This window comes from Rhea pennata, chromosome 1, assembly GCF_028389875.1.
Source record: "Rhea pennata isolate bPtePen1 chromosome 1, bPtePen1.pri, whole genome shotgun sequence".
NCBI classification, from domain to species: Eukaryota; Metazoa; Chordata; class Aves; order Rheiformes; family Rheidae; genus Rhea; species Rhea pennata.
In genome coordinates, this window is record NC_084663.1 from 23,101,278 (window position 1) to 23,245,456 (window position 144,179).

Here is a 144,179-nt window from a genome sequence, read left to right on the forward strand (position 1 = left end):
GTAAAATATTTCCTATCTGCTCTCATTGTCTTCCACAACTTACTGTGTTATTTTTGCTTTTTAAAAATTCTTAATTAAGATCTTCTAACAGTTTTTTTCCTCTGTTTTGTGATCTAAAGTCCCTATTACAGTGTGATCTCAAATACTCCTTCTAAAATAATATGTTGACCCAGCAGATTTAAATCTGTTAAAAACTTGAAAATTCTTTTCTATTTTTGTCCATCATTGATATTTTTCAACAATTTCTTTATTTTATGAGTGCATTCTGGTTGAATTTTTAGGAAAGTCTCCTAATTGGATTACTAGTCTTCACTTAATCCTAGTCCAATAAACATATCTAGTTTCTCTGAATGAGCAATATTAAAATGCAGATAAAGTAGCAATCATACTACAAATCCAACAATCTTTTGCTCATCTTGCTTTACTGTAGCTCCATTTGCTTTTAGGGAGAGATGGTCCTCTTGCTGCATTCTTTGAGATTAAGGGCTGTACTGAGATCTTCACAACACTAGTGTTCTAACTCACTTTTTCACCACTCCTTTTCTTTTTTCCACCTCTCTTTCTGTTTCATTTCTCTCAATATGCTGTGCTTAAAAATAATGTTTTGATTTGAAAGATCTTCAATATAGTAAGGTGTTAACTAAAGTATAACCAAGAAAGAAGACTGTGAAGGAAAGAGAGAGAGATATGTGAGTTCCTTCTCTGTCAGATTCCTAAAAACAAGTGACTCTAAAAACTATCTTTTTATGAACCAGATCATTATCAAATCTTAAGGGACCTGTTCCCCTCTAGAACCTATGAATGATTAATACTACAGATTTTAAGACATGCCATACTGGATTACACTCTCACTGCTTGTTATGGTGAGCAAGCTAACCTGTGACAGAAGAAAAGAAAGAAAGAGCTGATCAGAAAAAAAACAATTATGTTTTCCTTACGTAAGGTACAGGGTTCTTTTACTCACCCACCCAAGAAAAAAGATTTGGGAATAAAACTGAATGCTGCTGGTTTATTTCCACTTTAGATATGGTAAGAGGGGAGAGTGGAGGCTACTAAAAGCTTGTACAATTATCACAGGTGCCATAGTGATGAGGGTTTTTTTGTTTGTTTGTTTAATCTCCAAGAAGGAAAGAATATTGGGGAAAAGAAAGGGCTTGGAGGACAGAACAAATTATAAGGTGCTGAAAATCCACTTCAGATGATTCGGTGTCAAAATTTTCTGTAGGCAAAAACAAAGCAGTCACAGTTTCCATGAAAGGAGGGGAAGACTCAAACTTACCATGGAAAAAAGTAGCGAATGTAAAATCCTACCAGTACAGCGGGCTCATTTTCTTATCCTCTTATATGAGGAAATTTTGAACAGACCTCAGTTATCAATCTCCAAGGAAACCTGTGCTTTAAGAGCCTAAGTCATCAGTGACAGTGGCCTTCCTGGGTAAAGAGAGTTATTTGTGAATTATGAACAAGATATTTCTTCTGCTATATTAATTAGCTAATGTAAAAATTTCATTCAATATCCATTATTCTCCAGCCCCGATATATCAAGAATACTTATTCTGCACTCATGATTACACTTTGTGCAATCTCCTATGACTCTCAGTTTATGCTTTTGCTGAATAAAAAGCCAGAGTTCTATTCAAAATAATTCCATCTTCGTGACTATATAATTAAAAATTTGAACAAGGATGAGTACCAGGTCTTACCAGAACAATATTCTTCTTCTTCTTAATAAGCAAAGGTTTAATACAAAGAGAAAACATCATAAGGATGATTTGGAACACAATGAATCACTTTTAAATAAATAAATAAATAAAAAACCGTAACAAATTAACTAGTGTTCTTTTCCTGCACTACTTCTTTGGAACAGAGGTAATATTTCAAAGACGTAATATTTGCAATTACTCACTTTAGCACAGACATACACTAACTTAGACTTTTTTCTTTGCTATCTGTTTCAGAGATGATTTCTAAGTCTTCATTACCACTAAAACGTATAAAATAGTCACTTGTATTAGTCAGAGTTTGAATAAAAAGGTGATGGCTTCTTCAAATACTTATTAAAAATTATAATTAAAATATTTGTTAAAATTTGTAATTTAAATTTGTGTGAGCAAATAAGGCACTTTAGAATATTCAGATATAGAAATATTAACCCCTGAAGACAATATATTGCTCATATTGCTTGACTAATGATATCAGTAGTGTTCGTTAGTTACCATCTGTACTGGAATCAGTACGATATTCTAATCAGACTGGAAAATTCAATTGTAGCTATGGTTACTCATCTAGATGGAGTTAAGTACAAGAGTAAGACAACTATATTTGGTTGTCTACCCATAAATGTCTGCACATAAGATAGCTGTCTAACCTCCCATTAGAGCTAGTGGAGACCAACTCTTTAACATCCATGGAGCCTGCAATAGGATTGCATCATTCTGGGGCAGACAACTGGAATTTGATTCAGTTGCTCACACAGAGAAGTTCACTGTCGTTTGAGATGGCCTGGAGTGTTCTCTGTGCCACTCATCTACCATTCCAGAAGGTAACTAGCCTCTCACTGCTACTTTATCAAACCTGCTGGACCCATGAAGATGCCTTGGATATCCTGTGGTGTCTCAAATTATATTAAATGCTTATATTTAAGCAAATGAATTATGGCACCATTGACTACCTTGATTCTCTTTCCACTGAATATAATACAAGCTCAGATAGCTAACTCAAAGACTTACATATCACGATTCCTTAAAGTAGTACCTTAATGTCAAATATGATCAGATCTGTGGCTTATTTAAGTGAGCAGCTATATGCCTTTACCAATATTGGCTCTCTCTTCTCTGCCTCAGTTAGCTGAGTATAAGGATAATGATAGCTTCTTGTTTGCATTGGATTATGACTACAATAGTTGATAGTTCATAAATTTCAATTCCCCAAATTTATCAGAAGAAAAGGGGTTATGCGTATGCAAATTAAGGTTTTGTCTCTTGATAAGTTTTTCATCACTGCATACTATGATTTATGTTTTATTGAGAAGATGGATTTAGTCTAGTCAGCTTTTTTCTTGCAGACAAATTTTTAGTTTGTCAGTAACAAAGGGTTTTTACTGCAGTTTCTATTCATTCAGTAGAGGCAAAGCAAAACATGAAGTGGAAACATCGCTCCAGTGAAATGATGCAATTTATACTGAAAGGATAATTTTCCCTTTTTGGAAATTGCTTTTAAAAACCATTAACAATTAAATGGAAGGCAATCTTAGTCAAATATTTTAGACTCCTATTAAAATGAAATAATGCATTAATGTGGCATCCAGAAAAAGGCAGGACAGGAAACAAAATAAAAAAAAAAAACATTAAAATAACAAGGCAATCAAGACTCATTTAGATTATTTTTATCTATCATCACCTTCATTCAAAAAGCTACTTTAACACATCTAGCTTAAACTAGACGTATGACAAAATAAAGTAATTAGCATGGACCTTCTTCCCATTAACACGAACCTGTTACCACAAGGTTTAACCATATTTTTATTACTGCTATCCTCATTTTCTAAAGCAATAAAATTAGAAGAAGTCAGACAGTGCAGGTCAGATCAGCTTTACAGGTTTTAGCAAAGATAAATTAATCTCGGAATTTTAACTGAAACTTGGGATGCCTTTCAGAATGCAGTAACCTGAGTTTGTCTATTCTGACTGCAGGGGAGCAGCTATTTTCCTCATTATTTCAGAACTCTATGAATGCTTTCTCCACAATACGTGAATAGATGGCTATAAAAGTATCCCGCAAATTACTTTATGTACACCTCTCAGTGCAATGACACCATAATATCATAAAAAACACAGACCTAGTAGTAGGCTTTTCTTGACCACACTGGAAATTGTCAAGTATACCTGGAGCTTTGCATAACATATTCAGTATGGTAGGTTTTCAGATTTCTTGTTCAGTTAGGACTGGAAATCAATGAATATAATCCAAATTATATCAGTCAGTGTTCATTTAGCTTTTGGGATCGCTACAATGGATTTCTTTCTTTCAGCATTTGTCTGCTGGATGACATGTCTGGTTATCATGGATATGATAAATTATGTAAGCCAAAAGCAATCTGCTGCTTTTACTAATCATAGCAAAATTTTCTAAAAAAACATGTTTTCTTGAGATTAGTCAGCCATTTTTCTGTGCATTACTGGCTAGGGAACAGATGTTCCCTAGAATTTGAATGAGGAAGTCAGAATTTCCAAGTCATCACAATAGGGATTTTATTATTTGTTCAGAAACTATTATCATTATAATATTCAGTAAACAATTTCATAGGTAACAAAAAGCTTAAAAGGAAAACTTGGCTAATATTTTGATGAAAAAACAGAAAAAATATAAATGATGGCTGGTGCAACATTAGAATTAAAGAAACTCAAGAGACTGTTGAGCATAAATTCGACATCTAAGTCAGATATAGTGTTGCTTAAGTTTTTAGCATCTGTGAGGGGCTCTTGGGGATGGATCTTGCTTGCCTTCAAGATATCTGCAATATGGATGTCTGTGTCTGAGGTAGTCATTTAACCTCCCTATATAGCAGTTGGGGAGCTGTAGACCCTTGAGGTAGTTATATGTAGAACGGTATTTATCTGACTTATTTTATATATCAATTGCAAGATTTCATCAGAGTCCTAGGAATCTCTACTCCTTTCTATTGAAAGACCATGAAGAGTATGAAGAATATCTTTAAGTTTAGCTCAGATAAAGCCCTCTGCAGTCTAGTCATCTGAATGTGACATCCAAAGATGGACAACCAGTCCCAAGAGAAGTGGCTGCATTCTAATAAAATAAATGAACAGATACTGAGGCTTCTGATGATCTCCAAGGAGAGCTCATATCTTTCTTTTCTGTTGGTTGCCTAGGGCACTGACAGTGTGAAGGGTCCTAGAGGCACTGTTTTAATAAACCTACTCAACAGATTACCCTCTAACAATACTCTGTGGCACTCTTGAGGTGTTGTAAACAAGTAATCTATTCTCTTTGAAAAAATATACCTTATAAATTTGAGATTGGCCCCTACTAACTTCTTTTTCCTCTGAGGTGTCATCACAAACACACTTACATACATAAACTGTAATACATTATAATTGGTCATCCTTATTAATAGTCTTAAAACAGAATTATGTAAATTTTATTTAATCTTTCATAATTGCTGCGGGAAATGGGGAAAGCATTGTCTGATCTATTGCTTTAAGACCCACTTTCCCAGTCCTTACTGCTTTTATTTGGGAAATGTGGGTTTGTAACAGTAGAAAATGCTAGATACCTTCTGAGAATAGACACTAAAGAGGCAGTGAGAGCTCTTTGAAAAAAAAGTAGTGGCGACACCAGCCATTATCTCCTATTTTGAATTTGGCCTTGCAGACACATCAGACCAAAGACGTTACATTCCATAACTTCTACATCTATACAGATAACTTCATCCACCAGTCCTCATGGGCATTCTATAGAGCAATCAGATGTCAAATTTGGACTGCTTTGCAGCTAGAAATGAATGAGTCCTGGAGCCAAGAGGCGAGCAGGCAAGAAGAAATGCGATATTCACCAGAAGACAGCAGGACTGTATAATCAACCCCAGTCTATGCAATCTGTAGATGTTTTAGAATACACTGTCTCTGTATTCAAGAACTAAAACAAAACACATTGTTACATTAGGAGTGGAAATCACGCCTAGTTCCCTAAGGCTGAGCTACATTCTCCCTTGCTTCTCCCAGCATCTCATTGTTATATCCGTGTGACATCTCCACCACCACAGTGGTGAATGTTTTCCTGCAGCACCTTTAGCTCCTTACTGTGTTCTATAGTATTGTCCGATGAGCCCATGTCTTCCTCAATAGGTAGATCTCATGGAACAATGCTCAGTTCTTATTTGATATAACTATCAAATGAACTACAAAATGCCTTGTGTCAAAGAGAGACAATTGCCAGGACTCTTGCAGTAAAACAAAAGGCATGTTCAGCAAAATAAATGAATAGATACTGTGAGTTGTATAATTGATATAAAGCTTATCTAATTTCTTGGTAATTTTGAGGTAAAAGTGAACCAGAGGAATTAGCAGGATCATATTATATCATAGGATCAACTGATAAAGATCGTATGATCAAATGCAAAGATTATATCGTATATGATCCTAAAGATCATATTCAATGCAAAAAGACAAAAAACATTTTGTTCTCTAAAGCACAAAGGAAACATTCCTTGTATAGAGATTTAAGGGGTTTCAGATTATGTTAGAATGAGTTTCTGAGATCACTTTCATGTTCATTCCATAGATTCTTACCATTTACCAAGATGATGACAATAAGCTGTTTTAGCAGTCAGCCAGTAAAAAGATATTCCAACTGAACCATTGAATCATCACTGAAAGTGTGAAAAAAGTGACTCAGCCAGTGATGTAGACAGTGATGTATGGATTAATGAGATTTACAAGGAAAGATTCCATCAACTGTTGAGTAAAGTGAAAGATTTATGATCTCAAAAGCCATGGATGATTGTAGGATAATGATTTGCAATTTATACTATGGGAACACATGTAGTAGACTGCAAGTGAGATTAGGTTTCTATATGCACATTTAAGTAAGAAACAAATGTCTGCATGAGAAATTTATATTGCAAAAAGGGAAGACAGAAGTAGCAGGGGAAATAAAAGCATACAATTTTGCTTTGACTTGGAAGCTAATAGCAGAACCAAAATTTATACCCAGATTTTCTGACTTCAGGTGCTCTGCCTGCTTGGTTATGCTTTCTCAAATTAATGCTACATAGCATAGTGTTGCTCATAGTTATATTTTAATGACAAGTGTGAGATCTTAACTCTATATTTATTCAAAGATTAATGAAGTCTCTCTTCTTTGCCTCAAATCATCAACAAAATCAAAAATGTAGTTTCAAAAATTACCAACTTTGGGCCACTTGTGCATATGTAATATGTCTATAGCTTGCCTGTAGCTTGAATTAAATTGACTATTTTGAAAGATTTTTCAAATGGTAATGAATTACTATAACGTGTACTCCTGTGAGGATGATCAATATTATTGTTCCTGTTTTTGTAGGAGAAAACTACAGAACAGAAAAGATCTGTGTTTTACCATAAACTATGGCAAATCTGGTGAGAAGTAAGATCTCTAGCTCATCTGCCTTACTTCAACTTCAAGGCCAGAAGAGATCATTAGGTGATCTTCTTTGAATTCTGGTATACAATCAGAAATGTAATTTAGCAGTCTGTCTGGTATTGAGCCTAGCAGGTTCTGGATCTGAGCCATTCTTGGAAGATTTCGAGAGATGCAGAATCCATCAGAATCTTGATAGTTTGTTTTATACACATCACGATGATTCTTTTATTCAGTTTAGAGATAAAACCATTGTATATATGTACATTACATGACTGAATAATAGTTGCTGTAGGAACCTTAAATATTATTTTATGATTAAAACTTAAGGAAAAGCATTATTAATATAAATTTGTGGAGGTTCTTTGAGGCCAATTGGCCTCTGACAGCACAACTGACTAACTCTCTTTGGAATTTTTTACTTTGTTCATAAAGGAAAAATGAAATGGAAAGTAGAAGGAAGCTCTTGTTTATTGATCCGAGTGGATTTCCAAGGTACTTAAATACATGGTCCTGACAGTCTATAAGAAGGACTCAGGCAATTTCTGAGATACTATTTTCCTGTTAGGAAGATAGATGACAAGAGCAACTAATCCTATTTTGAAAAAAATTTACCCCTCCTGCCAATTTAATAAGCCTATAAGGAATGAGAAATAAAAATCTGGCTATATCTTTAATGACATGAAAGTAAATAGAATATCTTCACAAAAAAAAAATCCTGTTTTTTTATATGTTTTAAAGAGTTTTCCACATCCCTGGCCACTAGCTGTCACATGGTGTCTAGTCAGGTAAAGAGCTTCATTAAATGTTAGACCAAAGAAAGATGACTATACTGTGTAGATCCCATGTAGATTCTTAATTACTATTCAGTCAAGGAATGGTGGCACCTCGGCCACACTATGTGGCATGCCAATTTTTTAATAGTATGAATAATCATCCACTAGGGTTCAGCCCTGGGCTTTTGCCCTGGTTACTTTACTAGAATAAGCATGGTGATGTGACTCAGCTGTCCAGCAACATCACCACATATTCACAGGCAGACTTGGACATGGCCAGCACCACATGAATACACATAAGCTGCTGACAGAAAACACTCAGGGCAAGAGCACGAGAAGGCTCATAAAGTCCACCTCTCTCCTGGACCCACAGGCCTATTGGCCTAATGAGAGTTGAGTTCCAAAACTTTCTTCTGAATTTAAGGCAGTCAGTCCAACACATATGTCATCAGGAAGCAGTGACTGTTTCCTTTAAAACATAGAAAGGAAAGCTTTCGCTTGCAGAAGAAGATTCTCTTTGGAAATGGGAATTTCTTCCTCTTTTTTTTTTCTTCTGCGTCTGAGAGAATGGTAAGAAATGGTTTGTGCCTAACATTATATTGTAAAAGCTTCTCTATATATGTAATCATAAGATGAAACTACGATCTCTTCTACACTGTGATCCATTCACACTTGTCTAACCAAAAGGAGAAAAAAAAATGACTCATTTTAATAAAAGGAGAGGATCACCGATGTAAGCATAAAACATACTGAAATTCAAGGACAAGAGGTACAGACAAGTATTCACAGGTCAGTATTTCACATTGCTTGTTGAAAGAAACAATTTATCCCATTCAGGAAAGCACAATGACACATGGTCATTGATGCTGAATAAAGATATTTAGATAGGAATATTTTCCATATAAGACTTATGTCAATTGATCATTGTAGGCACCAAGGTGACTTCTGCTTCAAGGATAGAAGAAATAGAACTTAGAAGTCATCATCAATAAGTTAAAAATATTGCTGGAAGATATTGCAGGGCCACAGAACTGACTCAGAGAGGCAAATTCGTGAGATAGCAAAATAAGGATAACAAAAGTTGCAGTTTTATCAGCTTACTGGAAGGTAAATATGGTATCTCTTTTCAGTAATTACAACAGAGTTCTTGGTCTCAGGCACTGGAAGTTCTCCTGGAAGCTGGCCCCAAAATGCATTCCAAGTCATATTACAGAAATACTCTTTACCATAATCCTATAGACTTGTGCTACATTCTATAGAATTTTTCAAAAAGTTAGTATGATCAGAAACTATTCGTTTCTGAAAGAAGACAATATTTTATGATGGAGAAATAAACAAGATTGTGTAGTCTTTAGGAATGTTATTATCAGAGACACTGAGGAATGTTTGAGGTTCTGGGAAAAAAAGAAAGGGACTTATATCAGGTCAGAGGAAGGAGAGAGGACGATACCATTAGTGATAGTTTCTGATCATTTTCTGTCTCTGAACAAATTAAAGAATGAAAGATTTAACCAGATTTACTTACTTTTAATGAAGTCTTAGAATAAAACCCTATTAGCACAGCATTCTTTCTTCTATTACTATTAACTTTCATAATAATATTTAGTTTATTTCCTTATTCATCTGTACCATTTAGAAATATGTAGTGGATTCACTGTTAATGAAAATTAACATATTTGTGTAGTCTTTGTTTTTTTATTTATTTTTTTATCTGTGAATCTTACATAGAATCACAGAAATCACAGAATGGTTGAGGTTGGAAGGGGCCTCTGGAGATCATCTAATCCAACCTCCCTGCTCAAGCAGGGTCTCCTAGAGTATGTTAGACAGGGTTGCGTCCAGGCGAGTTTTGAATATCTCCGGAGAAGGAGACTCCACAATCTCTCTGGGCAACCTGTTCCATCGCTCTGTCACTCTGTCACAGTGAAGAAACTCCTCCTCATATTCAGGCAGAACTTCTTGTGTTTCAGTTTGTGCCCATTGCCTCTTGTCCTGTCTTACATAAAGATTTAAAAATTGCAAACTTTTGATTTTCAATGTTACGAATGACACATATATATGTTATATCTATCTATATCTATATCTATCTATTGATATTTATATCTACATAAAACTAAATGTAAAGCTGTGGACAGCCAAAGTTTTTTGAAGGTTCATGGAAGAAATATGCACCAGTTTAGATCTACCTAACTTTAAACAGCTCTGATGTAGATATTCAGTATGCAGCTAATCACTAAGTTATTTTTATAAACATGTGAGATGAATTAGTGCTTTTTAGGATGTGCTTAATTTAACTGACTTTAGATATCTACATTATAAAGAGGTGAATCACATATTACTATAAAGGAAACAAGATGACCTGCTCAGCTCTAGAAGTCACCTCTTCAAATTTTGAGTAAGATAAATCTCAATCTCAATTTCTATCAGCTTCTTTCAGGAATTAAGAATTCTTTCAAGTGAATAATGCTGAAAAAATGTCATTCTGTAGGTTTTTCACACTCTTGCTACACTCTTTCATTTTACAGAAGATAGATAACCTGTTCTACAACTTTTCAGGTTGTATTTATAGCATCTAATCTTATAGAAGCCAAATCAGAGTCATCCTAGCTCAAAATGAACATCACTTACTCCTGACCTTTGAGCAGCACTCATGCCTGTGTAGTAAAAACACATACAAACTACTCAAGCCCACTTATTCCAGAATTATTCTCATTTTCTCATTTTCAGAATATTTTGGGCTACTATGTAAAATGATAAGAAGGAGTAGGGGAAGATAAAGTTCCTTCATCTTTCTTTTATTTTGCACGTTCATCAAACATAAGTCCCCCCAATTTTCCTTTAGCTACTGTTATAGCCCCTGCGAGCTACATCATTATATTTCTATTTTAAATTCATGCTGAATATCATATAAAACTTATTCTGAGTATACAGGTATCCGCTTTCATGCAATAGGAGTCATTTTTCTTTGCGACAAAGCAGGTGGTTGCCTCATGGGAGACTAGAAGATAAAACTGAGTAATCATAACGTCTGAGTTGTATTCATGTTGCTGACTCAACAGCTGGCATCACCCTGCAGTGAGTGCTGTGGGAGTTAAAAAATAAATGGAGGATCAAATACCAGGATAGCAGAATAAAATGCAAATTGGACAGTTTATTTCATGGGAAGTAATTTCATAGAACAGAAAATGGCTGCATGCTCTAAATCTGTAAGAACAACCTTAAAACCATGTGCTGTGTTGAATCTATACCTCTGATTTTGCATTAGGGTGGAAATTTTAGACTCTAAAAGTCTGAAGATTCTCCTTTTTACAAAGGTAACATATTTTCTTAAATCATAATATGAAGACTCACAAAGGGCTGAATTAGTGAGACCCATCTGGAGTGCTGGGACATGTATTATTTTTTGATCCATGCCTATAGTTCCTGTACAGTCAGCAAGACTTAAAAAACCTTTTTTTCATTGCCTATGGCCAGAAACTCAGAAAATAACAGCACAGTAAGGATCTCTGCAGTTACCTTAGAGTTCCTTCACAAGTATAAAGTCATGAACAATAAACCAAGGTCACTGAAAATCGTTCCTGACCAACAAAATAATGAAAAGGGTGTTAAAAAAAGAGGGAGAAAGATACTCAATGTGAAATAACCTGGCCCCTCTAAGAAGTCAGGTGTGAGAAGGAAGTGAAAGGAGATAAGAAAATGTGTCAAATAGTCATGAGGAGCTACAAAGTAATCACAGCAGGATGCCTTGATTTTACTTTGCAATGTTTTCCTTGTGATGTTGCGTCAATGTAAGGGTACATTGGGTCATGTCAGGGTGACATGTTGCAATTATTTTGTAGTTCTTTGTGACTTTATTCATTGATTTCATCATCTCTTCAGCTCTTTGCTTTTGAATACCACTCAGTTTGGTATTCAAAGCACTGGATGCCTCCTAATATGCTCCAAAATTTGGCACTTCTCTGTACTCAGTTATTTTTTAGATCTCTCTTACAAAACTTGTTCTGGAATGAATTGCCATAAGGCTTAAAAAAGTCAGTTCATGTTGTATTTTACGAATACACAGACAAATGAAAAGATGTGCAAGAATTTGCAGAGCAGGGAAAAATGCTTCAATGGAGTTCTTAAAATGTCTGTCAAAGGTCAGCTCTAGATTAATTACTGACATTCATAAGAAAAATAAAGTTCATGACATTTAATATAATACACTCTATTTAATTCCCTTAGAGTAGGTTTAAATGGAATTTGTGATCTTAATAGAAAGAATGTTCTTGTAAAGTACATAAAACAGAACCCTGGTAATCAGACTGGTCCATGAGAACATTTTGTATCTAATGAGTATTTAGAAGTCAAGAAGCAAAACAGGTCTACCTGGTGACAGATAATGGAACCCTATGCTAAACACAGTAAGAAAAATTCAGTTATAATATTTCCTGCCAATGACTGACCCATTCCCTCATTTGCAGCGATGATCCTTGGATCCTGACCCTGGATGCTGCTTCACAGAAACTGAGTAATATCTGAACTAACAGATATCTCTCTAAAAGTGGCCCTTTCTATACATAAACAGCAGATCTATAGTTTATAGCCCAGTAACCCATCTGCAAGGCATGGAGAAACATAACATCTAGTACCATTTCATTACATGAACACAACAGCTAGATATGTCCTGTCACTAATTGATAACTCTTTTATAAATTACATACCACTGCTACTCTAGATATAAAGAGAAGAGAAAGATTTAGTTTCTCTTTCTCTGCCAGCTGCCTGATTAAAAGAACTGTTTACATTTTTCCCTTCCTCGAGGGCTGTGAAAAGCATAACATTGCCAAAGCTGCTAAAATAGATCCAGTTGTTGCAAATCATGAGACATCAAGACCAAGGTTATTATTTTTATTTTCCTTTAAAGTATGCTTCTGCACAGCTTTCTACACTCTTATTTAAGTTCCTTGGCAAAACTCTGACTTTCCAAAATGCTAAGTAGTAATCTTAAAGTCATTTTACAAAAGTTATTAAGTATTACAGACAACATGGCGTATATAACAGATAGAAGTATTAATGAAAAGTCATTGTTAGAGAGGTTTATAACAGTTATGTTTATATTTTATTGTTGCAATAGAAATATAGGTTCCTCTGCTGAGAAGATAGCATTCTTTTTAATGACTAAATGAATTACAGGCTGAGTAAAAATGTAAGTATTTAAGATAGGTTAAGGGTACATACACAAGGCACAGAAATAACCTCACATGAATTAGATCATTTGTCATACTGCTCAAGTACTGAATTTTGCATAAGGAGTGAATGAAAAAAACCAGAGGAATTAACATTCTGTGAACAGCTCACATATATTCTTTCACTTCAAGTTTATGTATAACTTATTTTACAAACCATTTGAATAAATGTAATTTTCCCTCAGACAATTCTTGTGCAGGAAAAAAAAATCTGAATTTTCAATATAAATTACAATGAAAAGTCCAACCAGCTAGGCTCAGTCCTCAATGTACATACCTAAATCCCTTCAGCAGTAATGAAAATGATGTATACATGTTAAAAGTAGTATTCAGGCCTTATAACTAGTTGAGGACTTGTTTTTTCTGATTTTCAACATTTCTATTAATTTTTATGGAGATGTATAATTATAAATTAATTTTTCCTTCAGTAGTAAATTCTCCAGGGAAACAATCCTCTTACACTACGTTACTTTATTCTTAGAACAGCAACATAGCAAATGCAGGCCAGTAATCTGCCAAAGTTGGCCTTAAACACTCCGAAACTGCCAAGATACATTTCATCAAGTAACTTGCAATGGTTGTTTTATTTTTTTCATTTATTGTTAAAATTTGATTTATTTATCTGAGAAATGAGATTTTCTTTGGTTTATATATCCCAAGCTGGGATAAAGCATTATCAAATTTCTTTTACACTGATTCTAAATTCATTCAACTATGATACATCATCAGATGTGTAGTTTTAAAATAATCTTCTATATTTTATGTCACAACAATGATGCTTTTGTTTCATGTGGTAATTAATAGGAGTTCCTGTTAGACACAGAGCATATTCTGAATGCACAAATAGAAAGACTGTAAATTAGATTGTCAAGGCTCATAAACCGTTTGCTGTCCAAAGAGTGCAGCTTGTGCATACAGTTTTCTCTTTGTGCATCGAAATTTATTGCATATTTCCTCAAAAAGATAGAGTAAGACATAGCCTCTATTGATACTGGAGATGAAAATTACTTAAGGAAGTCATGGACAATGAGATTGGGCATAAAAAAGGACAAGAGAAAATGAGTATATGTATGTGACTGAAGTGGCCAACTGTGATGGGTTTAATATCTACATAACACTTCAGGAACTCAACAGAATTTTCGCTAATTGTCCTTACGAACTTTGCTGTCATTCAACCTCTTCTTGTGTCGCACAGACCTAATTACTTCCCTGTGTGGCTACATTAATTCTGCTTCAGAACCACCACTCTGTCAGGCAGAAATCATCAGAATGGGAGAACACACAAAGGGCATGCTCATTTATTTTGGAAGAATCCCTGTTTCACAAACTTTGAAAGACACAGCATAACTCACAGTACCAATTATCAGCCCCTGCTGATTCTTTTCATAACAGTGGAACATTCAAGGTAAAGTTGTCCTTAAACGGGCTTTGGTGAGGACAAGGGTACAGTTAAGATTGAATGGCAATCATGAAAAGTGTTGTGACTGACTGTTAGAGTTCAATTTACATTTTGATCATTCCACATTCTTTTAATTTCAATGTAAAGCTTCACCAAATAAAAATATTAACATTTAATATTTCCTCTATTCAGGATATCCTTCAGGAGAGAACGGACAGTGAAGAACAAAGCCGTAAGGGAATATTCTGCTACAGGATATCTGTTGGTATCTGCTTTTTTACTTCAGGCCAATGTAAATGTGAATTAACACCACTGATGTAACAGGAAGCATGATAACATGAAACAGCTCCCAGTAAAGAAAAAAGAAGCACTGGAGCAGCACCCCAGCTTCATTTCCCAAAGAAATTCATTTTTTTAGGAAATGAAGCTTATGCCGTGTGTTAGGATGTAAGGATGTTGGGTTCATCCCCTCCAAGTGCTCTCCTGCCAGTGTCAGGCAAAGCACCCCAGGTGCCCCTGTCATGGAAGGAAATCTGGTACAAAGATAATCAAAGCAATGACAGTTATATCGTCCTGCTGCAAGCTCCACTGATCAGGCGCATGGCAGCTCGGTGGGAACCCCTTAAAGTCTCAGTCACACGATTTACCTCACATCTTACATTCCCTTTCCTCCTCCGCCCCAAGTTCTTCCCCTTTACCATCCTCATACTCATCCAAACAGAGAGCCAGGCCCTGCTTATCCTTTCCCTTCTGCCACAGTTTTGCTGACCTTGTATCTGTATTTGATATTTATGATACAGTTACCTGGATACTTCTCTTTTAAGCTAATACCCCCTTTTTGCTTTCTATAGTGTTCTGCCGTTTTCACGTCATTATTTTGATAGTGAGCAAGATTCGCTATCTGCCTGCACACCTTGACACACTGGCTGGTGTGCATGCTTCCACTAATTTGTGAGCTTCTTCATCAGTCACAGGCAAATGAGACAGATGACAAAATATTTAGAAAAAAAATAAGTTTAGAAATAATTAAGTTTCCATAAGTTTCATGAAAAGTGAGATCCTATACTTATGCCCGTTCTAGTAAATTAAACAGTGCCAGAGCAGAGACTTTGGCATTGGAATTCTATTGCCTGCATCTTTTATTTTATTTTATTAATTTTTTAGGTTTTTTTAATATTGTCCAAAAAAATAAGCTCTCCTCTATTATCACATGTCCCTTCTCCTCTAGCGACTAGTTTTAACACAGCTTTTTTTTTTTTCTGCTAGTGCCTTCTTTGTAGACATCTCTTCTTCTTCCTTGTTTTTTTTTTTTTTTTTTTTTTTTAAATCTTCGTTCAGCTTTCATTTCTGAATGACTTTCCCACAGTTAGAAGGTGGTTATTTCTGTTATATTTGTCCTCATTTTTAAGTTTACAGAAGTTTGAGCTAGTAATATTGATGTGCCTTTTTAAGGAGGAGCTGATCCTAAAAAGAGAGACGTTAAGTGAGAACTTAATGCAGCTCCTTTAACAATGTTTCCCCCCTTCTCTTAAATCTCAATTTTGGCAACATTCTCAAATTTAGGACACAATAGAAATATTAAATCCCTTTTAATCAAAAATTAAGTGAATTCATGAAGATCTCATCGAAATGGCAGGTGAATTTTCTAGAAGAAAATTTCTAGACCAAGGAAGAGACATTGCTTTTACAAGTACAGTTTAGCTCAAAAATTTATTCTTATATCTGGCAGACATACTCAAAGTTCACTGTCCCAGGAATCCTATTTCATGATGGGTTTCATATCTCTTACAAGTTAGCACCATTTGTGCCTCACAAATGTGTTGTGTGTTGCATACATGACCCACATATTGTCACGATAAAGCTTTTTTCCAGACCTAAAAATTCATCAGTAAAGGTTTGATGATGCAGAAAACTTTTCTAAGATATAAGATGATTTCAAAATACTTTAATAGATTTTTACACTTTGGGAAGATTTGTACTGATAATGGAAAAGGCACTGGTTTTCTGAATGGATTTTCTGCCTGCTCAAATATGGAATGTGCTTAAGAAGAAAACCATAGAGTACCTAGTCTTAGGCACTCCACTGCTACTACAGTTGCTTCTTAAAGAGAGGAGTGTGGCTGGGCCCTAAACATATGGCAGATGGTGTGGTTTCTGGGAGGGGGGAAAGCAGCCGGCTGAAAAGGCAGTCGTGGGGTATCGAGGACAATGTGTCAAGCTGACTGGACCAGAGGCAGGTCCTTGGCTGACAGGATGGAGGTTGCAGCATGCACTTGCTAACCAAGATTTTTACTGCCGTGAGCCAGAGCACTATTCACGCACATTGAGCGAAACTGTCTTTAGAAAAGACCCGCACTTTCCCCTCTGCGTTGTCTAATAGAGGCTTGAGAAATATGTGAACCGCAAATATAACGGCAGCAATGTTCTCTCTTGGTCTCAGCAGGAATAAAATCTTTGGAGTAACTGCATCTCACTAGTTCTATATCATTCATTTCAGCCCTTCAGTGTCTACATAGGCAGTATAATATTGACAGGACTCTTCTACTCTCTGCAGGAAGAATTTGGCTCTTCCAGAGAGGGACTCATCCCATTCTAAAATAGTTTTCTGAAGTCTGTAGGATGAATAATCCTATGGAAGCACATTTCACTCTTCATTGACTAGCTTTAGACTTGATGCCTAGTATTTACATAGCTAAAGTTTGGTAAGAAGCAACTTACAAAAAGAGTTGTTTTCTATATCAGTGCAACAGTGTTTATACCAATGTAGACTTCATATTCTGACAAATCCTAGGACACATGTAAGCATGAAAATAAGCCCTGAATTTCAAAGATATAGGCTGTCAGAAGGAATGATTAAGGGAAGGCAATTACATAAGAATGGATAGAAGAAAAAGCAGAGCACAAAACTCTAAATAGTAGAAAATAACCTCTTACACGAACAAGATTGTGCTTAATAAATACAAAAACATTGTTACCCCTTGAAGACTTACTATAATTTATGCTTGATAAGAAAACAACATTTTTCAAGGTAATAGAAATAAGATTCAAGGTAATAGAAATAAGATGTTAAATAGTTTCCTTCTTTGCAAACTAGAAAATAAGTTTACCTCGGTGCTTTCTACAAAGGAAGATTATTAACTGTTTTAGTTAGGCTGCTCTCCTCATATTTCACAGTCTCTTATTTCATGACTGATTATACTATTGCCTTCAATTCAGATTGTTTAATTCTGTCACTATGTTATTCATATTAAAATAGAATTTAATACTTACTGAGATCAATGATTTAGACATTAAGAGACTTAAACTCTACAGAATTGACTTAAGGATCCAGTAAGGATCACTTACTCTAATCTGAGCTGGATGAAACAGTTCCATCAAAAATAATTGAGATTTTGTGGGAAAAAAAATGGGAACATCTGTTTTTCACTAAAATTTTCAATTAAAAATTTCCATCTCATTGTTAAAAGCTGGAAGTATTTAGTTTTGTTTTCTAAATTTCATACTCAAATTAACGTTGAACATTTGTTTATTATTGTTGGATATCTTCTCTCTTTGAGAGAAAAAATCTGCCTTTTTTATTTTCTCCTTTATTTAAAATGAAAGTGAATTTACACTATTTGACATTTCCTATAAAATATCAGATTTTCACATTTTAGGAAGATCTAATTAAGATATAAATACTGCCTTCCTGATATTCATTTTACCACTAGTCTTTATTTGTATGGGATTGTCTGAGAAGTATAGAATGAAGTAAAAGTAAATATCTCTTGTAGTTGATGATTGTAGTCCCTTAATTCTTTGTCTTGAAACACATAATAATGATGTGATTATCAAAGTAAACTGCAACTAATTTTTAATGACATTGATAATGCACTCAGTAATTTTTTTTCTTGTCATATATGCTCTTTGGATGGTATTATGAATCACAGATCATCATCAGCACTTATTTCGGAATACTAAGGATCTAAGTAGATCTGATCTGCAACCAGGATAACTGAGCATTTTGAGGCTTTCATTAATCTGGGTGTAAATGTGATATGGCAATGGCACTAGATCTTTTTTCCTTGATATGTCTTACTGGGAAAGTCATATCTGATGTGTCTGAAAATTAGATATACAAGGCTCAATCATTAATATATGCAGGGACATTTCTTCTGACAAAAAGATGCAGTGGGAGAGCCTCTATTAAATAAGATATTCTCAGCTGATTTTAGTCCTTTGCAGACAGTTTCGTGTACTATTTGAAGAAATAGAAGAGAAAGAGTTGGCAGCGGAATGGCTGTGGTGTGAGGATATGTTGTATTAGTTTCTTTGACCTTAGAGTATTGTATTACATTAGTCTGTTTGGAAGGTATATAGCACTGTGTCTAATTCATATTATAAGTATGTTGCTATTATTACCTGCAACACTCCAGAGCTGGAATTTACTCTCATAGCTTAGTAAGCAGCAACACAGCAATAAGATTTCAGAGAAAGGAGTGTCACAGGTGTGGGTTTTGTTACTCCTATACCTGAAACATCTAGTCATAAATAATGACATACAAACACAGACTATAGATAGGCTGGATTAATCCCATCTGGACTTAGGTGTTTAGCTGACGGTCTAAATTAGTAGACTAACATTGATATGCTACCTTCCAACTAATAGAGATTAACAGATAATCAGCACAGCTCAGTGCATATAAGATCTACTCTCATTATGAGAATCAACTGAACTGTCTATGAATGGTGTACAGAAGCAATTAGAGGATTATTAATCTCATATCCAAGCATCAATACTCCATGAATATACCACTTTATGTAAGACTTGTCCCTATGAGAGAAATATGCTGATGATTTGGCTAGGCTGATACTACTTTCTCTGTAGAGACACTTTTATTCTGATTTTTTTATTGACATTGGTAATGAGTTGTCTCAAACAAAATCAATGTTAGGCCTTTGTTAACAAAACTGACAGTTCCTATACCCACGCTTCTACAATCAGTACAATTTTAGAATGCAAATTAGGCCATTTTTAAAAACATGTATATCCTGTAGCTTTATGGATTCAGAAAATTTGGCACTCAGAGTAACACTTTTCTCTGTACAAATTAGCAGATTTCTGTTCTGTCATATGCCTACTAGGGGTGCAAGGCATACCTAGAATACTCAGTTAAAACCCAAGACATAACTATAATGTTTCCCTTATAAAAGGAGGTGCAGAGGATGTGGATGGATGATCACTGAAAAATAATCAGTCAATAACAATTAATTACAGAAAAACCAAAGAAAGTCCAGTGTTCCCCCATTGCCTATCCATATCCCTTTCTTTTTCAGATTTACATTTAGGTCTTTCTTTTCTTCAGTAACCTTTTTCAGCAGCTTCTTTGTCAAAAGAGGGAAAAGTTGTCCAATCTTAAAGAAAATGAACATTTCATTCTTTTGTATGACCTCCAGTTTGATTGCAAACAAGATAGGAAGACATTCCTGATCAGTTAATATTTTTGTATATTAGATTCTGAGATATTTTCTTACATGAGAGACTATATTCAGGTCTGAGATGATCAATAGGATGTTTATTTCCACTTTAATTTTTATTTTCCTTTCAGTAAAAAAAAAAAATTAAAGAGCAGTAGAAGGAAAGTGATACCTCTAATAGCAAATTCTTTCTGTATAAAATCCTATAATTTCTTTTGCATGTGCTTAAGTGTTATTTTTACTATTTATCTAAGATAGGGGACTTTTTTGATAAAAGAATCTAACAACTACAAAACGCCTTCCTTCATTTTAAAATTCGTAGCATTTTTTCTTTTTTGTTATTCTGTAGGTATTCTGTCTTGTAGCTTATTGTCCCTGTTTATCTTAAAATCTTTTTAATTCCTGAAGCCTCATTTTATCCCTCGGATTCTCAATATACTTTTAATAAGTCCTTATGCCTTTCTGCCTAAAATCCATTGTGATAATCAAAAGCTTGACCTTTCTATTTTAGCTTTCTACATTTTGTCTAGTACTAGACTTTCAGAAGAGAGAATTAAATCCATTAACTTTCTCACTTTCCCCCCCTCATTTTGTACTGATAAAAGCATTAGTAAATTGTTGTTTACTCATTCCTGTTAGGAAAGCTTTGTTTATTCTTCTGGGTAGGTTCTGTCAAGGTATTATCTTAAGTCAAACACCGAATGTAAAACAAAAATCTAAGCCTTTCTTTTTTAAAAAAGCCCACGTAGTTACTCGTCATATGAAATAATGAACTCTCAGTATATTTTTCATTCTTCATCGAAATATCCTTCATGATGGCAATCAAAAGAATGAAATTGCTAATGCTGGGGCTATAACTGCTAAGTCTGTACTTACATCTCCATTTAGAAAGAATAGATTGTCCTACTTCAAAATGTTTTGGAGTAGCGATATCACATGTAGGATTTTAAAGATTTTTGTGGAGCCTAATAGGAATATTTTCCAATTAATATTTACTGTATATGCATTTGTTTTTCTGTTTCCTGTTCATATGAATTAATAATGTCTCATAGTTGTAACTTTTGGCTGGCTAACTACCCAAGGTTTCATTCCTTTTGACCTTAGAACTAGACCAAATCCTCCCTCCCCCCCCCCTTTTTTTTTTCCATTCCAAGCTTTTTGTTGTGCTCAGGCTACGTCTACCAAGCCTCTAAAAGTCAGATAGTTTAATATGTAGAGACTGGACTCAAATGTTGGAGGAATTTTCCTCTGGATAATTTTAAGGAATTAGTAGGATTCCTGCTATGTCTGGATATTTCTACACTGCCCTCAATAAATAGTGAGTTTACTCATACTACCTTCTGAGCTAGACGTGCTAACAGCTGCTGTGAAAGACTATAATTACTAGGATGAGGCTATGGAAAAGTTTGAGTGGATCTCAGAAGAGGGATGCATACACGGACCTGCTGTCTATTCCAGACTAACTAGCACTCTTAGCAGCTGTTTATTTGCAGGGTTTTTTTTTTTTTTTTTTTTTTTTTTTTTTTTTTTTTAATTCAGAACAGCTTTTCAATTTGAGGATGCCTTTTCCCTTTATTTTTGATAACGTAAACTGGATTCTTCTGGCAGTTTTGGGGAATAGTTGTTCTCATAATCTCACAAATAGAAGCGTATGCTGTCAGGGAAAAATCCAGTCTCTTAAATAGAGATTCATTATTGATCATGCTTGTTTTTACAATAGTTGATCATTTAACCAGAGAATAAAAGCAAGGTTACGTGATGAAACTAATTGCTCACCATGCATGCCAAGTACCATAGGAGGAGTAGTGAACAAATCATGGGTGTCAATTCTAACAAGCATTTGCATGTAATGAATATGCAGTTTTTAGCTACCTTCCTAGCTGCTGTAAAGCTGAGGAATTTAGTTCTACTGAGTCACTGGGTTCAAAAAGTCTAAGGTAAAATGGATCACCTAGAGGAAACTAGCTACTGGCCTTTGAAATGCCTTGAAAATGTGCATTAACAAGTATGTTTGGAGAAGTCTCAAGCCCTGCTATTATACATCACATCCTTATTTTTATCAGTGTTAATTAATCATAGATAACTACCTTTAAATATTGCTAGACCAAGAAAAACAATTGTTCTTCTTAATTTTATTACTTTTTCATCCCACAAGTATAGGAAATGTAGAAGTTGCCAATATTTCAGCTTCTATTTGATATCAGTTGTATCCTTACAGGTCAAATATTGTAACAAATGTGAAATCAAATTTTTTTGGAGTTTCCATGTGCTGAAGGAAAATTCCAAGTGCTTAAGGGCCCTTTTAGACTACAAGGCATCTACATGTGACAGAGTATTATTATAGCTTTCTTCTCTTTTCATTGTTTTTTCAAGTTATTTCCTTAGAAATTGAGATCTGTACAAGATTTATTTTTCCGTTCTTGGAGATATCCATCCCATGAAAAAAACAGTTTCTTTCATAGTCTTTATGGATATGCTTCTGAAGTTTTTTAGATCAATAAAATGTCAGATTTTCTGGCTTCCAACAGTCTGTGGAAACCCGGTAGGAACTTCATTTCATCATTTCCAGTGTTCAGGCAATGTTCTTATCTCTTCCAGGCCCTGTAGAAATAGCACTGGTAGCACATGACACAGCTTATTTGGAGTGCTCTTTCTAGTGTGCACTCTGCATTGGCACTGAACAGCCAGTAATGACATATATTATAATATCCCTTCCCATTTACCATATTTTTCATTCATATCTTGCTTCACCACTTTTTCTGAAAAGATATTCTACTCAGTTTGCGTGAAGTTTGTGTATCACAGAACTAATAACTTTTCATTTATGTACTTAAATCCACTATTCTTAGCCTCATCAAGAAATCATCAAGTTTTAAAAGATATTTTTTAAAATGTCTTCTGCTATTTCCTCAGACCATCTCTTATTACATCTGGGCCCTGTCCTTCTAATATCACTTTGAAAGCATTTGAGGATTATAAAATAAAAGTATATGATTTTTCATGTCAAAGTCCAGCCAAATTTTTCTCAAAGTGGAGGCAAAAGACAAGTACTAAAGAATAAAATGAAGAAAGTTCCCTTGAAAGATCCCCCAGATGATATCAGCAATAGGTAAATGCCAATATTTGGTGGTCATAAATAAGCTTTAAAATTTACCATGCAATTTGCAGTTTCATACAGACTCAGCATTTTCAGCATTTCTGAACACAAGCCTGAATAAAAGGGCTTTTTGTAATGCATCCACACTACCCTGAGGTTTCTTTTTGAAGATTTGACAGTTTTCATAACTAACTTGTCAATCAGATCCTGAACCTTGGTACCTCTTGTTTTCTGTTTGCATCCCATAGGAAATATCTTTGCCTAAATAGATTGTTGTAGATATGCTCTGATATGAACAGTGTTAACAGATTCCTCATGGTGGTTAAACATGGGATTAGCTTGTAGTTTGAAATTTTGTAATTAGCATTGTCCTGACATGCACCGTTCATTCACTGAGTTCTTCTGACAAAATTGCCAGGAGGAGCTGTGCTAGTCTTGCTAAGGATACCATCTGGTCCCAGCACTTGCTACTTCTACGTTTCTTTTCATGTCATGATGTTGAAATCTTTCAATATCTGGCTCTCTTCTTTAGTATGATTGGATCACTCTGTTTTGTTTCACTGGCTAACCATCTGTTCCAGCTTTTTTCTGGAGTCTGATAATAGCTTATAGAAGCTGCAGTTTTACCTTTACTCACCTTTCAAAGACTGCTTTAGTTAATATTACATTTGCCTCTATATGTTAATTTAGCTATATTCTTCTATTTCCTCCTAAACCAGAAATATTATTTTTTAGCTTTTCTATGGTTGCTTTAAGGTGTTTAGCTCCCATATATTTGCTGGATGTTTCTTCCAGGTTTAATTTTCTTCAAAAATAGCTTTAAAATAGCTTAGCTTCCTTACTTGCTCTTTCCCTTAGTTGCTTATTTGAAGCCTTCTTTTCTATTCAAATTACTATTTTTTAATGATGTTATGTTATGTTATGTTATGTTATGTTTTATGTTATATTATGTTATTCCTTAGGATTTGATGGATGATAATGCATTATGACTTAACTTTGGTCAGATCTAATAATTGTATCCAAGTGGCATAGATATCTGTATAAAGTTATAACGCTTTATATCTGAATAATGTCTGATTGGTTCTTTGTGTCTTAACGTGGCATATTTTTTAATTTTTAATGAGAAAAGTCTTCATCAGATTTCTACTGTTCACATTTTCTCCAAACCCTTCAAAAATCTCTTGAATTACTAGCAGCTCTACAAAGATGCTAGGGAAAACACTGCTTTATTATTTGAAAGTACTCATCTTGGCACATTTTGGGGCCATTTCAAAAGAAAGCTGGAGATTCACACTTTTTGTTAAAAGGTGTCTTGTGGAGCAGAATTTTAAGTATAGGTTGAATGCTTGGGTTTTAATTTCATATTTTTTTCTTTTTCCTAAGTACATTACTTTAAAATGATATTCCTTGTTTTGCTTGCATTTGCATTCCGACATATGTATAAATTCTGCTATAAAGAATAGAATTGGTTTTGTGTTTATCCTTCAGTTGAAATGATATATATAGAAAATAAGTTTGTTTTCCCTTATTAGCCATCAACATCTTCATGATGGTGCTAACTCTCTGTTTGAATGCATACTCCAGTATTTCTCAAACACCATTATTTTATCATAAGATGATCTATAAAAGGTAAGAATATTAGAGAAAAAGAACAAGAAACCCTTTTAAACAAAGTGAAAACTAAATGACTTCTGCAGGGTGTTTAACACATGGGATCCAATCTTCAGACAAAAGAACATCAACAATAAATAGATAAAGCATAAATCTCTACCTAACCTGGGTGTCAGGACTACCTTCCTCATTGCTGCTATAGGGAGTAGGTGTCTGGAAACTCTGAGTAGAAAGTAGTTTTGACATTAAACGACATAGTAGTTGTGAGATAGACCAGCATACATTATCCAGTATTTCTCAAACAATATTATTCTCTCATAAGATGAGCTATAAAAGGTAGGAATATTAGCGAAAAAGAATAAGAAACACTTTTAAACAAAATGAAGAAAAATATCATGAACTGGAGAAAAGAATATAATAGATAATTACTCCAAGCTTTCATTTATATTAAATGTATGTGTGTACACAAACACACACACACATGCACACACATGTATAATTTATTTTATAGATACATAAATTTTATTTTGTTATAACTCAAAACTACCAACACACACAAAATTATTTTTCAATTTTTTTTACTTTATAAATCAAATGACCTTAGATTTAAAAATTTGAAAATCAGGATATTACGTATGTGGAATGTCATCCACTAGATGTTCTTACATTGAAAACGAGCCTGATGGTTCTCAAGAATTATTGCAAAAACTGTAAAAATAAAAGTAATCTCAGCGATTGCAATGGGATTTCCATACACTCAGAGCAAGAAGTTGAAAAAGCAATATCCAAAAAGAGAATGAAGAAAAACTGGGTATACGAAGAGCAAAGATGGACAGAAAGTAATTAAGTGTTGTAATGATGCTGATGGACATGAGAGACTGAGCAGCAAGGTGTACGGTTGCAGAAGATTCTGAATGTAAGAGAGGGTTTGAATTTGTTTTCATGAAGAAAAAGAATCAGAGAATGCTTGAAAATGGCAAAGCGTTCAGAAGAGTGGGCTAGAATGATGATTTAAAAACAAATTTGGTTAGATTTAAAACCAGAACAGATTGCAATGAGAATGCATTGGTAGCTGCTGGGAGGCCAGAGGAGAAAAATACGCGGTTGCTACAGGAAGATGAAGTGAAGATAAATATTTCGGTTTTGTAAGAAGGAAAAATTGGGTTCAGGAATCGTCAGATATTGAAAGAGAGAGCAGAGACACTTTGAGGAAACAGCAAGCTTGATGTGGATCCCATTAGGTTTAAACTGGGAAGATAACAGTATTACATTTTCTGGTGAGAACAATTTAAAAGTACTAAAGGCTATAGGTTGGTTATGTTGTAACACCATAGACAAGCAAATGCCATTACTTGTTTTGAGAATGTAATGGAGTGTCTTTATCTCTTCATCAATGAGATAAAGAATGATGCTGGTTAAAAGGATCTATCATGCATTTAGTGAAGGCTTGATTTTGATGCACCTGTTGCGGGAATTTCAGAAGGAAAGAAAGAGTAAGGGAGGTCATTACAAAAACCAAGAGACAGAGATCACTTTGGGGTTATGCTAATATATTGTATCTAATATCCTGGCCTATTACCGGAGACCTAAACACTATCAGAGAATCAATTAAAATATTTGTTTAAAATAATATAAATTTAAATAAAGAAACCCTACCCTTATTTAAAATATATTGGAGATATTAAAAAAATGTTTCTCATAGCCTGGGGGAAAGTCATTAGAGAAAGTCTCTGAAGTTATGCCTACTGGTTTGGTGGAGTATTCATATACAATGCATATATTCCTTTTCTCCATCTATAGCTTTTCTCTAAAAGTGCATTAGCGTGGATCATGGTGCCATTTCCACTTTTTTCTTACAATCTTCATTAAGAAAACAAACTATTGTAATAGAATGCCAATAAATAACTGCCTATATACTTATCCTAGAAATAAATACTAATGTTCTATTAAACCTTTCTTTTAGTTGACTATATTTTCTTGAAACCTTACCAGGCACACCAGGACTGGTACCATTGCTAAAAGCTGTAATTAGAAATATAGAAAACTTTTCAGATGGCAGTTTCCCTGATGATCTTACATGCTTTTTGTTCTTTGCATTCATTCTGCCTAAAGAGAACTTACATGCTTTTCTTTCCATTTCTCCACAACATTTCTTAAAAAAAAATCATAAAATAGATATTTTCTATCACAACATATGCATCTGTCAAACTCAAAGATAATCATAGTCATAGATTTTTTACCTAACATGACCTATCTATATTACCTGACAAAATCCATTGTATATTACTGTTAAATAATTAGAAAACACTGTGTGATACTACCTTTATGTAAAGACCTTAAAGTTCCTTAGTTGTAAGGCTAAATTCACAGTACAGTGGACTTGAATACTGAAACACTTTAATTACAGGTATATGGGATTTTACAAATTACACAACTTGCCTTTCCCATGGGAGAGATGATGTGGTGCAGGACAAAAGCCCAGCAGATCAGCATAGCACGGGTCTCTGTGGCACGACAGCATGGTCAGCAGTTAACTGAAAGGTTGGTGGTTCAAAGCCACCCAGGGATGGTGCCCCTGTGGTGAGAGGGGGGATCTTATCAATGTGTACAAGTACCTGAAGGGAGGGTGTCAGGGAGACAGAGACAAACTCTTTTCAGCAGTGCCATGCAACAGGACAAGAGGCAATGGGCAGAAATTGAAGCACAGGAAGTTCTGCCTGACCGTGAGGGGGAATTTCTTCACTGTGAGAGTGATGGAGCACTGGCACAGGTTGCCCCGAGAGGTTGTGGAGTCTCCTTCTCTGGAGATCTTCAAGGCCTGCCTGGATACAGCCCTGTCTAACATGCTCTAGGTAACCCTGCTTGAGCAGGGGGTTGGACTAGATGATCTCCAGAGGTCCCTTCCAACCTTACCCGTTCTGTGATTCTACAGCACTTCCAGTTGTGCAGTGCACAGTCCAGGGCAGGTCCACGGGGTCCTATGGGGGCCTCTCACTCTGCAGTTCTCTCTAGTGTTTCTCTCCCTGGCATCTGTATATCCCTGAAATCTCTTCACAGGTGACTCCGGACTCTGGTGGTTATAGAACTGGGTAAAGAATACCTGAATGACTTATTCAAATCCCCAACACCTGGCTGTCGCCGTTGCTGGAGCTCACAGTCTGCTCCTGTGGAAGGGTCATGATGCCTTTGAGATCAGTGACAAACATGTTGTTTACACTTATGATACTCTTCTGCTCTTACAGCTAAGGTCCTTGCTTGTTCCACAGGGCTAACTAAAGTTGATATGCTAGCATTATGGTTAACCAAGCCCAACCCAGCTGCCACAAAAATGTCCCATCTCATAAGCCACATATTCTTACGAGTGGTACTGACTTCAGCCATACATGTGCATGTGCTGAAGGATTTTATCCTACAAATACATTCATTTTTGAATGGTAACACAACCCTTAGAAAACAGGAGGTGTCTTCATGAATTATTATTGTGATGTAGAATCTCAAATGTTTTGGAGACTGATTTGTGCAGAAAGATTTTCAGTTAATTACTCAATATTTATTGCATCACTTTTTACTTTGAGGCTCCTTCAAGTTGGTCATCACAATCCTCTGACCCTAGACACAAACTTCAGGATGAAAATTCAGCAGATTTGCCTGTGGTGCTGATTGGTGATTTTCTGTCTTTGAAGAGAAAAACTTAGTAACTTTCTCCTGCTACAAATGGTAATCACCAGTGAGCCTGCACAAGTATAAGTCCAGTGCATTGTTTTCTCAATTGCACATGAAAAAAACAGAATAGTCATGGTTTTTACAGTGCTAATAGAAAAATCAAAAAGAGCAATAATTCACCACATAAGTCAGCAGATACTATTTTAAATACCCCAAGAACTGCAGTTACTATAGAGAACTGCAGTAAAGTTTTGATATTTGAAAGATAACATAGGCTGCTGTGTAACTGAGATTCTGAACAAATATAATACTGATTTAAGTTAAGGAAGGGATGATGTTTTAAGTAGCTTTCATCAGGCATCGATAAAAGATATCCTTTTTTTTTTTTTTTTAATAAGACTCTCAGGAAAGTAGTTTTAGTTGGGAATCTTTCAATTTAGAAAAGTAGGTATGGTAGTGAAAGAAGTGTTGTATTGAATCTGTACGTCTTTGAGCAGTGGAGAGTAATACGTTTTACTCAAGCTTATCTGTAGTCTTGTGTCAATGCAGTTGTGAAAACCTTGGTTTGTTACACATACAGGACCTCATTTTTAAATCATTGCTTAAATTAATACTATTGAACTTGTTTTGTTTTAGAAGATATTTTTCACTGTCTATTCAAAATTATGTCATGTTGTTTGGATGCATTATGGCTCCATGTTTTGGCATGTAAGTGGAATTTAGAATGCTCTGAATAAATAGACTATTTTGTTGCAAAATCAATAATATCTTCTGAAACCTCTCATTATTGGATTGCTCTGTTGGGACTTTAGTTTCTGAGAGGAAGATCTTTGCTTTACTCTCCATCTTTGACAGTTACTCATCAAAGAATCACCATAATGTGGGCAACAGAGATAATGCACATCCAATATATTGGGAAAAACCTATCTGTAGAATTTATTCTCCTAAAACAATACCTTTTCTTCAAGGAAAAATGTATTCTGTATTGTGGAAAATAGTGTTTTAAATTACTTTAAGTAGAAATGAAAGAACCTTTGAATAATATAGAATAACATTGAAGGATATATACAGAAGAAAATTCAAGGACTGTCTTCATAGTCATTCATTTGCAGAGAATATCTTGGGAGGGATTTTTTCCTATTTTACTCGCTTTTCAATGTTTGTTTTCAATTACTGCTGCCTACAGGAGGCCAGCCTATTCATGCCAATAGATTTGCTGAAATAAATAAATTGGATAATCAGTCCCTCCTCCCCAAGGAAAAAAAAAAAAAAAAAAAAAAAAAAAAAAAAAAAGTTTTGACCTAACATTTTTGCTCTTCAGAAATTTTGGAGGATTAAACTAGGATTTAAAAAAAAGCAAGAAGAAAGTCAGCTCTAATCAATATTTGGAAACTATCTAGAATAGATATGCCTCCTTATTTCAGTTCACTGCTATGTCTGTGACTGTCAAACAGTAATTGATTTGTCCTTAAAGGTTGGAGAAATGAAACATGCAAACTGGTGATGTGCTCAGATTATAGAGAAAATCTGTTAGACATTTGAGTTGAATTTAGGTCTCTTGAATCCAAACCATGTGCCTTACACAAAGGCCTACTTATGCAGACAAACTGGATGACCACTGTACCTAGTTTCTTGTTGAGGTCCTCTTGTTTTCTTCTTGTCTTCCAGCATTGGCAATCTATGAATATATATAGCTATATTTTTCATATAAGCGCATATGTACCTGGTCATAATTTAGTAGGAAGAGCACTCATATTTTTCTACCAACATATTTCTGGTCTCTACTAACAAAATGCAGATAAGCAAAAATATATTCTTATACTATTTAGTTTTCATCAGAGATAACATGGTTCTGTGTATATTTTATTTTCTTTAATAATGGTATCTGTGGTACTTAGGATTTATTGCGTTTGGATGAATTCCTTTTTTCCTCTAGTTACTTGAGGTTTCATCTTCTTTAAGGCAAGGTGCCAATCACAGAATCATGGTTTTGTATTACCTTTACGTAATCAGGTTTGAGAATATGTGGGTTATTGAAGTCATTGCCTATATAGTGTCATAAAGTGATCATGAAACCAAGCTACATATATAATATTTTTGGCAACAAGAAGTGAGTTTCTTTGCCAGTATTACTCAAATTCTGGTCACAACCTTTTATAAAACAGCATCCTTGTATATAGTCCAAATAGTTTGTCTTTTTAATTGGAAATATTTTTCTCCATGAATTAATGTTACTTAACAGTCAAAGTGATGTGGAATCATTGGCAGTAGCCCATCGAATTACAACTGTGTTAGTTGCTATAGCTTATCAAAGATTAATATCAGAGGTATTTTCTCTTCTGAGACTACAGTTAAGTGGTTTAATCATGACAACAAATATGTGTTTTTAAGTAAAGTTAACATACCATTTCACATATATTTTCCATTATACGTATGTTCTTGAACAAAAGGGGAATTAATTATTCATGTGACCCTGATGTGAAACTACTTCTATTCTCTATCATAGAGATGAACTAGTTCATTCTTTTTAATGCCAGCTGTATTTCATGTGAGCTTTCACCACTTTACTCTTTATTTTTCAGTCACCACCACAGGCTAAGTTTTCAATCAGCTTTCTGATTGATGAATCTCTATGTCAAAAACCTTGACAGTCCAAATTCCTCCTGATAACATCTAGTTCATAGTAAATATGTGTGTAAATATATATATATGTATACATATTCAATACGAAAAGTTTGTGAGCTGTTAGATATTGATTCAGAGTGTGGATTGTTTTTGAAATGCAGTAATGTGCAGGCAGCTGATTCACATTTGTTCAATAATAATAATTCAGCTAAAACTCTGAAGCTCTCTAATTAAGTGTGTGCCAACTATTTGATCCAGCCTAGTGTTCACACAATGGATCTTGGCTCAACTTTAGGGTTCTAATGAAGAAGAATAGAAAATATTTATTTATTTCTCTGAATCACATTGCTTCAGCAATTTGTACTTTTTGTGTGGAGAAGAGTAATGTTTCCTTGCATTGCAGATCCCTTACTGACAGTTTTTTTTGCCAGGGAACATTACATACAGGTGTCACAGGTGTATCTGCCAAGATTTAAGTACTTCAGAACATGGACATGTGCCTGTTATGGAGATTCCTACTTGTGACCATGATAATCAATTTCATTCCTACCTTTGAGTCCCTTTTCTCGTTTCAGGCTTCCCACTTGCCTTCTTGGAACATGCAGCCTGAAGTTTCATTAGATTGCCCATTCCTCTACTTCAAAATCTTCCCCAGCCTTGTCCCTAGGTGCAAGTGTGTCATTTAGTAGGGCATTTGTAGAGCTGTGGAGAGGACAGGGGGAGAGACTTAGTTTATGTTAATCTTACTAAATATTTCCAAGGACTACATTAATTGTATAGATTACTGAAAATATTTGATGATTTTTCATGGAGCTGCATCAGATCATCCATTCAGAGCTCAAATACAATGAAGAATAAGGCCAAATATGGTCTGCAGTGTTTCTTCTGAATGCCCAACAACTAAAATGGTATGAGGAATGGAGAGAGGAGATAAAGAAAAGTCTAGCTTTATGTAAAGTGTTGCTAAAAAGGATGGGAAAAAAGAATCAGTTATAAAGACAGTAGTGGTTTAGAGCATGTCTATCTAAAAAGGAGGTCACTTCCATGATGATCGTAGGGAAAAATGGCTATACCTTCTCCGTATCGTTAGGCAGAACAGGAAAGGAGAAAATTTATTTTGCACTCTTCAAAGACTGAGAAAGGACTAAATCCAGGACATTACTCTCCAAAGATGATAGAAATCTTTAGGCTAAATAAACCTTAGTTGCTTCTATGCTTTCTTTTGTATCACCTCCCAGTGCATCCAGGACACCATATCACTTCCCTCTATTGATCTGTCCTTAGAGAAGAGGGAGATGTTCATTTTGCTGCCACGGTGTTTTTACTCAGACAGTAACACTCTGAACAATTCAGCCAGGCTGTGATACTATAAACAAAACAATATCATGGTTAATATATACACAGCTATCCAAGCAGCAATAGTAAAAGAAAGTCTTCAAAATACATCTTGGCATAAAATTATAGAAAATCTTACATTGCTATGCACTGGGTTGTTGGAACAGCTTCTAGATCCATGATTTAATATCATTTCTGACTCCTAACCACCTAAATAATTTTGAGAACCTTTTTTATATAATTTACCTTGAACTTTTAATATTGGATTGCAATGAGTCTCTATTAGATATCTTCTTTACAACAGAAACCTCTTTACTCTAGTACAGTTGTGGCCTCTACTAAGAAAGGGGAGGAAACAAAAATGCGAAGTTTGACTGAGATGTAGAGAAAAGCTCATAGAAAGTCAGCTCCTCATGGGACAAAACTAACTTCTCCTGGGAATTTACAAGCTGGCCCTCCAATCTAAGGACTTGCACTGTTTTATTCTTACATTAGTATAACCCCAGTAACTGAGCTATAGACAGTGGAGGTAACACTGAGAATGGAGGTAAAAAATGTGTACTCTTCAGGATGTATTTCTCCTGTTGTGGAATGTGTTTCAGTTTCTAAATTGAAAATAGAATATGTAGTCATGTGGGAAACATATCTGGGTAGGTATTCACATTACCTAATCTCAGATATTTCCTCTCCTCCCACATTTTTCTGTTCTCATCAGCGGAGACAGCAGCTCCTCACAGCATTCAACCAGCTCCTCCAGTCTGGGGACACTCTTTTAATACATTAACAAGAGATATATTCTCAAAGCACAAATGTCACTGTTAGAAGCCTACATATAGGGGATGTGAACTTCCCCTTCCTTGTAGGTATATTCATCATAGAATTAAGCAGACAGTATGTTGAAGGGAATTATCATACATCTTTTTTGTAATCTCTTTGTTCTCTGCTTCTTCAGAATGAAATGTATGGACAAACAAGTGCAGCCTTTCCACATTTTATTTCTCTCTAAGAATTTGATGCGCTCTGGAAAAATCCAGTTTCTGTTTTCACTTTAGTCATCCCAACTACAGCTGAAGAGCCTGAACAGTATTTTCAAAGGAGAAAATATGATATATCATTCTATAATCCATGTTTTCAATTATAGTCTTAATTTTAAAAAAGGAAACAAAAAAACCCACTTGTGTTAAAGAATCACAGGTTGGGTATTATACGTATGACCAATTTTTGGAGCACATAAGAGACTTTTCATGGGCAATGAACATCTGCAATACTAAACATCACTGTGCAAAGGGCACAATCTTATGCCTGAGTAAAACTCTGTGATTTCAGCAACAAATCAATAAACAGGGAGGAATGCTTTTCAGATCAGTTACTTATATTTCTGTGGTTAAAGCAATCACATGAAATAGAAAAAGTATAATGAACAATGTTTGTTTTAGAGTATTGAGCTTCCTGCCCGCTGGAGCTTGAAACTATATATGCACAATTTCCTGATACGTTCCAGGGAGTAAAACTGCTAAGGAACAAATGTATTGGCATTTCCAGTAAATAAATACATAAATAAATACACAATTATACATATATGGAGTAACACTGGATATGTCACTGCCTGTTCTGTGGTTACAGATTGCATTGGCCTGTGTGTTAGGAATTCGATATGTGAGTGAAAAGAGTGCTTGTGTTTGCTCTTATTATCTCAGGCTGTGGCAAGACTCAGAGCTGTCTGTCAGTAGAAATAAATCTACTAATGAAAAGAGGTCAGAGAAGACTGTTTAATGCATAACAACAAAATTGGCTATAGCAAAAAACTGCTGTTCTCTCCTGGCCATAATCTTCAAGCTTCACTCAAGATGAGAAATGCTTGCTCACCTAAGCGAGCCCATTAAAGTCTATGCAGGCAGTTGTGCAGGGCCTTGAAAGCAACAGCCTTAGAAAATTAAACTAAGTAAAGTAGCAAAGGTTTGCCAGCAAGGGGATTTGAAGAGAGGAGTGAGGAGCTAAAGTCAGCAGGCAAGGAAGATAATGCTAACTGTTGCTTTATAGATAGGATACCAAGCTGGTCTGAGTAGCTGGCTGATATTCAGGTCTGGAGGGATTACTTCTGCTAGGAGAATGAATTGGTTATATAGGAGAGATATATCCCTGCATAAGGTTGTTTATTTGCAACAAAAATATGAGCCCAATTCTTCTTTTCCTGTGTACAACTGAAATTAAAGAGGACATAATTTATTTGCTCCAAAATCCACAAGACCTGTTACCAAAAAGCCTGTGTTTCTGAACACTGCCGTCTACAGCTGTTTTTTCAGGCTTTCCCCAGCTTCCCCCTCATAAACCCGCCTGTTTGCCATCTAAAAACCTAACACCTGCAATTGTAAACGTGCAAGTATCACATCAAGTCAGGCTTGTAGATACAGGAGGAGAGAGGCAAAGTTTAGAGCATAAAAATGGCACAAATCAAAGCACACCAACTGTGTAGAACTAAGCAGGCTGTGCATTTAGAAGTGTGAGATGTGTGTGGGCTACTTATGGAGAAGTAAGCTTTTGAAAACAGCATGCTTAGCCCTTGTTCAATCATAAGTCACTGCTTTGAGGCTATGTTACATGTTCACAACTGTGTAACCAATCAGGGCAGCTAGAACTGACATGTTAATCCATTTATATGTCCAAAGACTGTGTTCAAACTAGCTCTGATCTGGTATTTTCCTTGGATGTTTATATTGCTTCCAGCTATCTTTGATACATAAAAAAAGACTTAATTTTCCCCTTCATTCGGCCTGAAACTGTTTGACAAACACATTAACTTCCGCAAGCTCTGTGACTGTCTTTGGTGCACCAACTAATTTGCTGACAGCAATTAGGACTCCCAATAGGTATTTGGCTAAGCCAAACCCCAAGAGCTATATGCTGTGAAAAAAGAAAAATCCAGGCCCTGAGATTTATTTTTGCTGCAATTAAACTCAGAATTTTTTTTAAAAAAAACAAATCAATCTAAACCATATAGAGGCCCGTTGTTAAGCACCCGATTTGCTAAGAAAAATCAAGGCTGTATCTCCTTACTCTGTCATCTCCCACAGTTAAAATTTTCCCCTTATGGTTGAATTTGAATTAGTTTTTATCAAGTCATCCCTAGTAGAAAAAAGATACATACTTACTATGTTGGAGAAAGAGACATAAAAGCTGACTGTAAAGTCCCTTGCTTAGGCTATATATATATGCATTCATGTCTGCTCAGAATGAATAACTGGTTCATGGCTTTATTCTTTTGTGTCTCTATCTACCTGATCAAGTATACCAGCTTAGATCCTGATATCTTGCCTTACAAAATTTTTCCTTCAAATATATTAAACTGCAAAGTTGTTCTATTTTTTTTCTTTTTCTTTTTAAAAATGAAGTTTTACATACAATGCAGAATTATGATGTGAGAATTAGAGAGAAATAGACAAATCAAGTGAGAGGGAATAATTGTCTCTTTGAATTAAGATTTATAAAACTCAGATAGACCCTCTTTTAATGAATGGAAAGAAGCAGAAACTGCTACTTCATGATTCTTATCACTGTGTACAGGTGTGTAATAGATCAGATAAATCTAACCCTATTTTTTTTTCCACTGAAAAAATATTTCTTTCCACTGGCCAAAAGGGAAGTGTAGGGTAGCTGGCATAAATGTATATGTCTATGAGAGGTATCTAGCATGTATGTAGATACCTAGGTAAAGTTATTAGCACTTGAGATGTCTGCAGTTGGGCGACCTTGATCTCTCAAAGTATGAGTGGCACTAATGATTGCTTTAGCTATCTGTGGATGGAAGTGGAAGATATGTTTTGATATTGAGAAAAAACTTGCTCATGTGAGGGAAAAGACAGGCTAGACTCTAAGACAGTAGACTGAAATTAGCTATTATCAAGGGAACAACAGTAAAGGAGTTGGAGGGAAATAAAAAAGATTGCTCTGTTTATAGTGCTTGTATAGTGTTTATAGCTTGAATTTTTGCAACTACCCTGAGTTTGACATTAATGAAAAAGTTATAGGTGTGAAAAAATATGTCTGACTCGGAGAAAATCATTTCTTTTTATATTTGTAGTTAAGCTTTATATGGGGATGCCTACATGCCGATTGCTTTAGTGCTAGTTCCTCTGTAGCCATGAAGGCTTGGGAGTAAGGTGTCTTTCTCTCACTCTCCTCCTGCGTGAATCAGGATCTTAACTCATGTTACAGTCTTTGTGGAAAATACTGAAATATTTTCAGAGTTATGAGTAAATGTCAAAATACATACTTAGCTGCAGTACATCCAACACAAAACTAAGTGGTCTTTATGTCTTTTATAAGTGAAACTGTCTAACAGCACTATAAATAGTGTTTTTGCAGGTTTTCAGAACTGTTTTCACAATTCCGCATTTTTCTCTTTTTTCAGTGACTAGGGCCTGGCATTTCTAATATTTAAAGAATCAATCCTATTATTTTAAAAAAAAAAAAAAACAAAACAAGCACAGTTTTCCAAATTCGCTGAAATAAGAACCATCAAAATACTTTGAAGGCACTCTCTAAGGCAACCTAAATATATTGTCAAAGAGCTGTAAATAAAAGTGACAAGCACCCATTGTCTTTGAAAAAAAACATTAACATTTGTGTAGAGCATACAACACAGTAATGTAGTTTAGCAGTTGAAATAATTGCTTGGAATTAACGGTAATCGCTACATACAACAACTACCAATTATCTACATTCTACAACATCTACAATATTAACAGGTTAAAAATAAACAAAGTATATTGCTGAAAAGCTTTAAAAATCAATAGCTTTTGGAGGTTTTATTTTAAAATGAATAAACATGCAGAGATGAAAGGAAACTATGAAAATATTAAAATAATTTACCGTTCCTGAGGTAGGACATACCACAATTAGCAAGCTTCGCTTTCAAACATTAAATAAAGGAATACCACTGATTTGCATACAGAATCCTACAGCTTCCTTCATGCCAAAATCTTCTTTAAAATCATGTTTGTATTGTATCAAAGACAATAAGCCTGGCAATGCAGGCCATCACTATATAAGCAAGCCCATTTGATAGCTGAGAGGTGATAAGCATGGTCACATTATCATATAATACGAGTTCCTCTCTTCATTTCACCATTAAAGAAGGCAGAAAGAAAAGCAGTAGAATCGATAGAAATACTTTTTTACAAATACTGTAAAATGCATAACCACTGCTTGGCTATAAAGAATACTCCAGACAGTGCTGGAAAAACCGCTTACCTTGCTTATGACCTGAATTTGGTGATTGAAATGATAAGGATGTTTTTATTCTATTCTGGCATAAGGTTATGTTTTGTATCTATCAGGACAGCAAGTATACTTCATTAGTGCGGTTATTCAAAGCAGCGGGTATAACAGCTTCTGAAAGGAAAAGTATCTGCACTCTGTTTAAAGACTTGGTGAAATAAAACTATAATTATCTTCTGTTCATCCTGTATATGGTAGCTTCAAAGTGAAAATAGTCATAATAAAAAGAAATACATTCTATGACTATGGACTCTGTTTTGTAACTACGGCTTTCTGGCTAAATTTACCTTCACAAATTATTCATTCTAAGCCAATGATTGAATGATTATTAATCCTGCAGTTCCTGTAAGGTTTGCAGGAAGTCAACTTTAAATATCATGTACATGAGAAATTACATATTAAAAGCACACACAGAAGCAATCAAGAGTCGCAGTATATGACATGAACACCAGACACAAATAATACGGTGTGACCCATCAGAGCTAACAACTAATGTTCAGAATAGCAGCCAGGGTTCTGAATTCTTAATGTTTTTCAGTTGCACTCTAAATAGATAAAACCACAAGAATTCAAAACATTAAATTGTCTGTGGAAGCCTACATGATCTTGTGCATGTTGGGTAATAAAGTCTAGTAGACTTGCTAAGCAGCACTTTAGTAGTAGTCCTTTGTGATTTTTCTCAGTACATTTACATCTGAGTGTAGATAAACCGTGACAGATTAAACAGGTGGAGGAAGTCACATTCTCAGCATTGGACAGGTTTCAGAAAATACATTTGTCTAAATCCCAAGTTTAGTGGAGACTGAAGTGATTTTTTTCCCCCCATGTTCCTTTATTGTATCCACCACATTGTGAAATGGTTGCAAATGGTTTGTGCAATGAAAGAATTAAATCATTCTTTGTTTTGGGGTACAGAATTGTTCATATTAGCTAGTGGCTGATCTGTGAGGACACAACTCAGCATCTTTGCAGATCATCTTCAGAGTAGTCTCTAAGACTGGGCACATTTTTGGAAGAGGCATTTTTACTTTTTGTAAGAGAAAGATTTCAGGTGTGAGTATAGACACACACGTGCATAGGCACAAGTAGAATGGGCTTTATTAAAATTTTTGCTTCTAAGTAGTGGCTTCTAATTAGTAAAATGCTACCCTAGATTACTCTCGAAGAAAATGGAGAGAAATAGTTCTTTCTAATATTTAACTGATAAATGCTGTTCCCTTCCATTCCCCTTTCCTTTACAGTCGTAAAGCAAGGCTTAAGGATGAGCTTAAGGAGAGATAGAAATCTGTATCTAATCAGTTCAAATCAACTATCAATAGCCAAAATTGATGAACTAGATTGTCTCTTCAATGCTGTCTAAATCAAAAACATATATTAAACACATCAGAGGACTAAAAACCCACATGGAGATAGATATGGAAAAAGACATCTGTTACTGAATGGATGAATTGAATTACTGAATTTAAATTTATCATAACTTAATGATAATGATTTAGACTCTAGTTTCTAGACTCTTACACCCTTCTCACAGTGAGTGGTATTCTTGTGTAAACACTCCTGAGAGTGTTTATGGAGAAAGACGATGTTCTGTGTGATTAGATTTACAAAACTTGGCTCTTAAAAATAATTACTATCACAATAATCATCCTGATAACTACCTCTGCAGCTGGCACTGATCAGTACTTTTCTATAAATATCAAAACAATAATTTTAACTGAAGATATGGTTTCTGTATACTAATATCTTTATTGGAAAAACATAATTTGATCCAAATAGAAACGTTCAGATTTCTTGTATTAAACTTCTGAGTTTGATATTAATACCTGCAAAACATCATACCTTGTAGATGCTGAAGACTAAGAGCAGTCTACACATCTGATTATGCAAATCTGTCTTTTCCTTGGCTGAGATATTTTTATTCAGCACAGAGAGTGTGCCTGAAAACTCTCAATTAAAAAATGATAGGATGTAGTATCGGATCATAGGTCACAGAAGACACTGTGGTGCCACCAAGAAACATCTTCTGTTGATTCAAAATTAAGTTTCTTAGTCCATGTTATGTGTAGTTCTTCCTTCAGCTCTTCTATTCCAGGAACCTTTTTCATATTCCACTATTTTCTTGTCAAGGCAGGGGTCAAAATATTCGTATTCCCCACAAGACTAAATTCATTTTAATATTTCCACCATTAGATTATACTAAGTAGCATTTGTGCAGCATATATCACAATTATGAAAAAGGTACTGATTGTTGAAAGAAATGATTAAATAAAGGAGTTAGTTATCAGATCAAAAAATAAATATGCCGCATAAAATAAATCTTGGAAAGTTTATAAGAACTACTTGCTCTGATTTATAGCTTTCTTCTACAATAAATGTCACTATTTTGGATTTTCCAACGCATTTTTAAAACAAGGAAATTAGACCAAATCTCATGATGCCAGAGTATTTCAAACAAAACAGTAGCTTAAGCTGTTGTGGTTGAATTCCTTTGAGTTGCCTCAGAAATACTGCAATTAAAACATTGTGTTAGCTGGCAAGTGACTTGAAATACTGACAGGCAGCAATTTAAATTTTCTTTGATATAATATCAAATAGAAATGGAAAATCAATTATGACAAAACTTATTATTGTTGTTAATACCTTGTTTTTAGGCTAGACTCACACTGGGGCCATTGGCAACGAAATACCTCATCAGATGTTAAATACAACAGCTAGGAGCACAGGGAGTAACATAGACAGCACAGACTTTTATGCCTTTATTTTCACCTTTAAATCCCTTGGATACACAAGTCATGCAGCTGCAGACATGTTTCTACACTGTTAAAGCTATGTCCTTCAAAGCATGATCTCTTGCTCCTCAGCCAAGAGGTACAAGAAATAAGGTTGTTATTATTTCCCAAGTATAAGCTCCAAAAGACAGAGTCACAATCTCAGCCAAGAGTCACTAAGTTTTTCATCCTCATCTAATGGAGGCTAAACAGATTAGTAATTATTTTACAACATATTCTGCTCTAATTTTAGGTGTGCTGGTATTTGATTTGTTCAGAGATTGATTCTGAGTTTGTTTCTCATGCCAAGTCCAACGTGTTTAAATCTGGATGCCTGGAGCTAGTCACCTGTTCCTGTATGAATGACCTGGTTTCAGAGAGTTTTGAAACAAATCTTTGAAATAAAAGAAATGCTACAATATGCTAGAAAGAAAGGGTATGATTTCCTCATTATTCATATTTCTGGTCTTATAATTTAGGTCAAGATGGTTCTACCTGAAAGGACATACCAGAAAACATTTTTCTCACTTGACATCGGAGTTAGTGTCTAGACGTCTTTGTAATCAGTGGAGACCACAGTTAATTTGACCTGTGTTAGATTCTTTTATCTCTTTCATGAGATAAATTACACTGTAAAGATGCCTGTTTCTTTGAATTTACTAGAAAGGTAAGCAGCTTTGATTGGATTGCAACCATTGTGGATGATATCGTGAATGAAACTGAGATCAAGACTGAAATTTTCACCTATAGAGATACACAAGGTTTCTTAATTCCCTACAGTATCTGAGACTTTCTGCTATGCCTAGAAGCTACAACACAAAATCTCTGTGCTCTTCTGGAGTGGCAGCAGAATACTTCAGGGCATTTCAAATTGTTGTCATTCCAGAGGTCTACAATCAGGCAGATGAATCGAGCCACTGATCTCCCTTGCTTATACAGTGAGCTCAGTCACCTAGTCCATCTGCAGTAACATCAATGTTCAAGCATCTTCAGTTCTCCCTCCGTACATAGTAGACATCAAAAGCTGGGTGTCATGAATCCGAGCACTAACATATACTGCCTGATTTTGACTTTTAAGGCCATATGAGCCTGCCATTAGAAAATAGCGTCCTAATAACAGTGCTAGCATCTCACACCAAGGGTTCACTGGATATTTTAACTAAAAGGAAGCAGTTTTAAAAGAACTGTTACTAAAAGAAGCAGTCTGCCTCACCTTTCAATGATAGTCATTCATTCCCATCTCTGTTTTTCCTGTACTTTTATGCTGAAACAGGCATTTCGGTGGCTATCCAGTGGATTATTCAGGAAACAGATCCCACTGAAAACTGGAATTTCTCTTTTGAGAATGGTATATACCTTTCTTAATTATGTCTACATTCTTCTGAAAAACATCTCCTGGATATTTGAATTTATTTAATTTCTGGAATAGGAAGAAGAGTAAATTAAATTGAATTAAAACAATGTGAATTTAAACAGATGGCTAATCACGACTACTTCATAAAAAGCTGAAATAGATTCAAAATAATCTGTTTTTTGATGTTGCCATATACGCTGGCACACTAAAATGAATGTTCTACAGTGACCTCACTGCTCAATTTAAAGTCAAATAGCAAAAGCAGGGAAGGTAAATTACAAATTTTGATTCTGTAACATTTGAATTATAATTTAGTAATAGCAAAAGTAGTGTTCTTGCAGTGCATGTTCTAAAGAAAATGACAGGAATGGTAGCATGTAGCTCAAGGGTGCAATCAAAATTAACCAGCGTATCTTGAATTTTAAACATAAAAGCTTATGAAGAACTGCTGATGCACTTATCTGTGCTTCAATAATTATTAGTGGAAGATATATGCTTTATAATCTGCTTGGGGATAATCTCTAACCAAAAGAAGAGGCAAAATATACTATATAAATGAACTGTTATGAATTATTTTTCAGCTCTAATTTTAATTTACTAATTTAACTTTACTCAAAATATGTAAATATTCTGAATTTATTAAACTGAATAGAACTCACAAGTAACAATTTAACTAAATAAATCAACTTAAGGAATATGATGTAGAAAGAAATCAATTTTTTAACAATGGCTATTAGAATATTAACAGGATATCTGTGTTTTAAATCACCCTCTAATCCATTATGTATATTAATACTCAGTGGATGAATAATCTATATGATGGGAGGCCCTTGCCAAAAAAATTAAGCATAATTTTAATTGTTAAATAGCAGCTATTTACCTGTTTTAAAGTTAAATGTTTAAATCTAAGTACACACTAATGAGGAATATACATTTCCTGAAGATAATTAGTCACCTCTTAAAAGAGGAGCCTAGGCCAGATCAGAGGAATCACAATCCAGAGACCATCCATTTTCATTCAGAAAGGAAGTGTTGGACGAACTCAGGCTTTGCTATTTAGTTTCTAGATGTCTGAAGTTGGGTGAAGTGGAACCCAGGCTTAGTTTTCACTGATACAAGTGCAATATCCTCATGTGCCACCTTAAATATCTGAAAAAAAGAGAGAACCCATCATTCTCCAGTGTAGCATAGAATCATACAATGGGTAAGCTTGGAAGGGACCTCTGGAGATCATCTAGACCAACCTCCCTGCTCAGCAGGGTCACCTAGAGCATGGTAGACAAGGTTGCATCCAGGTGGGCCTTGAAGATCTCCAGAGAAGGAGACTCCACAACCTCTCTGGGCAACCTGTGCCAGTGCTCCGTCACTCTCACAGTCAAGAAATTCCCCCTCAGGCAGAGGGGACTCAGGGGGAGTCAGGCAGAACTTCCTGTGCTTCAATTTCTGCCCATTGCCTCTTGTCCTGTTGCATGGCACTGCTGAAAAGAGTTTGTCCCCGTCCCCTTGACACCCTCCCTTCAGGTACTTGTACACATTGATCAGATCCCCCCTCAGTCTTCTCTTCCCCAGGTTGAAGAGGCCCAGTTCTCTCAGCCTTTCCTCAGAGGGCAGGTGCTCCAGCCCTCTGACCATCTTTGTAGCCCTACGCTGGACTCTCTCCTGTAGCTCCATGTCTCTCTTGTCCTGGGGAGCCCAGAACTGGACACAGTACTCGAGATGAGGCCTCCCCAGGGCTGAGTAGAGCGGCAGGATCACCTCCCTCGACCAGCTGGCAACACTCTTCCCAATGCACCCCAGGAGACCATTGGCTTTCTGGGCCACAAGGGCACCTTCCTGGCTCATGGTCAACTCGTCATCCACCAGCACTCCCAGGTCCTTCTCTTCTCCAGAAGGTCAGCCCCCAGCTTGTCCTGGTGCCTAGGGATATTTCTCCCTAGGTGCAGGATCCTGCACTTGCCCTTGTTGAACCTCAGGAGGTTCCTCTCTGCCCAACTCTCCAGCCTGTCCAGGTCTCTCTGAATGGCAGCACAGCCCTCAGGTGTATCAGCCACTTCTCCCAGCTTGGTAGCATCAACAATCTTGCTGAGGAGGCACTCTGCCCCCTCATCCAGATCATTGATGAAAAAGTTGAACAGGATGAGACCCAGTACTGAACCCTGGGGGTCGCCACTAGCCACAGGCCTCCAACTAGACTCCATGCCACTGATGACAACCCTATGAGCTCTGCCTTTCAGCCAGTTCTCAATTCACCTGTCTGTCCACTCGTCTAACCCACACTTCCCGAGCTCCTCTAGGAGGATGTTTCAGAAGACAGTGTCAAAAGCCTTGCTGAAGTCAAGGCACACAACGTCCACTGCTCTCCCCTCATCTACCCAACCAGTCATTCCATCACAGAAGGCTATCAGGTTGGTTAAGCAGGATTTCCCCTTAGTGAATCCATGCTGACTACTCCCGATCACTTTCTTTTCCTCCATTATGTCTGGAGATGACATCCAGAATGAGCTGTTCCATCACCTTTCCTGGGATGGAGGTGAGGCTGACAGGGCTAGAGTTGCCTGGGTCCTCCTTCTTGCCCTTCTTGAAGACTGGAGTGATGCTGGCATTGATCCTCAGGTACCTCTCCAGTTCTCCAGGACCCTTCAAAGATGATGGAGAGCGGCCTGGCAACAACATCCACCAGCTCCCTCAGGACCCGTGTTTGCATCCCATCCGGGCTCATGGATTTGTGGATGTCTAGCCTGCCCAGAAGGTCTCTAATCCTATTGTCCTCAACCAATGGAAAGTCTTCCCTTCTCCAGACTTTCTCCCTCACGTCCAGGCTGCAGGATTCTTGAGGGCTGCCCTTAGCAGTGAAGACTGAAGCAAAGAAGGCATTCAGTAATTCTGCCTTCTCTGTATCCATTGTCTCCAGGGCCCCCACCCCATTCAGTAGCGGGGCTACATTTTCCCGAGTCCTCCTCTTGCTGCTGATGTATTTGAAGAAGCCCTTCCTGTTGTCCTTGACATCTCTTGCAAGACTCAATTCCAGCCGGTCCTTAGCCTTTCTCACCTCATCTCTAGACACTCTGACTGCATTCCTATAATTCTCCCAAGTAGCCTGTCCCCTCTTCCACAGTCTGTGCACTTTCTTCTTCTGTCTGAATTTGGCCAAGAGCTCCTTGCTCACCCACACAGGTCTCCTGCCCCTTTTCCACACTTCTTCCTCATAGGGATGCACCACTCTTGAGCTTGGAGGAAGTGATGTTTGAATAGTAGCCAGCTCTCCTGCATTCCCCTTCCCTCTAGGGCCTTAACCCATGAGATTCCTCCAATTAGGTCTCTGAACAGCCCAGTGTCTGCTCTCCTGAAGTCCAGGGTTGAAATCCTGCTGGTTGCCTTAGTTCCTTCCTGCCGGATCCTGAACTCCACCATCTCGTGGTCACTGCAGCCAAGGCTGCCCTCAGCCTTCACATCTCTAACCAGTCCCTCTCTGTTGGTAAGGACAAGGTCCAGCAGGACACCCTTCCTCGTAGGCTCCTCCACCATTTGTGACAAGAAGTTATCATTGATGCATTGCAGGAGCCTCCTGGACTGTTCGTGCCTTGCTGTGTTGTCCCTCCAGCAGATGTCAGGGTGGTTGAAGTCCCCCATGAGAACCAGGGCCTGTGATTGTGAGGCTGCCTCCAGCTGTCTGTAGAAGGCCTCATCAACTTTCTCTTCCTGGTCAGGTGGCCTGTAGTAGACACCCACAACAATGTCCCCCATGCTGGCCTGCCCTTTGATCTTTACCCATAAGCTCTCGACTGCAGAAAAGTATCCATTAACATGAGTTGTTGTATTTATAAGAACATAGTTTATTTATATCAAATTGTCTCTAGGTAGAATGAGATCATTTGCTAACTTTTTTTCTGATTGGTACTCCTTTTACTTCTGTATGTGTGTGTTTGTATGCATGTATATGTGTATATATAGTAGTTATGCCTAGGTTTTTATTATTGTTATAATTGTTTATTAATTATGGCTAGAAAAATTTAAAAATTCCTGTGGAGGAAAAAAAAAAAGAAAGAAACAACAAAATTATTGTGCCAGAGACCTGCCTGTCAGATACAAAAAATCACTGTTTTAATAGGAAAAAAATGTCAAATGGACCAGCTCTTGCTGGTGTATAATTTACATGAAGTTCTGGAAAGGTTAATAGGCTATAATAAACTATTCATTATGAGGCTTCAAAAGCTAGATATTAGGTTGTCATGTGCAGGATGGTCAGACTGCCATTATTTTGAAGATCCTATTTCCTAATGTCCACTTGGCTATGGAAAAACCAGAATGTTGACAGTCCTATAAATATTCTCAAAGAGGAGTCTACTCCTCTGGAAAAACATAGCAAGATATAGTTGTTAACACTGACTCCCCGTATAATATTTTTATTTATTGATACCAAAAAATGAAATTTAATCACAAATTCACTGGAAGGGATCCTGAACAAACAAATGCCATCTACAAGAAGAATATTTAGATTTAGCTTATATTAATTTTTAACTACAGACACTATGAGTTAGGAAGAAAAGTGGCTTCAGATGTTATTTGCTAAACTAGAGAGACACTAAGCAGTTGCATAATCTTTTTTGGACATTTTCACAAATATTCAACACATTTTTTCCATTGGCCATACAGACTAGACTGCTGAAAGTCACTTTCTATACAGAAGTCAGTTCTGCCTAATGCTTTGCTGATTAAGTCCTGTTTAATTTGAAATTATAATGAGCAACCAAAGTAAATCAAACCTAATATTCATGCCCTCTTCCCTGCAGACATAATTACATGCTCCTAAAGAGCTAACTCTATCCTTTACCAGAAGGGGAAATATTTAGGTGAGTGGGAAAGTGGAAGACTTCTTAACCAATCACAGCATTTGTAAGAAAAAGTATAGCAGTTTAGCAGAAAAAAGTGAAAATTTACTGAAGGTGGTTACATAACTCCACCCGCATTTAATCTAAATGATTCATGTGCCTGCTACACCTTACAAGACAATCTCTTCAAACAGCCAGATCATTTATTCTGACTCTCCTTTTTTCTTTCTTTTTGAAAGAGGGTACCATCTTCCAACTAGCACAGTAGCAGATTTCTTCTGAAAGTAATAAAATAGTTTCTGGCACAGAGATTCCTTTTCTTGGGAATTAGAAGGAGAAAAAGTAATTCTGCTCTATAAGTAATTCTGAAATATGAAGAATTGGAATAAGAGGTTTAAAAGTGTATGACAATGTGGCTGTGATGATTCTGAATGTGCAATATCTTCAGTATGGAAAATTAGTATAACTGGTAAACTTTCATACTGAATTTGTTCTATTTTCTTTCCTAATTGATTTCCTTCTGTTTGGTGTACAACTCAAATCTGTGCATACTATGTCCTTAAATAGCTGTCATTCAGTAAAGAGAGCAGATCATTATACTTGGAGTAATAATGGAAAAGCTATACAAATCTCTTTGCTATAAACAGGGATTTGCTAAGTGTGCCTTCTGAAATGAACAAAAAGTAATGTGAATAGAAAGCTCAGTTCTCAAATTGATATTCACCAGTCATTCAATATCATGACTAGTAGGCTAGGTACAACAGCTGGTAACTCTCCTTCAAAAATTATTTAAATGGCGAGGAGATGACTTGCAATGAGATATAGGACTCAGAAATCTTATGGTAACTTTATGTTACTGAAAGTCAGGTGAGACACAGTGAATGGCTAGGTACTCTCAGCCCACTAGAGATTCAAAGAAAGCATGTTAATTTAAGCCACAAAGCAAGAGATTATCAAGAACAAGAGATTAATCACATAATTATTTACCAAATTGCAGTGGCATAATTACATATTTGAGCCCATAGTTTTTTCAAGTATTTCTAAAAATTTGATTTATATTCCTAACTCACTTCAGTCTCCTGAAAACGTTACCTTTTTAGGACTTGAAAATTTTATCTTTTATTGTCTTTCTTCTGCAACACAGTGATGGACTCTCACATGAGCTATCGGCACTTTCTCAGAATTCAAAGATCCTGCCTAATGAAATCCTAAAATCTCTTTAAATGAGCACATTCTTACGCTAACCATAGAATTACTAACTATTTAATTGTTCGATATGATCTTGCAGTCTAGTTTCTTCAAATGTTTTTTGAAGCTGTAAGTGTATCCTTCAATCTTTAAGGTTCGTCCAGCATGTCACAGGCTCCCTATAAGTTATGCTGATTCACTTCACTTTAGAATATCTTTCTGAGAAAGCCTGCTGGAAAAGATACTTGACATTTCATGTAGTTCTGCTTATCAGTCCTATTCCTAGTCATTTCAAAGTCCTGAGTTGCAAAACTAATACAGATATTCATACAGAGAAGGAAATGATGGGCACTTCCCTACTTCTCAGCATATAACAGCTTATCTGGAAACTTCTGCAGTTTGCATGCATTGACTGTTGCAGTCATCTTTTATCTCTGATACACAAACGGGTACAAATTTGTAGGGAAAAATCATCTATTTTTAAAACACAAGAAGAATCAGGTGATGCTTGAAACGGGTGATAACCCATCTTGAATGCAGTCCTTACTTTGAGGTGTTATAATGGAAGTAGAATATGCAGACACAACTTTTTTTTTTTTTTTTTTTTTTTTTTATCACATTTGCTTAGTTTTCTATTATTTTATTTCTGTAGTCTTGGAAAAAGAAAGATGCTGTTCTTTGGAAAATGTGGGAAAATGCTGTGAGTAAATGACAGTATTTTAATGATTGCTACTGGGACAAAAAAAATGAATTTCTTTATGAAAAATGTTCATCTCAGTCAGCAATACAAGCAATTGCTTGTATCTATGCTTACAAATACAATACTTTTAGCTGAACGACAGGCAACATTCATACATCTGCATCTCTATGCTATCCATGACAAATGCTCAGTGAAAAATATAACAAAAGAATCCAAGGAGTGTACCATTAAATTTTCTTTTAATTAAAAAAATCCTAAATACCTAAGAAATAGATTTTTCTTCTTGAAATCCAATTTTATGATGAATTTAAGTGTAGGAACAACTATATTATTTTAAACTGTATTCAAATCAGATATAAATACTCAATACATAAATTGCCCAGAAAGGCAATTCAAGAAATAGCAATGTCAGAGGTCCACTTATCTACCAGCTGTACCCTTTTAATACCTGATCACCCAGGAAACAGATTAAACCTTACTTTGTTATTTCTAAAAAAAAAAAAAAAAAAAAAAAAAAAAAAGCTAAAGCCTAGGATGGAAAAGAAGACATCTTTGGGTGCAAAGCAACATAATTTCTGATTTATTCCATATGGTCCCCGAAAGAGGAGAAAGGATCATCTCTAGCCTATTTCCCTAACTTAGGTATTATACATTACCAACCATTGCAATACTGTTTTCCAACTTATGTTGTATTTTTGTGACTGCACTACATCCCTGTTCAGACCAGCTGTGTTTCACCTATACATTCTGGCACTTACAATAGTTGTTCAGGTTATACCTATGAAAAAAGATATGGTTCAGTCAAGACAATATCATTCTTCAAAATCTCTTGAAAAGTAGAGCAAATTACAAAAATATCACTTTATATTTTTGTTTCCTACAGTTAATTCAAAAGATGTGTATCATCAGGAAATTAGACATCTAAGCTAAAAGCTCAGCAATTAGTCTAAGGTAAAATTCAGGCTCTGATTTTATGTTAAAATCTCCTTTGCAGTTAAAGAAGGGACATATCAGAGGCAGATGGAATAGATCATCCTCTGGAGATATTTAACACTCTCCGTTAATTATGGAGGAGTGAAAGTGATTAAATTAAAGTGTCTAACTGTTAGGAAACTAAAGTTAGATGAGATGAATCCAAATCTAAGTGCTGTAAGGACTAACACTAAGTATTGTTAGGAGGAAACCTGGATGTAAACTTTTTATTACTTCTTTTGTAGATACTTGCAGTTTACCCTCCATGTGTTGTCCTACCTCCCAACCCTACAATATGCTCTTTTTTTAATATTATTTTTGAAACCTCCATATCATTCAAACCTTTCTGTCATTATGTATATACAGATGGAAATATCTGGAGAATCACCAGGCAAAAATAAGAAAAAAATTCAACTGCAAGATTTTCAGTGTTTATTGTATTTGTACACTATTTTTCCTGGTGGGCTAGCTGATTGGTTGATTTGCTTCTATTTGCTCTTGGTCTTGGTTTAATTAGATAAAATATATATATTCATATATTCAGTAAAAAGACTGAAGCAACTTAACTTTTTAAACTCTATGTTTAGAAAGACTGAAATCATATTATGCTATGCTTAAACAAATTTCCCTATTCTTAAGGAATCAGATCAGAATTTTATGCACTAGAATGAGCTGGATTTCTGAGATATCTACACTCTATGTGTTTATTTCCATTGTTTGAGATAATCTCAACGGACAACCACAACAAAAATTGCTGTATCACAGGATGGCATACCAGGATGACATATAAAATTGTTTTTTTAAAATCATCTTAAGATGCTTGTATCCTTCCACCATAAATACTAGTGTTTATGTGAGACTACCTTCCTGATTACATATAGAATTTGATTTCTAAGAAATGAAGATAATTCTGCTTCCATGCAGCCAGTCTGTATCTTTCAGCTCATTCCAGCTTTCACTTCTAAAGAGTTAAAATCCTCATCATTCTTACCCTTTAAATTAACTATTTAAAATATTCCATTTCTTCTTTATTAAGCTGTTTACCAAATAGCTATTTTTGTAGATATTAGATATGTGAATAATTGCTGCTAGAGATATTCCTTAAGTAATTAGAAGACTAGAAGTTTGGCAAAGTGAGTACGGAAAAATGGTACTGTGTGGGATTACTTAAAAGGAGGCAGCAGTGGGTAGTTACAACTATGCAACAAATATATTCCCTTCTACAGCATTGCTACATGTCTCTTGTGATGTGGCTTCACATTGGGGAAATTAATTTTTTCTTAGATTTAACATTTTTGGGGGAGAGTTTAATCTTGTTGATACAAAATAATGCCTGAAAAAGAAATGTGAAGAAAAAATATTGGACAAAATCCTCAGCTATAGCAATTTGGTTGAGTTATTGTTACAATATTTTCACTAAATATGAGCTTTACTGATAAGTTCACAGAATTTGGCTTTGAGAATATTCAAAGTTCATGGTGTTCCATACTTACAATATTGACAAAAAGAAGGAATGCAATATTTGTAAGATTCATATTTAAAGCACATTTCATCAAACTCAAAGGTCAAAATAAGCCACAGGACATCTGGGAACACACAGATTTCACCTGAAAGATTTATGTGGGTTTTAAAATATAGAACATTTCCACAGTAAGTAAATGCTGTAAGACTGCCTAATACAATAAGCAAATGATAGTCTCCAGACCATATAATCTGTGAGACTTGCTTTCTTCAATGTTTTCATCATTGCTGCTTCTTTCTGATGTAAGAACGAGGTACGGGATGTTTCAGGGAAGGAAATGTCAACATAGCACAGTTAGGGACCAATTCCAAACACCTGAGCATTGTCTGAATTGAAAATGCCTTCCTCTTCTTGAAGAAGAAAAAAAAACTAAAAAGCCAATCCTGGGCTAATATTTTAAATATGTAATCATATATATATATATATATATATATATATATGTAATCATATATATACACACATGTGTGTGTATGTGCGTGTGTGTGCGTGTGTGTGTATAAAGCAGCATATCTAATAGATCAGGTACTTTTAGGGACTTCATATTATGCCAGTAGATATATGTCATAGAGAAATAGTAATAGACATTAGGCTACTCAGCTCTATGTAGCTGATAGTATTTCTGGAGATACAGAAGCAACACACACAATTTATCTAAACTCATGGACTGAAATGAGTCATTACTATTTTTCCTCTTTTCTACAAAATGTGGAAATCTATATTTTAACAGAATATAGATAGGCTTTAAAAAAATAGTCCTAGTGGAAGCTTTATTAAGAAAATTTACACTTCAGTAATTTTTAGTAAGGGAAATATTTCCTTTTCATGAAGTTAATATTTTATCATAAAGTGCATTTTAATATTTAAAGTTATTTAAATTGGAAACATCCATGGATTAATGTTTCTTAATATATTTTATTAGTCTTCAGGGATAGTTAGTGTTTCACAGTTTCACCTGGACTTCTTGTTTAATTGCTTTTTTACTCCGCTCAAAAGGCAAAAAGAAAAAATTCTGGGAATGAATTTTTCTTGTAGGATGAGAAACTTTCTAAAGAACTTCTTGTTCTTGTTTGGAGAAAGTTCTTTCTTCAAAAAAAAATTTGAAGAACAAATTTTTGCTACCTTTTGCTACTCTACCTTTGCCAGTTCTTTTTCATTTCCTAAATGGTATCAAAGTATTACAGATCCACTACACTACTGTTCAAATTTGAGAGTGATACCTAAAAATGATCAAATCTGGTAAAAATTAAAAAAAAAAAAAAAAAAAAAAAAAAGCAGAAAGGGATAAAATGGAAGCCTGATACTTGTTTTTAAAGCAAACTCATAGAACAAATGCATGTTATCTATGGAAAAACAAAATGTTCCGCAAGGGCCTAGAAAAAAGCACAGAATCTGGCATCCCTAATCAATATAATTAAGATAATTACTAAATGGGAAGGCATCTTTTTCCAAAAATATCATAGAGTAACAAGAATTTATGTATTAAGAAGATTGATAAAAGAATGGAAAAACTAGCCAGACTAGATGGCATTCTTGAAAATGTTCTACAGAAGTTAAACAATCAAAATTATAAATGATTTGCTGAAGTATGCAGTAGATAACTAAAAGTGATCCTGGTATTAAGATATCAGAAAGCAGCATATGCAACACCGTTTATTATTATTATTATTATTATTATTATTATTATTATTATTATTTGTTCCATGGCAGATGAGACAAATTATTGATCAAAAAGTCTTATTCTCATACTAGCAAACTGGTGGATATCATAATATAAATAAAATTGGTAGATACACGAATGTTTATAAAATAAAGGAGCAATATAAGCATGGCCATGGTGGATTCAAGCACAAGTTTGCAGACTACTAAAATTCTCTTAAGGTGTCAATAAGTACGTGGATAAGTTTTTAATGTTGTACACATAAATATTCATAAAGCTTGTGACCATGTCATTTACCCGAAGTGTTCTTCCATAGAACTTAAAATTTCATGGGTCATGAACCAAATTCACATGGGTCCATCAAAACAACAAGTCTCAGTGATTAACAACAAGATTAAGGCTAGAAAAGAAAGTGTAGAAATAGTCCATTTTCACAGTGAAGAGTGAGTAATAATAAAGTTCTATACATATATATGTAGATACACACATTGGTCATAAATGATCACACACACACATATGGACTTCCTTAAAACTTACATTAGCACTGACAAACATGTGATGAAAATACATTTTCTTAAAATAATCCCGGAGTCTAGAACAAAATTCTAACAGAGATAAAGGATCTGGAAAACAGACGCCTTTTCATACATTTTCCTGTTGCTTTTAATTTAGGGTTTCCTTCTTACAGACTTTGTATTTGTATTACAGGCAATGTATTTGAATATTTTGTTTCTTATTGTGCACTCATCTGGAGAAAAAAAAGTTCCCATTAAGTAGAAATTTTCACAAAGTGTGTTTGTTTAAAACATGCTCAACACCTCCATTATGCCATATAATAGCATACTGCTATATAACTATCTACCATGCGATGATGATTCTGCAAATGGGTTATATCATCCTGAAAGATTTCCTTAGCGTAATTATCGGTCAATTATGGTTTTCAAGAGAAGAAATAAATTTCTTTAATAAGCCATGTAAGAATGTGATCTTCCTTAGTGTTTCTGTTCATTTCACGCCTAATCATTCCATCGTTAGTACATAATCAGTACCTAAGAGTATTCACAATAGAATGACCTCTCCATCCAGGTCAGAAATATAAACCACTGGCTGAATGCAAAATTTATGATTTGATACTGTTTTTCAAAAATAGAATTCCCTAAGGAAAAAAAAATATATCTTTTTCATTGTTAACATTTCATCCCTATTAGCATCTTTCATTTCTTTGCTGCTCTACTAATGGTGCTTGGCTCCGTAGGGTATATAATAAGCAGTGAATATTAAAGACATTTTAATATAAGATTTGAGGTATCAGATAGACATCATTATAATAAACTGCACAAAAATATTCCTACCCATAATGTCCTTTTTACCAAAATCTATCAACCGTTTCACTGCAAAAACTAATAATATATTTCACTGGTTTAAGAAGCTAAATAAAATCTTTTGAATTCCTAGTTCATAAACACTATAAGAGGAGTTAAAATGAGTTTTATTGTTAGATCGTTCTAGTTGCTTTCATCGATGCCATATTAGAGCGAAGTTCAAAAGTTAGATTCACTGTTTTTATGACATATTTTCCTTTGTATGGGAAATTCCTCCAGCAAAGTAAACCTGACAGAGTAGGTTTATAGTACATAATTTCTAGGACCATAAGTAAATCAGTAGTTCCTAGGAGGAAAAGCCATTTCTTTTTTACTGCATCCTGAGAATCTATGAAATAAGTACATTACATGTCAGGATATGCATGCATAATACAAAGTAGCCCTGTAATTTCTCTAAATTATGTTTCATAGCATACTTTCATGAGTACCTAAGAATCATAGAATCATAGAACTGGTAAGGTTGGAGGGGACTTCTGGAGATCATCTAGTCCAGCCCTCAAACGAGTGGCCCATACAGGGATCAAACCTGCAACCTTGGCATTATCAGCACCACGTTCTAACCAACTGAGCTAAAACATCAGGTGGGCACTGAATGAATGACCAAATGCAAGCATGGATATAGCTAAGCTTCACAAAATGAGTATATTTCAGTCACAGGTAAAAATCTAGGATCAGATCCAAAAAATACTAGGCACCATTGAAATCAATGAGAGTTAAGTACTTAAATATATGTTTGCATTTGATCCAAAGTTCATATTTCATCCTTGGTATCCTAGTCTGTAGTGTTACTAACACTTCCTTGATGTTACAGACTAATTTCTGTCCTTATGGTAAATTTATAATTACTTAGTGAACTTAGTAACAGTTGTATTTTCAAGGCCAAAACCAGATTTTTTTTCTTATCTCTCTGTCATGCTTTTTTTCTTCCTTTTGTATTCAAGAAATATAAGAAATATTGGTCTTGCTTATGGTCTTCGCTATGTGTCAAACACAGCAATGGGATAGATTACCTTTTTCAGATTTTGAAGGTTCTACTTTGAATTCCCCTGACGTCTGCCACTGCATCTGCATGCAGAAGGGCAAAGAGTTCTGCTGTTTGAAGGTAAGGCCAGACCTAATTAACTCCATACTGAAATACAAGAAATATTTGTCTTTCTGTCTGAGGTGAATGGCAGTATAAATTGAGAAAGAAAAGAGTGGATATGAAAATCTTTCATAACACCTACACTTAGGAGGAAAAAAAAGTATAGGAATATTATTTCATTTTTTGTAATTTTTCCTTGAACTTCCCATTATGTAAATCAGAAAAAATGTTTTGGATAACTTGCAACATACTACGAATAGGATAGCAACGTTGTCTTTTTTGCTTTTATGAAAGAGCAAAGCATAAAATATAGACTCCTATGATAAAAAGTTTTAAATAATTTTCTCCACAATTTAAAAGTATATAAAATATATATCATTTAATGGACAGTCCTCATAATAGATATAAGACAAAATACTTAGGAATTAAATTGAAACTGTCTTGTTATCACCTTGTCTTGTTCCTTGCTCTCTGCTCCTCTGATAATTATAACCACAGGAAAAATTAAAATAAGTAAAATAAATAAAATAGATTCATATGGGGTATCTACAATATGAATTACTCAAGGCTACTGCCATGGGACCAATTAGTCACTTTTATTTCCTCCTTAGAAATTTTGTAGAACACCGCTGTTTCTTTGCTACAATGTGGATATGCCATAAAAGTTATGTGTAAAATACATAATGAATTAACAGTTACTATTAAATTTAAATTGATGTACAGTAGAAAGGTTTATTTGTATTTTATGCTCATGCATTGCAGCTGCCAACAATTTGGCTGTATATTTTTCAGGACATTTTTAATACTATATAGAAGATGTGAAGATGAAGTTTGAGAACTCTTCACTATTCCTTCATATAAGGTCATATACTTTAGGTAACTACTTGCTCATAGGACAAACTGCCATTAAAAAAAAAAAAAAAAAAAAAGAGAGAGAGAAAAGAAATGAGTGTCATCAGTGGATGACACTTGCATCCGAGGAAACTTTAAGTGAACCAGATACCACTGTTCTAGCTGACTGTTGTCAGTCTAAAATAGTCACCGTTCAAAGGCTGTGTGCCTAGGGCTAGCATAATAGGTTAGTTAACATTTTCATTGACAGGTAGGTAAAGTTTGAACATCAGCTGAAAGCCATGACCCGGAAGAGCATGAACTTATACAAGATTTAAATAAAAGAGCAAGTACCTTCAAAACTGTCAAGACTACTCTCAGGCGCTAAGTTACATTTTTTTCCAACAAAACTGAATTATAAATGTCCCTCCAGGACCATTTGCCATTACTGTTTTTCTGGAATAGCACAGGCAGTAAGGATAAAGAGGAGAAGTTGAGGACAGGAGGTGGAATGATGCAGTAACTCTGCCCCTTGTCTTTTCCTGCTACACAGTGTAGAGTATCTGCAGAACCAGGCAGAGTAAATGAGTTTGTGGGAGAAGGCAAGGAAGGTGCTCAGAAGAGAAAGAGGAAACAGTAGGCTGTCCTCTAGTTCTTCCCATCAAAGTCCTTACTAGGGAAATTCAAGAGTAGAATCCTTTTTCATCAAATATTCTTAAATATTCCCATTATATTTTTCTATCTTACTTTATAACTAAAGTTAATCTCAATTTACTATAAATGTAATAAATGAGAACTGAAAAGTGGAATGTATTTAAGAAATGTGCTTTGAGTAACCTATTCTTTTTTTAGTGTGTAATTGAAAATTTGCACAAGAACATTCACACAGTTACTTAAAATGGAAGAGTAATATTGAGCCATAGAATTAAGGAAGACAGTTCTAAAGCTTGTATGTTTTATATAGAACTACATGATAAATATATTTAATATTTTTCAGGTGTACTTTGGAATAAAATGATCAGGAAACTGTCAGTGAAGAAAAAAAGAAAGGTTGATAACTTTGGTCTTGGAGTTAAACAATTATATAGTATTTCCTTGATACATTTTAATATTATGAATAATCAGTGAATATTGCATGCAAACAGGTATGGTTTTGGAGAATGAAGAATACCTAAGTGAAGACTTTGCAGATTATTTCTATTGTGCCTTCAGAGGTCACCTCCAGAGTTATTTTTTTAATAGCTTTAGGTCATAATGGAAAAAAAAAAGTCTCTCTCTCTTTCTCTCTCTCTTTTTTTTTTTTTTATTAATTATTGCATTCCATTTCTCCCTTTTCTGCAGAAGGGGCAGCACCTGAGGACACACAGAAGCCTTTATTGGCCATGATGAAGGCCATATGTTAAGATATACAAATCCTTTCCAGCTTTTAACATTTGGTTCCTTGGCATATCCCCAAGGAAACAGTGTAACAGCTTTGGAGCTGCCCACAAAACTGTACTGATTGGTCTCCAGTGTATCTGCATGTATTGATTTCTTCTTTCTCTGAAAACTAGCTTGTTTTCTCTAATGCACCAAATAAAAGGGGAATATTTAATTTATTTATGATAAGTTTGTGAATGAGGAGAATGGCTACACTGTTTCATAATTGTTTTTCATCATACAGAAAGAATTTTCCTTTCTCCAAGGGTGTAAGATGTCATACAGTTTTAGAAGTTTAGATTTTTGGCATTATTCTCTTTCAATGAGCAGTGACATGTTAGTGATTATTATGAATATCAGCAAAGGTTATAGGTTTCCAGATTTAAAGTTAATTAATGAAAACTGAGGAAGTAGTTCAGGAGAGGGACCAGGGGAGACATAGTATACAAAGTCTTAATTTGGGAATAAACCGTAGCAAAAGAAGCATCAGAAGATGTATTGCAATCAATATGCCCTATTTTTATTAAGATTATATAGGAAGATACAGCAAGAGTTGCATTAAAAATATTATTCATCTTCAGAGGGTATCAGCATGTGATACTGCATCTTACTTTAATCAAACATTTTTGCTCATACTAACCTGTCCTGAATCATGTCCCTTCAAAGAAAGTTCCTTGACTTTCACCAATCATTCTTCATTTTACAGACAGTTTGAGGAGACATAATTAAGAAAAAGTTTCTATCACGTAAATCCTTAAAAATGAGTGAAATGAGATACAAATCATTATAAGCAAGAATTGATCTTAAACCTCCTCTAAGGTTCAGAAAATTGTGGATGATTTTTTTTTGTTATATTAATAAAGATTTATAAATAATTTTACCTGCATATAAATTAAGAAATATTAAATATTATTTAATATTTATTCCTTTCCTGTTCTTATAGTTTCACGCTTGCTGGTACCAGGTGAAAATGAAGAAATACAACAAGATACATGGTTCTTCTAGTGTTTTGTGCAAGGGTAGTAATCAGAACATGTGGGTAATTTTGTCAGTAATTTTTTCATTAAGTAATACATAGTTATCAAGAAAGTGCCTACTACTGGCCATTGGTGCAAGCTTCATTTGCAACACCAGAAAGCACGGAAAACACACTGCTTCTAGGCAAACAGGTAATGTGGTTGTGGGATCACAGCATATCAAACCCTCATCCTTCCTTCTTTGGGCCTCAGCAGTCAGTAGCATTGGCATATGTAAGAAAGCTGAGGAAAAAACAAGGTTCAGCTTGGATACTTGTTTAGCCAGAATGAAAAGTCAAGCAGAGCAAAATCTGAAGCCTGGGCTTCCCACACAACACGTCAAACCTTGTAGTCATGTGAAAAACGTGCCCACAGCTGATTCAGTGAGCAGTAAACTAGCTGATCCCCAATCAGTGTAACATGTTTATCCAGGGAAGAATGCATAAACAAACACACTGAGGTTTACAGATTTATGAATGAATTTTGGTCGATTTTATGCAGAAGAAAAAAAATTATATATTATATATTTGTATTAATTGCATGTCATTGCTTTTCTTAGCTTCTTGACTTTGTAAAACATCTGCATTCCATCTTAATGTCTTTATAACACCTACCACCCATTTATCAAAAAAATCATATTATTTAGTTTAGTATATATACATCTTCCTACATTTTTCTTCTATACAAGTTCTCTTCCCTTGAGAAGAGAGAGAAATCATGTACACAAAATCTTCAACATGAAAAATGTAAATCATTTACTAGGCTCTTAACAATGTGTTCAGGGATAACATATTGATTCTTGAGCAAATAACAAGCAGTGTGAAGCACGTCTATCTTTAGTGAACTCAGAGAAGCAGGATGGGGGCATGGATGTAAGTGATACTGAGGTCTGGGACTTTCCACCTGAGGATTCTTTAAATTTTTGACACATATTTATGGAAGAATTGTTTAATTGGTGCACATATGGATAATTTGTATTAGGATACCGTACTCTTTTCCCCTCTTACTCAACCAGCATATACCTGAGGTACAGCCTTTGATGTAGCTTTCTTGGTGTTCTGCTTTGTTCACAAAGAATCCTTGAATGTTTCTTATGATTGATGTAGTTGAGAAGAAATTTGCATATTGAATGGTAAATAGATTTTTAAAAGCCAGGTTTTGCATAAGATTACTATTAGACACAGCTGAGATTTTGAAAAAAAATTGTATTCCAAATTAGAAAATTAGAATAATGCTAAAATATAAAAATATATATTGAAAAACAAAACAAAAAAAAACATAGAGAAAACAGTGGCAAGACAACAATCAATGTAACCCTTTCATGTTAATCAGTTTTTAAACACTTAACAATGAACAGTTTCACTAGACTTTGTTTCTTTTGTAGTTTTCCGTACTTGCTACTCCAATTTACATTTTCAGTGATTTTGAGTTAAAACATATTTTTCAATTAATATCAAACTAAATGCTGAGAAATTTTCAAGTTATATATTCTATAAAAACAGTGGATTGAAACTGTCAAGTTATATCTAAGGCATTGACAAATAAATTTCTTCTGAACAACTTTGACTATTTGCTTTTAAAAAAAAGCAGTATGTTCAGCTAGCAAAGTTACATCTCAGAATGCTAGAAAACTGGTATTCAGTAACTACCAGATAAGTCATAGTCTAGTGACTATATTTCCAAAGAGAGCATGGTTGTCAGGGTTATCAATTTATAAAAAAATGCATTACTTTTACAAATTTAACCAGGGCTGTGCTGGGCATAAATTTCTAAGTTTATGTTGTGATGTAAAATAACATTTGACTGCCAGTGGAGAGCTTTCTCTAAGGTGTTCAGAGAGGATAAAACATTAAAAACAGAAAATAGTTTCTGCAAACTTGGAAAGGATTCATCTCATCTAGCCTTAGACCTCCATCCATAACTGCACATTTGAACTAATCAGTCCTGGATTCCATTTATAGTGAAGAGAAAAATAAACACTTTGGATGACAATGTCTATTACAAGCTGAAATGACTCACACTGTAGAGGTTTCTGTTTCTCTTCACTGAATGTGTGGTAGACAGCTAGCATACATACAGATATCTGAAGTGTGTGTACTTAGGTTCAATGAATCCTGTCTCCTCTAGAGAGATACTCCTAAAGACTACACAGGTAAAAGTAAACCCCTCACTGGAAGGTCATATTGGTTTGTCTTGTTCTCCTAATCTGTTTCTGGTTTGATCTCATTTGATCTTCAGAAGCTCTATCTCCAGTTTGATCACCGGCAGAGGAATAGGACACTTTTTAATCAAACCAACAGAAAAAGCTTTTTGCACACATTCTTACATGTAAACAAAAATTCCATCTATTAAGCAATATTATTTGGATAGAATTTTCTGTCAGAAATTAATTTACCCAGCAAAAACACATGGTTTTGTCTAGGAAGAAAACACTAGTGACACTGAGGATTCTAATAACGACAATTACGCAATTATGAATGACAATATATTATAGTCGCAATGTTCAAAATTTAGACAATATCGGTGAGGTCCACCATAATTAGAAAGCACTGGTATACAGTCACAAAGGTTGTTATAATCATTTTAAGTGATTATAATCCACTAGAGTCTGCTTTCACTAACTCCCAGAATTAGTGGGTCATATTTCAAAGACACGGGAAGTTGTACTGCTTTTATCTTCTCTTCATCAAAACAAGACAGTCAGAAGAAACAGCTTAGTATTATTTTGTAGTAAAGTCAAACCACTCCAAGCAAAAAATCTGGATCATTTAACCAGGCTTTACAAAACAAGAAGAAAATTCAGCATGGTTCAAAACACAGAGCTGTACTGTGCCAGCATTTATTCTTTGGTGCTCAGAGCTCCTAGACTGGATTCCTGCCATGTCTAATTGTTGGAAAGGAATTGGCCAACAATTCAAATGAGTGGAGAACTGGCAATTCACAGTCCAGAGTTCATGCTGCATTTCATGTTGTTGCAACGAAAAGAGCATCTCTTTTAGCTATGGCTGCTGCGCTACATTGATTCACAGAGCAACAACATTGTCCACCATGTGTATGAGAAAAAGATGAAACCAGAAAATGCCTACTGTAGCCCTGTTGGCAGACTATTTCTCAGATTTTTGCAAAATGCACTGTAAATTTATGGTGAAAACATCTAATACATTAAATATAAAATATGTAAATACTATAAGAAATATAATATGTATGTCAATGTAACAAACAGATAGAACTTGCATAAATGAGAATGGGGAGCTTTATTGAGAAAAAGGTTGCAGCTAAGAAGTTAAAACAAATACACTTCAGTCTCTAATAATGTAGAAATCTTTAACTAAGCAGCTAGCAGTATTAATGTCGCCTATATTCAGCACCATTCATGTGGAGTGGGTATTTACCACTACATAAAATGTGAGAGTAAAACTCATATACCCCTAGAGATTCACAAGAAGTCTATTTTTAGGACTTGCATGACAAAGGGAATTAGTCTTTAACTTAGTATCCTCTTACATTTCTCTTAAATTTCCTCTTACTCCAATCAAGGTTGTTCTTGCAAACAATGAAAAAAAGGAGAAAAAAAATGCTTAATCTGATTTTATAATCCCCAGTAGTTTACCCTTTTCCAGTTACATGCCGGTGTTTATGTTATATAACATGCCACAACCCAACTACACTCCTAATGCTTCCAGTTTATTATTCCTCAGCCTTTTTGTTAAATATATTACACTCAAAGTTTGACATCGCTATTGATTTTCTTCTTGATATCTATAACAAAAAACAAGTTTGCAGTGGTACAGTGGTACAGAAACCACAAGTAAACAAAATAGTTTTTATTTCATATAAAGAATGCAGAATTTAGGAGACTAATTTAAGAGCCAGCATCTCTGCAATATAAATTGCTCCTAGGCTTCTAGATTCCTGCATTTGCTGGATCTTTGGGCGCACAGATCTTTCCCACAGCCATAGTCAGCGCCATACATCAGGGTGCAAGTTCTTGCCTACCTAGTGGAAAGATTCAAACTCCATGTGGATTCTTACTTCCAGAAGAGCCAGAAGCCTAGAAGACTTCAGATGGGCTACCTCAGTCCATGCTTTAAGGTTTTTCCCACTAGCAGCCATTCATATTTGAGAAAACACCATGAAATGGACAATGCTCTGTTCAAGACTCTTCTTATGCCATGTGCTCCATCTTGTTCTCACTGGACTTGCTCTGGTTTGTCAGTGTCTTTCTGGTACTGGGGTCCAAAAACTAGGCACTCTGGATGTGGTCTCACAAGTGGCTAGTAGAGGGGAATAATCATCTCTGACTACAGAGACTTCAGGTTCAACTTGTCCATCAGGACCTTTTATGAAAAGCTGCTTTCTAACCAGTTTACATTCACTTTATTGCCTAATCATATGCAGCTGCAGACCTTTGCAATTGCCTTTGTTGGACTTCATGAAGTACTATGAGATACTATTAATGATTAATTTCTAAATGGATCAAGATTACTACTTCTGGTTCTAGTTGTACAAAACATTTATTTGCAGTTCTCCATGGGTCCTACTGATTCTTGGAGATAGCATTTTCAAACATGCCATGTTTGCTCTACAGATATACGCTAGTCAACCATGTTGCCCCAGACAGATTATTGTCCAGGTGACTGGTATGTATTACAGCTGTGAAGAAAAACATGGCAGTAGGAAATGTGTTATCAAGTAGAACAAATGCTCAGCAAGATTTTAGTACTGCATTATGTTGAATGATGCATTAGACAAAAAAATGTGTATGCCAGCTTCCACTAAAATGCATCCTCTATTGACTTCTTTCATTTCAGTGTAGAAGGCCAGCCATAATTCTCTGAGATGTTGTGGTTAGCTCCTTTAAGGCACCATGTTTTGCTCTCAGAGTCCTCCTGTGGCACAAGAGAAGTCATAATCCTGAGTTTGTAGTCTGGGATGAGAGTCTGAATCAATCATGGATTTAAGACAGATTTCCCACTTTTTATTTATAGTGAACATATACTCATAGGGCAGGTGCTTCAGCCCTCTGATCATCTTCATAGCCCTACGCTGGACTCTCTCCTGTAGCTCCAGGTCTCTCTTGTACTGGGTAGCCCAGAACTGGACACAGTACTCGAGATGAGGCCTCCCCAGGGCTGAGTAGAGCAGCAGGATCACCTCCCTCGACCAGCTGGCAACACTCTTCCCAATGCACCCCACGATACCATTGGCCTTCTTGGCCACGAGGGCACGTTGCTGGCTCATGGTCAACTTGTCATCCACCAGCACTCCCAGGTCCTTCTCTGCAGAGCTGCTCTCCAGCAGGTCAGCCCCCAGCTTGTCCTGGTGCCTAGGGTTATTTCTCCCTAGGTGCAGGCCCCTGCACTTGCCCTTGTTGAACCTCAGGAGGTTCCTCTCTGCCTAACTCTCCAGCCTGTCCAGGTCTCTCTGAATGGCAGCACAGCCCTCAGCTGTATCAGCCACTCCTCCCAGCTTCGTAGCATCAGCAAACTTGCTGAGGAGGCACTCTGCCCCCTCATCCAGATCACTGATGAAAACGTTGAACAGGATGGGACCCAGTACTGAACCCTGGGGGTCGCCACTAGCCACAGGCCTCCAACTAGACTCCATGCCACAGACGATGACCCTCTGAGCTCTGCCTTTCCCTGCACTAAGGGGAAATCCTGCTTAATCAATCTGATAGCCTTCTGTGATGGAATGACTGGTTGGGTAGATGAGGGGAGAGCAGTGGACGTTGTGTGCCTTGACTTCAGCAAGGCTTTTGACACTGTCTTCTGCAACATCCTCCTAGAGGAGCTCGGGAAGTGTGGGTTAGACGAGTGGACAGACAGGTGAATTGAGAACTGGCTGAAAGGCAGTTAGTTAGCTCTGCCTTAGTTCTTTCCTGCCGGATCCTGAACTCCACCATCTCGTGGTCACTGCAGCCAAGGCTGCCCCCAACCTTCACATCTCTAGCCAGTCCCTCTCTGTTGGTAAGGACAAGGTCCAGCAGGACACCCTTCCTCGTAGGCTCCTCCACCATTTGTGACAAGAAGTTATCATTGATGCATTGCAGGAGCCTCCTGGACTGTTCGTGCCTTGCGGTGTTGTCCCTCCAGCAGATGTCAGGGTGGTTGAAGTCCCCCATGAGAACCAGGGCCTGTGATCGTGAGGCTACCTCCAGCTGTCTGTAGAAGGCCTCATCAGTTTTCTCTCCCCACCAGTTGTTGATCTTCAAACCATGTTCCATGGTCATAGAATCCAAAACCCTGTTGCCAGCACCAGTGGCGAAGCCAGCTGTTGATTTGGGAAATTTTCCTACTCCTCCTCCCATGCCTCCCCCTAATCGGCAGGACCGATGAGAAGACTACCAGGGCTCCCAGACCCTTGGCCACCATGCCCAAGGCCTTGAAGTCTTTGGTTATTTCCAGTTTGTTCTCTGTGTCATTAGCACCCATGTGAAAGAGCAGCAGAGGGTAGCAGTCTGATGAGTGGACAAGCCTTGGCAGCCTTTCAGACACATCTCGTTTCCTCGCCCTCGGCAGGCAGCAAACCTCTCTAGAGGAGGGGTCAGGCGAGCAGATAGGCGCCTCCATCCCCCTCAGCATGGAATCACCCACTACCACCACTTGTCGCCTCTTCCGAGCAGTCACGCACGGCACAGGCTCAGGCAGCCCAGCTGCTTCCCTTGAGGCCAGGTCTGGGTTCTCCTCATCCTGGAGTGCACTAAACCTGTTCTTCAACTGTAACTCCAGGTCTACAGGAGGATTAAGGGCCTTTCTTCTTTTTGTTCAAGAAGCAACTAGTTTCCAGCCTTCTTTGACAGTGCTGTGCTGTACTATTTCACTCTTCAAAGAGTCCTCCAACAACTCCTCTGCTGCAGGGGATTGGGACTCCGGGAGCAGTATGGTCTCTGAGAACACCCTGTCCATCTCCTGCTCACTTTCTCGCATGCTTTGCAGTCTACTGACCTCATCCTGCATCTCTTTGACTTGAGGACACAAATCGTCAACAACAGCACACCTCTTGCAAGAGGGCGGACCATCAGTCCAGGCCTTCTGGAGAGGCTCCAAGCACTCCCTGCAGCCTGGGACCTGCAGGGCAGCATCTGCTGTAAGAGGCTCTGACTGGGTTGAAGCTTCTGACACAGCTGATGTAGCAATTCCCACAGCTACTGGCAAATATGCTTTACGGTGAGTTACAACCATGTTTGCAAGAGGGGGCACTACTAGTGCTGGAAAAAGAAAGATGTCCTCTTGCACCTAACTGCACTCTTCTTGCAGGAACTGCTGCATCTGTTCCCTGCCTCTGGGAGCTGCGCTCCAGGCCTGGCTCTTAAATAGACCTCCCCTTCTACCGACTCACAGGGTACTTGATCCACCCTAAACAAGGGCTACCTGTGTCAAAAGCCCCAACTCCCTCTCTTCAGGGACTATGGAGACTGCTCCTTAGCAGTAGCTACACCCAGCTAGAGTGGGTGATAAGTGCTGGGGCTTCTTCCAGGAGAGCTTAAGGCTTCCTGCAGTTGCCCTTGCCCAGCTCCCCTTACCTGTTAGCAGAGTCACTCTAATCCCCTTGTTCCACAAGGGTCAGCAGACCACAATGTCCAACACGGGCCCCAGAAGTTCAAGGTAGAGCCTAGACAATGTTGTGCAAACTGCTGTGTCTGTTTGCTGCCTCTGTTAGCTAAATCTGTCATGAGACCCCAGTTTTGCAGCTTCATAAACATACATAAAGCAAATGAGTCAAATCTTTTATGAATTCCAGAAATACTGACAAAATTTTTTTGTCAGTATTTCTATCTTTTTCTTTCACAGTATTTACTTAAGTTTATTCCTTTCAAGATAATTCAGAAGCTGCTTTAGTGCTGAGAGCACATAATTAATTTTGTTACAGGACCATTTCCCTAGATGTGATCACTTTGTTTAACTCTAATGAAACTTCTGTTAAGCTTTATGTGCCTGAAATCATGCAAATAGATCCTCATTAGCATTTAGCAGTCTTATTTTATTGAAATTCACACCTTCATTGCGTGGATGAAATGCCACATCATACATAAGAATGTGGAAAAACCCTTCAAACTCAAAGCGTGTTATAAAACAGCAATTATATGAAAGGAGGAGAGTAAAAATGCAACAAATGATAAATCAAATCAGTTTACTATCCATGTTCAGCAAAGACTGTTTCCTTTGCATAACACTGATTTCAGTAATTCATGTGTCATTTTAACTTTTTTGCTTAGTTCTTTGAAAACTTCAATCTCAGGTGAATATCACCTTTCATATCTAAGCATAAGGCTAGTCACAGATCCTAGAACTCTGAAAATATAAGCTTTTTTTGAGAATATTTAATATATCCTTCCTTTGACAGTAATTTTGGAAATTGTAACTATTTGGAAAAGCATTGTACAGTTTATTGTTCAATTTGCCATACTGTACAAAGCTTGATGGAGGGGAGGAGAAAGTGAAAAGCAGGTTAGTGAAAGAACTTCACAGACAAATGCTCTGTAAAACAGGATATTATGTCTCTGGAATAAATAGAGTGCCAGGAAGATGTTCTGAACAACTGGAATTTATGAATTGATTTACAGAGTAAAAAATAATGGTAGAATATCTTTATAGGCAATAGATAAATAATAGTTTGACTTACTGAAAAATAAAAACTGCAGATAAAAACAGAAAAATCCATTAAAATAAAGTATGAGTATTTTATAGGTCTAAAATAGCAAGCTAATTTTAAGTTAAAGTTGTTGTAGTACATTAAACTTCATAATAAAGATAATGGTTGGAAAATTCTGACCAATTCTGTGCTAAGGGAAACATTCCTATTTAATCAATTTGATATAAAGCTTGGCTTATGTAGTCACGTGTGTACACACCTTTTGAAACAATAAGATGAAAGTTTCACTAAACTAGCACTTGCATTTGCTCCAGTCTGGTGTTGACTTTTTATTGTTGCAAAAGACTGATCCAGGACTGTGCTTAAGATAGAAAAATGGTGTTATTGGTTCCACCGTAGGCTGCACAAGCAAATCCAATTGTTTACAATTACCTTTCTAAACCGTTATGATAAGGAACACAATTTTATGGCATTAAGCAAAGGCCTTAGGCCACTCTGTTGCTTCTGACAAGAAGAAATTTATGACGGGGTGTTTTGCCAAGAAACTAGCTAGAAATGAATAGAAGAGTGAATTAGTATGGGCCAAAATAACAAAGAAGAAATAAAGTAAGGTTTCATGTCATCCAGCAGCAGACTCTACCACCCAATAGTGAACATTCACTGAGGACTGGACACACAAAATCGCACATTAAGATCTGTACTTGTCAATTCAGATATCAGAAGTGATGGAAATGAGTTATGCAGAATGCTTTGTGGATGAAAGACATAGACATAGAAACAGTACAGAAACATTTTTAGTATAGTTTAAAATAGATATAAATTCTATCTTTTGAATAACTGAAAAACAGTGAGTTGGTCTTGACCTCTGTCCTCTCCGTGTATTAAGTTCTCTTTAGAGACTGAGAACGCTTTCAGGTACTTTCAGGTAGGTAAAAATTCTGATTTGCTGAAACAATTAGTAAGGATGGATCTTTTTTGGCCAGCTGCTTTTGCAGCTACAGAAGAGCACCAAGGTCAGCTAGGAAGGGGCTGATTTTAATTTCCTTGTTTCAGATGAGATTTATCTACTGCATTGCTTGCTACTATAGAGTATACTGGTATAAAACAAACCAACCTAGAATTCTACTGTGTTTTTCTAGAAACTAGAAAATTTGTAAGATATACAGGAAAAATCTAGAAAACAGCTATAACTAAACAGTTAGAGCTGAATTCACTTTTATGTAGCAGCAGTCTGAACTGGGAACTTTATGAACCCATAGCTATGTTTTAATTCCCTCTGTGAGATTTAATTAGACAGTTCGGGGGGGCACGTAAAAATTGCGAACGGGATTTGTTAATTGAAATGATTTAGGTTTGGCCTTTATTTTCCTGATTGAGGACATTTTTGCCTTTGTTAAAATTGGCCTCCTGAGGGACAATTATGTTTCCTAATAGTTATTCTGTAGATATTGTAGGAGCAACAGAGGCAGGGTTGTTGTCTCCCAACAGCTAGCTAAGAGAATGTTGGATTTCTATAATGAATATACTCCTTCAAGTATCAGATTGGCTTCCAAGAGTGTCATCACCCAGTTTCTTCAGGAAAAAAACAAACAAACAAACAAACAAACAAACAAACAAAAAAAACACCAAAACTTACTGCATCTGTTGAAAAGAACTCCAATGGACTCGTTCAGCTGTACTTCCTTTTTGGACTCTTAGTTTCTTAAAGGATTTGAAATGACTTTTTTGACTGATTCAGTACCAGTGGGATTTAATAAATTTGTATTTTACTTTTCCTTTTTAGTACAGCCGTTAGAATTGTTATTGAAAGGATGATTGAAGGTCCCATTGTATTAAAGAAAAGTTGCATTTAATTAAGAAGTTACTTTCAATTAAGATGGCAGAGCTACAGCTCTCCAAAAACTATCAGTTGACATATGGTGCAGATTTTTTTTTTATGTTTTCTCTCCTAATATAAATTGAGAATTAGCCAAAAAAAAGGTTTAATAGATTTAAATTTTATTTGTGCAAAAAGCACACCCTGGTTGATAACAAGCATACTAGATTCCTATCTGTTTCAATATGCCAAAATGTCTCATCTTCTGGCATCACCAAAGAGCAGTGGTTCTCTCCATATACATTTACAACGTCTCCCCCTGTGTCGTTTCAGTCCTTCTGGATTGCACTCACTTGATTCTAATAGTGGATTCCTTTCCATGTTCCAGGATGAACAAGGGAGCGAATGAGGAAGGAGTGGAGTATAGATGTTGGAGTAAAGATATTTCTTTGTTTTTTCCAAGTATTTAGCCATTTCAGTCTTCTCATATAACAGAAGCTATGATTAATACACCTTTGCATCCAACTGACTCATCCTCCAACACAGCAAAGAAAATCCTATATACTCAAGTAATAGGACAAGAGTTGATATGAATTATTTTATCTATACAGATGCCAAGTAAGATTTTAACGTAGGTGAGTGGCTGATTTTAGATGAGGATTTTAACATCAGAAGCTTGGTAGAAAAGAGAAAAATAATAACTATCTATCATACAGAAGTATTTGTCTAGAACAGAAGATGTCATTTCAGTAGAGGAATGACACTTTTCAACAATGTCACCTTTCACTAAAGTACACAGGAAAATAGGACAATTAGTTAATGGATCAGCAAGTAGCACAGTATTACATGGACTGTATGCATAAATAGGAAGACAATAATGGACGATTTTGCTGTCAAGTACCTAAGCAGGATGTAGACTGTGACCGTGACAAACTAAACAAATCACAGATGCAGTAACAGTAGAAAATACAGTATTAATATGAAATCTCAGTGTTTCCATAGAGACTGGGAAATCTCACAATGAGACATAATGCAGACATTAAATAATCAGAAACGATAAGGGATTTCTTTACGGAGCAACTAGTCAGAAAGGAGAAGATCTGCTGACCTCAGTATATTTAAGTTTAAAAGGAGCAAAAAAGAAGTCCCAGAAATCCAGAATGGTAATTCTTGTCTTCAAAAAGAATATCTACAATAAATAAAAAATCTAATTGAATAATAAAATGAGTAGAGTAGAAAAAAGAGTAAAAATTCTGCAAGAGTATGGATGCTGCCTAAAATTGTTACTATATTCAGAATATATAAATATGATGAACTGAAATAGACTTCAGATGACCACTGTTTTAGCTCCCCAAAAGACATCTTGACTAAAAGGCAAATTAAAGAACATTGATATAAATAAACCTACTTTATTATAAATCATAATATAAATCATACAAAAATGAGCAAAATAGAAAAGAGTATGAATTCTGGCAGGTTCAATATAAAATCATAATAAGGCAGGCTAAGAAATGTTTGGTGAAACAGCTTGCTAACAGCAGGAAAACTACTAATAAACCCTTTTTCAAGTACAACAAAAGCAGGAAGACCGCCAGAAAGTCTGTAAGTCGAATACATGACAAATTGTAATAGGCACTTTGAAGAAAGATAAGAGCAGTACATGTGAATTAAAAACACTATTTGCATAGTTGTTCTCTACAAAAGAGGTTAAGGAGCGTTCTTCCCAGAAATTTTCTTTAAAGGTAAGAAATTGAAGATACTATTTCAGACTAACATGTCTGTGCAAGGTATTTTAGAACAAATCAATAAAGTGAATAGTAAGAAATAATCAAGTATTCACCTACTGCCCAGAAGGAACTGAAAAATGAAATAGTCAAACAGCTAAGCATGTAATTTAAACCAAACTCAGTATCAGCAGAATGAACAGTGGAACATATAACACTTATTTATACAGGGCTCAGTGGACTATGCAAAACTACAGATCACAAAGTTTAGGTTCTATATAGGGGAAATCAGTACAAGAATAAAGAAGATTATATGCATGAATAGACTACAGTGGCAAATATTTTATAATAAGGAAGAGGTTTTTGTGAAATAACTTTTGTTCTACAAATACACAAAATTTCTTTAAGGAAGCAGAGATACTGATCCCATTGCTGTGGAATCAAATATAAATGCCTAGTTTAGGGTGAGCTGAAGAGCTATTCAAATTCCGCTGACTGGATTTGCTCTTCGTTGACTAAAGTGGAAGTTCATATGTTTGTTTCATATTTGTAAATTTCTGTATCTTAATCCATGAATTATTCCCTTTAATTTAATTTAATGTTAATCATAAGATGTTATGAAATAAGAAGAAAATTCTTCTGAGTCAATAGCCATCACAATATATGAAAAGATAAGATTAAAATCTAGAAGAGCATAACTCACATTTAACAAATAGATGTAATAAATTCTGACATACTGTTCTGAGATTTTTGTTATTCAACATATTCCTAAAGAATTTAGGAAGAATATAATTAGTAAGGCTGCAAAGATTAGTGATACAAAAATATCCAGAGATCTAAAAATAAAAGCTGGTCATAAAGAGTTGTAGAAAGATTCACTGTAAAAAAGATCTCATAATACTGAAAAACTGGGAAATAAAATGGCAGATGAAATGGAATTAATTTGCATTGGTAACAATAAAACAAAATAAAAGACAAGGCCACACTAAATATACTACACAATGAGTACTCTAAATTCAAATATACCAATTTATAAAGACGTTCTTGGATGCATTTTGATTGTTTGATGAAAAAGGTGAATATCAATGTTCATCAATAAGTTAAAAAAAAAATTAAACTCTTATTGAAATAGAATATAAACCAGAAAACATGATATTTTATATATCTCTAGAAAAAGAAAACCTACGTCATAAATTCTGTGTATAGTTCTGCTCCCTCCATCTCAAAACCTTAGTAGAAACAGTGTATTAATTTATGCACTGGAGAATTCTAATCATTTAATATTCTTCATTTTGAAAAAAAAAATAGTGAGAAAAAAACATAGTAAAGGTAAAAAAAATCACAGTTGTCAAGACAAAGGTGAATATACAGTGATTCTTCATTTCTCACAGTGTAAGACTGTTTTGTATCAAACAAAACTTTCAGAGACAGATTCATATAAAAGTATACATGTAGTTAAGCTGTAGAATGACATCCAAATGATATCAAAAAGAAGGCATACCTATTAATGGAAAAAAATTCCACCTAAGGCTAACCACAGAGACAAATGTAACATTCTGTCTCTAAATCACGAACTGCTAGAAGCTAGGAAGCTGTCAGTATATGCTTATCTGTTACACTCTCCAGCTAGATATTCAATACTGGTCACTACCAGGGATAGGATATTCAGCTGAATGGACCTGCTATTGCTGTACTTCTTCTCTCTTAGACTATTTACTTAGAAGAGAGTGGTATTCTTAGCAGAACTTAATTTATTCATTCTATAGTTGAAGATAATATCAAAGTAAAATTCTGTGATAAGAATTAAAAGAATGTTTAATATTACTAAAAGATGATTTATCCAAAGCAGATTTAATTTTCTTCTACTTTCAGTTATGTATTTTTGACTCAAAAATTCTCTTATATTGTTTTAAGCTGCAGACTGACAGGCTGTCTTGGCTGCTGCCGTGTTAGAAGAAAAGATCACTACCCTCAACACACTGACAGCTGCTCAGCCATACCTTATTGCCAGAAGTTACTATTCTCCTAGATTTGCCAGAATGAAGAGCTCCTCCCTAACTTTGTTCCACCAGAATGATCCAAGTTAGGAAAGCCTAATACCATGATATTTAAATTAGCCTGGATCTTTTTGATATACGGAAGGAGTCACTACACGCATAGCTATATGGACAGATCTGCGGAACTAGGCTGTGGCAGGCGGAGGAGAGGACAAAGCGCTTTTTAATTCTGTTCAGCTACAGCTGCTTTACTGAAGTCTAATTGCCAAGAGCAAGAATTAGTTCTTTCCTTTGGGTAACTTATGAAAGTTTCTCTTGGATCCTGTCATGTTGCAAACGGTATGTTTTTATTTACTGGGGTAAATAAAACTGTAACATAAAGTATCTAGCAAATATATTGCAACAATCATTACTGTCTTGTTTTCTTGTTTCAGGCTGCTAGAATGCTTTCTTATTCTAGACCCTTTTGAGAGAAGGAAAGGGAGAGGAAGAAAAATATTTTTTAACTCATCTCTGTAGCTTTTTTGTCTAATGGCTTTTGAGGCACCTCCATTAAATGTAGCTGTAATGACATAAACAGTTTTTAACACCATCTGCGTTAGGGGGCTGCACCAAGTTATCAATGACTCTTCCTATGCAAGTATAGCTAAGTCAATGCAATGCCTGTATGGATCAACCCATATTAAAAGGGCCTTTGGAAATCCTGGTTATGTTGCTTGCTGGTTTGTATGTCATATTTTTTTGCCTGACTTTTGCACTTATTTGCTGAGAACACAGGGTCTTCAGGGTACAGATAAACTACCACTTTGTGTCTGAACAGCACTAAGCACCAAAAGATCATGTTCTCAGCAATTAGGCACCTCCATTGTACAAGTTATATTAAACCAACTGTTATGCATAAGCAAAATAATCAGATTTTAAGCATGATCCCTGAATGAGTGAGGTGGTTTAACTTAAACCACCAACTGCAGCTCCACAGAAGCCATTAATACAGTGAATGGATTAAATTAGCAGATGATGGCCCTCCATGCCTTTATCCACAGTAATGCTTAATGACCATCTGTTTTGAGGCCCGTGTTAATCACCCTAGGTAAAATTCAGAGATGTAAAGTACAGAGGGACCTATTACTCACCTGATTCACCTCCACCAAAGGTACAACATAGACTTAAAGTGCTTAGGTTTGGAGACATAATATACTTTAATGTGACAAGAAATTAAAGAGATTTGTGAGGTTTAGCTTAAGAAGAGGAAGCAGGGGATGATTAAGAAACCAAATGGCTGGAAGAGAGAAGGTTGCATAGGGGCTTGATTTTAAAACTCTCTTCAGCTAAATAATATAATAAAATGAAAGGCAAACATATGAAGAAATGGATTAAGCAATGCTTTTCAATATAACACAGAAGAACTTGTGTAACTTAACACCATAGGACACAACTACACTCAAAAGAAAAAAAAACACAAAGTAATAAAAAGCAATATAAATGACTATAATTAATAATAAAAGACAACTTGAATTTCAAAATGGCTGTTGGAATACGTTTGTTTTAATGAAGAAGACAGTCATTTCCTCTTTAAGGAAAATTATTATTCCAGCTGTGACAGTTTATGGACTTTGTCAATATCTAATATGTTTGATTTTATTCGTTATCTTTATGCCCTTTTACTGTCTTTTACTGCATACTTAACTAACATTCCTTTCTTATAGGGAAAAGGAAGATTTCCAGAGAGAGAACCATGCCAAGCTTCAAGAAATTGTCTGTGGAAAACAGATATAAGGAGGGAAGACAGATTAAAGGACTATATCTGATTGAAAGGAAAAGCCATGTGCTGTAAAAGACCCGCTACATATGATTTTAAAGTACATTTGAAAATAGTGAGGAAACAAAGAGGGAAATACCATGTAGGTGTGTAATTTTTTTCACGTAGATTAATATCTCTCTTAGGAATTCTAACTCAGGAACAATAACAATAACTTCTTTCCCTGGAACTGAACGAATGAACTGCAGACCCCACACAGTCAGAACTCCCAGAAGCTTTGAAGCACATGATTTAGGAAAAAGCAACTTGACATTGTAATTACCTATTGCAAAGGCTCCGTCATCACTGTCTGCAGTGGCTGCTCTTCTCTGTGCTCCAACGGTGTACTGGACTGGATTGAGCAACGATTGGATTCCGCTTTGTATTTTTAACAAAAAGGCCAAGGACCATAATTGAGTTTAAATTTGCCCTAGTCCATGCTGTGTGAGCAGAAGCCACTCTCAGATGTCGTCTGATAATAAAACAGAAAAATTACAGGGTCATCACTGCACAGGCTCTACTGTATACTTACCAAAGGTTTGTATGTCTCATCTACCATTATGCAATAGTGCAATATGATACATGGCCACTATAGGACAACTTAATCTGCCACACTTTTCTGAGTGAGAATGATAATATATATTACGGAGGCAGACAGAATTTTCAGAGTGAACTCAAAGTGCCCTTTCACCATCATAGATTCCCTGAAGCAAGCCGCAAGTGTCCTTTATCCAGTGATGTGGATGCTTTGGGGTCTGATGTTATGTGATATAATTAAATGAACCAAATTAGAGTGACCTACACTGGATTCTCCAGTAGAGTCAGTGCAGATCCAGGCATAGCTGGTCCAAATTCCAGTCCATTCTGGCTTTGCATATGAGTTTTTAAGGTTGCACAAGGCTGTTCTGCCCCACAAGAATTTAGTGACTTTGTTTGTTGGATCTCTGATAGGTTACATGATCTTTTCAGTACCCTCTTTTGTGAAGTATACACACACCAAACAGTTCCAGTAAAAGGCACTTCTTATCAAAGCACTATTTTGATTGATTGCTTGATTTTTTTTATTAATTCATTTGATGGGAGTAAATCGAATATCATAAATAAGTTAATTATTCATAGGTGATTCACAAAGTCAAGTATTCTTGGCATCTCTCTTAGCAGTCTAAGTCTTGATCCGAGCAGTGTGGTTCTTTCCGTGGTGACCAGACCTGTACCACTTGAGCTAGTCATTCAGCAATATTCTATGTGACCTCAGAATGAAAAGAATATAGTTAAATTAAAGTAATTTTAGTTACCTGGTTAAGGCCTGTAGGAGTGTTAATCTTATAGGGGTCAGTGGGATAAAAGGTCTCTAGAATTTCTTTAAGACACTTGCTGAATGTAACATTTTGAATAAAGATCATTATTTCTTGTTCGGAATAGTTATCCGTGCGTAATAAATGTTAGTAAGAAATATATCTATAAAAGAATTTAAAAACAAGTGGTAAATGTTTTAATTTTATGCTCTGTTTAGTAAGCAGCCACAGTGGGAGACATAAACAGCATAGTCAGGTTTACCACTGTATTCTGTATCAGATAAAAATCAAAACTAGACTGACTAGCAAATTTCTGTAGCAGGCTCTTCTTCCTCAATCTAGTGGATAAATGTGGAACATGTAAGTGTTTTACTGTCATTTCTTTAGGTTTTCTGTGTATGCCTTTAAAAGAGATATTAAGCACAAAACACTTCAGCCAGCTAGGTTCTCGGTCATTTAGGATTTTATAGATAAAGGTTAGTATTTTAAAAATATTTACAAAACCAATAAACAGCCAATGTATATCATAATCCATAACAGAAAATCCTTCACATGACCAAAAATAATATATCCTAAGTTTCTGGACAATACTTAGCATAAAATTTAAAAAGATAATCTCAAACACCAAGCTAGAGGAAATGGGAATACTCAAAGTAATTGATCTTGAAGGTGAAAGATACAGGAAGAAAATGCCAAAGGTTTTTGGCTACCCTCTTAACCTAGTAGCACCAGCATGAAGCCAGGCTGTCAGTCTGGCATTTCAGAGAATCTCCACTGTTCCTAACAGACTAGTCTAGTCTGTCAGCATATTTCTCCACAGAGTAATTCTACCTTTTTAACAACCTTTTGCCTAATAATTGTAAAAAGTTGGCTAATCCTGGAGAAAGGAAAAAAAAAACTTAATGATACAAATACGGAAACATGAAGAATATTTCAAATTGAAGTTTTCAGGAAATGTAAAACTTTGTTCTATGATGAAATAGTAACAAACCATACCATGAACTGGGATTTTGCTTGGTCCATTGGAACTGTTTTTATAATAGTAAGATAAATTCAAATTTATAACATTAATAGAAATAATAAAACAATTTAAACCATTCACTGACTGTCAGCTTCAGAAATGGATGCAAAAATAGGTGCAGTTCTGATTTTAAAATGGGAACATAATATTCAGGGTTTTCAGGAAGGATGAACTCAAATCACCTCAGTGTTGTTACTTCAAAAGTCAGGATAAGAGAGACATTGAAGTAATATTCAGTGGCTGATTGAATCTACAGTGGTAGATCAAATATATTCTCAGTAGGCAAAAGCTATCTGAGACAGTTATAAAGAGGATGATACTTTTATCTGTCTAATTTCTTCAAAGTGATTGGACCAAAATCCACTGTCGTTTATACTGGCATAATTTTGGACTCGTGCTGAGCTGAAGCCAGTTACTCTAGCGTAGCTGGGAACATAATTTAGCCTAGTAGCTGAAAAGGGGTAATAAAAGTGTTTAGACTTGTAAAATGAAACCATTTTTTAAAAATGCATTGATGGTGGAAGCCTATAATCAACAAAACTGGTCTGTGCTATGCTGCAGAGCTATAGTGAAAAGTACGAAACTGTGCAGGCTTCTAGTTCAGGGGTATAGAGAATTTCAGGGTGACAGAACTCTAGCTTTGTCTAATAGGTAGACTCTGCACCCTTTTCTGTAGCAAAGTATGTGGTAATGTTTAGTTATCAAAAACTGCAGGTAAATGTATTTAAGAATAGCTTTCATTTTTTAAAATGATAAGCCAAAAATTTCAAAAGCTATCAGTTTCTTCAGTAGCTTCCCCAGAGAAATCCCTGTCTTTTTCTTTCTACAATTTTTGCCTATTGTTCCTCCACTTCTCTTCATTTTTATTTTATTTCTGCAATAGCTATTGAAAAAATAGAGCATAAAATCTAATGCTTCTTCACTTTTGAAAACTGAAATATTTTTTATCTAGAACAGGAATTATTTATTTTTTTTTCTGGGTACTTTTCTATAGAAACAACAGAAAGAACAGGCAAAAGTCTATTATCTCCTACAAGGTCTTATTAAATGTGTTTCTATAATCCTTTAAAAATTCAAAGGGAAACATATGCCCTTTCACCAAGCCAATACACCCAATAGGGAATTAAGGAGCATTTTGCATAGTCTCTCCCATGAAATAACTAATTCATTCAGATATTGAATGACTGATACCCAATAAAAGCTGTACTGCCATTCAGAGAGACCTGGACAGGCTGGACAGTTGGGTGGAAAGGAACGTCATGAAGTTCAACAAGGGCAAGTGTAGGGGCCTGCACCTAGGGAAGAATAACTCCATGCACTAGTACAGGCTGGAGGCCAACCTACTGGAGAGCAGCTCTGCAGAGAAGGACCTGAGAGTGCTGGTGGATGACCATGAGCCAGGAAGGTGCCCTTGTGGCCAAGAAGGCCAATGGTATCGTGGGGTGCATTGGGAAGAGTGTTGCCAGCAGGTGGAGGGAGGTGATCCTGCCCCTCTACTCAGCCCTGGGGAGGCCTCATCTTGAGTACTGTGTCCAGTTCTGGGCTCCCCACTGGAGCTACTGGAGAGAGTCCAGCATAGGACTACAAAGATGATCGGAGGGCTGGAGCATCTGCCCTATGAGGAATGGCTGTGAGAGTTGGGCCTCCTTAGCCTGGGGAAGAGACGACTGAGGGGGGATCTTATCAGTGTATATAAGTACCTGATGGGAAGGTGTCAAGGGAACAGGGACAAACTCTTTTCAGCAGTGCCATGCAACAGGACAAGAGGCAACGGGCACAAACTGAAGCACAGGAAGTTCCACCTTAGTATGAGGAAGAACTTCTTCCCTGTGAGAGTGACGGAGCACTGGACCAGGTTGCCCAGAGAGATTGTGGAGTCTCTTTCTCTGGAGATCTTCCAAACCTGCGTGGATGAAACCTTGTCTAACTTGCTCTATCTAGGTGACCCTGCTTGGGTAGCGGGGCTGGACTGGATGATCATCAGAGGTCCCTTCCAACCTCAACCCTTCTGAGATTGTGTGTGTTCTTTGTAGGCTTTCTCTTCACTTCAAGACATCATCACAGGCTTAGGTGAGAGTGTGACATAGATTAGACTATAGATAGCAAACTATGTCTCTTGAAACCTTTAAAAGAGGAGTAGCTATAGAGTACAACTAGAGATAGAATTGGAAAGCTTAGTGGAAGAAAAAATCTTGCTTTGGCAGAAACATTTTGTGGATGACTTAACATGGCTTCTCCCTTCTATGATTCTGTAAAATGGCAGAAGAGAGTTTTTTCTGGTGTGTAGTTTTAGTGTACATCCTATTGGTGTACAAACACGGAGTTGGAGTGTATTTCTGAAACATTTTAGCCAACATGACAAGTTCTATAAAAATAAAACCCAGAGGAATGTAGTGTTTCCCATGTTAAAAAAAAAATAAAATAAAAATCTTTCCTTTGAACAGCCCTACCTTTGAGGTGGTGCCAGAACAGTTTGACAGAGAGGTCACCTTTGTAAAGGAATGTGGATTTTCCATGCACATAAAATCTATTTTTATATAGTCAGATTATAAACTTCTGAAAAACTGCAGTTCTGAGTTCACTTCTCAGAAAAGTGCCCTACTCCCCACAGCATATACCTCATTTTCCCTTCCTTTGAGCCGAGGCCGTTTCTAGATTTACAAAGAAGAACAAGGAAGAAGAAACATAAGTCCGTGGCCTTGACGAATGTTAGCTGTACTGGGGGCATCCAGCCACCAAATTTACAAACGTACATGTATCAAGCATGAGAGACATAGGCAGAGGCATGAGGGAGAGATTATTATCACTCCTCGTGACCCCTTTCAGCTGACTTGGAGTACATATCTTATCCCAGTAGTGCTAACAGTGAGAGTTAGCCTCCTCCATTTTTCCTTGGTAAACTAACTTTAGCATTTGTACAAAAAGAGAGAAGAGCTATTTGTGTATCTTAAGATAGTAATGCATGCACATTAATACATTTTTAACACAAGCTGCATAACACTGTGCTTTCTTATTTCTCCTCCTTAACCTTTACAGCAGTTGAAATCAGTAACTTTTTGTCATTGTAAGTCTGCTTCTCCTATTGTTTCCCATATTCTACAGCCATGCCTTCCAAAAGACTTTCAGGAAATAAAAGCATAGAAGTGAAATCCTTGTTTAAATAGACTGAAGTTGAATTACCAAATATGTTGAACATAGAAAAAGAGAATACTAAGCTGCTCCCTTGAGATTACTATCCAAGTCTTGAAAACCTTATCCTAATGGACTCAAATAAGGCTTCCATGCAACATATGTTCAATTTTGAAGCCATAGGTATAAACAATTTTACCTGTTATCAAATCTGGCATATAAGAAAATCTCATTAATCTCATTTTTATCTACTGTAATGAGATTTCTGGGTGTATATGAAACAGTGTGACATATATGACCTATTAAGATTACAGTGCCTCTGGCAATAATTAGCAAATGCACCTTGAATTTTAAATAAATAGACGTTTGAATAGTAGAAGAAAATAATAATAACAAAGATACATATGCCATTCCCTAAAGCCAAAAGAAAAGTTCAGTCTGTTTATAAACTGCCTTTATGTCTGATATGAATGTCAACAGGAATAACAAAATACCTCCACTGGAGAGTGTGCCTCCTTATCTCTCTGTACATAAAAATACCTGCCAAAGGCACGGAAATAATTATTCGAATAAGCCTACTGTGATAAAAGGAATTTTTATAACTCTCCAGTTTACTCTGCTGCATCATATACGTACCTAATATAATCCAAATTATTCACTGTCTGTACTGGTGTGGAAGTTTAGGGAAAAGAAAAAAAAAAAAACTTGTCTCACTTAAAATAGTTATGTATGTCTACAAGACTTATGAGTTCTGGGCCTCATTAAAGAAAACAGAAAGTATGTTTTTTCCTGTTTTAATTTTGCTGTCATTTTGTTTTCTCCGTTGAGGAACTAAAAACAAATCAGCCAAGGAAAAATTGGCAAACCAGATATGAAAAGTGATGTAAGGACATGTAGAAAATAAGTAACATAAGAATTTTACATGTCTAAATGTAAAACTAAGATCCAAAGCAATTTCTCTCAGCCATTGCCTAATTGTGAAGAAACCTAATCTGTCTAGGAATTGTGTTCCTAATTCTCATGTTCCTTTGTCACCTGCTACACTGAATTGTGACCAGACCAGATCAGACCTGCTCAAACCTAAACCCTTTGGCTTCAAAATTAGGCAGAAGGGTATTTACATCTATAAACTGTAGTCAGTTGTGAAGAGTTGGACTTATGTGACCAAGTGAACTGGAGATCATCACTTAGTGCTTTCTTTATAGTCAATGAAGACAACTGGCATTTCAATGGCTCAGTCTGTGACATCCTCAAATGCTGCTTTTAAAGTAGATGAGATGCCCTAAAAATGTCTTCTCTCTATTGGCTATAAAAGCAGTGTGCTGTAGTTTAGATGCAGATATCTAAACCTGTTATGAGTGAAAAAACAGCTTAAATTGTGAATGCAAGTAGGTAGAGGATAATGAAGTGATGTGTGTGTATGTAGCAGCGGTGAGGGTGGTGAACATCTGCAACTGAGCTTTTGTATCCTCAGGCAGAAGTCTACTACTGGCTAGCTGCCACCAGTAAGGCCTGGTTGTAAATTTTGATGACACTCGGACTAAACAAAAGTGGCACATCCTGAATCCTCCAATTAATAGAGACATGCAACAGAAATACTATTTAGGAGGTATTTATCACATGTTCTGCTTCTGCATATAGACCATTTAGACTGGGAAAGCTGTGAGCTTGAAGTTTTAGAAAGAAGAGCTGGTGTTAAAGAAGGGTTCCTGAAAAAAGTGATCACAGAAAGAAGAAGGGACTTGGAAAGAAAAAGGTGAAGATTCTGGCAGAAAGGAAGTTTGTGGAAGTAATCTTGGAAATCAGAGAGCTGCATGGAGATGAATGCAAGGGATGCCCAGTAATTCCCAAGACTGGTAACTGAGCAGCTGCACAGCACAGATCAACACAACTTTCTGCCCAGTCTTCCCAGGCCAGCAGCTGCATGCAGGGAAGGAAAGTTGAGACATAATGAACATAATATTGTGGGAGAGTGAGTGAGTATGTGAGATAATCAAGTAGGGTAAAAGATTATCTTGATGGCTCTTAAATAAACCCCAATATCCAGATCCATTATGGGTCATTGCTTATTCCATCTCACTCATGACAAAATCATGTGTGTCTATTGTTGGGCAAGGTAAATTCAACCTAAATTTATATGACTGGGCTAATCACAAAATACAGCTGTAAGCATTTTCTTTTTTATTGTTTAATCATGAAAGGAGGAGCCATGAAGGACATTGTCCATAACAAAATGGGTATGGAACTTCCAAGGAAGCAGAACCACATTCAATGTTTAAACCAGCTGGAAAGCATTCTTTCCTACCAGCAACTGCACGGACAAATACATTTTTGCACAATATACGTTTTACATTCTTTCCTATCACCAAATGCACTGACAAATTCTGACAAATACTGTGCTGTTGTGTGTAGGAACACCTCCACTCCTTTCTCAAACCCACAGAAACTAAGTCACCACACAGCAAAGGATGCAGCATTTTTAGGGTCAGAAATCAAGCAGAAAAACAAAATTCCATAAGCAAGTGTTGAGGGGAAAGGGTCCCATTCCCTGCATTGATTTAAGGTTTTATCTAGAAACTATATAATATAAAATAGGATTAGAGGAAAAGATGCATAATATTCCGCTAACTAGTATGGCACTACATATCACTAGTTTTCCCTATTTCTCCTCCTCCAAAATAATCAAATAAAATGAATTGTTCAAGTGTTTTCTAAAAAAATTACTTTCAAGTCCCTAAATGTAGAATAAGCAGATGATACTGTGTGGAAATCTATGTTGCTCCTGTAGCTGTGACTCAGTGAGAGCATCCCTCTCCTCTACAATTAACCCATTTTACTAAAGCTGCACATGACTCCTCGTTCTCTTGCTGAGATAGTTGGAGATTGATAGCAATCACTTTTTAAATGATCAAAAGAGTGTTATTTTAGTCCCCAGGTGGACTAATAAATCCTCTGTTCTGTAGGCAGAGCTGAGAATTCTGGCCCTACTCCTGATCATATGTAAGCACCTTTTCACACGGACTCATATGGCTACATCTGGACTGTAGGTCAAGTGCGTTATGTGGCCCTCCTCATTCCTCCCGATGAAGAATCACCCTAGAGCATGCAATAGTTGCCCTCCTGGGTCACGTGTCAGATTTCTCCCTGTAATGAAAGAGTGCCAGATAGGATGGTGCATATCTACATTTCAGGCTGACACTGCCAGGGCATTAATTTGGAACTTAGAAGTCCTTTCTGATCTCACAGATAAGATGCTGTTGGTAAGACTAACATGCTTCAACTGATGTAGCATATCTTTTCACCAGGGTTCACGGAACTGTGTTCTAAAAGATGAACTGGTTATCCCAAATGACAAAATGGAATTTAGATGCTTAATTTCTCAATAATGACCCTAATCCCATTCTGTCTCACCTGCTTTATTCCTAACACATCTAAATTCTTTCAGCCCTTCTACTTTCAGCATTAGCATTTTCTTGACATCTGAAGGTCTGTTTATGCAGCTGCCATGATATGTTTGAATTTGGCCAGTTCTGAACAGACTCATGCCTCAAGCATGCCAAAGCTCAGTGGATACCTGGAAGGTAGTCACTCCCTGTCTGTGGCATCTGTTTAATGGGCTTGACTTTGTGGATAATCTCAGAATATTTCTAATAGACATCAGATACAGTGACAGTGACCTCTGCTAAAGAAGTTTCTGAGAAAGGGCCCTCCTGAAGATTTGGGTGCTGGGGCTCAGGGCAGCACAGAGCTGGGGTAGTTGGGGTGGACCCTTCCCTGCGGTAGCTGCCCCTTATCTCAGGCCAGGAGAGCCACTTTGAGCTCTTGCCTTGGTCAACGCTTGAGCTACAACTCCTGCTGCATTGCAGCCCTGCCTGTGCCTGGCCACAGCACTACCAACTTCAACCCCAGCCCCCAGGCATCCGCCCAGTCTTGACCCAACTCAGCCCTGAGGTGGCAACCAGCATCTCCAGGGCTGGGGATGCCCCAGCTGCCCTGGGGCCCTGCCAGCAGCCCCTGACCTATGCCATGCCCTGACAATGCTTTTGAGTAGCATTTTTTTGAGTAGAAGTTTAGAGAAACATCTCCTTGAGAGGTTTAGTGAATATCGAAATCAAAATAGCCTTTAAAGAAATTTAAGTTTTGAAAATATTTTTTGCCCTTTTATGCCAGGTATGTGCCAAAGAATGAAGGAGGATGAATTAAGCTGATAAAATCACTCTGAGAGTCACATCTTTTGAGAATTATTGAGAGCAACAGAGGAAAATAATTATATTTATAATGAAAAGCTACTCCACCTTTCCTGATAGGAAATTAGTAATCCTTCAGTGAAGCAGTTACTACAAAATTAAACTATAAATGCAACCTAAAATGTAACCTAAAACACAGAAATGAAAACTGAAGATGCAGATTTAAAGTTGACTTTTGCTTCATCTGTAGCTGTAAACAATGTTAAAATTTCAGACAGAGTTCTAAACTTGTTTTCTCTTAACCTGTTTATGTTTTAGAGTTGTAATAATTGATTTATTTCTATTCCTGCTCAGTACCCATTTTTTCTGCTGCTGCTGAGATAGTTAATTTGGCTTAGGTTCACAAAGGAAAAATCTTGCTCTCTGGACTCAGTCAAGTTTTCTCATCAATCAGGAAAACTTACAGATGACCTAACAAAAGAAAAGTGGCATCAGGGAATTATTATTATAGTTATTACTGCTGTTATGATTAGAACTGATGAGGAAAATGTACAAAGCTTTATTTAGATATTTTTCTGTTGGAAAAAATACATCTTAAATGAATAGCTCACATCTTTTTTCAAGTGAAGTTTTTTTGGATTCAGTATAAAATATATGGTCAAAACCAGAGAAACAGCAAGTCTTTCCTTAAGATAATTAATTTCCCAGTAATATTCCCCAAATACTGGTTCCTTTAGTTCAAATCTGTACTTGATCTCTGAAAATACCCAGATACACTGAGCTGAATCAGGAAGGTGATGCATTCAGGAGGCAAAGTGCCCTTAATAGCCAGTGGAGAGAAATTTAGGGCAATTCTTTCCATGCATCATACTATTTGTTTCTCTTGAATATGGAGGATATTACCCTCCTTTCAATTTCCCTTGCTTCTTTTGGAGCTGTTTCACTTTGTATAATTAGCTATTCCCAGGGTAACACAGATGGGCTGCCTGGAATATTTAAATCTTTTCCCCAGTGAATTGTTTATACAGAGTAGAACAGCTCCAACAAGAGTCATTGGGGAATAGAGAACACAATAAAACCCATATCAGAATTAGGATAGTCAACAGGCATACAAGAATCTTGAGATCTTGTCCGACACAGCTGGGTCTTAAACCTGATTAGGGAAAAGCAATGCCAAAACTTGGCATATACTGTGATGGTTCCAAGCTGACAATTACTGCTGAGGAATGAGATCTTTGGGTCATAAGAGCTAACTCTATGAAAATGTCAAGTCATTGCAGTAGCAGTCAAGAAAACAAATGTAATTCTAGGAATTATTATCAAAGGAATGGAGAAAAAAATATAAAACTTAATTATGCTCTATTTTCTGTATAAATCCATAGTGTGCTTATATCTTAACACTATGTACCACTTTTATGCTTCATGGTGAAAAGGTTATAGCAGAAAGAGAAAAGGTCTAGAGATGTGTGACAAACTGTAGAAGGAACTATTATGGGGGGTAGATCTCTTCAGCCTAGAAAAAAGGCACACGAGGGGGGTTATATGATTAATAAAGTCATGTGTATCATGAATACAACACAATAAGTTGTACATATATATATATATATATAATAAGATGATATGATTATTCACAGTCTTTCACAATAAAGACTAAAGAACACCTATAAAAACAGGCTTGTAATATATAAACAGCTTCATATAAACAGCTTCTTCATCTGGCTTATGTCCTTGGAACAGACTATTGTTGACATTAAAAACTTATGGAGTTTAGAGTATGGAGTAGAGGAATTCATAGAATCAAAAAAACCACTAAGGAATATGGAATATAAATTTCCATGTTGTTCAGGATATGCTTAGGTATCATCAGTTGTTGAGCCTTGCACGAGACAGGAGAAAGTGGTGTTTGTATTCTCATTTTCTTTCAATATTAATGCCTGGGCACTGGTCATATGACAGTTTGCTGTTTTCTCATATTTTTTGGTGTGAGAAACTGAGGCTCAGAGAAAGGAGTTGAATTCTGCAGAGTGACAAAGCCAATCCACATCCAAAACAGAGGTAAGAAATGCTGTCTTCTGGCTGTCATCCTTGTGCTTCATTTCTGAGACAGAAAGCAAGCCCTGCCTGTTAATAGATCTCTATGCATGACTAGATGCATTCAATAAAAAAAAAAAAAAAAAACAAAAAAAACAAACAAAAAAAAAAAAACAGAAATCACTAGTAAGATCTTTATGTGATAAAATGGGTTTAAAAATAATACACTGCAGAAGGTAGAAAATCTGACAGCAGGCATACTGTGTTTTGGAGTGTGCATGTATTCTGCACACAAATACTGCCACATATTTCTCTCTGTTTGATTAGGCTCAGCTGGATGTTGTATTCTTGATCAAGGCACAATACAAAGAAATGCTCTTTTCTCTCTGCAAGAAAAAAATGTGTCGCCCCCCCCCCCTTTTTTTTCTTTGTAGTAGGTTCCTAAATGTTCAGAACAAATCCAAAGATGTTGGTTCCCTATCACCCTGAGATATCAAGGGCATGTGAATATTTATCTCAGCATATCATGGTAATAAAAAATGCATCATAATATTTAAAGAAGGAAAGAAGGTTCCCAAATTTCTTACTCTACTTTCAATTCTTTTCACAGATCTAAGTGGGAGAAAAGGCCTTCTCATTCAAAACAATGTGAAGATAATGGCTAACTATGCAAAAAAGTCTTGGTCTCCATGATCTGAATGAAAGCATTTGACCTTGCTTTTATTTCATTTAACTCTGGTGAGTGCTAGAAGGGCTGAATTTATGATGATGTAAAAATGAATGCAACTGTTTGAAGCGAAGTAAAAGTCCTTTGCTATTTCTGTTACCTTTGAACATAGAGAATGCTTTTCCTTTAGATGCCACCAGAACAATACTATTCCAAGAAGGAAGAAAGAAATGAAATCATGACAGCTTCTTCTTCTATGAGAGAGTCTGCTGAACTAAATGGAGTAGGCTGCCTCATTCTACCGACTTCCATACCAGCCTAAATAGCCATTCCACTCAACAAGCTGTTGTATTAGCTAAGTTGGTTAGTGTGGTGCTGCTAATGCTCAGGGTCACAGGTTCAATCCCTGTGTGGGCTATATTAAGGGTTGGACTAGATGACCTCCAGAGGTCCCTTCCAATCTTACCATTCAATGACTCTATTGACACTAAATATTTTTATAAAAAAATGTTGCTCTCACTACAAACAAGCTGAACTGTTGCAATATCATTTGTATGATCACATTCATTTTACAGCATGTGTGGCCACCTGCTCACAGCATGAAGCGCTGGCCATTTGGATTTATCATGACAATTGTTTCAGTAATGTTCACAGAGCTTACCTTTTCCACCCATAATAAAATAATGCAATCTCTAAATGTCTTCATTTTTGTTACGCTATTTGCTTTGTTTGCTAATGCCATAAACTTCCATGCACTGGTTCTAACCTTTAAATGTTTTAATTCAGTGACCTTTATAGTTATTTTAAATCTGATAGGTTCCGGCTTTCATGGAGAGGGTTTAATTAACACTTTCACACTTAGCCCTAGCGGTCCCTCTGCTGGAAGAAAAAAAAAACAAAACAAACAAACAAAAAAATCCTTTTTGACTGCCGTTCTAGTCCTTATTACTTATATATGATACAGACAATGATGTTGAGATTTTGACAATGCTAAACAGGTTATGGCCTTTTTTTAAAAAAAGGTACGTGATATTTGGAAATCTTTACAGCTCATCCACAAATAAAAATACTTACTCATCCCTTTTTTTCTGCTTCTCTTCTTATTCACATTTTCTTCATCTTTCACACATTTTTTTCTTTCCTCTTGTCACCTACCCTTTGTTTTACAGACACATGATATTCAGCCTTTTACCAGCTGATTTAGAAAACAGTCAGGAGTCAACATTTCCATTTCATGAGAAATCCTGACATTTTGACAAAAAATATTGAATTGGAAAAAGAATTCAAAAATTCTTGAGAAAATTTTGAATATATCCAAATATTAAATATGCATGATATGATAAAAAATCAGTAAAATCTCATGTAAAGTATTGATCTTACCCTGATATTTACACATCAGTATAATATAAATATCTAAATAAAATAAGTCAACATTTTATTAAAACAATAAACTCAGAATTCCTCCATTGAAAAAAAAAAAAAAAAAAAAAAAACTACTGAACTATGGTCTTATTAGATGTTTTGGTAAATGCCTATTAGATATTTCTATATAAGAAACTGCATTTTTTTCAGTCCTGTCTAAAATATCTCAACCAACACTTGAATGTCACATCTATAGAATTATCAGTGGGATTGTGGGAAAAGAGGACTTCAGGCCCTGATCTTGCACCTCTGAGATAAACAGAAGCTTTGTCTTAGATGGAAGAAGACAAACAAACTGAGGCCGCAGCTCATACTAAAGGGAATCTAAGCCAGAGACAGAAGAACACAAAAGAATACAGCTTACTGACAGAACAGATCAAATATCCATCAATATCTGCTGAGATTTCAAATGTCCTTCAAACCAGGAACAGGACTGCCCTGGAACAGAGACAGGCGGAAGAGCAGAAACAGATAAAAAAAAAAAAAAAAAAAAAAAAAAAAAGGCCTATCAGTGATTGATTTGAGAGTAAAGGCCCTACTGTGCTTAACCATGTTTAGGGAATTCTCTTTCAGGCGTAAAAAAAATGGGGAAGAATATCCAATGCAAAAATCAGATTGTCAAGTTCTTTCACTATGTTTCTGCTTTCTTCTTTCTGTCACAGTGCTCAACACCGTATTTTGAAATTTAAGCATACAACGAATACTGGCCTATTTTACAACTGTTCGTGGAAAAAACTCTCCATTCCTCTCTGTGAACAGGTCAATCAGCTATAGAAGGAGTATCCTTGAGCGCCCACTAGTCTTCAGTTACCCATGCAGACAGGGGCTGCTGATGGAGTCAGTGTCATATATCTACAAGTCATATCCACCCTATGTTATGGCCACTGGAGAAGGGATGATAATTGTTATTTACAGGGGAACCACTAGGAAGAGTAATTTTCCTAGAGGAAGGTATTGTCCTCAGATGAAAGACCTTATAAGTTACATATCTCAGAGGTAAAGAAACACAAGAATATAGGTGCTTTATAAAAAGTAAATTCCATAATCTTTTTTTTCCTTTTTTTAATATTGGAAAGAGGTTTGATGAATGGTTAATGAAATCGTAATTTGTCTTGTATCTCTAAGGCCCTGCTGATCCTGGTGAAATGTACTCAGATAGGCACTTTTTAAGTAGCAGCATTACCCAAGAAGTTTTAGAAGAGAGCTGGTGAATAATGTATTATATTGAAACTACAAGGGGAATTTAACTTACCATGATGCTGGAGTAACTTCAGCTTGACCAGCACTTTGGAGCAGACAGCGATCTTTCTGGCTTCTGAAGGAGTAATTGTAGCAGCAACAACTGCAGTCTGGCAGCCTGAGGAAGATGCTGGGAGTCAGAAAGCTTTGGTTCTGTTTCAAAGCTGGCAAAGAAGGGACTTTTGCTCTTTCTCTCACAAAGTCATTCTAGAGACAGGAAAGTTCAACCGAAACAAAAGCATTTTCATGAAAAATTGTAGTTTCAAAGAATGTCTGCCTTACTGAAGACTTTCCAGCCAGTTCCAATAAATGCATTCAGGAAACTCAAAACAGAAATATATTTCCTTATTACAATGCAAAGAATTTTTAGCTGCTCTATGACACTGCAGTAGAATATTACTTTCCTAATATTTTTTTAACAATAACAGACACATTCTGAATATTTAACACTCCACCTTGACCTGAACTAGAACTGCTATTCCCAGAATTACTGACCGCATGAGGAAACTTGGCTCTGATCCAAGTGATTCAGTTTGAAACAAGATTAAATGTATGACAAGCTTACATAGGAGGGAAATGAAAAGATGGGTCACCAGCCCATTCACGGATGAGTATTATCCCCCTGAGGCAGTGCTGATTCACTGGCATTGGATGTTACAACACTGCACCCTAACAGTTTATATTAACAGAGAATAACAGCTTGACTTCAAATTTTTCATATATTTTACTATGGAGTTAGACTCCATAGGATTTCTAACACTTTTTAACTTGTTGTCAATGCCTTTATTCTTTTCATGACATTAATAGCTGTATCAACTGCTTAGTCTAAGATATTTATCCTGTTCTTGGGGTTTTTAGTTCTGAATTTCTTAGATTATACGTCAAGGTTTTAGACTAGCTGTCTGCTTTCTATCATGTAATGTTAATATTTCATATTAATATTCATATTAATATTCATATTAAAAACTTATCCATAGGCCTGAGTAAAGAGATTCAATGGATGCTGAAGAATTCAGGTCTTTATAAATGCAAAATTAAGAAAAATAAACTTTTAATTTGTTCCCCCAGAAGTTTTTCAGATAGAATTTCTTTTCACAGTGATAATGTATAGTAATTTTGCATCTAGTGACCAGTTTGGGACCAAGCTTTTATGGAGTTAGTATTTCTGTCAGTCCTTCTTTCAGCAACTGTCTAGTCACTACAGTGCTGATCTGATTTGAGTGCATTGAATGAAAATTTATATTTGCTTCTTATTTAATGTATTGCTAACACACAGGAACAATTTCACTAGGATAACTTTGAAGGATTACTGAGTTTCTCAGACTGAGGTGGACAAATACACTATGATTTCACAACTGAAAATTCAAAACACAGAAAAGTTTACGCAGACATCAAAAGATTTGGAAAAGCAGAACCGTAGTTCATAGGCAACACACAAGAGGAGAAAGAAACCTTTACTCTGCAGACTAAGACAACTCTGCTCAGTCACAGATCTGTTATTCACACCTTTCACAAGGGAAATAAAACTGCCAGATGCTTCATAATTGTATGATACAAGTGCAGATATAGAAGACAGTTTTATCAGTAGGTACCAAAGCAGGATTTTTCTTTACTTAACCATTCATCTGTTTGGCCATCAGCAATGATAACTAATTTTAAGTTTTGAGGTAACAATAAAAGTTTAATAAATAAATATTGTGGTTGCAGGGAGAAGAGGCTAAACCAGCAAAAGAACTGAAGTGCAAAAAATAGAACTGTTTAGCCTGGAGAAAAGAAGGGTCAGGTATATTTTATCAGTGTGTACAAATACCTGTGAATGGAGTAAAGAAGAGACTTTTTCTCAGTAGCACCAGTGCAAGGACAAGAGGAAGCAGATATAGGAAATTCCACTCAAACATAAGAAAAAGCTTATTGACTCTAAAAGTGAGTGATGAAACATGGGAACAGGCTGCCCAGAGAGGCTGCAGAGACTCCATCCTTGGAGATACTCAAAACCAGACTGGAAAATGTCCCGAGCAACCTGCTCTTGTTGATCCTGCTTTGAGCAAGAGGGTTGGACTAAGTGATCTCCAGATGTCCCTTCCAATCTCAGAAATTCAGTGATTTCTGTAAAAAATATCTGCACTACTTCATTTTCAAGTGCTTTTTGCACCTTGAAGCAAACCTTTGGACATGCTCAGCGCTGCATCAAACTTGACATACTGAGAAACTCAATGACAAGCTCAGGTGAGGATACAGGTATTGTTCTCTGTGTTGCTTGACTATGGCTTTGCTTAGTATATTCTTAAAGCATACTACAGACACACTGTGGAGATCAACAACAGTGAGTACACTGGCAATGCTGTTTTCTTTTAAAACATACGGGAAGACTGTTTTATCACTCTTTTCTACAAATCTGCTCTTCATCTTCTATTAATATATTTTTAATTAAGGTATTTGCGTATGAATGAGATAGCTAAGTTTAATATTAAACCCCTTTATCTCTCAAAAGACTACCTTTGGTACCAGTTATATGGTTTATATTAGGCAATAACACAGTTGAATAGCGGCAGTTCTAATGCTTTTTAGCCAACGGCATCTCAATAAAAAAAATTGTAATAGACATGTATGGATGTATGTTATACATCCGTGTGTGTGTTCACATGTGCACTCATGTGTATAACACTTGGTGATAGCCAGCAAAATATCCACTGGGGCTACTGCACAAGTTTTAAGTGTTAGTAAAAGCAAAAATGAAAATCTGTTGCAAGTTAAAGGTTGTCACAAGCTGTAATTCAGAGAGAATTTTTTTCTAGGTATTTCCAACAGGCATGCAGCAACTCAGGCTGCACAGTTCACAAAAGTTACAAGGTCCTTTAAGAGGTCACAATCATTTTTTTGTTTTCAAATGTACAGCAACTAAATATTCTTATCTTGTTAGTATTGTCTTGATAATGAATAACCTATACAGTACTTGTTTTCCAAAGTCTTGTTCTGTTAAACCTCTACTGCATTGTATTGTCACTAAACATCACTGAAATTTCTACTGGGGATGAGTGCACCTGTGTTCAATGTAAGAGCCACCCCTACTGCTGAAGTTTACAGTAGTTTAATTAATTCTATGTTAAACATAATCACTGTATAAAATGTAGAGGTGATATACAGAGGAATGTAAGCTCTGAGGAAGAATTAAGAATTTTACCCTTCTTTGAATGCCCTAATCATTCAACTATAGACTGCATTTTTTCTAGGATAGTTTTTGTGGCTCATTACATCTAGAATTATTTCCATAGTGTAGCCTATGAACATCAGGAGACAGCTAAGACTATCACACAAAATAGTCTGAGACTAGTGACTTTCTGTTCCCAGAAGATCTACTTTTCTGGGAATAGAATATGTATGTTTTAATTCTCTGGCACTGGAAGAGTTACATCTCAAATGAATGCGTGAACAGCTAAGGCACTATATAAAAACCAGGCAGTGGCACTATTTTGCACCCAGCCAGATGAAAAGCATGAGCTGAACTTATCACCTCAGTAAAACTGTAAAGGAATTTTGAGAAAAGGTTACAGATATTGCTGTCATATGCATAGACACACTTTCTTGTGACCTGACTGAAATGCTTTTGCTCTTAACAATAAAATTTCAATACATCTGTGTTGGGTAGCTTTAGGATTCTTCATTCCAAGCAAACTTTCATTACATGGACTTTTTGGTCGAGTACTTTATTCTTCTCTAGCACTACCAAGACAGCAAGTTCAATGTTTGAGATTCCACTAGTGTACCTAGCTGCCCAAGTGTTGTAAACTTTGTACATTTTTTGGTTATCTAAGGTTATTTTCTCTATGAAAGGGTTCAGACAATAATGAGTCTCTTTTGCCTTTCTTCTAAGACAGACACCCAGGAATTAACACTAATCTAGATGGCATATAACTCTATAAGCTTCAGAGGAAGCCCAGGTGAAAGGTACTCAAGTAAGGGTTATATCGCTTCTGAGCTGGAGAAAAGTAATATCTGACCAGGCTTAGAACATGGGCAGAGTGAATGTCTGGCTTTGTCTTCCCTATTTGTATAGGCCAACAGTTTACTTTTTCATGCAAAGGGAATTCACAATACTTGTGAATTTCCTGTCCTCTTAAAAAGGAGTATTTCACTCATCTGCATCAATAGAACCTTTATTCTTTTATACTTTACTGTGTTCAGTTCTGGGCTCCCCAGTACAAGAGAGACCTGGAGCTACAGGAGAGAGTCCAGCGTAGGGCTACAAAGATGGTCAGAGGTTTGGAGCACCTGCCCTATGAGGAATGGCTGTGTAAGTACGTGTGTAAGTACCTGAAGGGAGGGTGTCAAGGGGATGGGATGAAACTCTTTTCAGTTGTCCCATGTGTCAGGACAAGAGGCAATGGGCAGAAATTGAAGCACAGGAAGCTCTGCCTGAACGTGCGGGGGAATTTCTTCACTGTGAGAGTGACGGAGCACTGGCACAGGTTGCCCAGAGAGGTTGTGGAGTCTCCTTCTCTGGAGATCTTCAAGGCCCGCCTGGATGCAACCCTGTCTACCATGCTGTGGGTGACCCTACTGAGCAGGGAGGTTGGACTAGATGATCTCCAGAGGTTCCTTCCAACCTTACTGATTCTATGATTCTATGATTCTACTGCATACGATGCATTTTATAGCACATAAGTATAGAAAAGGGACAAGTAGAATGCTAAATATGTATAAAGTACTTATAAATGGACAGTGAATAATGAATAGCAGTAGAACTGCATTAGTCAAGAGCAATTTAAGCAGACCTGTCCAAACAAATGCCAATGAAGCCATTATCTGACAGAACGAAGTACTGTGTATCTGACACAAATTGTATAAATCTTTATTTTAGAAATGTGGTAAAGGTTCTTTTTTAATATGAAGGTTAATTATTTCATCCTACAGTTATCAGGTTTCTAACTTTGCACCCAAACTAATACATAAATGTGCATGGAAAAAGACCAAAGGAAATGTCACATCTTGAAATAGAAGAGAAGGAAAAACAGAAGCAGCAACTATTGGAGAAAGGGCAGATAAAGTAGCCACGGGCATTTGTCAGATTTAGTTATCCAGGCTTTCTCAAATGTATCATAGTGCTCCAAAGTCTGGGTATTTGTATACTTCTGTGATCCTCTTATCTCGTTTTTGTTGCACTTATTTGAACTAGTGAGAAAATAATCACAGCAAACTTCCTTTTAAATATGTTAATTTTATATAGATGGCTGATACCTGTTCCCTTGCACTTCAATGACAATTTTGCCTGATTTTGCTGAACTACAGTTGTCTCAAGGAGACCTCTTCTTTTAAATGTGCTGGAGAAACAACCTGGCATACTAGAAGAGACAATTTATTTCTTATTTGTAAATAAGCAAGTAGGGCACTGCTGGCAGGAACAAGTTGCGAGTGCTTGAACAAAGCTGAAGGATACTTGTGAGCCGCACTGTGTTTTGATTCAAAAGATACAAAAAGCAAAAGCAGCAGCTTAGGCACAATAATAGCATATAAGAATGTGCCGATGTGTGAATGTGTGCAGGTACACGTGATTATCAGTCTACTTAGCTATACATCCATACGTAACATACATATGTGTATATTTTCCTCTCTACACAAAGATCTGCATTTTCTTTAACTAGAGACCATAAAGGAGGTTATACCAGGAATTTTTCATATGTGGCACTGCCACTTGATGCTTTCTAAAACCCAACCTGATGTCTTAGATCTTCTACTTTTATTATCTATCCATCTCTATCTATTATGTTACAAAACTGTAGGCAAGAAAGAAAACACACATTGTAGTAAATGTGATCCCAGCTAACCTGTGATTAACACGCTTTCATGTCTATATATCAAATCCTATCAAAGAAGGAGTGAACAAATACATTCACCAATAATTAATGAGTCTAGATTCTCAGACACAAAGTTAGTGATATTTTACATTACAGATTAGCATGTGCAGAATATGAGATTTTTAAAGAGTGTATAACTTTAATAGATACATTCAGTAGATCTTGTCTAGTGCAAAAGGAGAAAGAAAAAGTATCCTAGTGTAACATCAGTCTTTCTTACCATGCGTACTACCAGTAAAAGTGAAGGACTACAGATTTTACATTTCCTTAGGCATCATAATCAGACTCTTTGCCTAGCCATTACAGAAGGAAGTAACTGTGCTCTGTTGTAATTTATCACACAATAAACAACAACCTGATAACAAATAAATTCCCCCTTCACCTAAACTTTGAATCAATAATGCTACAGTGCAATATAACACAAGGAAACAACTACCTGACAAAATCAGCTGGTGTTGGTTCAGCCCAAGATTATGCCATCTGACTTTTCAGGATACTTCCTTTGAAAGAAATGAAAAGGTGATATTAAGATAGCTTTATGCTGTTAAAAAGTCTTTTGCACTGCGAGAGGAACAAACCTGTTTCATTAAAAGAAAAGTGGAAAAGTACATTGAGCTCTCAGTAGGAAGTGATTTTAAGGGTTCTTTGAGCTATTTCAATAGCATAAAGAACATCTATTTTGGTGCATGCAATTCACATACTGTATGTGAATTTTCAGTATTATAGTTCTGCTGAAGAGACTGGAGCAAACTTGGCTGCATATCTTCTACTTTCACTTGGGCTTGCAGTGAGAATCTTTCACATTGAAACTGTGAAAGAAAGATACAGATAATGTAACTTTGCCATTAGAGATGCCTCATTTTTGTTTATTGTCAATTGCAGAAAAGATTTCTAAGGCTACTGCTAAAATAAATGCAAATGTTCCTGAGAGCTATAGAAGTGCACACAAATCCAATAAAAGGCTTAAATGACTATAAATTCCAAACCAGGCACTGGCTATTGCAACCCTCCCCACTGTTCTTTAGAGCTAAAATGCTGTCCTACATCTATAAGATGTTGCACATTTGTACAGAAACTTTTTTTTTCCTGTAACTATTCTTCCAAAGACTAAGCAAAGCTTGTGGTTTTCTTTTAAAATATTGCCAGAAAAAAATATGTGTCAGTGTCTTCTTTCTTCTCTTTTTATAAACACTTAGTGGATGAAGCTCTTCTCAAGGACTGGGAGACCTGGAATCCAAGTCTTACCGTAATGGTCAAGCACATACCTTCTGGTGGGAAAAGGTCTAGTGGTTAGCACTATACAATAGTAGATCATGTTGTGTAGCCTTCTTATTGAAATTATGGTGCTGTTTATGTGTGATTTATAGACCAAACGGAAAAAGCGTAAAGCATACACATAATTTTGTAGCTTGAGTGTTCAACTGGCACATGAGTCCTTGTTTCTTGTCTCTGCTATCAAGATCACTTCTGATTTTTTTCCAATGGCTACTTACTTCAGAAAAAGAGCAACTACAGTGTATTTCATCAGAGGCCCAATTATATCAATGTGCATTTGGAATGACTACTAAACTGGAATGATTTTGACATAGCCAGGAGCCAGACACTGCAGGATATAACCGTTTAAGGAAAGCTATTAGTAGAATAACATATTTGTAAATATCTTTCAATGGAAACACATTTGGGAATGGAAAATAAGCTGGGTTTCATTTAAAACAGAATTAGCCTTTACAGGGTCAGCCTTTAAAATAGGATCTAGCAAACATTAGTACATAAGCACTTATTTTTTGCTCTTGGCTTTTTTGAAAATATTTATAACTATTTTATGTTACATTCATTAGCAACAATTCCATTTGATTCTTTGTCAGGTTGTTTCTTCAATATGCATGATGTCTTGAAAATGAACCAGTGTTGTGATGAAACTTGCATGTATACTTATATTAGCTATACTTGTGGCCTATGTACTCATTTTTTGTGAGATTTACTTCTGGAATGCAGCTATTTCAACATCCATCAATTTCTAATAAAGAGACTTGTTTAGGGACCTAATAAATATACAAAATATTATGTTATCAAGAAACAGCTAATTAACTTTGTGAATTTAAAGTGCTGTGTTTGCACATGAAAACTAATTAGTGATTATATGCATTCCTGAATCAACCTTTCTCCATTTTACTCTTCATATGGTTGTTAGCTTAAATTGAAGAGATTTGTAGTATTTTTGCCATATTTTTCCAAAGCTGGTGGAGTACATAGTTAATAAAAAGCTATATTGTCTACACAGTCTGAGTCCGCTCATGTCTCATCGTCACCCATTTGTTTCAAGCTGTTACAAGCAATTAATTCATGTTTTATCTCAGAGTTATCCACTCAGCTCAGCATTATGCAGGGGCTTGCTGTTAGCAGGACTCATGCAAAATAGTTCCCTAGAATTTAAAGATAGACTGTACCTAATCTTGGAACAGCTATGTAGCAAAGTAGCATAGAATTTCTTCCTCCCTGTATGTGGCTGACTGAAATTTAAACCCAGAGCTATCCCTGATGCTGAGCAGAGAGGAAGTATGTCGCTCCGTGGAGGTGGGTAGAAGTGGGTGAGAAGGGAAGGCAGTGATAAATGCTCTGGGGCTTTAGTGAGTAAGCAACAGTAAAACGAACTTCCCATTCCCTACTGCCATTCAGTAACTGTGGCTACACACATGAAGTCATAGACTGAAAGGATTAATAACACATTACTCTATCGGAGTTTATTGAAAAAAATCTCATGAACTCTTGTGTTTCAGGAATTCTCCAAAACTCCTCAGCTTTGCTGCTGTGTCATACTCCATTTGGTACTATGCTTATAATCACAACTGAATCTTTTATAGGGCAATCTTTTATAGGACAACAAGACATCCATGTGGAAGTGTGGAAAAGTACACTGTAATGGCAAGGAATAAAGATCCTCATCAGTGAGTCTGGAAAGATGATAGGATTAGGATCCTAGTACAACTTCTAGAAGCATAGGCCCAGACTGCAACATTGCCATAAGCTGATTGTGTGAATTTGGGGAAAAAAAAAAAAAAAAAAAAAAAAAAAAGTACTGCCTTCCTTTCCCACCTTCGTCTCCTTGACTTCAGTGAAGCTATCTGGTGAGTAAGAAGCATTTCACTGCGAGGAAAGAAGATGGAACCTCTTCCAAGTAAATCTCTTTAGACGAGATATGGGAATAGCTCTACATCTCTCAAGGACCCTGAAAGAAAATATTAATAGCAATGGGATGTCAGCATACTAGAACAAGTACTCTCTGAAATAGATAGAACACAGGAGAACAGCAACTGACTCTTTCTGTTTAATTCAGGTACAATTAGCTCAGCTGTTAATGATGCAGACTTCAGCTATACCTAGCATAGCATCTGTAATACATACTTGTGTCCTAAAATTCTTCAGAGTAGATTTCACAGTTAGCAATTTAGGGTCAATTCTGTCCAAAGATACATAGGTCAACTGAAATTGCACCTGTGCTTCTAGAAACTGATTTGAACTCATAAATAATAAATAACTGCAGATGAATAAGAAGCTTAAGAAATATAGAAAATCGAATTAGCTTTGGAAGAGACAGTGAATGGCACAAGCATTCAGTGAGGCAGAAAGATACAAAGACTATTTTATGTAGGAGCTACAGAAAAGGACTGCTTCTCTCTAAAATGGCAAAAGGGCTCATTATGACAAAGGTTCTCCATAATGATATTTTCAACTGTATGCTTTCTTATTCCCTCAGCAACTATTGGGAAAACATAGTATTAAATGGGAAGCAAAGGCAATGAAGACAAACTCAGCTTTGTATGAGCTGAATTACAAAGATGAATAACAGAGAGGGAGACATAAGGGTCCTTCCTTCAGGGTGGATATCTCTACAGCTGTGAAGTCATGAGTCAGTATGATCTAAACAGAGCACAGATTAGTGGTCTCACTCCTTACAAAAGTCTACCACTCCATCTGGTTTCTAGATGAGAATGTGAGAAACTAACAATAAATTTTGTAATAATCTTTACCTTTTCTTTATTTTTTCTTCAACAAGGTGATAATTCAATCCTATACTGCCTTACATCCAGCCAAGTTTTTTTTTTTTTTTTTTTTTTTTTTTTTTTTTTTTTTCAAAATAGAAAAGGAGGATGATACAGTTGGTTCAGTAGAGGGTAAAGTAAATTAAAGACTGAACAGGAGTTAGTTTTGGAACTATTGCAGAAAAAGAAAATGCCACAATCATAGTCATAATAGGAGTGAATATAAAGTAGAGGAAACAATTATCTTGCTCTACTTCAGCCCTGAAGTGAAATACTGCATTGAATTAGCAACCAGCATTGCTGTATGAGAAGAAAAAAGTTTAAAAGTTTGCATTCTTAAAATATAAAACCTTTGAAGTGGAAAGTATAAGAAAACCAAGAATATTCTGCAAAAATGACAACCAACCGAGAATGTGATAACTCTCCCTGGAAATACATACAGGATCTTCTTATGAAAGACTCAATAATCAGAGAACAGAACAAATAGTAATGGGCTTGAACTGTGGAAAGACAATCTTAGACTGGATATTAAACACATCTTTTGAAGTACAAGCTCAGTTAAAGGAAGAATCTTCCAGCATACTTAACACTAAAATGGCAACCTCTCCCTTTTTTGTCATTTGATTTCATAGCTGCTTTACTTGGTCTCATTTTACTTTTCTTTTCTTATTTGATTTATTTGCTATCTATGTATCTCATTAGCTGTGGGCTTTGGTTTTTGCTGTTTTTTTTCTTTGTTTTAACCCAAAATTCTAAAATCTTCTGCTTATCCAAAACTCCATCATTTTTTTCACTACCACATGGACTGGAAGTTCCAGCCACATGGAGTAGGAGATATGGCTACAATACTCTGCTTTTACTGACCCAATCCTTCGTCCAGTTCCCCTTCCTGTCTTTGTGACAAGTATTCATTTGCTCAGAATGAAGGGACAATTTGATGTCCTGCACCTGTAAGTATTTTAATTGTTTTAAATTATTCTTAAAGAAGAGTATTGGGCCTTAATACATAGCTCCAGTAAGATAAAAAAGTAGAGGTCCATCACTGCAATAGAAAGTCCCCCAAATCATATAGGCTACATCATTTCAGAAGGAGGTGTTCTTAACTGCAAACAGTAAAAAAACTGGGTGGAGTGGTTCATAGTGTTGTGCTGCTATTCAGAGGAACCTTGAGAGATTGGAGAAACAGGCAGAGAGGAACCTCTTGAAGTTCAACAAAGGCAAATGCCAAGTCCTGCACCTGGGGATGAAGTCACACGCACCAGTACAGGCTGGGGCGGGGTGACCAGCTAGAGAGCAGCTCTGCAGAGAAGGCCCTAGGAGTCCTGGTGGATGACAAGTTGACCATGAGCCAGCAATGTGCCCTTGTGGCACAGAAGGCCAGTGGTATCCTGGGCTACATTAAGAGCATTGCCAGCAGGTCAAGGAACGTGATCCTTAGGTCCCTCTACTCAGCCCTGGTAAGCCCACACTTACAATGCTGTGTCCAGGTCCGGACTCATCAGTACAAGAAAGATATGGACAGAGTGTAGTGGGTTTAGTGAAGGGCTCCAAAGATGATGAAGGGACAGGAGCATCTTTCATATGAGGAAAGGCTGAAGAGCTGAGATTGTTTAGCCCAGGAAAGAGAAGGTTCGGGGGGAATCATATTATGTGTACAAATATCTGAAGGGAGCAGGTAGAGAACACGGAGCCAAAATCTTCTCATTAGTGCCCAGTGATAGGACAGGAGGCAATGGACACAAGCTGAAACATGAGAAATTCCTCCTGAATATAAGAAAAAACTTCTTCAGTATGAGAGAGACTGAGCACTGAAACACTTGCCCAGAGAGGCTGGGGAGTCTCCATCCTTGGAGACAAAACCCAACCGGACATGGTCCTGAGCAACCTGGTCTAGGATACTCTCTTCGAGATGGGTGCTTGGACCAGATGATTTCCCTTCCAGTCCCCATTATTCTGTGATTCTGTGCTTCTGTGAACACTACTTAATATCCTCCCCCATACTGAGTCTTTATACAACAGAGCACAGGTAGACCTATAAAGTTGAAGGTTGAGCAGCTATAACTAAAAATCCATCATGAAGCTTCGATTTCACACTTGCTTGAGATCGTTCCAATTTTTTTATGATTACAGAACTTTTTATCTTAAAGACGTAATCCTGTGGAATGCAATGGATGGTTTAATAGATTCTGCTGTACTACAGCATGAGACCTTGGCTGTCTGATCATAACACAAAGATTGATGATGTTACTCAGGTGATCAGGAAAATGACTTTACCAGTCTGAACAACATAGAGGACCATGGGAGCCACAAGAAGTATGCTAAATTTGGTAAAGAATGGTATTTAGTAATGTCCCAGATCTGGAACAGGCTCTTAGATTACTCAGTACCCAGCATCTATTAACACAGAAAAGAGATAAAAAAGGAAAGTTATCATGGGGCATGTTGGCTCATTTGTACAGTCTCCCCTGTCTACTGGGAAACTATTAAGCAAACATTTTTCATTTGTCAGATCATTTCAGTTTAAAATTTGGATCAATGTTCAAAGACACTTTTAACTGTTATTTTTCAGGACAAACAGTACCTCTCTCTTAGCTGTGAAATTAATAAGGGAAGTAGCATTGAAGAAACCTACTGTATGCCTGGACTGTTGACACGAGTGGAAAAAATGTTTGCAACATTGCACCCAGAAAGCAATCATATAAGAAAACAAATTTTGTAGCTTCAAAGCACTAAATGACAATTGAATATGGTTGTATTCTTAATTGCTTCCCAAAATATTTTTTTACTAAACAATAAATTACGCTAATGTCTTCACAAAGAGTACACCTTCTATAAAAGAAGATAAATTCTCTTCCAACAAAGGAAGTCTTCATTACTAGTCTATAGGTTTTGTAAAGTTTGAATAAACCTCAATCCTGGATAAATCAGGGATGTACAACATTTGAGATTAAAATCTACAGCTTTTTTATGAACCTACGCATTACAAATAGTTTCTAAATAATTTAAAGTATTGGCTGTATAACCTGCCAATGATTCAACTAATATAATTCAGACAAGATCATATCAGATGTAACAGATTTCAGGATTCCTTTCTAATTTTACACTGAAAGCAAGACAACTTCAAAGAAGACGCAGTGACTGCAGACACAGACAATTCTGAGATACTCAGTGCCTTTTTTGTTTCAGTCTTTACCAGTCTCCTAGGTCTCTGCACAGGGGTTCAAGGAGGAGAACAACCAGCATTAGATGAGAATCAATTATTTGACTGATTCAGATCCACATACTGCATCCAAGAAAGCTGAGAAAACTGGTCAATGCCCTTACAACTGAAGAAAGGCAAATGCTGCATCCACGTTCAAAAAACTCCAGTCATTCCAAAGAACTACAGATCAGTTGGCTGCACTTGAATATCTGGGAAAATCATGGAGTGAATCCTCTTAGAACACATTTCTGGCACATGGAGAAGATGATGATTAGAAATAGTCAACATGAATTTGTCAAGGGCAAAGCAAGTTTGACCAGCCTGAATGCTTTTTTATGATGAAATGACTGGATCTGCTGTTAAGGGGAGAATAGTGGATGCTATTTACCTCAATATTCTCACACAACATTCTTGTATTCCAGGCACTACTGCTTGTATGGGTGGACAACCAGATGGTTAAAAGCTGATTGGATGATCAGGCTCAGATGGTTTGTTGGTCATAATCTACCTGGAGGTCAGTAACAAGTGGAGTAACACATGGATCTAAAGTGAGACCCATCCTGTTTAACATCTTTAACATCAATGACATCTTTATTAGTGGAGAAGGTGATGGAGTGCACTCAGATTTGTGAACTGCAACAAATTCGGGGAACCAGTCAATATACTTGAGAGCAGGGCTTCTACTCAGAGGGATCTAGATAGGCTGGAAGAATTGGCCAACAGGAACCCCATGAAATTCAGCAATGACAAATTCAAATCCTGCACCTGGGTAAGGAAGAAATCCTTGCTTGGTACATGCTGGGGCCTGACTGTCTAGGAAGAAGGTGTGTGGAAAAGGACGCAGTCTGGGCAGACAGTGAGCTGAACATGAGCTTCCAGTGTAATATGGCAGAAAAGAGATCCAACAACCTCTTGGGCTGCATTAACATGAGCACAGCCAGTAGACTGAGGGAAGAGATTATCTCCCTCTATTCAGCAGTATTTGGACAGTGTCTTGAACACTGTATTCAGTTTTTAGCCCCCTCTCCCACTACAAAAAAGACATAGATAAACTTGAGTAAGTTCAGTGTAGCTCCACAATGATTGTCAAGAGCTGGAGCACTTGCCCTGTGAGAACAGGCTGAAAGAGCTGGGCTTGTTCAGCCTGCAGCAGAGATGCCTCTGGTGAGACCAAACAGCAGCCCCCAGTGCTTACAAGGGCATTACTGAGCCAGGCTCCTTGCAGTGGGTGTAGCAGAAGGAGAAAGACAGACATAATCTGAAACAAGAGAATTTCTGACTGCATGTAAGGAAATCTTTTTTAAGTGGAGGACACTCAGGCAGTGTAACAGGTTGCCCAGGGAGGTTGTGCAGTCTCTATCTATCCTTGCAAGTTTACAAGACCTGACTGGATAAAGCTATGAGCAAGTTTGTTTGACCCTGCAGCTGATGTTATTTTGAGCAGAAGGTTGGAATGAAGGCCTCCAGAGGTTCTTTTCAATGTGAGTTGTCTTATGATAATATCTTATATTCTGTTAGACAAACATAGGGCTTTGTGATATGTTAATTTATCAGATAAGAATGTGGATTTAGTAAGTAATAATGCTATTTTGACAGTAAGTGATAAAGAGATTTTGATAAAATATTTATGAGGTTGTAGTTTTTTGCCACCAGTGATTGGGAGTGAATATTTTTAAGGTCACCATGACACTGAAAAATGTTGACAAGATATTTATGAAGGCATCATGATGCTAAATATGCATGTAGATACAGAAGTGATGTAAATTAGAAAAATTCGTGATAGACAAGTATATCAAGGGCTATTAAGCGCAAAGATATCAGTTGTGACTCAAGAAGTCAGACAGCTTAAAGCTGGGAGATTATACAGCGGAAGTATCTCTAGTTGCCTGTGCTATTCTTAAAATCTTCTTAAGCACTATTTAATAGTTACTGTTGAAGAAAGGATATTAACTAGAACTTTGGTCTGGTCTAATATGTAAATCCCAATGCAATAGTATTTGAAGGTATTGTGAGATAATATAACTATCTCTAAACTTAAATGTAAATGTGGATTTTATGATGAAGGCTATAAAAGGGAATATGCTTTTTTAGCTCTTTCCTGCAAATGTTGACTTTAAAACCTATCCAACATTTTCTGTCTCCAAAACAAGAAAATAATGAGTCTGACACAACTAAGAAGTTTATAATAGATTTTGCTTTCTATTTTTTTTTCCAGGCTCCAATGCACTGATTGCAACCCTCTGAGCCTGGCAGTTCAGCTACTTTTCAGTCCACCTCACTGTCCACTTACCTAGTTTGTACTTCATCAGTTTGTCCATTAAAATGTTGTGGGAGACAGTGTCAAAGACATGCTGAAGTCAAGGTAAACAATATCAACTGCTCACTCCTCATCTGTGAAGCTAGTCAATTCAGTGTAGAAGATTATCAGGTTGATTGGACATGATTTTCCCCTTTATAAATCCACGGTGATTACTCCTAATCACCTTTTTTTCCCTTCATATGTTTGGAAATAACATCTAGGAAGATTTGGTTCGTCATCCTCCCACAGACTGAAGAAAAGCTGGCTGTAGTTCCTCAGGTCCTCCTTAAAATTCTTGAAGGTAAGATTGAAGAGAGAAATCTGGGATGAAGATTTTGGGGATGAGAAGAAACCATTACTCCCAAATGCAAAATGGATTCCTGGCTAGATAGCCTTATTGAGACTGTACCTGCCGCTGCTGCTGCTTTTATTGAGTTGTAAAAGATTACTAACTTCATTTGAATAATCATATAGTCAGCAAAAATGGGACCTAACTGTATAATCAACTATTCAGATCTCTAATATTGCATAAACAAGCTCAACAAATTATAAATATCTATCTTAAATAAATAAATATACTTTTTGTTTTGAAGACCATAAAAGTCTTTCAATTTAGTAATAGGAAGAATGGCTTAGACTTATAGTATTATTAAGTTCTTTCTTTAAAGTCTTGAAATTCTCTCCCAGAAAAACACACATCACGTGATGTGAATATGTAGATGTCCTGGGGAATAATTCCCTCATGGCAACAGTGACTATTATTTCTAAGCAAAGTTTTGGTAATGCAGATGAAGACATTATAAGGTATTACATATAAATGGAACGAAATGCTAACTCACTTATATCCTTGTGACAACAACCAGAAAAGGATGACAAGACTAGCGTAGTCTAGTGACTAAGGCACAATCCTCCAAGTGAATCATTTCATCCAGCTTCAGACATCTAAAAGTTAAGGTGTATAGCCTAGCAAAGTGTCTAGGCTTCCTCTAGATCCAGGGAACGATCATTCTCTTGTCACAGGCACACCCATTTGAAAGTGGAGTCAATCAGCTTCTGACTAAACTTAGAAGACACGAATCTCCCTCTTCTTGTGCAACTTTGGGGAGTTATTTAGTATTTCTTTATAATAGATTTAAAACTATACAGTCAGGATAATAATTATTTTTGCCTTAAAAATTCAGGAAAACATACATTAAAATGTGTGAAATAATACTATAAATATACTTCCAAATGAGAGCTGTTGTTAGCAGAATCATGGCTAAGTCTTTCAGTCTGTGCTAGCAGATCCAAATGAAGAAATATGACCTAAATTAATACCAGAGGCTGTGATGGTATCAGCTGTTCTTTCAACACTTTCATATTTACTAACAAGCAAGATGAGTAAACTACTAAGGCAAAAAATAAATCCTTACATGAATAACATACTCCCAAGCATTCACTGCCTAAGGAAATATGTAGTTGATGGATGATGTAGATTTCTGATGACGGATGAATTGTCTACATTTCCATTCTAGATTGCTTCCTAAGTAAATGAGTACTGTCATTCACTTGTGTCTTCAGTATATTAATGTGATGAAACTGGCCACAACAGGGACTAACTAGGTGAAATTTTAAAGTTAAACATGAAGCCAGTTCTTCTCTGAGATATATAGCTCCCACAGAATTCCATGCTAGGTGCTTCTGTGCTCTTGAGGAAGTATCTTTGGCAATAGTAAGAATTTTTTGAGTCATCTGTAAAGATATGTCAGCTTATTTGTAACTTTTATTTGTGTGTGACACACTAAGGTCAGATAACTTCTAATTCAGAAGGTTGTTAGAAAGCCTAAATAAGCCTGAAAAAGTGTAGATATTGTCTACACTGGTGCTTTAGTTGTCTCTTCTTTTGATCTCAGTATTTTTTTTGGATTTAAACTTACATAAGAAAGATTCAGTAACTAAAAATACAGTAACTAAAAAGCACCCTTCTACATAGCATATTTCCAGATATAGCATATTTTCAGTGTTTCAGAAGAAGCAAAACAAAAGTGAAGTACAGGAGCCAAACTGCAAGGTGAAGAAAATCTCCTGATACCTTCATATGACCAGCCTGAGATGGCACCCTGCTTCTACACAGATTTTGGAGACAACTCTAAAGTTATTGGTATGACCAAGCTCAGAAGGGAAGAGAACACACAAGGGAATTCATTGAGGTTGTGAGTCAGCTTTCATAACCACCTGCATTACACAAAGAAATTAAAAATTGGTTGGTCCAAAGCACTTTATTTAAAAAGGAATCTAAACAATCCTTCCTGATGCGTTATTCCAGTGTTTAATCAGATCCTTTGATAGGAAGTTATGTTTTGTTTTGAAGTTAAATATTTCTAGGCTCTTTTGTGAGTCCCTGGAATTTGACTTTTTAATCTTTTTTCAGTAGCATTGAAAAGCCACAGAAAGCTGCTGTCTACCCCAAAGCAAACACAGACTTTGTGCTTCTCTCCACATCATCTCAGATCTTCCTCCTTCTTCCCTACATTATACATTGTCTGCTTCCCTTTTACATTTTCTGGCTAAGGTTCTTCCTACCTGTTACCTAAGTAAATATCAGTATGTAAATCAACCCAAAGCAGGTGTACAAAAGATTGGACAAGCTTAAAAGAGCAAGGAGAGGAAAATGCAGGATGAGGAGACTCCTCTTGGAGCTGCAGTGCATTATTACTGTTAGTTCCCAGATGAATTGCCTGCTGGACTGCCTTATTTCCACTGTCAAAACATCTGCTCCATTTTGAGTATCATATTAGTGATTGAAATAATCAGTTCTCTACCTGTTTTTTCTTCAGTAGACTGAAAATGGTGAAGTCCTTAAATTCTGCATGCTGGAGTTTCTCTTTCATCCTATTATTCACTTTCTGGCTTTGACCTTGTTTTTATATTCTAATCCTTTCATATATTGAGATTTAAAAAAATACATTATGACCACTTCCATGTTGTATTTTTAATCCCAAAAGTTCTTGAATAGAAAAAGATGTTTTCATATACCTTGAACTGGAGCCTTTCGTATAACCATTAAGAAATCTTGAAACAATTTCAATATTTTGATTACAGATAGTCCTTATGTTTTGAAAAGGGAGACTTTGAAAAGTTCCAAATATATTAATTTCCAGATTTTCCTTTTTTTTCCTTTTACTCAGAGGAAATATAACCATATCATAAACACTTCCATAACAACTAAACTATTAAAGTTTCTGAAATTCCCTAATAACACCAGCAGAGATCTGTAACTGGTTATGGAAGAAGTTTGACTGAGTATAAAGAATGTACAGTATAAACAGTGTTGAGGTAAAAAAGATTTTCCTGTTGATACAAAAAATCTAAGTTATAGAACAGTTGTGAACAGGGTCGGTTAGACTCAGCACTTGCACCCTCGATGTTCAATCTTCCACAGCCCTCTGAAGAAATCAGCAGCCTCATGACCTAATGATTCTGAAGTGATAGAAGGCAAGAGGAAAACTTTCATTTTTAAGGAATGACCTCCCACACACCTACATTATAAAGCTTTCCTATACATTACAGCCAAGCTATACATGTCATACAAACCTCTGTTCTTACTATTCTTTTCAATTTGTCTTTAAACTACTGACTAGCTTAAGCACATAAGACATATGCTTTCATTTCTTTTTATTTTTTTCTTTCTCTTTTTTGCCCTGTTCCTGTCAATATTAGTTCCACTCCATCATATGACTCGCAATAAATATTCATTTTACACATTATCTCAGAAAGTCTCCAGTCTCCAACATCACACTTCCATCTCCATTTTCTGTTTGTAGCATCTCTTAATTGAACTTTTTCTAATGAAAATTACCTCAAGTTTTATTTTTTCTTCCACTTTTTTAAGATATTCCTTTAATCTACATGCCTCCCAAAATCTATTCTTTCTGATTCTTTCAACAGTCAGTTTGCTGGTTAAGGACAAATATCAAAGGGTGCATTATGTCATAGAATCCTTTACATCAGAAAACACTGATGTAGCTGATAACTTTTGTCTGACCAACCATCAGTGATCCAGCTGAAGCTATAAAAGAAAAAAAAACTTAAATAAAAAAGCATTTTGAATGTCTTCTGTTGAATTAAAGCTCTAAATGCAAATCATAGGACTTTGGGTCATTATATGAATACTCGATACACCGTTGAGGAGTCAGAGTTTATAAACTAATGAGCGAGACATAAATACTATACATTAGCTTACTCTGTGACAGTTAACCTTCCTCCAGTATTTTTCATGCTCTTTAATAGGAAACTGTACCCATATTATTTAGTCCCAATCCTTAAAGCACTTCTCAGCATGATTAAACTGTGAAATGTATTTGAAAATAATTGCTTCTGACAACTGCCATTAGACACATGTTTGCAAATGCATTTTGTAATTCCTTAATAGTGAGACATGCTTGTTATCTTTTGAACTTCTGGGCACTGGTGTTAGTAACATGGAAAAGACACTTTTGCTTTAACTGTTTGAGCACCATATATTAGATAAACCACGGTTATAAATTACTGCTGTCGAAAGAAGTGACATGCATTGGTCAAGCTGAATGTCCTGGCTGATTGTATGTACTGATGCTAAGTACGTTATGAGAAGTAGGAAGAAATGATAGCTACATTTTTATGAAAATTGTTTAGACTGTTGCTTAGACACCAGTCTAGAAATCCCATTTTTAATACTGTACATGAAAGCTAAGCTTTGTCATTTTGCTAGTATTTAGATAATAAATAATTCAGAATATATTATACTGATTGCTTATGAAATGATTATACACCTTTGTCAGGTGATGCATCAGATCATAGCATGTATTATAGTAAACATGCGTGACAATTAAATTACCACATGCTATTTCTCAAGTGAAGCAATCATGCACTAGATTTTATGAAATAGAATTTTTGCACTTTCCTGAACTGATCCTGTGGAAGACTGTGTGGAACAGTTGCTTGTGGCCTCCCCATATTACCATTGTACACAAGTATCAGGCAATAAAAGAATGCCATCAGAGACTGTTATCTCCCCCAAAAACTTCATGTCTAACTAGTAAAAACAGACAAAAGATAGAAGAAAGAGAAAATTATCATTCATATTTGAATAATGTCAGCTGAAGCTGATAAGAATATGAACATTTGAGATAGATATAATGAATCACTATTTCCATATGCTTTTCTTTCTCTTTTAACTCTAGATGACTTTGATTAGATGCCATCTTTTTAGATGGCAGTTATTATTTGAGGTGCATCTTATTGAGTGATTTCTCCTGAATCAAGAAGGTTCTATCTGTACCAAGACTTGGATCAGTGTCTGATGCAATTCTAGTTCCTTCTTCACAAGACTGTCCATCCTTATTACTTTATATCTAAACAATGATGGAGGAAAGCAGAATGAAGTGTCCTTCCTTCTTCCTGTTGAAGTTAAGCTGCTCTACAGACATTGAATGAGGAGTCACAGGGCCAGAAAAATGCAAAGTGAGTCCTTTTCTCAGTGTGCATTTTATAAGCCTAGTTAAAATAAAACGGAACATCCTTACTTCCTGATTTTCAGAGGCTTTTAGCTTGGACATATGAAAACTAATTTTCTTTAGAACGAACAGAGATTTCTCAATGGAGAAAAATTTATTTCAATGCCAAATTCTATCCCTAGATATCTAGGCTATTCAAATAAAGCAAAGATTTCAATAAGAAATTCCCACTCTGCACAGACAGCGCTTTATGTAAGTACCAGCCACTGTGAACTTGATAAAGAGATATATTATGCTCCCACTACTCCCCTCTTTTTATGGCCTTCCAAATTCTTTATATAGGAATATAAATTAATGCTAAAATTATGATAATGCTAATACCAGAATCTACTTAAAATTTCTTCTCACTTTTAGACTTTAATTAAGTAAGCAATTAACATTCTGGATAAAATCTTAATGTCATCACCAGAAGCATATCTTTGTCCTATATGAATCTGAATTTATGAGGTATATATTGAATTTTCCAGATGACCAGTGCCTGATCACTGATTCAAAAATTTAATTTGGTTCAGTTGAGCAGAAGTTTTCCATCAGTGCTGGAACTAATAAAGTCCAAATTATGTAATTTGTGTCTTTTTCTATCTCACTGGATCACAATATCCACTTGTTCCCATGTCTAAGATTTTTTTGACTCCTCCAACTCATTCTCACAGGCTATTCCCATGCTCTTCTTCAACCCAATCTTAACTTCATTCTTCTTCTCATATTCTTTACTCCTGTAATTTATCTCACTCCATATATTGTTTTGACAGAGAACAGGTACGTGTAAGCTAACTGGTCAGCTAGTACTCTGGCAAAAGTCACCAACCATCCAGCTACTATCCATTAAAGCAAGCAATGGCTGAGTTCTTCCTGCCTTTTCTCCATAGAAGCATTAATATAACCTTTTCCTTTGAATCAGCTGCTGATTTTTATGAAATCTGTGGGAACTGCTCTCTCTGCAACTTGTGCGCTAATTAGATTTGAGATTGGCAGTAGATTCAAGTGACAAACAAACAGATATTAGTATCCTATAAGAGCCAGTTTTAGAAAACCAGATTAAAAAATAGCTGTAGAATTCCTTACTAAGAAGACAGAAGTCAAGTGCAACTTGGCAAGAAATAAGCAAGGTATTGAAAATTGTCATGTATTTAGAGGAAACCATTTCCATGTTTGATTTAACAAAATAGAAATTTAATTTGACCATGAAAATATATGAAAGATTTCTGAATAAATCCATTAAGAATGATTGACACTGCTGTCTAGCTGTACTGATGGTATGTAGGCTTTGTGCATGTAACAGTTGCCTTAGCAAAGCTGTAATTATGCATGCATTTTACAAGTGGTGTTCAGTAAGCAGACATTAGAGGATTATTTATTTTCGTTGTAAAAATAGAATTTTCATTGCTTTACATTGTGAACAACAACTCTTAATTGGCACTGAGAGATGAAGATATACAGTCAATGCAAATGCACTGTTGTGAACTAAAGGCTGAAATAAAGAATACAATTTGACATGTGCAACAGCAAGAGTTGAATTATTACTTATTTGATGCCACCGAGTGATAGCCCCTCAGTAACAGAAATACATCATAGTAATGTATGCATCTTGCGGACCAAACAGTATTCTTCTTTTACTGTCATTGACAGATGAATTATGGTCAGCACGAAGTGAGGAAGAAGAAAAAAACTGATGTAATGGCAAAGTCCAAAAAAACTTATGAAATATAGCATCTAATAATGAAGAAGAAGTATCACTAGTGTCAAGGTTTGTTTTTTCCAAGACAAATTTTGGGAATTTTTAGTTATACCTTATTGGTCAAAACATACGAAATTGGTCAACTGCACACACACCTTCTGTGTACAATTACGTATTTGTGAAAGCACAAGAATATCTGGCATGTGGGAGCTAGTTTTTGCCTTCACATCATGTGCAGAAATATATTTTTTTTTAACTCTATTTTAACATCCAGGTTAGAAAACTTGATGCTTGGCATGTTATACATTGACTTAATTAGGTTCACTTTGTGTTAGCTCTATCTGATATTGTAACACAAGACTCAATTTATTCACAGTGAAATAGTCACTCTAAATTTTGAGCAATATTGTCTGGAACAAGATTCGGGAGTCTTTTTTTTTTTTTTTTTTTTCCTACCAGAGGATTTAAATTGCTCCTTTAAATTTGTCACAAAAAGCTGAAAAGCTGATTGGAGTGTTGAAGAACATGCACTGTATACTCTATTTATTTAGCTATGCCACTAAAGGAGCTCCAGTGAGAGATGCAAAGCTTGCTGAAGCTGTCCTGAGCTGCTGTGGGAGGTTGCCCTGCATGAGATCCCTGTGGGATGAAAGGATGCTTTTAGCACCCCACTGCAACTCCTTGCCCACACCACCACAACAAGATCTATGTAACCTGACATCAATCTCATGTCAGCCACATCAATTATTATTTTGTCTGCTCTCCTTAGAAACAACTTTAGACTCCTTGTCTTTTTCTTTTTTTCCCCGTGCTAGGTATTATCCTCTCCTCTTTTCCACCCCTCTTATACATTTTAGTATTAGAAATACTTAGTGGTTGCCATTCCTTTTACTTTTGTCCTCTACTATTTTCTTGTGAATAAATGTCTCTGGGTGAAAAAGTTACCCTTTAAAGCACTATCTGCTTTCCCACATTTACCTTGTAAAAATTTCATGAGCTGGTATCAGAGGTTAAAAGCACTGTTCCTCCCTACAAATCTTGAATTTATTCTTAGACCATCACAGCTATCATATCATTTCTCCTACTGGAGTATTTCCTGGGATTTTGGAATTGATCTAAAATGGTATCCAAAACATACCATAAGATATCCAGCCACGGAAATATATCTCAGTGTATTGCAATCAGATTCAGAAATAGTTCCACTTCTCAGGGTCCAACTCCACACACTGATTATTTCCATGACAAAATTGGCTTAATACACCTTGGTGAGATACACCTCTGTATTCAGCTGGAATATGGGGGAGTATGTGGAGCAAGTGTCTGAGGAAGGGTACTAGACTGCACGTATCATATCGCAGAATTAGAATTCCATCTGCATTTTTTCTGTAGAACCTCATCTGCACGTTGTCTCCTCATCAAAACTAGTAAATAGACCTCAACACTTGTTTGCATCAGAGGTACTGCAATTTCAATGGATATGTCTTATAAGGACTAAAACCTATGTAACAGTGTCCGTGCTGCACTAAGTCCGTATTATCCTGGTGCCCAGCAGGACTTAGCACACTGAACTTCATGGTATTTTAGCTACAGCTGTAAGGTTTTTAGTCAGCTCAAAGTATGGAAAGAGTGAACTCATGTCAGTCTGCAAAAAACTCTGTGAATATATCCTTAATATTCATCTTTTTCCTCTAAAATTTCTATCTTAGCTGAAGTGTTCTTCTTGAATGATACTGTTCCCTGTGTTACAGAATCTGTCTGTACCTAAAAAAGATAAATACATTAGGAAGAACATTTTTTTTCTCTCTGCTCCTCAGTCCTCAGTTTTATAAAAGGCTTTTTCCCCACTGAACCTTTGTTCATTGCAAAGTCCACAGAGACAAAAATCTAAATAATACAGCCCGATGACTTCTTTTTTCAATGTATATTGCATAAATGAGCTAACTACTTCATTTAAAACTGAAGAAGTTGTTGAATGAGCTTTATGAAAGTTACCAAAGTAATGTTAAATACTATATTGGGAAGTAAAAAAAATCATTGCTATTGTATTCACCCAACCATTGCTCACTTGCTGCTCACTGCTATTAGATTTATTCAATCTCATACTTTTTGTCTTTCCTACTTTATTGATCCAATAAAATGACTATTCAATGTAGCGTATTATATAAAAAGGGAGTGGAATTAAATTATAAACTGAAAAATTACGAATGAATCCATACTTGTCCAAAGGCTTTTTGACCAAACAATAAAGTTCTTAGACTTTGTTTAACCTCATGTCTTTATCATCAATAATCAGAGAAGCTGCACACACCTCAAACTCTTTCATGAAACTGATAACATGCAGATCTCTTTGCAATATTAAATCTCTCTGATATCCTTTATGTGCTGTCTTTACTTGTGTATCTAACTGCACAATAGCTGTGTGGAAACATCAACAGAACTGAATTTCAAATTGTTCACATCCTTTATAAACAGCCTCTTCTATAACCATAACCAGGTACTGCACTTGATAGCATTTGAAACACAGTATTTTATCTATTTGGCTATGCATGGATTTTTATCAAAAAAAAGAGAGTGGAGTAGATGATATTAACACAATAGGATCATGCCAAATCCATGCCAATCCTTCTCATCATGACCCATCACAGCCAATCTCTTCTTTGCATGGTGCCCAGGTGGGTAGCTGTGCAAGGATAATCCATCAGGGAAGGCATGGTCATGTATAAGCTAGTTTTAAGGGATGCATACAAGATCACTTTCCCTGATCATTATACATAAAGACACAAAGAACAATGACACACAGAAAAAAAAATCACAAGCCCTAATGCCGTGTTTTTCTTTCAGTAAGCCCTGCTGAAGGCTGAGCACTTGCACACAACCTGACTCCCTCTCCTGAGGACAGCCTGTTGGCAGTTGCCCAGGTTCCTTCTGATTGCCTTTACAATGGATGATAATGTGAGCTGGGGGCAGGTTTGCAGATTACATGTCGCAAACAGTAGAGTAATTTGAACATGACTGTAAAAATCTGTAAGCCAGTATGTTTCTGTGGACTTTGAACTACATAGCTGATAAAAGAGCATAGATATGCTAAACGCCTACTGCATTCAGGCATAGTTTATCAGCAAAGTGTAACCCAGCTTACCTGCTCATTACAGAGCCTCAAAGATGGTAGCAACCACCATGTCCTCCATTCTGTGTGCCTGAGCAAGCCATAGCTTCTCTGGGACCCTCCAGACTTTGTTTCGTACTCAAGAATTACATTTTTAGTTTTCCATTATTTATAAGACATTATTCTGTAATATTCTGCTCCTTTATACTCCATTATTTCTGTGAGAATCTTGTACAACCACTGTATGCAAAACTCTTGTCTTTTTGCTGGTTAGTTGCATACGAGCCACCCCGGCATTTCCTTTCTCCCTCATTTCTCCTGTTCATATCCAGTCTTTTTCGCCACTCTTCTCCTTCCTTCAACATCTTTTGTTTTCTCTAAGCCAATATCTTTTCATTTTTGACATCTTTCTTTCCCCTACCTTTCTTGTTTCTGTTATTCTGATTCCTTCTGTATTATTTGATTTTCTTCAATGATCTGAAATTGCAGTTTTCAAGTGTTGCCACCTCATCAGTCTTCCTGGAGTCCTCCTGTTTGTCAGATCCTTTCTTACTTACTTCTTTCCTTTCTTCCTCCTACCTCTTTATACTATCCAACACAAAAATTAACATAACAGAGAGGCAAGTATATCCATTCTCTTCTGTCTCTCATTTTTGACATCTTTATTCCAGAAGACAAGCAATTCCATGTCAGAGCATTCTTGTCTTTTTTAAGAATATGCCTTTTCAAGGAATAGCAAGTCTGACAGTCTACTCTGAAGTAATCAGATATAACCTCCTTCAGTCATGTTTATTATTCAAATAGAAATAGTGCTCAAAGGCCCAGAATCCCCAGTCTGTAAGCTGTAAAAATAGAGGTCTTCCCTTCTTTAAAGGTCCAAGAAGATAATTATCACAATAGGGTAAAGGACATAGAAACATATTACAAGCACACATACACACAGATGCACCCAGGATCAGTCCTGTGCAAAGAACAGAGCTAACAGACCCAATCGCCACAGCCAAACTTTCTTCTCAGAAATGCCATGTGTTACAGAAAGGAGGCAGAACTCCTGGCAGAAGCAGCAACTAGAGTTGTAGCCATTATACATTTGATACCATAGCAATAACTTGTATATTTTCCCAGATCTGATTAGTTGAAACTGTGAGTATAATGCAGGTATATAATCATTAGAAAGCAGGCTATTTTCTGCTATGTGAGAAAAAGGACCAACATTTCAACTTTTCTGCTTCCCATCCAGAGAATACTGTGAGAAAGGACACGACTAGTAATATTAACAATAGTAAAAGTTACAGCGCAAGTGTACTGCCTAGAACGAGGGCACCTCTTTTACAGGCTACCTACAAAAATGGAGCAAAGACATGATTCCTGATCCCCCAAAATATCACCTAAACATGAAAGGTGATAGGTGGAGGAAAGAAACCCCAACAAAACAGATAAACGGCAAAGGCTGAATTAAGAGGTAGTCAAAGAGACTTTGAAGGAAAGCAGTCGATTTGCTTTCTGGATGTATAATTTCATAACACTAACTGGTCAGAGGCAAAAATTAACCTCTTCACGATGGATAATAATTTTCAGAGTTTTTTCTTGTTTATTTTTTTCTTCAGACTTCATTACTGAGAAAAAGGCGCTTCTCTCCTTCAAAATACACACACACACACACACACACACACACAAAATGCTATAATTACTACAGCAAACAGACTTTTGGCAGGGTAATCTAAAATTGCCTCCTTTCCTTCCGTCACAACACTGCTAATGTCACATCTGCATTTACCCTAGCAGTTATGCTGTTTTATGTTGTTTGTGTGACACAGAGGCACATATCCCAGCTGTCAACGATATGCCAGTTATGCTGCTTCAGAAGGCAGCAGAGGTCCTTTAAATAAATATTGTTCCTCAGCTAGCCAAAGATCCTTAGGAAGCATCTACCATATGTGTTTAAAGGTATGCTTACGACTCTTAAGGGCTTTGTTATCAGCTTTTCATGCTTTCTCAGTAATTGGTTTGTGCTGTTCTACTCATCTTTCTCATTTGCGCCGTGCTGGGCTACCTCAGACATACTATTTAGGAGTCTTCCTTTAAAAATAAAAGAATATTTACTTCCACCCTCGGCTGTATTATAAATAGATAGATGAATAGATAAATTAAATAGATAAATATATATACCTATATATACATATATACATTCAAGCAATACTTAAACAAGAAAATGAGTAGCTTATATTCTTCCACATATCACATCTACCTCTTCAAAATTACAGTACAACACAGAAGAAGATTCTGGCTGTCACATAGATCTTAAAGTAAAGAAATTCATATTTAAGTGGAAAACGAGGTCATGCAGAAGAAAGATAAGCAGTAGATATGTCCTTTGTCTGTGCTGTTTAAATGAATTAAAGATGAGTTGACCTAAACTCATATCTGGTTAGACCTGAGCTTAGGAAGAATTCAGGACTGAAATCTAGAGAAAAGTTTTCTAAGACCTCCATCTTTAATAGGCCATTTTCAAACCTGAATATTTCCATTTTAAATACAATATGGAGCTTTGCTCTTTGGGGCAACCAGAGCTATGTTCCAGATATGTATTATAGGTACAGCAGAAATAATATGCCATTCTTCAGATGACAACCGTAAGGTCCTCAAGGGTCTATGTGACAGCCCACATCCCAGATACTTCCTAGTCTGCATAACTATCCTCTGTCTAGTCAGTACCAATGTACAACCCAGTAAAGGAGGCAAGTCTGAGAGAAACAACGAACAAACTGTCTTGCTTTCTTATCTTAGAGGCTGCATATCCTCCTGTTATAACCTACATGTTCATCCCGGCCTTTCACATTACTCTCTTCCATCCACTGAGTGCAAGTTACCAAACCTCATCCTCCCTGATTTTAAATTAGGGCTAAAATCTCTCTCTATCCCAGGAGAACTGCCCACAGGTATAAACCTGCCTGCAGATATGTATTCACTACGAGAGAGGCTGTAACACACCACTTTGTCAGGGCGGCTGCAGGTCGCTGCAGCCGAAGGCCCGCACCAGAGCCCGCTCCCCGCTGCAAGGACGGTACGAAGCAGAGCACAGCGCTCCCGTTCGCAGCAAGGCAAGCGTGCTGCTGGGTTCAGGCGCCGTGTTAGAGAGGTGAGACGGCATACCGGTGAAAATACTGCGAGGCTACGACGTCACGCTCTGGAGCAGCGGGGAGAAGGAACGAGAGAGTTGGGTGCAGAAGCAGCACTGGGCTTTTTTAACAGAGAGCTATCACAAATATGTAAATAGAGCAGGGCACAATAAAGTGGCTGTTGATGAAATTGCCTCAGTTAAAACGCTACCCAAAATTGCAGCCTGTTGTAGAAAGAAATTTAAAAGGAAACACAAATTACTGATGAGAAAATTCTATTTTCCCCAGCTCAATTCTGATTCCAAGTGCGAACATTTTATGTAGATTGTCTCTAGGACATTTACAGATATTTCCAAACTTAAATGAGCACATCTATAAAGCTATCAGGAGGAGTTTATGAGATTCAGAAGACATTTCTGGAATAGGTAGTATGCCTCTACAGCTTTTCAAGACGGATCACTGGAAAAAATCTATTAGTAGGCCAAATACAAAACAAGGCAGACAACAATTAACAAAATAATCTAGTTCATAAAGATAATTGTTTCTTATATTATTCCTCCTAAGAGGACCATATCACTGTAAAGTCAAACAGACCTAAATTTATATAGTACACAGGTATATTTCTTCAAAACTTAGCTTACTCATAAAACAGGATTTCCCTGATAACTCTTACCTATTATAGCTTTATTTATTTAATATTCTTATACCTTACCATAGCAAGCTACCAGTGGAGTACATTTCTTGACCTTCCATGGCATCTTCAACCATAGAACTGATTTATTCTGTATTTACTGCTTACAAATCTTTAGAAAATTTCACATTGCCTTAACAAATGTCTTATAATCTCAGTTGACAGAATAATTTACAATCCTAATCAATAGAAACAACTGAACCTAAAAATTACCTCCTACAGGTCAAGTAGCCCACAATATAAAAGAGACAGTTCTAATTGCAAGGAGCAAATCTACTCCAGTGGGTGATAGTCTGAAGAACTCCCACATAATTTCTTTAGCTATTTGGACCCCAGTAATTATTGTATTTACTAATAATTGATAATAACTATGTGTATTTATGAGAGGAATTTGCAAAGTTCTTTTCAATGCATGACACAATGTCTTTGGGTGGAAAGACAGTATTGTCATGTAAATTTTTTGTTCATTTTCCTGGTGATTTGGGACAACGGAGCACAAGAAGAAAGCATTTATATGGCGAGTGTCTCTTTGTGAATGTTTCTGTATCTAAATTCATTCCTAATACACTGGTAAAATTGAGCTAATTGATTAACTGATACCATTTGTATACAGCAAGAAAACAATGATATATTTAACAGTAGTAAGTAGAACAACTGCTTTTTAATTTTATTCCTCAGTGTCTACATTTTGGGGTCAGCATTTGTAATTGAGTAACCCAGGTACCCATCAAATCCCCAGAATTCTGAGATTTCATTAAATATTGTTTTATCAGTATTCTGCACAGTAAAACTGCCAATAGATAAATGAGGAAAAAATACAGAAACAGAAGAAAAGAAGATAAAAAGAGAGCAATGAGCATGAAAACATTTCTTAAGTCTGTACTGCAGATCCTCTCTCAATCTCTAATGGATTCTTTTTCTTAGCCTGCCCTAGGGCACCTGGAATTTGTACTTGCTCTATGATCTGCAGTCCCATGCATTTTCCTGTGTCTATCTGACACATGCATGTTGAAACAGGTATTTGCTATTTAGCCAGAAGTAAGGATTTGAGGAATTAATACTGCCAAAAAGAAAAAAACAGGAAAAAGGGAAAAAAGGGAAGGACATAACAAAAACGGTTGCCTGTAGCTTCTAGTGTTATACAGTAATCATTTTTATGTTATTTTATTATGTAAATATCCTAAGATAGCTTAAAATAAAATCAGTAAAACCAGCTGTGGAAATACAACTCAGCCTTAGGGTAAATTAAAGGAAAAACTCTTACCTTCAGACCAAATTACTACTGTGAGAAACTGAGTTTGAAAGTTTCTGAAGCAGATGGAAATTCAGTTTACTTAGATGCAAGAAGACTTCACAAAAGACTTCTGAAGTGCGCTCTTGTCAAGACATACCTGTATGTGATATATGTAGCCTAAAATGTTGGTTTAATATTTTTAACAGGTTAAAACAGCGTTGGTTAACACTTAACAGGGATAATGCATATTAAATCATAAAGGAAGTAAAAAAATATTGTAAAATCAACCTGAAAAACAGCTTAGGGGCAAGAATGTGAGATGATAAAACCTGGATTACCCAAATATTGTTTACTGACTGTCTCTGTTCTCCAAAATCAGAGCATTATGTCTCAGCCTGCATTGTTTATCTTTTTTTCCCCCTTTTATCTGAGCTCTCTTTTCTATAGATGTTAACAACTATAGAATTTCTGGTAGAATTTTCTTTGCAATCTCAGTATTGCAAGGAGGCAATCAGCCAACACATAACTATTTTGTTGTGAGTGCTATTATCTAAGCTAATAGGTGGATGAATGACTTGCCAGGACAATTGCTGCATTTAGGCAGGAAAAGAAAAAGATGAAATAAGAATAAATGAAGCTTTACGTTTTTAAAAATAGTCTTCATAACAAAAAATTTAAATTTGCACAAATTATTTTTTTTTTGAAAATAGTGTATCATAACCTGATTTATTCTATTTCTCATTATGATTAAATCACAAAGCTTTTGGTCTTAAAACATAAATTTGCATTTTTTAAAAATGATAAATATTAACTCTTCTAGAAAAACTAGCAAGTAGTCTCTCTTTGTTGTTCATGTTCATATCTTACTATTGCCAAGGGGAAAGAAATGAACATTGTGGCACAATACGCCCCATTGCTATTAGTGCAGTCACTTTTATGTAACTGTGCCAGCCTGACGTTATTTTACATCCATTGTAAAAAAAAGGAAAATAGTGTTACAGCATGACCTTATGAAAGCATTTCTCAAGTTTATAAAATTCATTAATCAATGAAATTCTCTTTGAAATTACTACATAAAATAATTTATTACTACACTCTCTGTAGTAGTCACAAATGCTAAACTTAACTGCCACAGACGTCTCCACTACCTGGTCTGATAATTGGCCCTTGTCACAACATGACCTTCTTTCTCCAAAAAACCAAAGAATGCTAATTAGCTCATGAAAAGGCAAAGAAATCTTCACTTTAAAAGCTCGTTTTGTCCTTTGCTGTCTCCAGACTTTGTGAATGTATTCTTTTAGCTAAGTATTTTGGATACATAACTTTCATAAGATTGTTGCTTAACCATCACTGAAAATATAGAGATATTTTGTTAGAACTATGCTGCGTGCATGTTATTTCACTCATGAGTCAATGTAACAGTTTGTGAAATTGATTTATTGGTTCTTTTACACTAAAATCTCTGAAACAGCTAATATTAATGAATTTGCTGTAAACTAGCTTAAAATGACATCTTAATAGATTGTAATTGTCATGTACAAGGAGTGGAAAGTTCCACAGGACTGAGATATTGATCATTAACACAATGATCCATGTCACAAGCACCTCAGTTTATCATAACCTCATTTCCTTAATGACATAAGTAAGCATTTTAATTCAGGATATTACAATAAATCAGCATGATACTGCATTGGAATGCTGTCAGAAAGAATTGCTTTGATGGAGGAAAAACTAGAATAGTTTCAGCAAACAGTGTGAAAAAAGCAGAAAACTGTGTCTTGATCTAAATAACATGCCACAGTTACTAAGTTAACCCCTAAGTTACCTACTTTAACTTCAGGAAATTGCACTGGTAGCACAACCCAAAGTTTCTCTTGTTTACTTTTCTAACTCTTCAGTGAACAACTTTATGTTGTATAAATTGATGTATTTAAATGATAACAGTGGGCCTATGTGTAAATAAATAAATATTCTGTCAAAAACTACTGCTCAGAAAGCTCTGTTGTAAACCAGCTTCTGTATTCTGTGGAAAAAAAAATGAAAAAAAAAGAAAGAAAGGAAAGGAAAAAAAAAAAAGAAAGAAAGAAAAAAAAAAAAGAACCAGGTGCAAACAAGCTATTACTAAGCATCAAGACTGTTGAAAAGTAACAGTTGTAGCTGGGAATATCCCTCTGTTCAACCCATGATGTGCTATCACTAACACAATTATGTTAGTTGTGGTTTGATGTTGAGGAAAGAAGGAGAAATCAGACTGACAACATAGATGTGTACTGGTGTATGACTGACCAAAGTGGAGATTTTTCACTGATGAGGCTGTAACAAGTATCCGTACAGGAAAAAAAAAGAAAAAAAAAAAGAAGAAGCATTAGCCTTACATTTTCAATAGGAAAAATGTGCGCTGAAAGAAGAGAAGGTAGTTAAAAAGATGGCAAGAGAGAATGAAAGCCACAATGAGCACGAGAGACATGATTGTGCTAAAGAGGTATTCTGGAACGACCACAAAACTGGTAGAGATAACTCTTTTTCTGTCAGAAAGTGCTGATTCACTGAAAACACACTTTCACCTAGTGAAGTGATATCAAGAATGTATCTATGATAATGTGAAAAAGCCTCATTTCAACCTTTAGGGAATGTCATTTTTCATTTTGACATGGTTTCTTTAAAATTGATTACAATACAATAATACAGCACAATCTATATTCATTTTTTTGTGTTACTTCAATAATTTCTCTCCTTCAAGAAAGCTTTGCATTTGTACTTGGAGGATGCATAAACACCAATCATCTACTGCTTAGAGACTGGAGTTTTAATAACTCAAGTTCTCCTTGCTCCTACTTATTATCAGGCCAAGATTTCACTAAGATTTTGAAACTGCTGTTAGGTGTAAATGACAGAGTTCTCTATCATATATATGCTATGATTTTCATTCTAAATCGAGGGATTAACATGTTTTCAAGCAAGATAAGTATATAAATGATTTTCTGTTTCTCAGAAAAGCCCTGGATAATATTTTAGGAATACATATATCAGTGGTGACAAAATGGCTTAGGACTGCCTGGGAACCAGATATTTTCTTATGTAGATAGTCCATAATAATAATTTTAAAAATTATGCAGTTTGAAGGGGAAAGAAATATTGTTCAAGGTCCATCCAAATTTTTAAACAAATTTTGTCCTTTTTCAGTTATATAATGCAATTTTGATAGTGAAATTTTTGCCTGAATTCCTGGTGACTTCAACCCAGATCAGAATTCTACTTGATAAACCTCTAGAGATAAGCTTCTTTGGATGAACATTTCTATAGTGGTCTCCAATATTGTTAAAAACTTTCATAGAATCCAGCTAATGGACAGATTAAACATAAAAATATTAACTTCATAGACAGTTGTGAAGAGTTGGAAGTCTATTTTTTGAATAGCTTCCAATGAAAAGATTAATAAGCTCTTTGTGTGGACTCTCGATGATATTGTTAACAAGAAAAAAAAAAACTTTGTGAGATAGATTTCAGAAAGAAAATAGGATTTGTAATCTTACACTGTTAAGGAGATATTTTCCGTTTATATGTTCCTTCAAGGAAGCTTTGTATTTATGCCTGAAGGAGGCGTGAACACCAACTATTTATTGCTGAGAAACTAGAATTTTAATAATAGAGCTCAAACAATACCTGTTTCCATGTTACTGAACTCTGTGCTCTTGGATATTCAAACTTAGAGAGGACCTATGGACTGTTGCCATCCAAAGCTCATTATAAGATTTTGGTGCTCTGCTAGAAGCCTTTGTAAAAATAAAAAGCTTGAACTTTTCTGTGTAGAGGTTTGTCAGAAACTTGTTAACCTGAAGAGGTAATAATTTAGTTCTGAAAATATGAGAAAAATGAAATGTAGTTCAAGGACTTGCTTTAAGTGTGTGGGAAATACTTGAAACACCATTAAGGCAGCATTTACATGAAATGAGAAGCACTGTTTTCAGTTCAGCATAATCTAAAAATTTGTCTTTTTCTCTGTGTGGGTGAGATTTAGCTGAATTGGCTGAAGGTATAACCATGTTCTTTTCCTAAGTTTATAAAAGAGAATAAATTATATTTAGCAGTATTGCAATATTGTTTTCCAGGTTGACAGTCTTTTCATCTATATTTTCAAAATGACTTACATACATTGCTTCTATCAAAAGTTGAATTTTTAGTTTCTTGAGGCAGATCTTGCTCACATATCATTTTTGTTATTCAGCACAAATATTTAATAAAAAATTATGCAAAGCCTATTGGACATGAAATACAAAGAAAATACATATAGAACTAAAATGGGTATGACCAATCTATTATAATGAAGCAAAGAGGAAAAATGTCCCATTTTTAAAACTATTTTAGATTCTTTGTTTTAGATCTTGGGAAATATGACAATTTCCTTTTACTATACTGACTTTTGGCATACATGAGACAGTTAGGACCAGAAACAAAGTGACCTAACCATTGAAACATCTCTCTGCACAGTGGAAGGCAGATCCCTGAATTAAGTGTCAAGATTTTCATGGAGAGAAGAGAATGCCTCATAACTGAAGCCCAAAGCACCAGCTGAAGGGTGGGAAGCTAGAGCTAGTTATTGGCAAAAAACAAATCCTGTCATGTTGAGATAGGATTGTTCCCTCATTCATGATTCAAAGCCTACTTTTTTTTTCAGAAGCGAACCAAAAATCACGCTTTCTTTTAAAATGAGCTTTTCTCCAAATATTTTTACTGAATATACAAGTGGTTAGATCACATCTCCACAGCAGAGGCAACCACAGGATTCAGTGCTCCAGTGCCCTCACTAGAGACTTTGGCTTGTAAAGGTTGATTGGTGCAGGGAGAAACTGTTCATTTCACTTCGTTTAACCGCACCAGGACTGAAGTGGTTTATTGATTTATTAACAACACATAATTAGCTGGAAATCAGAGAACTATACATTCAGGATAAATATCAGCAATATAGAAGATGAACCGAAATACTGGATACTTGTAAAACATTGATGAACACCTACAGATTTCTAAAATCCTTCTCTAACGAATCCTGAAGTCTCCCCGTGCCCCCTCTGCCTGCCCTCCACTCCGTGTACGAGCTGTGTACAACTTTTTCAAAGTAACATCAAATACTGCATTGACTACTGAAGGTGTCCCTTTTCTAAGAAACCCTAAGGTTTCTTTAAAAAGCCATTTTCTACCTTGTAGTTCTCTATAATCCAAAGAGTTATGAAATATAATTAGCTCTCTGACTTAATCAATGACTGCATATTTTGCCCAGTAATTTTTGTTTGGTTAAGAAACTGGGGACACTACATGAGAATGAGAGGCAATCAGTTTATTCACAAAAGGTACATGAAAGCCCATTTTTCAGCTGCACACGCTATACAAGTAACATTTAAAAAGCTTTCTTTTACCATCATTATGAGTTTGCCTTTTGGGAAGAAATTTTCTTTCTCTTCCTGATTTCCTGGCTGATCTCCAGGCACGTTTCCATATGTAGACCAAACACACAGACACTTCATTTTCAAATTGTAGTATTAACTTTTCATGAATCTGCTGTGGTCACACGTGCAGGCCAGGTAAGACTGGGCTGTTTGTCCCATAATTCATTATCTGGTATAAACACACAAGCTAGCACGTGCCACAAATGCCAAATGTATAGTTTGGCAGCTAGTCTGCAATAACAGGCTCTAATGGTGCCTTGCAGTGAAAGCAAAGCATAAAATTCTTTTTACAATGAAGAGTAAGCCATTTCGCAGTGAGGTAAGAATATATAGTTATGGATGATGGACTAGTAAATTCTATTCTAAAAGTAAAAATTATATTTTCTGGTCATTTCTAGTATATTTACAGAACTCAGAATTCTTTAAATTTTTTAAATTACAGCTGATGTGCTGTAAACTGTCATCTTTCTTGATCATAAGGCAGTTCATTTGTGTGCCTATTCCCTTAATGACACTTGGAAAGTTGTCAGTACAATTCCAAAAATACTGCTTAAAAAAAAAAAAAAAAAAAAAAAAAAGACAACAGACTGCTTCTGAGAAAGTTCTTTTTTTGTTATACTTAACAATAAAGCCATTGTCTGTGAGATCTTCTGATGTTGCTGTTGGCACAAGAAATGAAGTTAAAACTGGGCCAACAGGGAAGGATAAGAATGATAGTGCCAATGGCACATTGCTTACTCAATATGTAGTTCATACACCATTAAAAGGTCTCCTAGGATAGCGTCTGCTGCACATTTATCTGATTTTAACTTTCTTCTTTAGCACTGGCCCCTTTTGTTCTTGACCTCATTGTCACTCATCAGACTTAGCTGTGAAGAGCTCTTAAAATAATCCTGACATGCCATATAGCACTCTTAAACTGTCACATACAATGTCCTGAAAAAGACCAAATAGTTGATTCTCGTCATTCTGTTTGGGGACTATGTTATACCTGAATTGCCTTACTAGAGAGATATCTTCAATTTTTATATTTACTACTGCTTTAATGAATAAACAGAAATTTCACTTCCAATAACCCCAGAAAGAAACTAATGACCTCTACTCAAGGAGTTCACCTAACCAAGCGGTGGTTAGAGGTCTTCAGGCAACAACTGGGAAATGTCTGAACTATACCCTCACCAATTTACTTACCAAAGTTTTTATTTCAGTTAAGTGGAAATGCCTAGAAGTGTCCTGTTAACATACATCATGTCAAGGGGAGTCTTCATATCTTAACTTTCAGTTACTCCTTTTTTTCAACAACTTCAGTAACTACCATATGCATGGTAGTTAACAAACTATCTATTAGAAAGGTTCTTTTTCTAGAATAAGATCTTTCCTCAGATTCTAGCACAGAATACTAGTTTTAATTCCTGAAGAAACACAACATTTAACACCTGTAAAAATCAGCTATAACCCCTGTGCTCAACAAACATTTCCTACCTGTCTTGAGGGTGTAATACGTAAAAGTAAGTTTCAAGTCAAGTGGATTAGAAAGATAAGACCAGCCTTAAGTCTTTCTGATTTTTGAGTTATTATCCTAGAACAAAGTCTCATATCTTGACTCTTCTCTGTCAACAATTGCAAAAACAGAATGAGCCTCTGCCTTCAGCAAGAAATACAGGGAGGAAAGATAATATGTTTTATCTAATGGCCAAAATGCCTTTTTTTTTTTTTTTTTGCCAGGCTGTTACTATTCCAGTTATCATCATTTCCGGTTCTTCTCATTTGCTATCTCTACCTCTCCCTTTGCTTTTCCTTTATTTCCCCTGTTTCTTCTTACTTATTTTCACTATCTGGTAGATGATCCCATAGGAATTTCATTCATGATTCTAACTGATTTTTTTTTCTTAAACTTTACAAGCATATTAGCCTCCTGATCACCCTAAGAAGACCTACTTGAAATCATTTGTCTGTTCATCCCTTTTCTCTCTCTTGCCTGAGGCAGTGCATGAGTTCAGTAGCTGAACAGTGAAAATACCTTTAATTCTGACAGGTTTGGACAACATGCTGTTATTAGAATCCCTGTATCTTCTTTCTTCTCTTTCCTTTAATTTCTGATTTGGAAAAACTTTAGCTGATCAAAACAAGAAATGATTCTCTCTACAGAGAATATCATAAGCCCAGATTGTTTATTCTTCCTTATTTTATGGAATTCCTCTGTGATTACTGGCTTTTGTAACTTTTCTTTCCTAAATTCCTGTGCCTTACTTCTGGGCTCTCATCATGGTGATGATCACCTCAGAGAGCATGTTTCTAAAGCAATATCAGTCCTTCTGTACGTTTCCTTCCTTTAACCGCTGGTCTATACTAGGTCCTATGATTTTTAAACAATAAACATAATTTACAGTAAGTGTTTCATCGGTTTTTAAAATCTACTCAGAATTATCAGATTCTTTTTAAAAAAAACACACACACATTTTGTGACCGGTAATAAGATCATCTTCTTTTTGTGTATCTGAAAGATCAGTTTAATATGATCTTATATTTTTCCACAATATTCATATACTACTAACAACATTTTCTTTCCTGTGGACTACATTTCTTGGGAACAAAGAGTTGTTTTATTTTTTTGAGTTTGTATCTCTAAAAAGCTACTAAGAACTGCAAGGACCAACTAGAGAAAATGATAGAAAATACAAAAGACATCTTTTGAAGGATGTCCAGGATTTCCTTAATACTTACCCTTAATTCTTATGTTTTATAATGCTTCACATCAATTTGTACACATGAATTCCATTTTTGTTTACAAACATTGAGTACTATCTAAAGACTAAGTAGCAAGTTTCAAAAAAAAAAAAAGTTATTTTCTTGCTTATAGGCAAGAATATTCTGGGTAAAACCCTTTTCCTGCCCTTAGAGTATATTTTATATCACAAGTAGATTATGTTTACCGCAAAATACTTAGAATAAATTTACACTGTTTTTCTAGTAAATAGAACTGTTTTATAATTTTGCTGAAAGGACTGGGATTTTATTTGTTTGTTTTAATGGAAACTAATGAATGCAACTTTAAAAAGGTTAGAAATGTTTTCTGCAGACAAGTTCCACAGCTGATGTTAGTCAGAGGAGCTAAGGCTGCTTTACCAACTTGGATTATGTGAAAAGTAACATTAAGAGAAACTTCTCTCATTCTGTGCCCACTAATAGCAGTAAGAAGACTGAAAGCATGCTGTACTTCTTCTGGCCAAGTTTGAAATATTGTGTGGAAGTCAGTGAAGGTTTTTTTTTATTTGTTTGTTTGTTTCCTCTTCTAAAGGGGAAAATTAGCAGGACCGGATAGTCAGTCTTAACTTTTGATTTTTTTTTTCTTTCTCTTGTCTGTAAAAGTCTCTTTATATTATTTCAGCAAGTACCCCACCTCCCAGTGCATAATATGAGTGTTGTGAGGTAAAGGATTGTTAAGTTATTTTCTTTTGAGTTAATGACATATGTCTGCTTAGCTGAGATAATAAAACTCTTCCCATTAGCAGTGAAATCAGTTTCTGGCTGACAGTCTAGTATTAGCTGCGTTATTTTTTTTCTAGCAAGCAGATCCATTTTTTCCATGGCTGCAGCAATCCTATTCCTGTATGGGTAGTTAAGCAAACCTGCCTTTGTGCTATTAGCATTATGCAAATGAAGCTAAAATGCTTAATGCAATGACACTTTGGCTATAAAATGTGCTGTGGAGGGGAAAAAAGTTGATAACAAAACAAGCATATTCACAGAAAACAGAGAGAAGTGTCTAACTTCACTTTTATTTTTGCATACTTCATAACTGTACTACATACACTTCCAAACCAGCCTTCAAAGTTATACATTACCTTAATTACACTATAATAAGTTTTCTTGTTGTTTTTATTTTCCATGAATTTCTCATTGTTTTAAATAAATGTTGAGGTACAGTGGCATCGAGCATTTTGCCTAGGGCTAGTCCTCCCCACACGCTAGCACCAAAACAATTTTAGTTCAAAGGATGGTCCTTAAGAGTAGTATGTACAAAAGAAACCTTCTTTCCTCCTCTGCCTCTTTGTGAGAGCGTGAGTTCCTGCCAGTCCAGGGCCTGATTCCCTGCGGATTCTGCTACGGTCCATTAAGCCAGGAGAGGACTCCAACACACCTTCAAAGGATGGTGCTGATAGACCTATGCAGTGCTACTGTCACAAGCCTAACTGAAGTCCCAGGTTCCTACTGGAAACAAAGCATGAGGAACTTCTTAGAAAACTTTCCTTCCTTGGTGCCCTTATACTGTACCTTTTCCCAGCAAAGTTAACTTTTTTAGTCATATAATTTTTTATGGAACAATTTTAACCTTATTGATTAGGGGGGGATTACATTCTCACTTTAAAGTAGCGAGTATGAAATAGTAGAGTAAGTCAGGCACAACATTTCATATTATATCTGGTGCTTACTGACCAGCCATGTAGCTCAGAATATCCCCTGGCTCTTTCTGAAAAAAATAGAGCAAAATACTGATACCTTTCATCTTAAAGGGCTAAGATCATATAACATCTAATCTTGTAAGGACACGAAGAAAGGCGTTAATATCTTGCTCTAGCTTTGAACTTTGAACTCCAGTTTATCAATGTCTTTCCTGCACTGGAGAGACCAAATCCAGATACAGTACTATAGGTGTGTTGTAACAAGTACTGAGTAGCGGGAGATAATCCCTTCCCTCAATCTACTACTGGCTGTGCTCCTGCTATGCAGCCCAGGAGGTTATTGTCCATCTTTGCTGCCAGGGCCCTACTGGCTCATGTACAGGTTGCTGTCTATAGGACCCAGGGTCCTTTGCTGCAGAGCAGCTCCACAGACAGCAAAATCTCAGCTTGTATCATTGTAAAGGCTTCTTCCTTTCTGGGTGTAATACTTTGCGTTTGTCCTTGTTGAATTTCATGAGGTTCCTGCAGCCTGTCTAGATCCCTCTGAAAGGTTGCCCTGCCCTTGAGTGTATTGACTGGTTCCCCCAATTTGATTTAATCTGCAAATTTGATGAGCAAGCACTCCATCATCTCATAAATTATAAGGATGGGTCTCCAGATAGATATCTATGTCACTCCACTCAATATTGGCCTCCAGGTACTGTACACTCATTAACCAGCTTTTACTCTCTGAGCTTGATTATCGACCCAGAGAGATCATGCAACCCACCTGGTTGTCCACCAATCTAGACCACGACATCCTATTTGGATACAAGAATACTTGGGGGCATTTCATGTTGAAATTCTTGTAAAGTCAAGGTAAATGGCATCCATTATTCTTCCTGACCACAGATCCAGTCATTTTATGATAGAAAGGAGTAAGGTTGGTCAGGCATAATTTGCCCATGGTAAATCCATGTTGATCTCTCTAAATATCACCTTCTTTCTCATGTGTGCAGAAATGTGTTCCAAGGGAGCTCACCGCATGATTTTTTCAGACATCCAAGTAAAGCTGACCTGACTCTAGTTCCCAGACCCAGCTGGCATTTTTTGAAGATGAATGCAACATTTACCTTTCTCCATTTGTTGGAGACCTACCCAGTCTCCAAGCCCATCTTATTCAAAGATGACAGAGTAGCCTTGCAAGAAAACTGGCCAGTTTTCTCATCTTTCTGGATGCAGCCAATCAGATCCCATGGACCTGTGAGGGTCCATGTGATTCTTGCCATCAAAAGCCTTTACTGTAACATTAAAGTGAAAATGTCCTTCTGAATATTTTCTCAGAAATGCTAAATTATCACTCTTCTCCTGATAGGACTGGACAAATATCCTAATCTGTAAAGCTATGAACTTCTAAAGGCTTAAAATTTGTTTTTGTTCCACATTGGAACAGCTGCAAATATTTTTTGTGAGAACAGAATTGTGTCAAAACTGATCCTTTTGAATATAATACTTGAAGTTTTTAATTCATTTCCTTTTCTCTGTCTTTATCATTAGAGGTTACCAGGGAGTTCTTGACTGGAAAAGCTTCCCTTTTAAATATTAATTGAAATCAATATGCCTTCTTTGAAACATTTCGGCGTCTATAAGATTACCTTTAATGAAAATTGTTGAAGTCAGGTTTAATACCATAAAACCAATCATAATGCAAAAGAGCTGCCTAGATCTTGTAGCATAATGGTGGAACTTTTGTTTGTAACAATTTGAAGTTCTCGGACTAATGAGTGGGATAGAAGATAAGATAGTAAAAAAAGGAGGTAGATTAAAATAAATGAATCTACACTGGATTTCTAACATTTGATAAAATCAAAGAGAAATAACAAGTTGATTGCTTTTTTTAGTAAGATTTTTTTTTGCCTAAATTGAGGATTTTGATCAACAGTTTATCCTGATTTTCTGATTTTTCCTGGAATGATCCAATGGTGAAGATTCTTCAGCACTGAAGATTTTATTTTTTAAATAAAATAGAAATAAAATAGTGAAGAGGAAGGTTCTCCATATAGCCTTTGAACCATTAATCAGCCTGCCAGCCACTGTGAGCCCTATACTGGAAGAAAATGCCAAAACTCTTCGTGATGTGTAAAAGATATAGGAACTCTCATCTGAGCATGCTTATCATATCAAATAATTTGTTATCTGTATAACCTGATTGTATCACAGGTAATTTACCCTCCTACATGTGAGGTTGAATATCAGATCACATATTCATACCACATTAGTTCATTTATTTGAATGCAATTAAAATTCATTTTTTCTTTCCTTTTCTGTGTCCACCAAAGAAATCAAATGAAACCTATCCCCAGGTTAATGTTCTTTTAGGAAGCATTATTTTGATTCTCCTAATTTATTTTCCAATTACAGTCCCAACAAAATTATAGAATGATTGGAAACAATTTGTTTTAAAAATATTCTCCTTGGGTAATAAGCTCATATAGTCCTGGCTTTAATGGTGCAAACCAGTGGTGGTCTGATGTAGCATTTTTTTTGTAAGTCTTAACACTTACTTTAAAAGTTTTAATTAAGTAATTTTGGTAAGAGATTTGTTATATGAAAATGAGACAGGACTTTCTTGGATGAAATGACTGATCAAATCTACTTCCAATTATGTGCTTGCCAGTAAAATTAGAAAGTGAGATATGTGTTGACACAACTTGAAAATGATACTGAAATATCTAGGCTTAATTACTGTATAAGAATAAAAGTAAAAATAAATAAGAATACTTTCTTTTTTCATCCTTAAGAGTAATGCAATGGAAATTCTGACTCTTAAAACTAGTATATGTAATTCTGTGGTCCCTGTACATGATATATTTTTCTCTAGATCCGCTCTCCAAAGAATGCAGGTCTTTCTCAAGCCTGAGTTATAGTCCCTGGATCAAACTGTAGCAGCTTATATATTTAGTTATGACCTTAGATTAGTCCTTGTTTCGCCAAAATAGTAGGTGTTGTCCCACTTGGATTTACTGTTCCCCTCTAAGTAATAAGACTGAGGTTTGAAATGGCCTTAACCTTGATGAAACCATATGTTCTAGTATAATGTTTAACATCAACATAAGTAAATAATCCATTTAATGTATTTTATGAATATCTACAGGTCTGACATTCTAAAATCTGTTCATCATGCAACATCTGACTTTTTTATGAAAGAGGATGTCCTCCTTACTGTGAGGCAGAAGCTACAGTGAGTGGGAGAGTAAAATGATGACATATTTAGCAATATCCCTATTTTTACTTTCTCACTCACTGTAGCTTCTGCCTCACAGTAAGGAGGACATCCTCTTTCATAAAAAAGTCAGATGTTGCATGATGAACAGATTTCATCTGGCTTTCCTTGAATAAATGGCAGTCAAATTTCATGTTTTCCTTATTCCTAATAGTCTCCACCAATAGGTGGAAATGTACAGTTATTTATTAATTAGTTATTCTAATCGGTATGTCTAGAGTAAGGAAATGCAGAAAAGATTAAGGCAGAGCATGCATACTTGCAGAACAACATTGAAGACCAAATTAGTATGTGATAATATAGCATGTAAAACTAAAGATATATAAAGACAAAGTGTAAGCACAAAAATTTATATGAAAACACAGAAAAAAACAACCCTAACTCCACATATAAAAGAATGGATTCAGAGCTGACTAACAGGAGCAAGACATGATAGATAGTTTCATGAAACAATAGATCCGCATCAGTCACATAAAGCAAATCAGAGGTAAGGATAATTAAAAAAAAAAGAAGGCAGAACAAAAGCTAAAATGTTGTTATGCCACTGTGTCTACACACGGTTTGTCCATGCTTTGAAAAGTGTTTGCAATTCTGCTCTCCTTTTATCCAAGAGGAGATATTAAAACTAGAAAAGATTTGGACAAAGGCAAAAAGGTTGATCAGATTTGTGGAATGTCTCAAACAGCTGAGTAAACTAGGATTTTGCAGCCTGGAAAGGCAGTGGCTTCAGGAGGATATACTGGAGCTATACAATCATGACTGTCATGAAGATCAAGAATAGGCATCGGCTTTAAACAATCTTTTCCAATATAGAACCAGAGGCTGCTGAAAAAGATGATTTTGATCAGATTCCATAAAAACAAAAAATGCTTCTTCTAATGGCTTACAAAAATGTTATGGTTGCCAGAAGTTTTACAGAGGTGTATAGGGATACTGGAAAAATGCTTGTAAAAGAGAAAAATGCTTGGGAGTCACTAAGTAAACAAATGATATCATACAGAGAAAATCTCCAGAGCTAACAGTAGCTGAAGCCTGAAAATGTTAGGGATATCGTGTATGTTCTTAGCAATCCCTAGGCAGTTACTCATGACCATTGTTGAAGGAAGAAGCCTTGGCTAAATGTACCTTGATCCGCACCACTGTAACCATTTTTATGTATTTGCATTGGGTATTAAAGATTATCAGTTTATGAATTTCTGCTTCTGAGGAATTTCTGAATGTCAGTTTTACATCTTAACTGGCTGCCAAATACATTTCAGCTTGGCAATTTTTCAGGGAGTGGAAATTTCTGAATTTTACTCCTTGAATTTTTCACTGTGTGCAATATTTAGGCTATTCTGAACAGAAGGCTGAAATAGGTAGGCGAATGTTGATAGTGTCTGCAATAATGAAGTTGTTGCTTATTATGGGATACTGTGCAAATAGCATTGTGTCACAGTACCATACACCAAGTGGTCAAAAATCTTAAATGTAATCCACAGTATCCATCTGCTTGTCAGAACAGATCCAAAAAAACCTTAGGATGGCCAGGACTAATATTTACATCCAAATAAAGGGATGAATGAAAGCTGCAGTGAATGCAGAAACCAGGCACTTGCATCTGCGAAATTGCTGATTGTCAACTGAGCAGGGTTAATTCAAATCTGCATGACAGAAATAGGTCCATTTTTTTACTTGTAGATTGGTATTTTATTTATTTTTTAATTGAGTATTTGTATCCTAGGCCATGAAGCAGCGTACTAAAATGCTTTGAACTCTGGTTTGCCCACAATGTTTATGGATATTAAATTGGTGACAGATAAAGGCCTGTGACAGATAAAGGCCTCTTTTCCTCAGTTACTCATTTCAGCAATTCTCTTTGACTTGTAAATAAAATTGTATTGTGTTACACCCTTACAGTGAACCATTGGACTGGTAAAAATAGCAGACAACTTGAAGGAAGGCAAGCTCTGGTGAATTCACAAAAAACTTACTTAGTATAGCCAGCATATTTCATTGCACCTCATTGAGTTAGTAAGACAAAAAGTTCAGAAGGTTAGTAGGATGAAAACTCGCATTTTTAATATGAAACATACTTTCTACACCAAAGACAATCAATGTGACAGCATGGAGAAAGATGTAAACTAGTACTCTAAGAGAAAGAATGTTAAATTCATTAGTGGAAACATATCGGTTTCCTAAAATCACACACATGGCTTTCTCCTTTTCCTTTGGCTCACTGCAGGTTTTCCTGACGCAGGTATCTCGAACAGTAGGCGCAGGGGTTTCTGGAACACCAATAACACCCTGCAGTGAAATGGAAAAGTCAGCTACCAGAACTGCCTGCAAATCTCTTCTGCATGGGATATTTCTTCTACTGCTTATATTTGTTCTTTTCTCCAACAGATTAAAGAATGGATACAGACTACTCCAGAAACACACTTATTCCTAGAGAGTTTGGAGAAGCCCCCATCATCTTAGCAAAACATCAATAAAGCATAACTAGATTCCCTTTGTTATACATTGCATAAATTGTATTAGATATTTTAAACTGTTCCAGGTAAAAATTCTCTGGAATAATTAGTTCTGAATCAACTTTAGTTCTTCTTCTTCTTGGTGGAAATTATGGAGAAAAAAAATGCATCTTACGTGAGTATATAAGCAATGTAATTTACTTGCCTCTGGACCTGCGAATCTTTGGAATGCATTTTGTCTATTCCTGCTGTTTTTCTCCAAGTTAGGAATACATTAGTGCAATAATAGCAGCATTTCAATGTAAATATTGAATAAAATAATGTTTCAAGAAATGGTTTTGCACACTTAAATACTTTCAAAAATCTAGATAAAATAATACGCTAATCTATCTGCATGTACCTTATTTCTGGAACCTCACTTTGACACAAGTATGGTGTTTTATTTCTATATCTCTTTTTTTCTAAGAGGATGAAATACATTATTTATTTAGTCCCTGCACTAGAGGTTCCCTATAGGAAATATGGAAAGAGAGAACTGTGCTGTGGCTGTTCTCCTTTCCCAAATATCATCACACACATTTGGTGCAGCTACAAAAATTGGATGTTTAACTATACCTGTAGCATAACCCCTTTTAACAGCAATAGGTAGGATATTAGGTAGCATATTTTGTGTCAGAAGAAATTAGCATCAGATTTCACAGAAACCAAACCTGAATTTTAACCATTGTGCTTGGAAGTATGAGTATAGGTTATTGTGACAGTATATGGGTTTACTAAGGGAGAACATCTGACATCTTAGAGGTGTCCAGTAATTACCCTTTAGTTAGTGCTATTTAAATACACTGAACCATCTTTACCATTAATTACTTTACTTTTAGAAGGATATGGCATTTGAGAAGCAACATGAATTTCTCCCATATTCCTACACAAAAAAGAAAAAAAACCCCTCAGTTGTCTTACTTTGCATATATGAAAAAAAGCAGTGAGCACATGGTGACTATTGCAGATAACTTCTTTGTCACTGAGTGTATAATGTGATAATGAAATAACACGAATAGACTTTATTTGAATAACGAGATTGTAGGGTTCATGGTGTGAGAAAACTTTGTGCTGTGAGTATTCTATCTTAATATTTTCCATGAAAGATTTTTGTTGTAACAACCGTTTCTGTTTCTGAAAAAGAAATGGCAGGGAATATAGGAGTCAAAATATTTTTCTGTACATCAGTGTTAGTGACTTAATGATGCTACATATTTGACACAAGGATTGTATATGAAAATTTTAATTATTTATGACATTGTTTTGAATTTCTAGATTACTTAATTGACAATAAGTCACTTTCCCACAGGAAGAGAGATCTATAATAGGAAAAGGACAGAAAACCCACTGTGTTTTAAAAGCCTTGGTGCAACTCAGCTTTCCAGAGAATGCTGACAGTGGTGGTTACGCTTCCCACCCAACGAATACCACCCTTTTCAGTTATTAATTAATATTTTAGTTGTTTGGTTTAACTGAGACAGGCTTTACCCACCAAGGAACTATAAGAAACCTTTTGATAGACATTAAATAAAGTGTGCTGTCTGACCCTGGGTCCCAGAAGAGCTTCCTTTTTGGTCCCTATTTCTTTTACTCTGTAAGTGTATTATACACAGTAATGGTATGCACATTCTGTGCTTTTCTTACAAAAAGGCTTAGAATTTTAATGCCCTCCAACCGCCATTAAAGGAGTTTTTTTATTAAGCAACATTTAAATAATACATTAATTCTTATTATGAAGAAGTTCCAAGGGAAAATACAGTCTCGGATGACTTCAACTTCTCCTCAATATAGTTTGGCACAATCTAGAGCGAACATTTTTACCATCTGTAGCCTTTGGATGATATAGAGAAGGCTGAATGAGTGAATTAGATTTCAAGGTCAAATTTAAAATAAAAATAAAATAGCCTTAACTTAAAAACAAATGCATGAGACCATTTTCCCAATTCCTCCTCCCTCTCCCCCCCAAAAGAGAAAAAAAAAATCTGATTTTATTATTTCTAAAGCCAATCTCCTTAGAGCAGAAGTCCTTACAGTGATAAAATGTGTTTATTGCAGGCTGAGCTGAGTAGAAAAAGGTGCTAACAGTGGTTGACCTTAAGGGCTTAAGCCCTCCCCCTGCAAAAAATGTCTAAAAAAAAAATTTAAAAATCTTGCTATCCTTAAATTGTGACTTCGTTTTTGCATATTTATTCCATTTCATTTCCTAAACTAGACACAGACTAGCTAGAAAACCTGACCCACTTTTCTTCTATCTTGTTTCACTTATTTTACAGGAACACCCTCCTAAGCAATTTAAGTTGTTCTCGTATTAATTTAACATCCCTAATTACTAAATTTTTCTAAATAAACAAAATGAAAGTCATTTCCTGGAATCTTTGTTTGCTTGTGGCTGATGTGAACTTGTCTAGGAATTTACTCTGGAACCCAAATGAGACATGTTCTACTTCACACTACAGAATCAGAGAATTACTGAGGTTGGAAGGGACTTCTGGAGATCATCTAGTCTAGCCCCCTGCTCAAGCAGAGTCACCTAGAGCAGGTTGGTCAGGACCGTATCGTAATGGCTTGGATGGAGATTCCACAGTCTCCCTGGGCAACCTGTTCTAGTGCTCTGTCTCCCTCAGAGTAAAGAAGCTTTTCCTCATGTTCAGACAGAACTTCCTGTGTTTCAGTTTGTGTCTACCTTCTCTTCTCCTCTCACTGGACACCACTGAGAAGAGTTTGGCTCCATCTGCTTTATACCCTTCCTTCAGATATTTAAACACATAAGATCCCCCCTCAGTCTTCTCTTCTGCAGGCTAAATAGCCACGGCTCTCGCAGCCATTCCTCATATGAAAGGTATTCCTTTCCATTAATTGTTTTTGCGGCCTTATACTGGACTCACTCCTGCCTATCCATGTCTCTCTTATACTAGAGAGGCCAGGACTGGACACAGCACTCCAGTTGCTGCCTCACCCGTGCCGAACAGAGGCGAAAGATCACCTCCCTCCACCTGCTGGCAATGCTCTTCCTAACGTACCCCAGGAGACCATTGGCTGCCTTGGCCACAAGAGCACATTGCTGGCTCATGGTCAACTTGTTGTTCACCAGGACCCCAGATACTTCTTTCCTCTAGCAGGTCAGCCCCCCACCTGTACTGGTGCATGGAGTTATTTTTCCCTAGGTGCAGGACTCTGCACTTGCCCTTGTTGAACCTCAGGAGGTTCTTCTCCGCCCAGCTCTCCAACCTGTCCAGGTCTCTCTGAATGGCAGCACAGCCCTCTGGTGTACCAGCCACTCCTCCCAGCTTGGTATCATCAGCAAACTTGCTGAGGAGGCACTCTGTCTCCTCATCCAGGTCATTAATGAATTAAGTTGAACAATATTGACCTGAGTATTGAATCCTAGGGTCACCACCAACTGGCCTCCAACTGTACTTTGGGCTACTTATCATGACTCTTTGAGCTCAGCTGATCAGCTAGTTTTCAGTCTACCTCACTGTCTGCTCATCTAGCCCCTACTTCATCAATACAACTATATTGTTCTACATATGATATGAAACAGATCAATGGAGGAGGTAGATTCAATCCATATGCAGATCTGCAGTAAAAGCTGAGTGCTTTTTTTTTCTTTTTTTTTTTTTCCAGCAGTCATTTATTTCAAGGGATAACACTGCTCACGTGCTCACTTGACTTGAGGAATAACTGATTATGTAGACTACTAGCCCTAATAGACATGTTCTTCAGTTAAAAAAAATCATTAAAAAAAATTCAAAAATATAGCTTTGTGGAGCAATTATATTGTTTTCTGACTGTGATGACACATAGATGAATAAGCTACTTACTGAAAAGAATTTTCAAAATATTGTATAGCTGCATTATGTGGAACATTCTTTCTAAGTAAATTCAATGTGAAGAAAATTGGTGCTGGATACACCTTTCACTGAGTTAACAGAAAAACATCTATGTGGCTTGGATTTGGCAGCTCAAATGTCAGCTGCTTACTAGGGAAAATAAACAAGTAAATCATCACCTTTGACTAAGATTTGGCACTAACTTGTTATAAAATCAATGTCTTTGTGTTACATAACCATTCACAATGCTACATGAAGCAAACTTAAAAATAAATAGCTCAAAAATAAATAAAATAGATAAAGGAGGTCCCTGCAAACGAGCTAGTTACATGGGTATTATCATGCAAGTAGAGGGGATCTTACGTAAAGGTGGTCAAAAATTGCCCTCTTGTGACATTTTGTGAAGAAGAGGAAAGTAAATAGAAACTTTACATATTAAGTTTGCATAGAATCATCTGGTTATTAATCCTGAGTATAATCCTGAATGAGAACTAATAACAAAATAGGAAAATATATAGATGCAACCATGATTGAGGCACTGTCATGTGCTACACATATCAGAATATAAAAGGTGTGTCCATCATCCCATAATACTACTTTGTGGACCACAATAGTGTCTATCTTGACTTCAGCAAGGCTTTTGACACTGTCTCCCATAACATCCTCCTAGAGAAGCTCAGGAAGTGTGGGTGAGACGAGTGGACAGTGAGGTGGATTGAGAACTGGCTGAAAGGCAGAGCTCAGAGGGTCGTCATCAGTGGCGTGGAGTCCAGTTGGAGGCCTGTGGCTAGTGGTGTCCCCCAGGGCTCAGTACTGGGTCCCATCCTGTTCAACATTTACATCAGTGACCTGGATGAGGGGACAGAGTGCCTCCTCAGCAAGATTGCTGATGCTACCAAGCTGGGAGGAGTGGCTGATACACCTGAGTGCTGGCTGCCATTCAGAGAGACCTGGACAGGTTGGAGAGTTAGGCAGAGAGGAACCTCATGAGGTTCAACAAGGGCAAGTGCAGAGTCCTGCACCTAGGGAAAACTAACCCTAGGCACCAGTATAAGCTGGAGGCTGACCTTCTGGAGAGGAGCTCTGCAGAGAAGGACCTGGGAGTGCTGGTGGATGACAGGTTGACCATGAGCCAGCAATGTGCCCTCGTGGCCAAGAAGGCCAATGGTCTCCTGGGGTGCATTGGGAAGAGTGTTGCCAGCAGGTGGAGGGAGGTGATCCTGAGTAGAGACTTAGGCCTGGAGAGGCCTCATCTTGAGTACTGTCCAGTTCTGGGCCCCCAGGACAAGAGAGACATGGAGCTACTGGAGAGAGTCCAGCGTAGGGCTACAAAAATGATCAGAGGGCTGGAGCACCTTCCCTATGAGGAACGGCTGCGAGAGCTGGGCCTCTTCAGCCTGGGGAAGAGAAGACGGAGGGGGGATCTTATCAATGTGTACAAGTACCTGAAGGGAGGGTGTCAAGGGGACGGGGACAAACTCTTTTCAGTTGTCCCATGTGACAGGACAAGAGGCAATGGGCAGAAACTGAAGCACAGGAAGTTCCGCCTGAACGTGAGGAGGAATTTCTTCCCTGTGAGAGTGACAGAGCACTGGCACAGGTTGTCCAGAGAGGTTGTGGAGTCTCCTTCTCTGGAAATCTTCAAGGCCCACCTGGATGCAACCCTGTCTAACATGCTCTAGGTGACATTGCTGAGCAGGGAGGTTGGACTAGATGATCTCCAGAGGTCCCTTCCAACCTTGCTGATTCTATGATTCTATGATTCTATGAAAAGGATGAAAATTTGAAACATAAACAGGGAAAGATTTTCTTATAAAGGTCAAAAAATTATTGAGCAACATGGACTAGGAATAATTATTCTTTTTTTTTTTTTTTTTTTTTTATCTTTGACAAATTCTTACTTCAAATGTATGCAATGTGGAATGAGAGAGAAATTAAGAAATTCAAAAAGAAGTCTGTATTCTAATAACATCTAATGTCTGTTTTGGTACGTGTGTGGTACTGCATAACTTATGTCAGTCTCTGTTTTCATTTTAAAGTTCATCTGCTCTGCTCCACTGAGGTGTAAATATACAAGTGCTAGGGAAAAGTCATCATGACATGGAACGATCACCAGCGTACACCTCCCTGAAACAATACTTAATGTCAGGGATCATAAAACTAAAAGACCTCCTGGATCACTGAGTATGGTTCTTTTTCTTACTTCTAACTACATACTGTATTATTTCTTTTATAAATGGCTGATGTTCCATCGTAGAAGTAAAAAGATTGTTTTCTCCAGCTGGAACACTGGTCTGGGCCCATTCTGCTTCAGAAAATAGAAATCTTTTTCTACTGTCCTTGATTAAATTTAGGTATGATCGCTTTATTCTTTTGCTAATATTTATTTAATTTACATTTAAATACAGTATAATTTTCTAAATATAAATGTAATTTGTTACATACTTGAGGCATGTGTTGAAATTATGTATATTCTTTTGAACATTCATATCTCTTTTCAGTATTCACTTTTCTAGACTAGAAAGATGAATACTTTCCATGCTGTGAAAGGCTCTTCATTGCCCTTATCACTCTAAAACCATATGTTCCCATTTGAGTGAATGACTGTGAATGACCAAAAGAACACATAATGCTCCAAATGCAGTCTTAGAATACTTTGTACGAAGAACAATGACACTGGTACTTCCTTATCTATATGGAGATCCTTTGAAAACATCCCTGAATTATCCTTTGCAAAACTACATTGCTTTGACAACTGATAGGTATCTTTCAGTGAAATAGTATGTGCAGATCCTTCTGCTTCCTACTGATCTCCAGCTTCAGTGGTTCTCCGCTTATAGTCTCTAGAATTAATATACCCTTATGCAAAGTCATTGATCGCAGTGAAAGTTTTAATTCAGTTCATCCTTGGCATATACTGTCAACAAATTACTCCGAGAAGCAGGGTAGTAGTCCACTTAATTCCCTTGCTATTTACAAATGAAAATGTTTCATAAATAGTCCCTTTGTCTGTCTATCCTGTTACACATCTAACAGACTCCATCCATAGTTAGGTGGGCATATAGTAGAAGTACAAGCCCCCCTTTACTGGTTTTTATTCAATCATAGATACGCTGACTACACTCATACAACTCAGAGAATAGTTCTGTTTTATCAGGGAACAATAGACAGAGTTTTTCAAAGGATTCACTCAGGCTGTCTTCTACCAGCCTGGTGCCTGATACTGCAAATTCTCCTTCATTGCTTTTGATAAAAAAGCACCTGCTCTACACTGTTTCTCATGACATGTCACTACAGGAAAAGAGTCAAAAGGATTTGTACTCTCTGGAATGAATCCTAGCTCCTGAGAAATGAATCCTTTATTACAAAAAAAATTTTATTTATTACATAATAAATATACTCCTTTGTTCCCTTCTACTGTACTATCTATAAAAAAGAACTAAGGTCATGTATATTGTCAGTGACTTAATATCACTAGAGAAAACTGAGGCAGATAGCCTAGGTGACTATCACTGGCAATATTTCCATTTTTCTCTAAAATAGTAAATTAAGAAGTACTTTTTCCTGGAGGCTGTAGGTTTTAAATCAGTTAAAATTTATCACTATATCATAATTTTCACCATTCTGTGATTCTGTGATAATATCGCTCTTTAAGCAGAGTATCTCTTTGATAGGTGAATTCTGCTCATAAACTATAAACATGTCATGGCCCATAAATACTAATTGAAATTAATAACATTTAAGGGTTGAATTTATGATAGGCAGGTAGGAAGTAATAAACAGCACCTGCAAGTGATTAAATGGAGTGCAACTGGTGAATTTGATAACCCAAAGCCTTTAATGAAAGAACTAAGGATAACAAAAATATTTCACTTAGGAAGTAATGACACAAGTTAATTGTTCCAAGATAGAAAGAAAAGAGTAGTGTTTATAGTCATATTTTCTCAGCTTTTGGAAATTTCATTTAGACTGTGGAGGGTTAAGTGGAAGGTTCAAAAATGCCATATTGATAGGCTCAGAAGTGAGGTATTAGGAATGGAGAGTCTTGAAATGAATAATGACATGTGAGAAAGTGGTATTTTCATTGGTCATAGACTGTAAAGAATTCAATCATCCTATCAGTAAAATAATCCTATCCTATCAGACATTCTGAAGCTGTGATTAAGCAAAAGACTTTACACTAACCTCATATTTAAGGAATCTTAAACATTTTTTTCACAGAATTCTGCAGTCCATAGCAAAAGTATTACTAATTACAGCAATATATGTCCTGGAGACAAGGAAAGTTGGTGGTAATAAACAGGAAATCATGCACATGTATATGTGTAAGTATTAAAAAGCAACTAAAAGTTCTTTGAAGCCATAATTTTACATGAAAACTGTTACTTAAATGTGAAAATATTTTTTAAAAAATCATCAAACTGAATGGATGTCAAGGTGGAAGAAAAATATATAATGAAGGTGTTTGTGCGAGTTTAAAGAGCTATTTATAGCAATTGTTTTGTATTTCTATGTATGTGAGTATATACAGATATGCAGGCTTATCCCAGGAAAGTCAGTTTATCTGTACAAACTCTTACCTTATTGCATTCAGTCTTCTTGTATTACCTCTTAATATCATGGGAATAGAGGACATGTAGCTAGGAAGGCTGAGCTGCTGTTTTGTGTAAAAAGCTCAGCAATGAGGCTATGCAATGTGACAGAATACAGCTGTGTTAGAAATCGTTTGCTGGATCCAGCCATAC